Source organism: Hyla sarda, chromosome 3 (assembly GCF_029499605.1).
Source record: "Hyla sarda isolate aHylSar1 chromosome 3, aHylSar1.hap1, whole genome shotgun sequence".
Taxonomy (NCBI): Eukaryota; Metazoa; Chordata; class Amphibia; order Anura; family Hylidae; genus Hyla; species Hyla sarda.
In genome coordinates, this window is record NC_079191.1 from 314,091,521 (window position 1) to 314,203,284 (window position 111,764).

Sequence of the window (111,764 nt, forward strand, 5' to 3'; positions counted from 1 at the left end):
GCGCAAAAAATAAGCCATCATATGAAAATGGAAAAACTCTGCGTCCTTAAGGGGTTAATCTTTTATAGAGTTCTATGTTCCTGTTATGTTTCTGGTTTGTGACCGACTATTTATTAGTATGTGTTTTTATTAGGCCCCTGCACTTTAGTTCAGGGAGGGACTGGCGCCCAGTTGTCGATCCATCAGTTAGGGTGGATGGGCAATTAGTCAGGGAGATCGGTTTTAGGGCCAGTTTAGGGCTCACTCTCTCTGTCCCCCGGTCAGTCCCTGACAGTTGTCTGTCATCTTTACCGTAAAGGAAAGGTTTGAAGTATTTTAGGGAGTAAAAATGGCTCTTAACTCTCTGATATTGGAGGAGAGTTGCTTTTCTATTGTGGTCCAATGTTCAATGCACCTGTCTGCTTGTATCATTCATTCATTTATTAGGAATGCAGAACATTGGAAGCGCAGCGCCACTGTACATTTACCCCTTGTAAACCTGTAATGCTCTGAATGAACTCCCTCAGTATTTTACACATGCATACACACATAGACATATTACCATTCCATGAAGTTATCTTAATATATTAGGTCATTTGAACCTTGTTCATTGCTGATTAAGGAAAATGAAAGTATAGCTCACCCTGTCATTCCTAACTACTTTACAAGTTTTATACTGTGGTAACATTTTAGATTTCCAGACATTTCACTCCATAGCTAAGTGTTCCTGTAATAAAGACCACTTAATCATCATATTTTAAATGTTGGAATAGTTGCAAACTGAGATCCGGTAACAAAAATAAGAAAAAATAAAAACCTCACATTTTCCAAAGTAAAAGCTATTCACAGCCCAATGCTGCACTCTACTGGATTTTTATGGTATTGAAGGGTTATCTGTGAAGCCAGAAGCAAAACTGTATGAGTAGTATGACAGCTGTCTGAAGACAACCTAAGGCCATGTTCACACAGTAGAGGCATGTGATGGAGGCTGTATGATGGATCTGAGGGCACTGAGTGTGCTGCCATATGGTTCTCTATAGGGCACTGTATGTCAGATATAGTCCCTCTAAAAAGCAATGTCTTTCTGGAAGAATACTGTGATAGACTGAGTCCAGTGTTACATATCACCAGTTGCGTCGTTAAGGAGGGGCCAGAGGGGGCCATGTCCCAACCCTATATCAGGCTGTATATATGGGGGCACAGTAAGGTACAGGCACAGAAATCCTGCCTATGGTGCCCATGCCACAATATATAGAAAGGGTTCAGTGTGGTGGTAGTATTATATTCAGGGGTACAGTGTGAGGCAGTATTATTTTAGGAGGGTACAGTGGGTGGCAGTATTATATTCAGGGGTACAGAGTGTGGTAGTATTATATTCAGAGGATTCAGTGTGTTAGTATTATATTCAGGGGTACAGTGTGTGGCAGTATTATATTCAGATGGTTCAGTGTGGTAGTATTATATTCAGGGGTACAGTGTGTGGTAGTATTATATTCAGAGGTGCAGTGTGTGGCAGTATTATATTCAGGGGTACAGTGTGTGGTAATATTATATTCAGAGGGTACAGTGTGGCAGTTTTATATTCATTGGTACAGTGTGTGGCAGTTTTATATTCAGAGGGTACAGTGTGTGGCAGTATTATATACAAGGGTACAGTGTGTGGCAGTATTATATTCAGAGGGTACAGTGTGGCAGTTTTATATTCAGATGGCACAGTATCTGGCAGGGTTATAATGTTTATTGTGTTCAAACAGAGGATGAGGATCTGCTTACAAAGTGAGGAGCCTATGATGTCCGTGCATCAGACACTGATGAGAGATGTAGCTGGAAGAAGTCACCGCGGTCTCATCCAAATGAAGAAGTAAAGATAAGGAAAGACAACAAAGAAGATGTCACTCAGGTCACTGATATAATTGTGTATTATGTCTGACTGTCCCATCAGCTGTAGTCATGATGGGTGAAACAGTACCTCAATCTGTGGTTCTCCAGCTGTTACAAAACTACAACTCCCTGAGGCTCTCAAGAAATGATGGAAGTTGTAGCTTTGCAACAGCTGAAGAGCCACATTAACCTAGGTGATCAATGGTGTCCCAGCAGTCGGACCCCCAATAAAAATAGGCTGCTTATTCTGAAATCCGGTTGGGGATGGGGGACCTGGGGAGTGCCCAGGGCAATTTTTTCCATCGGGCCCTGGGGTTTCTAGCTACTAGGACTGGCGGTGCTACTGTTCGGGTGGTTATCGGTAAAACCACGCCCTGGCATCACGAACATTTAGGGGTTAACACCATCTGCCCCTGGGTGACAACATCTGCCCCATACACCTCATCACATCCCGTGGCTCACCACATATGCAAAAGTGATACCGATAAAATCGACAGATCTACAGAGCACAAAAAATTAACCCTCATACAGCCCAGTATACGAAAAAATTTGAAAGTTATAGGTGGTCAAAATAGAGTGATGTTTTCTTTTTAAGCAGTACGATAGAAAAAGCATGTAACCATGAGTATCCTTTTAATCATATTGACCCACATGATAAAGAAAACATGTCATTTTTACCATAAAGTGTGCAGCGTGAAAACGAAACCTTCCAAAATTAGCAAAATGAAGGTTCGCTTTTCAATTCTCCTTCAAAAATAATAATTTTTTTGGTTGCATCATACATTTTATGGTAAAATGAGTGATGTCAATACAAAGTGCAACTGGTCACGCAAAAAACAAGCCCTCACATGGGTCTGCGGATTGAAATATAAGGGAGTTATCATTTTTAGAAGGTGAGGAGGAAAAAACGAAAATGTAAAAATAAAGTTGGCCCCTGAAACAGATTTGTATATTAAAAAGGAAGAAAATGAAGGTAGTACAGGATAGTGAATGATCCAGATATAATTTTATTAAATAATATATATGATAATAGCTAATGTTCGCTGTCCCTGCAGGGCCCTTGCATGGGATTAAGAACACAGCAATATACAAATAGGATAAAAAAAATATATACTCAAGGGGTAAAATCAATATTGCATCTAAAGTAAATAAGTAGTCCTCAATAAAGTCCTCAATATAAAAGTTCAGGTGGTTGATGTCTCTCAGATTAACAGATCTTTAAACAGCTGGGTACAGTGTTGGTATCCCTGTATATTGTCAATCTGAATGGATGGTTGCAGTTTTAACAATCGAATGTATCAAGCACTGCAAGAATGTCAATCTTAATAAATGGTGATACAATGTGTCCAGCGTTAATGATGTAGTCCAGCGTTATTGATGTAATCTTAATAGGTAGTGCTACAATGTGCCCAGCGTTATTAATACAGTCTTTTTACACGTTGGTGGCACAGTGTTTAAGGATTATAGCTGCAGGGTGATAGTACGGGGTCCGGTGCACAGTACCACTCACCGCTCCTAGGATAGTTGTGATGACCGGCTCAGCGATGTCACGGAGGTGTCAGGCCTCCGGCAGTGGCTGGTGCTGATCTCAAGTAGCTTGTCAGTGCTGAACATTAGCTATTATCGTATATATTATTTAATAAAATTATATCTGGATCATTCACTATCCTGTACTGCCTTCATTTTCTTCCTTCTATATATCTCGAGGACTGGTCTTTTGGTTGATCCTGTCAACTATATCTATAGATTTCAATTTAGCAGACCTTTGGGTTAAGGTAACACCAGTTAACCTCAGATTTATATTCTACTGAGTGAGCTACACTAATTCTTTTACAGATTTGTATATTTACTTCTACAGTAACCCCTCGACATGCGATGGCCCCGACATATGATCAAATCGACATACGATGGCCTCTCAGAAGCCATCGCATGTCGATGTCAGCATCGACATACGATGCTTTTATATGTCGGGACCATCGCATCAACTGCTATCCGACAGTGCAAATTTAAGCATCCCGGACAGGTTCACTTATCTATCCCCACTGTTCCGGGTCCACTTCGCGATCCTCCGGCGTCTTTTGTATCTTCTCCAGGGTCCGGGCATCGCTTTCCGGCATCGTTATTACATCACTACGCACGCCGTCCCGGCGCAGCAGTGTAATAACGTCACCAGAAAGCGAGGTCCGGACCCTGGAGAAGATGCGGAAGAAGCCGGAGGATCCCGAAGAAGACACCGGAGCAGCGGGACAGCATCGAGAGCCCCTGGGACAGCATCGGGAGTGGTGAGGACGCAGTCCGGAGCGGCGGGGACAGGTGAGTATAACTTCCTATACTTTACATTGCACGAATCCCTCAACATGCGATGGGTCATTGGAACGAATTACCATCGTATGTTGAGGGACCACTGTATTTAAAAATCTGAATCCTTCCAGTACTTATCAGCTGCTGTATGCTCCACAGGAAGTTATTTTCTTTTTTAATTTCCTTTCTGTCTGACCACAGTGCTCTCTGCTGACACCTCTGCCGATTTTAGGAACTGTCCGGAGCAGGATAGGTTTGCTATGGGGATTTGCTCCTACTGGACAGTTCCTAAAATGGACTGGTCTGCAGTTTTTATTGGTACCATTTTTGTTTTGATGGGACTTTTTGATCGCTTTTTATTGATATTTTTTATGGTATATGAAATTACCAAAAATGCACAATTTTGACTTTGGTATTATTTACGTGTACGCTATTGACCGCACGGTTTAGCTACCCTTATATTTTAATAGTTCCAACATTTTTGCACACGATGGTACCACATATGGTTATTTTTATTTTTTATTACATTATTTTATTTAAAATATGGGAAATGGGAGGTAATTCAAACTTTTATTAGGGGAGGGGCTTGTTCACATTTATTAACCTTTTTCAACTCTTTTTACTATTTTGTTTAGCCCCTTTAGGGGGCTAATCCATGCAATCTTCTGATTGCATATGCTAATCAATGCTATGCCATAGCATAGCATTGATTAGTGTTATCGGTGCTCTGCTTCTCCAGCCTGCATGGCAGATTAGGAGCAATAGAACACCGGTGAGGAGCCAGATGAGTGCCCTCTTGCCGTCCTCTCACCTGATCGGGACATCGCTATTTTGTCGCGATAGTCCCGATCAGCTCCGCTGTGCTGCCGGGATTCTTTCACTTTCATTTTAAATGCCGCAATCAACTTTGACTGCAGCGTTTAAAGGGTTAATGCCGGACATCGGCCCGATCGGTGATGCACGGCATTAACCCTGGGTCCTGGCTGCTGATAGCAGTCGGGACCCACAGGGTTTAAAGCGTTCTGCGCTCATGAGAACAAATAAAACGCCGGTAAGGGGATTCAGGGAGTACAGGTCCTTAACCTCTTAAGGACCAGGCCAATTTTCACTGTAGGACCAGAGCGTTTTTTGCACATCTGACCACTTTCACTTTAAGAATTAATAACTCTGGGATGCTTTTACCTATCATTCTGATTCCGAGAAAGTTTTTTCGTGACATATTCTACTTTATGTTCTAGGTAAAATGTTGTCGATACTTGCACCATTTCTTAGTGAAAAATTCCAAAATTTAATGAAAAAATTTAAAATTTTGCATTTTTCTAACTTTGAAGCTCTCTGTTTGTAAGGAAAATAGACATTCTAAATAAAATATATTTTGAGTCACAAATACAATATGTCTACTTTATTTTTGCATCATAAAGTTGACATGTTTTTACTTTTGGACGACATGAGAGGGCTTCAGATGTCAGCAGCAATTTTCCAATTTTTCACCAAATTTTCAAAATCAGAATTTTTCATGGACCAGTTCAGGTTTGAAGTGGATTTGAAGGGCCTTCATATTAGAAATACCCCACAAATTACCCCATTATAAAAACTGCACCCCTCAAAGTATTCAAAATGACATTCAGTAAGTGTGTTAACCCTTTAGGTGTTTCACAGGAATAGCAGCAAAGTGAAGGAGAAAATTCAAAATCTTCATTTTTTACATTTGCGTGTTCTTGTAGACCCAGTTTTTGAATTTTTACAAGCGGTAAAAGGAAAAAAATCCTCTCAAAATTTGTAACCCAATTTCTCTCGAGTAAGAAAATACCTCATATGTGTATGTCAAGTGTTCGGCGGGCGCTGTAGAGGGCTCAGAAGGGAGGGAGCGACAATGGGATTTTGGAGAGTTTTTCTGAAATGGTTTTTGGGGGGCATGTCACATTTAGGAAGCCCCTATGGTGCCAGAACAGCAAAAAAAACACATGGCATACTTTTTGGAAACTACACCCCTCAAGGAATGTAACAAGGGGTACAGGGAGCCTTAACACCTCACAGGTATTTCATGACTTTTTTTAAAGTCAGATGTGTAAATGAAAAAATAAATGTTTTCACAAAAATGCTGGTTTTTCCCAAATATTAAATTTTTACAAGTGGTAATAGGAGAAAATTACCTCCAAAATTTGTAACCCCATTTCTTCTGAGTATGGAAATACCCCATGTGTGGACGTCAAGTGCTCTGCTGGCGCACTACAATGCTCAGAAGAGAAGGAGCGCCATTAAGCTTTTGAAAAGATAATTTTTTGAAATGGAAGTCAGGGGCCATGTGTGTTTACAAAGCCCCCCGTGGTGCCAGAACAGTGGACCCCCCCCCCCCACCCACACACACACACACACACACATGACCCCATTTTGGAAACTACACCCCTCACAGAATATAATAAGGGGTGCAGTGAGCATTTACACCCCACTGGCATTTGACAGATCTTTGGAACAGTGGGCTGTGCAAATGAAAAATTACAATTTTCATTTTCACGGACCACTGTTCCGAAAATCTGTCAGACCCCTGTGGGGCGTAAATGCTCACTGTACCCCTTATTACATTACATGAGGGGTGTATTTTCCAAAATGGGATCACATGTGGGTATTTATTTTTTTGCGTTTTTGTCAGAACCGCTGTAAAATCAGCCACCCCTGTGCAAATCACCAATTTAGGCTTTAAATGTACATAGTGCACTCTCACTCCTGAGCCTTGTTGTGCCCCCACCGAGCACTTTACGCCCACATATGGGGTATTTCCATACTAAGGAGAAATTGCGTTACAAATTTTGGGGGTCTTTTTTTCCTTTTACCTTTTGTGAAAATAAAAAGTAAAGGACAACACCAGCATGTTAGTGTAAAAAATGTTTTCTTTTTTAAACTAACAGGCTGGTGTAGACCCCAACTTTTCTTTTTCATAAGGGGTAAAAGGAGAAAAAGCCCCCCCAAAATTTGTAGTGCAATTTCTTCTGAGTACGGAGATACCACATATGTGGCCCTAAACTGTTTCCTTGAAATACGACAGGGCTCCGAAGTGAGAGAGCGCCATGCGCATTTGAGGGCAAAATTAGGGATTGCATAGGGGTGGACATAGGGGTATTCTACGCCAGTGATTCCTAAACAGGGTGCCTCCAGCTGTTGCTAAATTCCCAGCATGCCTGGACAGTCAGTGACTGTGCGGAAATGCTGCGAGTTGTTGTTTTGCAACAGCTGGAGGCTCCGTTTTGGAAACACTGCCGTACAAGACGTTTTTAATTTTTATTGGGGGGGACAGTGTAAGGGGGTGTATATGTAGTGTTTTACCCTTTAGTGTAGTGTAGTGTTTTTAGGGTACATTCACACTGGCAGCGGTTTACAGTGAGCTTACCGCTAGGAGTATGCGCTGCGGTGAAAATTTTGCCGCAACTCATACTTTTTTTTTTTTATAACAATACTTTTTTATTGAAAAGATTTTCATATACAAAAAGTAGAACACAATACACTTAGAACATATAAGGAGGTGAGACACCTCTCTGAAAGTGTAAATAAATAACAACATAAGATAACTAACACATTGCACAAGTTCTATCCATCAAATAGGTAAAATATCCATAAAATACTTTTGTCTTATTTTTTTCCTTTTTTTTTCCTTCTTTACCTTTCCTCTTTTTATTTTTCCGGGTCTTAGTTTACTGTATGAGTACAAACCCAAGTATACCAGGGTCTCACCGAGTACCTCAATTATCCGTTATATCTGTATTGTATTATGTGGGCCCTGTAACCAAACATCCCATCTAGTAAGAAATTCAGCCTCCCTGTCACAAGCCGAAGCCACCTTATATTCGTGCCACCCGTTAAGATTAACTTTAGAAACGATCTCTTTAATGGATGGAATATGGGATGAAGTCCAATACTTAACTATGAGAGATCTAGTGACAATTAATATATGAATAATTATAGACTTATGGAAAGAAGAATATTGGTCTATATCTACATTAAGCAGAGCTAGAGCTGGATTCAGTATGACAGGGAAGCCGCAAATGCTAGACATTAATCTACCTATACGTTTCCACATCACACTTATTTTGGGACATTGCCACCATACGTGATAGAAGGTACCTCTCTCCTTGCACCTCCAACACTTCTCCGAAGAAGAAGTAAATTTGGCTAGTCTGTCAGGGACTAAATACCATCTATATAGCAGTTTTTTGGATGTCTCCAAGTGGGCCACGCACCTAGAAAGTTTGGGTATAACTGAGTGGGCTCTACTCCATTGGTCATCCGAGAATGACACATTTAAATCTTGTTCCCATCTAGTTTTGTTCATATCTTCTATTACACCATGTTTATTGACTAAGAAATTATAACACCAAGATATGCCTCCTCTATGGTAACCCCCTTGAGAAAACCAGTTATGTAATTCTGAGTTAACAGTGGAGAGAGGTACCTGTACAGTTTCCATGGCGTGTCTGACTTGGAGAAATTTATAGAAATCTTTGTGAGAGATATCGAATGAGTGGTGTAAATCGTCAAAGGATACACATTTCTCTCCATCCCATACATCTCCTATTTTGTGTATTCCCTTATGTATCCATGCTTCTAACGTGAGGTGGGGTATAAGGGCTTCTAATACTCCTATTGGGGCTTCCAGGTGTGCGGTATGATAAAGACGACGTGGTATGACATAGGCAGACCAAACAGAATGAATGGCAGCAATCATGGGATGCTCAGAGAAGGGTTTAGAATGAAATAAATGTGTAGCAATTAATGTGTGGGCTATAGGGGTACGATTCAATACAAAATGTTCAATCTCCACCCACAACTTTGATGTGTCTAAAAGCCACAGAGACTTTAATTGGTCCATAATAACCGCTTTATAGTAAGACGCTATAGATGGACAGCTAATTCCTCCATTTTTAAGGGATGGATACAGGTAAGATGTCTTAATTCTGGACTTCCTTCCTTTCCAAATGTATTTCATAAGTAGTGCCTGCAGTGATTGAATGTATCGGTAGGGCAAAGTAATCGGTACATTTCTGAAGGTATAGAGAATTTTAGGCAAAACCATCATTTTGATGGCCGAAACCTTACCCAGCCAGGACACCTTCAAATTGGGCATCTGGGAAGTAATTCTTTTTAGATCTGTATAAAGTGGAATATAATTAAGGTCATACAATTTTTTAGTAGGAAAGGTTAATTTAATACCCAAATAAGGAATACAATTCTCCGCCCAGGAAAAAGGATATAGGCCTTTCAGTCTGGAGACAACTTTGTTGGTCAAGCCCATATTCAAAATATGGGATTTGGAGGGGTTAATTTTATAATAAGAAAGCTTACCAAAATTGTCTAATTCTTCTATAATTCTAGGGATGGAAACCTCAGGGTCTCTACAAATTATCAGAATGTCATCCGCGAACAGGCCAATACGGTGTTCTCTATCACCAATTTTTATGCCTGCTATTGTCGGGTTAAGTCTAATACTTTCCGCTAGGGGTTCCATCGCCAGGGCAAAAATAAGGGGAGAAAGGGGGCAACCCTGTCTGGTCCCGTTAGTGATATCAAAATTATTAGACATGAAACCTGAGGTAAAAACAGAAGCTGAAGGGGAACTATATAGCGCCATGATCGCGGTCCTAATTTTGTCGGAGAACCCAAATTTTGACAGTGTGCGCCCCAGGTAACCCCAATGAATTCTGTCAAAGGCCTTCTCAGCATCTAAAGTCAGTAGTAATGAAGGTATTCGACAGGATTCTACATGGTGAATTAAATTAATGAACCGTCTAGTTCCGTCTACTGTTTGTCTTTGTTGGACAAAACCCACCTGGTCATTTTTGATCAGGGAAGGGAGAATATTATTAATTCTGTTCGCAAGGATTTTTGAATATATTTTTAAATCAATGTTGAGAAGTGAAATCGGCCGAAAATTCTCTGGCCTATCAGGGGTTTTACCTGGTTTGGGAATCGTGATAATTGTCGCTCGTAGCATTTCGGGTGGGATATAACCAGACTGAAACATAGAATTGAATAAAGGGAGGAGATATTTACCAAGAGTACTTTGATATTTCTTATAGTATTCCCCTGTGAACCCGTCAGGTCCTGGGGATTTATTCAACTTTAGAGAGGATATGACCGAGTTCAGCTCAATCTCAGTGATGGGGCTATTGAGAGCCTCAGAATCATCTGAATTTATATAGGGGAGGTTTAGATTCGATAAAAAGCGATCAATCAATGAGATTTGGGGTTGAATAATGTCAGGGTCCGATTTTAGATTGTACAATCTTTCATAGTACTCTGCCATAACATTTGCAATTAATTTGGGATTTAATATTTTTTCTCCTTTACTATTAAGGATATGTGGAATTTTTGATTTGTTCGTTATAGACCTAAATTTATTGGCCAGCATCTTGCCTTCTTTATTTCCGTGTCCGTAAAATTGAGTATTTGTCTTTTTAAGAAAAAAGTCAAACTTGTAATGTAGGGCTTGATACAATTGGAATCGTAATTTTTTTAATTCTGTTAACAAATTATTTGTGGGAGTTCTTTTATGATTATTTTCCAAAATTTTAATTTGAGATATAAGGGATTGTATTTTTTGGGATCGTAACTTTTTTTGGTGGGACGCCAATTTAATACATTCCCCTCTTAGCACCGCCTTATGAGCACACCAATGGGTAAAAACATTAGTGTCTGTCACGGAATTTAATTGGAAGTAGTCTTGTATTTTTTGATCTATGGTGGCGCTGGTGTGAGCATCGGAAAGTAGGGAATTGTTAAATCTCCATTGAAAAACTGGGGGGGTATTATATTCTTCAAATAGACTAGTTGTAACTGGTGCATGGTCTGACCAGCTGATAATTCCTATTGAGGAAGTTTTTGACTGCTGGAGAAGCCATTTATCCACTACTATCATATCTATACGTGAATATACACGATGAGTATGGGAGAAGAATGTGTAGTCTCTCTCCTCAGCATTGAGAGTTCTCCAAGAGTCAAAGAGGTCAGCTTTAAATAAAATATTGGAGACGTCCGTATTTCTATCCGAAATGTTAGGGGGATTTTTATCTATTCGTGGGGATAGCACTTTATTAAAATCACCCGTCAGTATTAGCGCTCCATATTTATTTTGGGCAATTCTGTTAAGGACGTGGTTCAAGAAAGTGCCTTGTTTTTTATTCGGAGCATAAATAGAGGCTATAGTGTATTTACGGTTATTAATATCGCAATTTAATATAATATATCTGCTATAGGCATCATATACAACATCCACCATCTTAAAGGCTACTGAATTTTTCACCGCTATCAATACACCTTTTTTCTTATTAACGTTAGGGGTGAAGAATATATTGGGAAAGTTTCTATGCTTAAGTCTAAAGGTGTCAGTTGTTAGCAGGTGGGTTTCTTGGGCACAAATAATATCGCATCCCACTCTTTTACACTCCCTCCAGAATAAGCTCCTTTTAAAGGGACTATTAAGCCCCCTCACATTGAATGTAGTGATATTAAACACCATAATTAAGACCTGTTGTAAGACTCTCAGTTATACCCCTTTTGAAATGAAACATATAAGCAAACCAGATACATCCCATATACCTGTGTCTGTAAATGGAGCTCCATAATAAACCTAGACCCTTAGTAGAATAATGAATAAGAACTTGCGCGAACGTAAACTTTAAACTTTTGGTTCTGTAAGAACCAGCCAGTACCTCATGGTATAACACGGCCAAGAGGATGGCGTGGGAGAAAAAATGTATTGCATGGAAATACAATTTCAACGTTAGAATACGCATCAATTTTATCTATCAGACATTCCGCCCTGATGTCAATAACTGGTAACGTTAACCCTATAAACAACAAGATACCTCAACCAAAGAATAGTCTTTGACATAGTTCTGCAGTGGAGTTCGTCATGAGGGCTTGACGGTAAACAGTTCTACAAAGTCTCCATGAGCTTGTCTGTCACTCCTCAGGTAGGGGAGCGAGATCTTGAGTGGGAGTGTCTGTCTCGTCCGTGAGAAGACTCAGGAGACTTCCGTTGTACTCTTGACCATTCCTGATGGATAGGTGCTGGCCTGGATTTAGGTGGATCCGTCAGCATGGAGGGTTTAATTCTGTCAGGGAACCATTTGCCCACCATGTGTAGGGCCTCTCTAGGTGTGGAAAAGGAGAGTGTAGCTCCATTTCTGGGAACCAATAGTTTCACTGGAAAACCCCATCTGTAGGGAACTCCCTCCTCTCTCAAGACAGCGGTGGAAGTGGAGAAAGCTTTCCTCCTTTTCAATGTTGCAGCAGATAGGTCGGCAAACAGGGTGATGTTCAGGAATCGGTCCGGTAAAATAGGAGGCTTCTTGGCTGCTCTCAATACATCTTCTTTATAGTGAAAGAAATGGATTCTGGCAAGGACATCTCTAGGTATGTCTCGAGAGAGATGTGTTGGTTTAGGCAGACGGTGTACTCGGTCCACTATCATGTCCCTTTGGTCAGCTTGTGGAGTAAGCACGCTAAAGTAATCTGTGAGAAAATCACGCAGTTCTGAGTTTTGCACTGACTCAGGTATTCCTCTGAAGCGGATATTATTCCTCCTGGATCTGTCTTCCAGGTCCGCTAATTTTAATTGAATGGAAACAATGTCGTCTGTCGTCTCATTTTGAGAGTCCACTAGTGCATTGTGAGCATCTGTGAATTTTTCCAGTTTGTCCTCCAAGTTTGCTGTGCGTTCACCTATTTGTGCCACTTCTTTAGAAAGTACGCTTATGGATGACAGTACATCTTTCTGTAAAGAGTCTCTGAATTCTTGGAATAAGTTTCTCATTGTAGATTCCATGCTAGCAGGCATTTTATCCTCCAGTTTGGATGCCATATCAGGCGGTTTAATGGAGGGGTTGGACATATGGGTAACAGCAGCCGATATAGAGCTTAGTTGTGAGTTGGTTTTTGGAATTACAGATTCAGCTCCCAAAGGAGTAGATAGAGATGTTTGGTCACCTGTGGTATAATTACAAGGTAAGTCTGAGAAATCACTTTCTTCGTCAGCGAAGTTGCAAATGGGAACAGATTTGTTTCTCAATGAGTAGTATTCGGTGAGTTTATTGGTATCTTTTTTTTTCGAGCGCCTCCTAGACATGTTACAACAGTCCCTCAGTAAAAGAAGCTTCACAGGCCATTAAGGCAGGTAAAAGGAAGAGGAGGAAACATCAAAGTCCATCTGCAGTGACTGAGAGTAAGCGAGGAAACAGCACCCCCCAGTGGCAACTTGTTTAATGACACTGGACCCTTTAGGGGAAGCCGTGGGTAAGCTGATAATAATATACTGTAAAAGGTAGCACTTTTCTTGTATTAGATTCTTTAAGTTATCATCACTTCAGTATCACAATATGCAGCATACAATATGTAGACTAGTATGGAAAAGGGAGATGAAATGTTACTGTAAACCATAAGCCACAGATCTGAGGGTACAGCTCATCCAGCGCTGGAGCCTTGTAAGTAACTTTTGCAGAGACTGCTGTCCCGCTTAGTAGTTTGGGTACCAGGGTAAGAACAATATGGCTGACAGGTAGTACAGTTTCCTCCACAAGGCTATATCCCAACTCTGCCACAGGTGATTTGTCATCAGAGTACTCACAGTCTTTTAGGTTGTTTTCATCAAAAGCCAGGGGAACACTTTCAAAATGATGCCACTGCGTCCCCCACTTCTCCCCTTTCCTCTCCTTCCTCACGGTCTCGGTGGAGGGGTGCTGCTAATGAGGATGTGTGAGCGCAGCAGCAGGCAGGCAAGATGGCGTCAGCGTCCCCACTACCCGTCTCCCCCTCTTTACTCCAAGCAGCGCAGCCGAGTGCGGGCAGCGATTAGGGGGTCGGGATACCAGCAGCCGGACATTCAAGAGCAGCAGTTACTTCATCTGCTCCCCCAGCTCACATAAATCTCCTCCGTACCTCCGGTGAGTAGCTCACAGCCTGGGTGGCAAAATGGCGCCGGCAGCGCCGCTATGTTCGCGCCTTCCGGATCTCCGGCCATAATAACTCCGGTCTCAGCGAGCGTAGAAAGGCCGGGGTAGTCTCTTTCCGTTCCGCCCCGCAAGCCCTGTCAGATGAGATTAGTCAAAGAGGAATTTGTGAGGGTTAACTGCCGATTTGTGCCGCTATATCAGAGCTGAGGGGAGAGCCCTCTACATCCGCGTCTGCTCTCCTCCGCTTCCGGCCACGCCCCAACTCATACTTGAAGCAGGAAACTTACTGTAAACCTGCCTGTGTGAATGTACCCTGACAAACAGTGCATGCTGGGAGTTATAGTTTTGAAACCGCTGGAGGCACACTGGTTTGAAAAACCTTCAGTTAGGTTCTGTTACCTAACTCAGTATTTACCAGCCAGTGTGCCTCCAGCTGTAGCAAAACTACAACTCCCAGCATGTACTGATCGCCAAAGGGCATGCTGGGAGATGTAGTTATGCAACAGCTGGAGGTACAAAACTACAACTCTGAGCATGCCGAGACAGCTGTTTGCTGTTTGGGCATGCTGGGATTTGCAGTTTTGCAACATCTGTAGGGCTACAATTTAGAGATCTCCAAACTGTGGAGCTCCAGCGGTTGCAAAACTACAGATCCCAGCATGCCCAGACAGCAAACTGCTGTTTGGGCATGCTAGGAGTTGCAGTTTTGCAACATCTGGAGGGCCACAGTTAGAGATCACTGCCAGAAATCTCCAAACTGGGGCCCTCCAGCTTTTGCAAAACTACAAATCCCTGCATGCCCAAACAGCTGTCTGGACATGCTGGGAGTTGTAGTTTTGCAAAATCTGAAGGGTTACAGTTTAGAGACCACAGTATAGTGGTCTCAAACTGTACCGTCCAGATGTTGCTAGACAACTTACCGGCTTCCGTCGGATCCAGGGAGCCTGCCGCACGACATCTCCGGACTCCGATCTCCTCCACCGATGGTCGCCCGCAGCCTCGCCCGCGGGGTAAGTGGACGTCGGCGCCGGTCCTCCGTCTTTTCCCCGTTCTGCCCCGCCTATTGTGGGTGGGCAGAACGGGGAAACCGAAAGTAAAGCCCCCGCCCCCGATCTGCTATTGGTGGTCGCGTCTAGACCACCAATAGCAGGGATAGGAGGGGTAGCACCCCTGCCACCTCACTCCTATCAGTTCAGGGGGATCGTGGGTGTCTTGGACAACCTCGATCGCCGTTATATTCCGGGTCACCGGGTCACCATAGACCCGTATGACCCGGAATAGCCGCAAATCGCAAGTGTGAATTCATGAAGTGTGAATTCTGATGACCCCCCTGGGCATTTGCGCGGGGTGCCTGCTGATAGATATCAGCAGTCACCCCCGTCCGGTCCTCGCCCGGCGCGCGTCAGGGACCGAAATTCCCATGGGAGTACAGGTACGCCCTTGGTCCTTAAGTACCGAGGAGCAAAGGCGTACTTGTACGCCCTTGGTCCTTAAGGGGTTAAGGACATGGGAACGGAGGCATACCTGTACGCCTTGCGTCCCCAAGTGGTTAAAGGGGTTATCCAGGAAAATACTTTTTTATATATATCAACTGGCTCAAGAAAGTTAAACAGATTTGTAAATTACTTCTATTAAAAAAAAATCTTAATCCTTTCAGTACTTATGAGCTGCTGAAGTTGAGTTGTTCTTTTCTGTCTAAGTGCTCTCTGATGACACGTGTCTTGGGAACCGCCCAGTTTAGAAGCAGATCCCCATAGCAAACCTCTTCTACTCTGTGCAGTTCCTGAGACAAGCATAGATGTCAGCAGAGAGCACTGTTGCCAGACAGAAACAACTCAACTTCAGCAGCTGATAATTATTGGAAGGATTAAGATTTTTTAATAGAAGTAATTTACAAATCTGTTTAACTTTCTGGAGCAGGGTTGGGCAATTATTTTTTCCATGGGGCCACATGAGAAACTAAAAATATTGTGGAGGGCCGGGTAGTTTTCCCCCAGATTAGCATAGTTTCCCCCCAGATTAGAGCATAGTTTTCCCCCAGATTAGGAGCATAGTTCCCCCCCAGATTAGGCAGCATAGTTGTCCCCCAGATTAGGCAGCATAGTTTTCCCCCAGATTAGACTAGTTTCCCCTCCAGATTAGGAGCATAGTTTTCCCCCAGATTAGGCAGCATTGTTTCCCCCCAGATTAGGAGCATAGTTTTCCCCCCAGATTAGGAGCATAGTTTTCCCCCAGATTAGGAGCATAGTTCCCCCCAGATTAGGTAGCATAGTTTTCCCCAGAATAGGAGCATAGTTGTCCCCCAGATTAGGAGCATAGTTGTCCCCCAGATTAGGATCATAGTTCCCCCCAGATTAGGAGCATAGTTGTCCACCAGATTAGGATCATAGTTCCCCCCAGATTAGGAGCATAGTTGTCCCCCAGATTAGGAGCATAGTTGTCCACCAGATTAGGAGCATAGTTGTCCCCCAGATTAGGATCATAGTTCCCCCCAGATTAGGCAGCATAGTTGTCCCCCAGATTAGGCAGCATAGTTGTCCCCCAGATTAGGAGCATAGTTTTCCCCCAGATTAGAAGCATAGTTCCCCCAGATTAGGATCATAGTTGTCCCCCAGATTAGGATCATAGTTGTCCCCCAGATTAGGCAGCATAGTTGTCCCCCAGATTAGGCAGCATAGTTGTGCCCAGATTAGGAGAATAGTTTTCCCCCAGATTAGGAGCATAGTTCCCCCCAGATTAGGAGCATAGTTGTCCCCCAGATTAGGATCATAGTTCCCCCCAGATTAGGAGCATAGTTGTCCCCCAGATTAGGATCATAGTTCCCCCCAGATTAGGAGCATAGTTGTCCCCCAGATTAGGATCATAGTACCTCCCAGATTAGGAGCATAGTTGTCCCCCAGATTAGGCAGCATAGTTTTCCCCCAGATTAGGAGCATAGTTGTCCCCCAGATTAGGATCATAGTTCCCCCCAGATTAGGCAGCATAGTTGTCCCCCAGATTAGGAGCATAGTTTTCCCCCAGATTAGGCAGCATAGATGTCCCCCAGACAAGAAGCATAGTTTTCCCCCAGATTAGGCAGCATAGATGTCCCCCAGATTACCACAGTTTTCCCCCACATGAGGCAGCTAACCCCCCACACTGTCACACACATACAGAGACAGACACATACACAAAGACACACATATAGACACACATACACAAAGACACACATATAAATACACAAAGACACACATATAAACACACACATACACAAAGATACACATATAAACACACACAGACAACACAGACACATAAACACACACATGCTCACCCGGCTGAAGTTTAGAGCTGAGGGGAGGGGCGGAGCAGACATGATACACGGCCTCTCCTCCTCATCGCCCTCCCCTCCTCTCCTCTGCCTTCCGAGGTTCTATGACTGCACGGCAGAGAGGGGGGGGGGGAATGCTTCCTTCCTGCTACAGAAATATGTCCTTAGAGATAACATTTCACACAACTGGACGTATGTTTTCATCCTACATTCTCATTGCACCTCAATATCTGCCAGTCTCGGCAGTATTAAGTCAGTACTGACCACGGCATCTACAGGATTGACAGGGAGACAGGGCTGCCCTGTCTGTACAGTACGGAAGCCTGTGAGGTCAAGCCATAGGCTGGATGTCACAGCCGAACGATCAGGGTATTCTGACAGTTATGCTATGCTGCAGTACAGATGTACTACAGTACAGTACAGCCAGGGAACCGCCCATAATGGCAGACATCCACGATCGAGCGGATGTCCGCCATTAACACCACAGATGCTGTGATCAATACAGATAACGGCATCTGCAGCATTGAGGACGCTAAAATTGATGATCGGATCGCCCGCAGCGCTACCGCGGTGATCGGATCATCCAAAACGGCAAACAGAGGTCCCCTCACCTGCCTCCGCTGCCCACCATGGGTCTTCTGCTCTGGTCTGCGATCGAGCAGACCAGAGCAGAAGATGACCAATAATTCTGATCAGTGCTATGTCCTATGCATAGCACTGAACAGTATTAGCAATCGAATGATTGCTATAAATAGTCCCCTATGTGGACTATTAAAGTGTAAAAATTAAAAGTAAAAAAAGGGGAAAAAAGTGAAAAAAAACCTCCCCCAATAGAAACTTAATTGTCCCATTTTCCCTATTTCACCCACAAAAAGTGTAAAAACTTTTTTTTTAGATACATATTTGGTATCGCCGCATTTGTAAATATCCAAACTATTAAGAAATAATGTTAATGATACTGTACGGTGAACCATGTGAACGTAAAAAAAAAAAGTCCAAAATTTTATTCCAAAAACATTTTTATAAAGAATGTATTAAAAGTTTTATATAAGCAAATATGGTATCAATAAAAGTAAAGATCACGGCTCAAAAAATGAGCCCTCGTAACGCCAATTATACGAAATGAAAAAGTTATAGGTCTTCAAAATAGGGGGATTTTAAATGTTCCCCCCAGTTATCCCGAGTTATCTATATACTGGGGACAACTTTCCCTGTAATCCTGTCTGTGATGATAAGAAGGAGAAGTGGGAAATGATCTGTACAGAACAGGAAGTGTCAGCTTAGTTTTAGGCCTAGTGGCCAGTATTTTAACTACAAGATTTCATTATTTTTTTAAATGTAGATAGTAAAATGGAAAATTAGAAAAAACATCAACAATTGTTAAAAAATATGGTTAACATAAAAACCTAAATTAAATAGGTGTTTTTCTTATGACACATTTCCTTTAAATATATTATTGTAATAAGTACTAAGTAGGTTAAGGGTCCCATAAGAACATGCTTTTTATTTCTTCCTTAGATTTAACTTGAAAATGGACATTTGCTAATTTTTTTTCAGTATTCAATGTTAAGACCAAAAAGGCTAATGTTGCAGAACAGCAACATGAAGAAAAAGTCAGCCTAGTCCATCTTCGTTGTTTGAGGACTGCAAAGAGCTTGAGGATTAAATTGAATATGAGTGTAACATTGCTGAAATAATAGATCATGAGCCTTTATTCCACATTGAAGAAGCAAGCACTACCTCACAAAGCAAAAATTCAAAACGATGCTTATGAAGAGGATTTCAGTAAAGCTGTACTGCCACAAAGTGTACAATTATCTGCTACCAGTGACAAGTTTACAGGGACCAGACGATATAAACCGGTGCACCGCAGAAGGACCAAGACAGCCTGTATTCAAATATAAAAAAAAGGCACCGCTCAGCTCACCAACCATATGTGGACAGGTACTTAGGACATCAATGGCACATCCAGGTGGGGGAGCTCGACCACAGTGGTTTAACTCATTTGAATGACTACAGTATTCAATTTCCAAGGATGTGGCATACTTTCCCATGCCATTTTTTTTTCAACCTGAACAGTATTTTTTTTTTCAACCTGAACAGTATGTTCATGGGCATGTTAAAAAATACAATTTGCCAACATAGGGTACACAAACTGGAAGAATTCACTTGAAAGTGACAAAGAAATACTAAAACATGAGAAATCTGCATCCCATACGGATTTCAAAAAGAATGTATCCCAGGATCCATCGGTTATGAAGGATCTGACTACAGCTCATGGAAGAGAGGTTAAAGGGGTTATTCACCATAAGGTGATTTTAGTATATACCTGGCAGACAGTAATGGACATGCTTAGGAAGGATCTGCGCTTGTCTTGGGGCTAAATGGCTATGTTGTGAGATTACCATAACACTGTGGCTAGCTTTTTGTAAACTGGTATTTCCTTTTTGAGTTTTCTTCTTTGACTACAAATCCCATAATTCCATTTTCCTCCCTCCCACACATCACCCATTGAAACATAAATGAGCTGCATTCATTCAAAAGACCTGTGGTTTTCAATCAGGGTGCCTACAGCTGTTGCATTAGTTGCAGATTGATCCGTCTCCCACCAAGTGATCACTCCACCCATTGAAGCAGACAGGCTAGCTGTCATCAGCTGACTAGTGAGTTAGGTCTCGGCGCATTGAAACCTGGGAAAAATCTGAGGCATTGACAAAAATAACTATTTTGGACAAGGCTACGATGGAGCATCTGTAATGAGTAGCCGACTTAATAGTGTGCAAGCATGCATTAAAAAGGAGGTGCCTTGTGCACTTTATATTCATTGTAAAAATCACCACCTCAACCTGGCCATCGTGGACACTGTAAAGAATGTACAGGCAGCATCTGAGTTTTTTGTAAAGCTAGAAAAGCTGTGTGTGTTTTTCAGTACTTCAGTAGTTCACACAGTATTTTGTAATGTGCAACAAGAAATGTCAAGCAAGCCAGCTATCCAGCTTAAAAGGGTGCTCCCGTGGAAAACTTAAGCAACGTTAAGCAGATTTGTAAATCACTTCTATTAAAAAATCTTAATCCTTCCAGTACTTTTTAGGGACTGTATACTAAAGAGAAATCCAAATAAGAAATGCATTTCATCTGACATGACCACAGTACTCTCTGCTGGCCTCTGCTGTCCATTTTAGGAACTGTCCAGAGCAGGAGAAAATCCCCATTGCAAAAATATGCTGCTCTGGACAGTTCCTAAAATGGACAGCAGAGGTCAGCAGAGAGCACTGTGGTCATGACATCAGAGGAAATGCATTTCTTTTTTTGGATTTCTCTGTTGTATACAGCCCCTAAAAAGTACTGGAAGGATTAAGATTTTGAAATAGAAGTGATTTACAAATCTGTTTAACTTTCTGGCACCAGTTGATTTAAAAAAAAAAAAGTTTTCCATGGGAGTACCCCTTTAAGTGACACAAGGTTGACATGCCAACATGTGGCTTGCAATGCCGTACTTAAAACGCTTGACCCTCTGCTGAAAATGCTTAACATTTTAGCTGAAGGAACCCATACTGAGACAGTAGTTGAGGCAAAATTAATTCGCCAGTTCATAGACTTTGGCACTTGTGTTTTTTAAGAAAATATTGAAAAGGACACAAATTCTCTCTAACATGTTACAAGCCAAAGATCTTGACTTGGCATCAGCTGTCTTCCTGGTGTGAACAGTCATACAAGAGCTTGAAGAGATTTGCCATCCAGAGAGTGAAACTAAAGCTTCTGCTTATTCTGCAACATTAGAAAGTGTATGGGTAGAAACAATCCAGCTGAACATAAAGTGTGGAATATCAGCAACTACTAAAGATATCCTTCAAAGAAGCAAGATCGCAGGCCCCCTTTCCACTTAAAGGGTGCCTTTCATCAAAAAAACTTTTGATATATTATAGATTAATGTATGCAGAATAACTTTCCAATAGCATGTTATTAAAAAATATGCTTCTTTCTATTTAATTTTCCACTTTGAAAAATGACCACTAGGGGTCTCCCTACCAGTCCTCTTTTTATAGATTTCAGACTCATGCTGGAGTCCTAAATCTCAGACTACAGCCGGGACACAGACAAGCACAGCACTGCTCCCTGGCAGTAAGCAGTGCTGAGTTTGTCTGTGTTCCGGCTGCAGTTTGAGATTTAAGACTCCCTCATGAGTCTGAAATCTATAAAAAAAAAAAAAAAGGACTGGTACTGAGACCCCTAGTGGTCATTTTTCAAAGTGGAAAATTAAATAGAAAGAAGCATATTTTTTTAATAACATGGTATTGGAAAGTAATTCTGCATACATTAATCTATAATATATCAAAAGTTTTTTTTGATGAAAGGTACCCTTTAAGAAATAGCATCATTTTGGAAAGTGTAGGTCATAGACAACAACAAACTACAATGATGTGGTCTGAAATGGCAGGAGGTGCTCAACCCCAAGTGCAGTTGTGCACCTACGCTGAGGTGGAGGTCCTGCACTTGTGGTCCGTTGCTATGAGCGATCCCCAGCATAATGTGCATACAATGGAGGATGCCTGCAGATGGTCAGAAGTACCACAATGTCATCCTATATCAGATATATTGGGTGGATGCGTAACACTCATAATTTAAACATTAAACAACTACATTGACGTGGTCTGAAATGGCAGGAGGAGCTCAACCCCAAGTGCAGTTGTGCACCTACGCTGGGGTGGAGGTCCTGCACTTGTGGTCCGTTGCTATGTGCGATCCCCAGCATTGGGTAGCATTTAACCAGGGTGGGGTTTGTAGCCTGTTTTCCCCCTCCCATTGTATGTGTGCTCAGCCACACAGGAGGTAACTGGGGAGCAGTCTACAAGTCGGACCAAATGCTTCTCTAATTAGGTTACTGCTTTTGTTTATCTGGCACAGGTAGGTTAGTGTTAGGTCCCGTACCATTTGAGAAACCTTGGCGTTGGTGTGCGGGCTCAGGTATGTCCTATATATAAGGATATACTGGCCAATATCTAAATTTTACATAAGTTTTGAGGGTTAGCTAATGTCATTGTTTACATCTACCACAGTAGTGAACCTATATTGTGGTACTTGTGACCATCTGTATGCATCCTCTATTGTATGCACATTATGCTGGGGATCGCCCATAGCAATGGACCACAAGTGCAGGACTTCCACCCCAGCGTAGGTGCACAACTGCACTTGGGGTTGAGCACCTCCTGCCATTTTAGACCATGTCAATGTAGTTGTTTTAATGTTTATATTATGAGTGTTACACATCCACACATTTATCTGATGTAGGATGTCATTGTGGCAACGGTCCACAAGTGCAGGATCTCCACCCCAGCATAGGTGCACCTCCTGCCATTTCAGAACACATCAATGTAAGCCATAGACAACAATTGCTCAAAAAATGATTTTATTAAAATGTTCATTTATGTTGTTCTTGACAGAATAATTTCAGAGCTGAAATCTCGATTCTCCAAAGATTCTATGGAGATCATGGAAGGTGTACAGTCTAAATTTTAAGAATTTACTACCAAAGGCCAAATTCTATCCATGCAACACAGAAAACTTGGAGATTGAGCTGAAGTAAGCATTGCTAACCCTACAAAGAAAAAAAGTAATCAGATGCCATTAAAGTAGACACAATTCTAGAGTTCACTACGTTTCTGGAGCCTTACTCTATTAACCAACTGTGTAAAATAGCTTGTGTTTTGCCAGTCATCAGTGCATCATGCAAAAGAAGCTTTTCTGCAGACTTGCATCAATAGATACAAAAACCCAGGGCCTAAGCCCGGAGCACAAGATCCCGTTCAGAGATACACCCCCCCCCCCTTTTTTTGCTTATTTTATTTAAATCACAAGTTATTTTAATACTAGTACAATAAAGGTTATATTTTAGTAGGGGGGTCATCTCTAAAAGGGATCTTGTACCCCATGCTTAGGCCCAGGGTTTTTGTATCTATAGTTTAATAGACTTCTGACCCACCAAGGGGATCATTTGTGAGCAGACTTGCATCACAAATAGATACGTATCTTGTAGTTAACAGTTAACAAGCTTATAACATTGCTAGGCCTACCTTTTTTTTTTTTTTTGGATTGTTTAGTCCAGTTCAAAAAATATACTTTATAACATGCTAAAGTGTCAGGGAGTTGTAGCCTATAGTCTGTTATGCTTAACCCCTTAACGACATAGCGTTTTTCAATTTTTGCACTTTCATTTTTTTCCATTTTTTATTGTTTGCTCCACCAATTCTACTTTGTAATGACATCAGTCATTTTACCTAAAAATATACGGCGAAACAATAAAAAAAATAATTGTGCGATGAAATTTTTGAAAAAATAACATTTTGTAACTTTTTGGGGCTTCCGTTTCTACACAGTACATTTTTCTGTAAAAAAATGACAGCTTATTTTTATTTTGTAGGTCCATACGGTTAAAAGGATACCCTACTTATATAGGTTTGATTTTGTCTTCTGGAAAAAATCATTTAAAATTGTCATCTTGGTACCATTTTTGGTTTTGATCAGACTTTTTGGTTGCTTTTTATGAATTTTTTTATGGTATAAAAAGTGACCCAAAATAAGCTATTTTGGACTCTGGAATTTTTTTACGCGTACGCCATTGACCGTGCAGTTTAATTAACAATATATTTTTATAGTTTGGACATTTACGCACACAGCGAAACCACGTACGTTTATAAAAAAAAAAAATTACACAGTTTTTCTTTTTAAATGAGAAAAGGGGGGTGATTTAGACTTTTATTAGGGAAGGGGTTAAATCATCTTTACTTTTTTTTTCACTTTCTTTGTGCAATGTTATAGCCTGGATTTTAGGCTTGGAGCAATCAATTGCCGATCGAACTTACAGGAGGCAGGTAAAGCACCCTCCTGATGCGTTCTAGCTGATCGGTACATCGCGTTTTCACGATCAGCCCGACTGAGCTGCCGGGAAGCTTTCACTTTCACTAAAGAGTTAATGCCAGACATCTGCCTGAACTGGGATGTCCGGCATTATTCATGGGTCCTGGCTGCTGATAGCAGCCGGGACAGTGCAGGTATGATGCGAGTTCAGCTCCTGAGCTCGCTTCATAATCCTGCTGTGCCGAAGTGCCGTTTATAAAGTGCGTTTTGTGGCAAGGTGTTAAAGGGGTACTCCAGTGGAAAACATTTTTTTTTTTTTACATCAACTGGTGACAGAAAGTTTACAGATTAGTAAATTACTACTATTAAAAAATCTTAATCGTTCCAGTACTTATCAGCTGCTGTATATTACACTGGAAGTTCTTTTCATTTTGAATTTCTTTTCCCACAGTGGTCTCTGCTGACACGTGTCCATGTCAGGAACTGTCCAGAGCAGGATAGGTTTGCTATGGGGATTTGCTCCTGCTCTTGACAGTTCCTGACATGGACAGAGGTATCAGCAGAGTGCACTATGGTCAGACAGAAAATAAATTCAAAAAGAAAAGAACTTCCTGTGTAGTATACAGCAGCTGATAAGAACTGGAAAGATTTTTGTAGATTTTTGTAATTTGCAAATCTGTTTAATTTATGGCACCAGTTGATTTAAAAAAATGTATAAAAAAGTTTTCCACCAGAGTACCCCTTTAAGGCTGCAATGCCTCTTTCTGTTGATTTCATGCCCCCTGCCCATGGCAGCCTTGTGTGTCAATCCCCAGGCGGAGTTTGCATCCATCGATAAAAGCTCATGCTTAGGCCTAAATTAGCATGAATGACTATAGTTGAGTAACAAATTTTGTTTTAGTTTACCTTAAAAAGGATAACATTGCAATTTTGTTATGATGTTGCACTTTATTTTGTAATGTGTACCTGTTTCCTTATTTAATTGTTATTTTATAATATATGTTTATACAGTAATACTTGAAAGTTAAAGTGCATCTATATAGTGGTTAAATCGGTGTAATTTTATGGTAGGGTTTATGACATATGACATTGCTAGGCATACCTTTGTTTGTAGTTTTGGATGCTTTGGTCCAGTAAACAAAAGTGCTTTATAAGGCTAAGTTTCTATTTGTTTTTTTGTCCTGCATTTAGAAAAAAAAAAAAAAAAACGCCGGAAAAACGCCTGGAAAAACGCCAGTGCAATTTCCTGCGTCTGAAGTTTCTGGCATTTTTTCACTTGTGTGGAAATTGTACCTTGGCATTTTTTTTGGTACCCAAAATTTGTTGGGTACCAAAAAAAAAAAAGGATGCAGTAGTGATTGAAAAAATGTTATTTAGCGAAATGTATATGTTTTATAACAAATTTTTAATTAATTTTTAATAAAGTGTGTGTGTTTCACTTTTTTTCTCTATTTCTTACATTTTTTAGGTAATACTACTACTCCCATCATGGAACAGATTGTCTGCCCGATGCGATTGTCCATAATATGGCAGAGATGTGGAGCGGCTCTATACAGCGCTCACATCTCTGCACTATACCCTGGCCAGTGATGTGAATAGAACATCACTCATTCATATTTCCTGCCCAGTGTGGGGATCGGACGGATAGTTGAGCCAATCACAGCTTTCAGAGGGAAATATGAATGAGTGATGTTCTATTCACATCACTTGCCGTAGTACAGTGCAGAGATGCGAGCGCTGTATAGAGCCTCTCCATCTCTGCTATAGACAGGACGATCGCTTCGGGTGTCAGTAATGATACCCACTGTGATCTGTTCTTACCTGCAGGTACTACTACTCCCAACATGGAGCACACTAATAGACAGATTAGACACATTAATAGACAGATCGCAGCGAGTGTAACTTCTGACACCTATGGCGATCTGTCTATTAATGCAGGTACTACAGCTCCCAGCAATGAGCAGAGTGTGCTCCATGTTGGGAGTAGTAGTACTTGCAGTTAAGGAAAGATCACAATGGATGTTACTCCTGACACCCGTTGTGATCCTCCTGTATAATGTATAGATGCGGCTGCTCTTCTATGGTCCCCTGCACTGACTTATAGATACACCTATTCATATTTCCCAGAGAGAGCTGTGATTTGCTGGAACCATCTGGCCAATCACAGCTCTCTGCGGGAAATATGAATAGGTGTATATACGGCAGTGCAGGGGACCACAGAAGAGCGGCTGGCTATACATTATACAGGAGGATCACAATGAGCGATCTGTCTATTAGTACAGGTACTACTTCTCCCATCATGGAACAGTGTGTTCCATGCTGGGAGTAGTAGTACTACATAAAAAATGTAAAAAAAAATAAAAAAGTGAAAAACACACACACACTACATTTTTATTATTGTGGGCTACATTTTTAGGTCCCCGCCCGCCCACATAAATTGATCCCTGTTTTAAAAATTAATCAAAATTTATAAAAAGATACATTTCGTTAGATACAATTTTTTCCTTCACTACTGTATTTTTTATTTTTTTTTAATGAATGGTACCCTACAAAATGTTATTAAAAAGGGTATCTCCATCACTTTTTTGGATCGCTAAAGTCCAAAAAAGAGTAAAAACCGTCTGCAAAAACGCCAAAGTTAAAACCCACATGTCATTTTCCTTGGCGTTTTATCACTCCGATAGACTTCTATGGGAGAGAAACGCCACAATTTTGAATAAAAAATTGCCAGTGGCTCAACATGCTGCGATTTTGAAAAACCGTCAAGGAGCTGAAAAATGCCAAAAAATAGTGAAAAAAAGCCAAAAGGATAAAAAAAAAATGCCAAAGTGATTTAGAGCTAACATCTGGCAGCAGCGTTTTTTGGCCGAAAAAACACCATGCGGCAGAATTGATGTTTTTCTTGGCATTTTTCCCACCAAAAAACAAGTAGAAGCTTAGCCTTAGAGGTTCTGCACACCTTTCACCTTTAAAAGCCGTAATAGACCAGGAGGCTGATCTAAAATTGTATCACAGCATCTGTCCAGTCAACCTTAGGTAAGTTTTTTCCAAACAGTGGCCCTCATTTACTAAGCAAAAACCCACTAGTTTTTGTCAGGTTTTTCCAAGTTATTTTGGTGCACAGTGTCTAAGACATGTCTCAGACACCGTGCGACAGGAAAATCCAACTAACCCGACATCGCATTGTGAAAAGCCGAAAAGGGGGCATGGTCTGTCACACAGGGGCATGGCCTGTCCAAAAGGCAGCGTGGTTTCACAACCCGACCTATTTACTATTCGCCAAAAATCCTGTGAATAAATGGCTGGAAATTTCCACATAGAAAAAGCTGGTCAGAAAATTTTCCCGACTTTTAAATCTGTGATCCCCATTGTAAATATGGTGGAATCCTACAAGTCTGAAACAACTTTTCACACTAGTAAAAACAAAACACTCTTAGTAAATGAGGCCCAGTGTGTCTCTGGCTGTTGCAAAAAACTCCCATCATGCCAGGACAGCCCCCAATTTATCAAAGGATTTAGATTGGTATTTCCCGTCTAAAATTGTTACACAGAAAGTCACAGTTTAAATACGTGCAACTTTTTCGTGACTTTTTCTTCAGAGGATTTTTATTACATGATGCATTCTAGGCTATTTTAGATGGAAAAATGCATTGGTGCTGAATTTATCAATTGCAAATTTTTGGGAAAACATTTGCATCGGGGTCATCAAAAAGTGTCTTATTCTTAGACAGGTGTAAAATTAAAAAAGAAAGTCCATAAATGTGCCAGATTTTTTTATATTGGCTGTTTTAAAATCTGGCACATATTAGACTGTGTAATCTAAGTTTGCACTTTCCATAAGTTAGCTTACTTATATGCCAAAAAAAGTGATGTATTTTTAACACATTTTAACCACTCCCCCTTTTCATTGAGGTCATACCCACTTTCCGGTAACCCACACTTTCTTTCAAGCATGGTGAAAAAGTCTATAACAAACAAAAAATGTTACCAGTCATGTAAGCATATTCTTGACATGGTTTTGATTATCTCCCCCATTTTCTGCAGACTGAATGCTCAAGTATCTGTAACTCCTTTAGAGGCAAGAAATTTGGCCTTTAGAAACATACAAAATTTTCATCTTTGCTGTATTTGCATGTATGATTTTTTTTGTATGGGTATGTAAATTTTTTTATTTAATTTGGAGGGGAGGCAAACAATATCACTGACAAAATAAACATATGCATTACATTTATATAGTACATAATTTGTCCATAAGATATTAAATAACATTAAAATATGATTTAAAAAAAATTACTTTTATTTTTTGGTCCTATAAATTTTTTTTATTTGAATTCATAATATAATTACAATATAGTTGCATAAATATGTATGTCAATATGTTGTACCTGTTTATGGAAATATGTATAGGCTTCTGTTACGGTATATAGGCAGATATTATAAATTTCGATAGGACATTTATTTTGTGCTGAATAGTTCCCAAAAAGCAAACATGCAGGCTCTACATTAAAAGGCAGTGTTGATTTGTTTTGACAAAAAAAAAAATACATTCATGGAATCACAATCCCTGAATATTTTAAAACCTGATAATCTGATCTGTGACAAAAAAAAGTAAATTTTATCAAATAGCTGTGCTATTGCAATCTCTTCTGGAGGACGAACACGCAATTAATCTACATCAATGGTATCCAACTTGCTCCACTCAAGGTTTAAAGCGCAACTGTCATGGAAATTATACCCCCCAGACTAATAACATGATAGTATAGATGATGATACGTGTAATGCAGCTGTACTTTTGGCTGCTGTTTATCACTCTTTATCAGCAGGAAAATAGTTTTATTGAGCGGTCAGCAACAGTCGAATAGGCGTGGCTGGGGATCGTAATGCCCCACCTCCGCCACGCCTATCCCCTGTAAGTGAGCACTGGACCACTGTGTGATTGACACACAGGTCCCCACCCCCCGATGTCCATGATGTGCGGGCCGGCGTGACTCCACTGAGCCTATACATATAATGTGCACCTTTATGTTATATGATATACAGTGCCCGTACTCCTCTTCTTTCTTCTCATGGTGCCGGCGACGCGCTGCTTCTGCTTTCACTATAGGCAGAGAGCTCGCTCCCTGCCTCTAGCACTGCGCAGGCGCACTGAGCTGGCGGCAGACAACGGGAGCGAGCTCACTGCCTGTAGTGAAAGCAGAAGCAGCGCGTCTCCAGCACCATGAGAAGAAAGAAGAGGAGTACGGGCACTGTATTTCATATAACATATCATTATATGTATAGGCTCAGTGGAGTCACGCCGGCCCGCACATCATGGACTTCGGGGGGGGGACCTGTGTGTCAATCATACCTGGTTGATCCTGCCAGTAGCATATGCTTGTCTCAAAGATTAAGCCATGCACGTGTAAGTACACACGGCCGATACAGTGAAACTGCGAATGGCTCATTAAATCAGTTATGGTTCCTTTGATCGCTCCAACCTGTTTCCTTGGATAACTGTGGTAATTCTAGAACTAATACATGCCGATGAGCGCTGACCACCCGGGACGCGTGCATTTATCAGACCAAAACCAATCCGGGGGCCCGGGGGCGGCCCTCCTTTTTTTTTTTTTTTTTTTTTTAAAGCTGTGTGTTTTGGGTCATTATCCTGTTGGAGGACCCATGACCTGTAACTGAGATCAAGCTTCCTGACACTGGGCAGCACATTTCACTCCAGAATGCCTTAATAGTCTTGAGATTTCATTGTACCCTGTGTACAGATTGAAAACATCCTAAGCCAGATGCAGCAATGCAGCCTCAAAACTTAACCGAGCCTTCTTCATGCATCATAATTGGTGGGCCACTGCAATATACAGGCAGCCACTAGAGGCCAAGCGTCTCTTCCTCTGAGATTCCCTTCTTTATGTGCCGTAGCACAGACCGGAGGAGAAGCAGAGAGCAGAGGCCAAGCTATGGACTGCACAGGAGCCAGTTGAGTATATATATTTTTTTAAAACAATCTTGGCTACTATTACCTAAAGGGGGCTACTACTACCTAAAGGGGGGCTTCTAATACTTCATGCAGGGGGGGGAGGGGGGTCTGCAACTATATACAGGGGGCTACTTTGTACAGGAGGACCTACCTACATGGAGAAACCATTACTTATAGGAGGCTGCTATATCTACAGGTGGCACCTACCTACTCTGGGAACCTGTATAATGGGAAAAACTATGTGAAGGGACCTGTCCACCTACTAAAGTGACCTACCTACTTTTCTCCAACGCTCTTATCTACCTCTCTACTGTGTAAGATACCAAGAGGGCAATATTACTGTATGGGGCACTATAGGTGATGGAAAAGTGTGGAGCCTAAAATGTTTGTATGGCAGGTTCTGTAGAGATGAGCTGTGGCTGTATGAAATCGTCATGCCGGTCTGGGCCGGAGGTAGTTAACAACTCCAATTAGAGAAAACGTCACCTGATGTAACTCGATGTAATCACTTATATGGTCAGCAGAGCCTGTGTAGAGATGATATCTACCACTATATGGTAACTGTTGGGGGAAATATTTATTTCTTGTATACTGGTATTATTAGTAATATTGGTCTCAGCATACAGGATTTGGTCATTAATAGCATGATGGTAATATGTATGGTGATAATATTCCTCCTTGTATACTGGTATTATTGGTAATATTGGTCAGTATACAGGATTTGATCAATAACATTATCATGGAAATATGTTTTATTTTTTTCCCCCCTGTTTTTCCCCTATTGTATCCAACTATGTTTGATATTTTGCCCTTTCTCTTTGTTGCTTTGCCCCTTCACATAGCCACACCCATAACCGAAATGGGCTCACTAGTGCAAAATGGCCAGCCCTGGGTACAGTGTTGTTTTCTTTGTATGCTTCATTTTGTGTCTGCAAACATACAGCTGATGTGCCAAAAGCTACATTTTTATCTCATCTGTCCAAAGGAAATTTTCCCTAAAGCTTTGTGGCTTGTCCTTTGGACAGAACTTAAAATCTCAATATTAAGTTCAGGGTACCATCATTTTTGTCCTGGCCAGTTTCATTATTTTGTTTAAAAAAAAGTTAAAGAGTACCTGTCATCAACAAAAACTTTTAATATGTTGTTCATTATCATTAATGAAGACATATTGTAATATATCTTCATTAAAAAATATTAATATTGATACCAGTTTTTTCATTTAATACTTTTGGCCACTAGGGGTCTCTCTTCTATGCCTCGTCTGCAGGCAGCTTCCTATGCTTTTCATAGTAAGTGTACAGCTTTTAGGACTAATGCTGAAAGGGCTCTGGTCCTTCCACAGGAAGTTCAGTACTCTCAGCTCAGGACTCGCTCCCAGCCTGGAGCAGCACTGTGAGCTACAAGCCTGCATATGCCTCTCATATAACAGAGGCCAGTCACCTCCCCCTCCCCCCTGCTCTGTGTTCTTCCTGCCCCTCACCACACGTTATCTTATACATTGTATTATCTCACTGCACTCCCTGCTCTGTGCCCCCCCCCCCCCCGACATTCATCTTAATTACTGCCTCTGTAATTGCTCCCATCGCCCCTGGTTCTCAGCATTGACTTTTTAGTGCAGAGAGACACAGGAGAGAGAGAGAGACAGAGGCTGCCGTCCCTCCCCTGTACTTAGTCTGTATGCACACTGCAGAGCAGTATTTCCCAACCAGGGGGCCTCCAGCTGTTGCGAAACTACAACTCCCAGCGTGCCCGGACAGCTGTTGGCTGTCTGGGCATGCTGGGAGTTGTAGTTTTGCAACAGCTGGAGGTACCCTGGTTGGGAAACACTGCTGCAGAGGGAGAGCAGCATACAGGAAGACTGGCAGAAGCAGAGTCCCGGCCAGGCTTCATGTGACATCATGCCTGCAGGGACCCGCCTCCTTCCACCCCTCAGAAAGACAATGCTCCTGAGCTAATGAAGAGGGATAAAAAAAGGTAGAGGGATAAAAAAAAAAGGTAAAAAAAAGGTATCCCCCTTTACCAGCAGGAGTGAGGTGGCAAGGGTGTCACCTCACGATCACAGGTACACTCTGACGTCTGGTACTTAAGGACCAAGGGCGTACATGTACGCCCATGGGAATTCCAGTCCCCGCCGCTCACCCCTGGGGGGTACAAACCCCTGGAGGGCTCCAAAGATGGCAGGCAGAAAATCACTGGTCAACTCAGACCGTGGTTTAGCGGCGATTCCAGGCCAATCACCCTTTACCAGCAGGAGTGAGGTGACATGGGTTCCACCTCACGATCACGTTATCGGTGGGTCGGAACGACCAACCAATCACTGTCCTGTTGTGCGGTGATCACTGGTGAGCGGGTGGCGTGTCATGTAGGGTTTTATTTGCTGTTCTGGTACCACAGGGGCTTCCTAAATGCGACATGCCCCCCAAAAACAATTTCACCAAAATTTGCTTTCCAAAAGCCAAATGTGACTCCTTCTCTTCTGAGCATTGTAGTGCCCCCACAGTGCACTTGACATCCACAGATTGGGTATTTCCATACTCAGAAGAGATGGGGTTATAAATTTGGGGGGGGGGGGCATTTTCTCCTATTACCCCTTTTAAAAATGTAAAATTTTGGGAAAAAACTGCATTTTTGTGAAAATGATTTTTTTTTCATTTACACATCCGACTTTAATGAAAATTTGTCAAACACCTGTGGTGTGTTAAGGCTCACTGTACCCCTTGTTACGTTCCCTGAGGGGTGTAGTTTCCAAAATAGTATGCCATGTGTTTTTTTTTTTTTTTTTTTTTTTTTGCTGTTCTGGCACCATAAATGCGACATGCCCCCCCCCCCCCCCCCCCCCAAAACCATTTCAGCAAAATTTACTCTCCAAAATCCCATTGTTGCTCCTTCCCTTCTGAGCCCTCTACTGCACCCACAGAACACTTTACATCCACATACGAGATATTTCCTTACTCAAGTGAAATTGGGTCATACTTTTTTTTTTTTTGGGGGGGGGGGGGGGAGGGGGTAGACATTTACCCCTTGTAAAAACTTGGTCTACAAGAACATGTTAGTGTAAAGAATGGAGATTTTGAATTTTCACCTTTACCTTGCTGCCATTCCTGTCTGTGAAACACCTAAAGGGTTAACAAACTTTCTGAAAGTCATTTTGTATACTTTGAGGGGTACAGTTTTTATAATGGGGTCATGTATGGGGTATTTCTAATATGAAGGCCTTTCAAATCCACTTCAAAACTGAACTGGTCCATGAAAAAATCAGATTTTGAAAGTTTTGGGAAAAATTGGAAAATTGCTGCTGAACTTTGAAGCCCTCTGATGTCTTCCCAACATAAAAACATGTCAACTTTTTGAGGCCAACATAAAGTAGACATATTGCATATGTGAATCAATATATAATGTATTTGGTATCTTTATTTTCGTTACAAGCAGAGAGCTTCAAAGTTAGAAAAATGCAAAATTTTCAAATTTTTCATGAAATTTTGGAATTTTTCACCAAGAAATGATGCAAGTATCAACAAAAATTGACCACTATGTTAAAGTAGAATATGTCAAGAAAAAACAAACATGGAATTAAATTCATAAGTTAAAGCATCCCAGAGTTATTAATGCTTAACCCCTTAACGACCACGGATGTAAATGTACGTTCTAGCTTGGCGGTACTTCGCGCACCAGGACGTACATTTACGTCCTGTGTATGACTGCGAGCATCGGAGCTGTGCTTGTGTCATACGCGGCAGGTTCCGGCTGCTATCAGCAGCCGGGGACCCGCCGGTAATGGCCGACATTCGTGATCGCGCTGATGTTCTCCATTAACCCCTCACATGCCATGATCAGTACAGATCACGGCATCTACGGCAATGCGCACGTTGAAATAGATGATCCGATCATCTATAATGGCGGACAGAGGTCCCCTCACCCGTTTCTGTCCGTCTCCCGGCGTCTCCTGTTCTGGTCTGAGATCGAGCAGACCAGAGAAGGAGATAGCCGATAATACTGATCAGTGCTATATCCTATGCATAGCACTGAACATTATTAGCAATCAAATGATTGCTATAGATAGTCCCCTATGGGGACATAAAACGTATTTTAAAAAAAAGTTGAAAAATATTTTATTTTAAAGTAAAAAAAAAAAAGAGAAAAATCCCCTCCCCTAATAAAAATGAAAATTGTCAGTTTTTCCCACTTTTCCCCCCAAAAAGTGTAAAATGTTTTTTTTATAAACATATTTGGTATCGCCTCGTGCGTGCATGTCCGATCTATCAAAATATAATGTTAATGATCATGTACAGTGAACGGCGTAAATGTAAAAAATTAAAATAAAAGTCCAAAAATGCTGCTTTTTTGTCACATTTTATTTAAAAAAAATTTATAAAAAATTATCTAAAAGTTCTATATATGCAAATGTGGTATCAATAAAAAGTACAGATGACGCTGCAAAAAATGAGCCCTCATACCGCCCTATATACAGAAACATGAAAAAGTTATAGGTGGTCAAAATTTTAGATTACTGATTTTGTACAAAAAGTTTTAGATTTTTTTTTAAGCGGTACAAAAATATAAAAGTATCTAGCCATGGGTATCATTTTAATTGCATTGACCCACAGAATAAAGAACACATGTCATTTCTACCGTGAAGTGTACAGTGTGAAAGCTAAACCCTCCAAATTGGGCAAAATTGTGGTTTTCATTTAAATTTCAATATTTTTTTGGGTTCGCTGTATATTTTATGGTAAAATGAGAGGTTTCATTAGAAAGCGAGGAGGAAAAAACGAAAACGCAAAAATAAAATTGGCCTGGTCCTTAAGGTGAAAATGGGCTTGGTCCTTAAGGAGTCAAAATGACAGTGGTCAGATGTGCAAAAAACGCTCTGGTCCTTAAATGAGCACTGTCAGATACATAAACTTTTGATATGTTGTAAAGCATGCAAAACCAATAGGTTGTGCAATTTCTTTCATTAGAAAATTTAGTCAGTCAAACTCAAACAACAAACCCCCCCCGCCTGCTTGGACACATCACAGTCCTGCTGTGTCCATCACCATGTCATGGACCCACTTCCTTGATTGACAGCTGTGAGTTTTGCTAATGCTAGGGGAGATGTGAGCAGACAGCATACTGAGGGAGGGGACAGAGACCTGCACAGTGAGGCCACGCCCCCTCCCTTTGAAACGAATTCAGACTAGTGAGCTAAATTAAAAGTGTAATAAAAATAATAAAGTCGCTCGACACATAAAAAGTAGATCTACATGGTCAGGATTAGGTACTAAGTGATATATTTAAAAAAAAAAATTTTGTTGGATCTGAAGGGGTTAATTATTTATACAAAAAATGTGTGGGGTTTCCCCAAATTTTTATTCTAAGCCAGAAACAAACCAAGCAGCAACAGCCTGACGTTACCAGGTTGGGTGAGGACCATTGTAATTTGCCCTCCCCAGCCTAAATAACGCCTGCCTGTTACCACCTAAGAACACCATTTTGATGCTCTGGGCCTGTTGATACCATCTCTGTGGCGGTGGGTACCAGGGTAATAACTGGGGGGTTAGCGCTAGCTGTAATTGGGGCTAATGCTAAGCCCCAGCTTAGTAATGGATTCAATCTATAAGATAGTTTCCACTACTAAGCTTCTACTAAGCCATTTTTTCTTATGTGATAGTATAAACATGTCATGCATAAGCAAAAAAATTTCTCCGGAACTCGTTTACAAAAGCAACAATGATAAATGTCCCCCTATATATAAAATGCTTATAACTGTAGTTCAGTATACCATAAACATGTCTGAGTAAAAGGTCTATAGCAGTGGTCGGCAAGCTGCGGCTCGCGAGCCACATGCAGCTCTTCACGCACTTTAATGCAGCTCTTGCAGTGTGGTCGGGCCGCGGCAGTCGCCCATGCACACTGGTAACATACAAGGGCCTGATACTAGTATCAGGCCCTTGTATGCAGAGCAGCAGCAGCCGCATAGTGCCGACCACTGCTGTATACTAAAAACCAGGGTGCCTCCAGCTGTTGTGAAACTACAACTCCCAGCATGCCCGGACCGGCAAAGGCTGTCCGGGCATGCTGGTAGTTGTAGTTTCACGACAGCTGGAGGCCCCCTGGTTTTTAGTATACAGTATTAGTTTTTACCTGCTCTGGCCGGCCCCCGCCTGCAGCCGCACACGGGAGCCGGCCCAGGCAGATAATCATAGGTTTTCCTATGCCGGACATCCCTGTGTCCCGAAGGATGTCCGTGGGTCACTAACCAATCCCCGCCCGCCGCGCGTCCTCCTCCGGTCTTTCTGCGATCCTCCGCCTGTCTATGGTTGTACGCAGTGACGTCCCGTGCGTACAACCATAGAGGCGCAGGAGTACCAGGAGGACTGGAGGAAGACGCGCGCCGGCCAGAGCCTGGTAAGTGACCGGCTGCACGTCATATTCAGTGTTCCGGTCACCACTCCTCTGGTCCCGACACCTACTGCTATGGTCCATAGGCCATAGCAGTAGATAGTGACCTCGGGCCGGAGGAGCGGTGACCTGAACACTGTGGGGGGCAGTATACAGACATACAGCCTCCAGACATACACTGTATATGGCTGGAAGCTGTATGTCTGTGGGGGGGAGCTGCCTACCATTGTGGGGGAACTATACTGCCAACTATTGTGGGGGGAACTATACTGCCAACCATGGTGGGGGAACTATACTGCCAACTATTGTGGGGGAACTATACTGCCAACTATTGTGGGGGGGAGCTGCCTACCATTGTGGGGGAACTATACTGCCAACTATTGTGGGGGAACTATACTGCCAACTATTGTGGGGGGGGGGGGGAGCTGCCTACCATTGTGGGGGAACTATACTGCCAACTATTGTGGGGGAACTTCCTAATATTGGGGGGGGGGGAGCTGCCAACTATTGTGGGGGAGCTGCCTACTATTGTGGGGGAGCTGCCTACTATTGTGGGGGAGCTGCCTACTATTGTAGGGGAGCTGCTGACCTAATGTGGGGGAACTGCTGACCTAATGTGGGGGAGCTGTCTACTATTGTGGGGGAACTGCTGACCTAATGTGGGGGAGCTGCCTACTATTGTGGGGGAACATGCTGCCTACCTAATGTGGGGGGAACTATACTGCCTACCTAATGGGGGGGGGGACTACAAGGTACCGTACATCACGGTAGGAGGGGTAGTCTTATACTGCGAGTATATCCCAAACTCTATATTTTAACTGTGAAAGTTGGGGGTCGTCTTATACGCCCAGTCGTCTTATTCGCCGGCATATACGGTATATGTGAGGGGCACATGTCAGGGGGCATTATATGTGGGGGCACATGACAGGGGGCATTATAAGTGAGGGGCACATGTCAGGGGGGCATTATATTGTGAGGGGCACAGGACATGGGGTATTATATATAAGGGGCACATGTCAGGGGGGCATTATATATGAGGGGCACATGGGAGGGGGGCATTATATGTGGGGGCAAATGACAGGACCCCCCCCCCCCCCACGTGCCCCCACATATAATAAAAATTTATTGAAACTAAAAACAGTGTACCATCCTATGTATGTTCGGTTTTAAAAATGTGGCTCTCAAAATAAATTTCAATCGTGGTTTTGGCGAGATTTGGCTCAGTTGAAAAAAAGGTTGCCCACCACTGGTCTATAGAAACCCGAGGCAGCAAACTTTGTGAAAACCAAGTTTTGTGTCAGTCTCAAAACCTTTGGCCACAACTGTATTTAAAAAGTAAAAGTATTTCTGAAAATGTTATTTCTACTTACTTATCCCCAGCCCCTCATAATCATGTGCATTCATTGTTTTGCCCATTGTTATGACAATCTTAGGAAAACTGCTGAGATGGCCAAGCATATTGCTTGTTAGTCTCTACTGTGCCTGAATTATGGCTGCAAGTCCTGGGAGTCTAATGGCCTGAAATGACAGTGTCCCTAAGTACCCAAACTTCACTGATGTTAATCTGTGAGAAGCTCAATGGGCATCATGGTTTCCATTTGTAATAGAGTAATGACAGCTTAGATGGATTTGTTTTTAAAGGATTCCAATTAATCATGATTTATCCCACTGATTTACACTGTAGATCAAAATTAGAGAACAACTTATGAACACTTGATTTTTTAAGAAATAATGTAATCTACATTGATCATAATTTGAAGGATTTTGTAAGGGGTACACCATCCCATTAGAACAGTGTTTTACAAAATAACCAGAGTATCTCAACATTAAACCTTTATTTTTCCAAAAAACGTGATGATCATAATTAGAGAACATCAATGACTGTAGCACAGAGAAAGATTCTAACTAAATTATCTGAAGGTTACAACAGTCACCAATCAGTAGAAAGTGTACTAAAGGAATTAAGTAATGTAATAGACAGACCTATTTTTAATATTCAGGGACTCTATAGTAACAGGGACTGTTCCCAAAGACTGGCGCATGGAAAATGTGGGGCCAATATAAAAAAAAAAAATAAAAAAAAAAAAAAAAAAAAGGGGGTCAAAAGGTGACCCCAAGAATTTATAAACATCGATTGGATAGGCATCCGCAAAATAGGACTCTGCCAACTCTTTAACTGTGAAAGTTGGGGGTCGTCTTATACGCCCAGTCGTCTTATTCGCCGGCATATACGGTATATGTGAGGGGCACATGTCAGGGGGCATTATATGTGGGGGCACATGACAGGGGGCATTATAAGTGAGGGGCACATGTCAGGGGGGCATTATATTGTGAGGGGCACAGGACATGGGGTATTATATATAAGGGGCACATGTCAGGGGGGCATTATATATGAGGGGCACATGGGAGGGGGGCATTATATGTGGGGGCAAATGACAGGACCCCCCCCACGTGCCCCCACAAATAATAAAAATGTATTGAAACTAAAAACAGTGTACCATCCTATGTATGTTCGGTTTTAAAAATGTGGCTCTCAAAATAAATTTCAATCGTGGTTTTGGCGAGATTTGGCTCAGTTGAAAAAAAAGGTTGCCCACCACTGGTCTATAGAAACCCGAGGCAGCAAACTTTGTGAAAACCAAGTTTTGTGTCAGTCTCAAATCCTTTGGCCACAACTGTATTTAAAAAGTAAAAGTATTTCTGAAAATGTTATTTCTACTTACTTATCCCCAGCCCCTCATAATCATGTGCATTCATTGTTTTGCCCATTGTTATGACAATCTTAGGAAAACTGCTGAGATGGCCAAGCATATTGCTTGTTAGTCTCTACTGTGCCTGAATTATGGCTGCAAGTCCTGGGAGTCTAATGGCCTGAAATGACAGTGTCCCTAAGAACCCAAACTTCACTGATGTTAATCTGTGAGAAGCTCAATGGGCATCATGGTTTCCATTTGTAATAGAGTAATGACAGCTTAGATGGATTTGTTTTTAAAGGATTCCAATTAATCATGATTTATCCCACTGATTTACACTGTAGATCAAAATTAGAGAACAACTTATGAACACTTGATTTTTTAAGAAATAATGTAATCTACATTGATCATAATTTGAAGGATTTTGTAAGGGGTACACCATCCCATTAGAACAGTGTTTTACAAAATAACCAGAGTATCTCAACATTAAACCTTTATTTTTCCAAAAAACGTGATGATCATAATTAGAGAACATCAATGACTGTAGCACAGAGAAAGATTCTAACTAAATTATCTGAAGGTTACAACAGTCACCAATCAGTAGAAAGTGTACTAAAGGAATTAAGTAATGTAATAGACAGACCTATTTTTAATATTCAGGGACTCTATAGTAACAGGGACTGTTCCCAAAGACTGGCGCATGGAAAATGTGGGTCCAATATAAAAAAAAAAAAAAAAAAAAAAAAAAAAGGGGGTCAAAAGGTGACCCCAAGAATTTATAAACATCGATTGGATAGGCATCCGCAAAATAGGACTCTGCCAGGCGCTTCTCCTCAAGGAAGAATGACAGTCCAGACCACACAGAATGGATGCAGGAACGGTCACTTTATTGGTGCATTTATATATCTGTACAGGTGTTGTGCCCTCAGCACAACAATATCTGGTAAGGTGACTGACCCCCCCCCCCCCCCTTACCAGATATTGTTGTGCTGAGGGCACAACACCTGCACAGATATATAAATGCACCAATAAAGTGACCATTCCTGCATCCATTCTGCGTGGTCTGGACTGTCATTCTTTCTTGAGGAGAAGCACCTGGCAGAGTCCTATTTTCTGGATGCCTATCCAATCTATGTTTATTCAACACTGAAGTGACCCAGAGCCACTTGAGAAGGACGCCTCGGCCAGCTGACCTCAGTCTCCATTGTGACATTACGTGCCACTCACGGTGTTGCGTCCGCAGTGCAACATTTTCCGGTAAGCAGATTTTAACCAATATGGGGGTACTTGCTTACCTAATACCTCTACACTAGGAGCGCACCTCTGTTTTCTTTCTCTAATTTCCCAAGAATATATAGACCTGTTAGTTTAACCTCCGTTGTATGTAAATTGTTTGAGGGTTTTATAAGGGATGCTATTTTGGAATATCTTGATAAAAATAAATGTATGACTCCATGTCAGCATGGCTTTATGAGGGATCGGTCCTGTTAAACTAACCTGATCAGCTTTTATGAGGAGGTGAGCTACAGACTGGACCAGGGGCAATCGCTGGATGTCGTGTATCTGGAATTTTTCCAAAGCATTTGATACGGTGGCACATAAAAGGTTGGTGCATAAAATGAGAATGCTTGGACTGGGGGAGAATGTGTGTAAGTAGGTAAGTAACTGGCTCAGTGATAGGAAACAGAGGGCAGTTATTAATGGTACTTATTCTGATTGGGTGACTGTTACTAGTGAGGTACCACAGGGGTCAGTTGTGGGTCCTATTCTATTTAAAGATTAGCTCCCACAATCTTTTTTTCTTTTATTTTTCTGTCCCTGCCTATTTCCCATCTATGCCCAACCCCTCCCTGCCTTTAATTTTTTTTTTTTTTACTATATTAAAAATGCCTTTTTATCTGCCTGGTAGTGTGCTCACTTACCATGCAGACTTCCCCAGCAGGCGCAAAGTCACTGATGCCTGCTGGGGGGACGACTTCCGCCTTTAGTTCACCTATACAGGGTGCCTCCAGCTGCTTCACCACTACAACTCCCAGCTTGCCCTGACATCTAATGGCTGTCAGGGCATTCTGGGAGACACCGCTCCCCCCACCCGTGTTGAAAACCCCGAACGCCGCTCCCCCCATGTTGAAAACCCCGAACCCGCTCTCCCCCAACCCCCATGTTTAAAACCCCCGAACCCCGCTCTCCCCAAGACATACCCTAGTGCAGAGTCCTGAGGCAGCAGCACCGGCGTATATGCCGGGAGTTGAGGCCAGGGAGCCAATGCGCTCTCAGCGCTCGCTCCCGCGTGTCTGATTGACAGGCAGGGAGCGAGTGCAGGCTGAATGAATTAGGACCGATTGCCCAGCCGACATCGGTCCGAATTCAAGCGTGATGTCACGTCATCCTGCAGCTGGCCATTAGGAGGGAGACCCCTAGTGGACGGTTTTCATAGATGCCCATGACAAGGAAATAATTCTACCACTGTACAAATTACTAGTCAGACCACACATAGAATACTTTGTACAGTACTGGGCACCAGTGTACAAGAAAGATATATTGGTGCTGGAGAGGGTTCAAAGACGGGCAACCAGGGTAATACAGGGAATGGGAGGACTACAGTACACAGAAAGATTATCAGAATTAGGGTTATTTAGTTTAGAAAAAAGAAGACTTAGGGGAGACCTAATAACTATGTAGAAATATATCAGGGGACTGTATCTATAACAAGGAGGCATCCTCTATGTTTAGAGGAAAGAAGGTTTTATACACCAGCACAGAGGGGTATTCTTTACTATAAGAGCAGTGAGACTGTGGAATTCTCTGCCTGAGGTGGTGGTCATGGTGAACTTGGCAAAAGAATTCCAAAGGGGTCTGGATGCATTTTTGGAGAATAATAACATTACAGGTTGTGGAAACTAGATTTATAGGGACAAAAGGTTGATCCAGGGATCTATTCTGATCTATTTTGAGTCAGGAAGGAATTTTTACCTCGGGTAGGAGTTTTTTTTTTTGCCTTCGTCTGGATCAACTCATTAGGGTTATAGGTTGAACTTGATGGACTCTAGTCTTTTTTCAACCTTATGAACTACGTTACAGGCCTTTGCTTTGAATGACTTTAGCACATCTGCACCCCCACAAGACATCACCAGTCTCTCACACTGCTGGTATGATTTTGCTCCACTTTTCTTCCAGTGTCTTCCATTGTTTTGCGACTGTTGTGGGTTTCTTGGCCATAACTGTCACCAAGGATTTTCTAGAGGTTTTCTAATGGGCTTAGATCAGGACTCTGGGCTGGCCTTTTCATAGTTTCAATGTTTTCAGTTTCAAGGAACTGCTTTACCAGTTTTGCTGTGTGACAGGGGGCATTGTCCTGTATGAAAATTGGAGGCTGATTGAGTGAGTGATAAACGCAGGGAAGGAACCATGTGTTGTTGAAGAAGGTTCTGATACACTCTTGCATTCACTCTGCCACGTACCTGTATGAGAGGTCCAGAAAACATTCCCTAAACCATGACAGTTCCTCCTCCATCTTTCATGGACTTCTTTACACACTTTGGGTTCGGTCTTTCCCCAGTTTGTCGATGAACATGTTTCCCATCAGACCCAAATAAATTAAACTTGAATCACTAAAATGAACTCTGTCCGCACAACATCCTCCTCAGCAAAGGGGAGTCTAGCCTTTTGATTCTTTCTATTAATGAGAGGTTTGGTCACTGTAGCGTGGGCTTTCAGTCCAAATGCTCTTTAACATTGAGACACTGTATAATGAGACAGATCCTTACCCTGTTCAGTGCTGAACTGGCGAGCAATTCCAGCTGCAGTGTTGAATTGATTACCCATAGAGATTTTCGGCATTATCCTGTCCTCCCTTGCATTTTTCTTTTGAGGGAGACCAGCCTACTAGGGGGACTTGAATGAGTATTGTTGTAAAGTAATGAGTAATGTTGTAAAGATGCAATATTTTAGAAATCACAGCTTTGGAACGACCAACTTCTCTTGCTATTGCTGATAGGGTCAGCCCTTTGACCTTCATCTGGACAACCTACGGCAGGAGGGTTTCAGTCATTTTGGAATGGAACCATTTTTGCAAAGTCAGTGAAAACTGGAAAGTTAGGCTGCCAGTTTAATAAGGTTTGTCAGTTCATTAAGGAAATTAGCACCAGTTGCTAGATTAACACCAATAACTTTCAGGTATCTGAAATTGTTCCCTAATTTTGATCAGTGTTTTTTTAATATCTCATTTACATTTTTATTCTGTGCTTTAGAATACAATTTATGAAATAAGCTTAGAATACTGCTATTTCCTCATGTTATATGAGGATATTTTCACATAGGACTACACTATGACCTTGACATTTAGCAAATTGTGTGTTCTCTAATTTTGATCTCCAGTGTATAATGGAGTCCATCAGATTCCCAGTATTTTATACAGTAAACAATGTTTTTTGTAAGGCCTCAATACTGCTGTAACTGCTGTGCCACTTTTTGATTTGCACAGGAAAAAACACAAAGGGATAAGCGCCTCTAGCGAAATACATCAAAATTCACAATACATATGATAAGTGAAATTACAGTCACCAAATAGAGTTGCGCTCAGAGCACAACACCCCAGAGGACATCTAGTAATAGCAATAGCAGCTTAGGACCTGCAGCCGTGGCTCGTCCGGTGTTAGGACTGCTAGTTCGGTAAATAGACACTGGTAGAGAGTAAGAAAAATCTGAACTTCTAGGCGCTGGTCCAGTAGGTTTAAAATAGTTAGGACACAAGGTTTAAGTCCTAAAATAAGGTTTATTTGGACTACAGCAACGCGTTTCTGGTCCGTAAAGGACCCTCCACCCTTGCCTGATAAAGTATCCTTTATGGACCAGAAACACATTGCTGTAGTGCAAATAAACTTTATTTTAGGGCATAAACCTTGTCCTAACAATTTTAAACATATTGAACCAGCGACTAGAAGCTCCGATTTTTCTTACTCTGTACCAGTGCCACTTATTAGTTTGGCTTGCAGAGACCCAGGAATAAAGGCAGATAGTGTGAGCCTACACTTACAAATAAATTTAAGCACAGCAACAGATAAAGCAAAACTGCAGCTGTCAGAAGAGCAGAACTGAGGAGCTCAAATGCAGCCAGATAGAGCAGCAGACAGAGATGTGGTGAACAATTTGAGTCAGGCACAGGAAAAGCAGTCAGGAACCAAGAGATAAGGCTGAGGCAGAATCTGTAAACAGGCAAGGTCAAACACAGGTTCACAGTAGCAGGACACCTTCGCTTGCAGCAAAAAAGACACTGTTGCTCAGGCACCACAGGAAGAGGGTGCTCTTTTATAGGTGGGGTCTGGCAGGGATTGGAGGAGGATCCATTATATAGCGCGCGCACACACACTGGCCCCAAAAGTCTCAGCCAGTGCTCGCGCACAGGACCTAGAGGGCAGAGAAAAAAACTGCAGCAATGGCCAAAGCAGCAGGAAAGAGTCCAGGGGAGGAAAGCCAAGGTGATCCCCACAGGGAATGTTACCTGAAACAGGTAAAAAGCAGGAAACATAGTACCGTAAGCTGGTGGTTGCCAACCAGTGGCGTTACACTTTTGCTGTAAAAAATACCAAAATCCAAATAAAAAAACAAGATATCCAAACTGTGAAATATAAAGTCATGTTGCAAAACCCTCATAACAATAAACCATTAGTTAAGTGTTAAGGTAATTTAGACTCAAGGAAATTATATATTTTTATTAATTTAAAGAAGAATAAAAATAACTGTTGCAGTATTTTCACAAATACAATTTTTTTTTTTTTTATCAATGCTGGAATAAGTTCAGTGACTGACTCAACAAAATCTTGTTTCTTGAAAATGATGCCCACGCTGATACTTGTGATGGCACTGGCGGTAGACCCAACTGACTAGCAGGTCCATCAGGTTGATCTGGAAATTTAGCAATGCATGTTGTTCTTTTGCAGTAGGCAGTGGACGTTCATTTATAGTTACCTGCATACACAATATACAGGAGCTTAAAAGGATATTATCCATCGTGGTTGTTCACTTGCGAGCATTCTGTGGAGCCTCCTAATAGCCTAAGCTCATCTGCCATCCAGACAAACCTAAATCAATGATCCTTTTCCAGATGTCTGATGCTCCATTATTTAGACTTCAGAAGATCTTCCCAACTGAAAGCCTTAGGATCAGATGTTTGCTCTTTGCTTTTAGGCACAGCTGGAAATATTGACTGCATTTTTTCTCTAAATTCTTTGAGCTAAAGAAAAAAGAAATACACAAATGAAACACTGTGTAAAAGAACAAAACCTACCAAAGCGCTAATATTTTTAAGCGTTTTTAGTGTGTATAAAAGCACATGACAAAACCTATTGAAAAACACCAAACTACAAAGTAGTCTCATACATGCATATTTTAGTGTTATCAAAATGAAATAAAGAAAAAAAAACTAAAAAAACACCAGTAGCCACTGGGGGGGAAAAAAACATACAAGTGCACTGATCAGGGCAAAGGATTTCACAATAAAGGAGAACGATCAAATAGATGCAAAAAAATCATAGTGATAAATGATCATAGTGTCATTTGTACTGTATGACATAATCCATGCTGCTACAAGTATTCAAATAAACCAATATACTGTATGCCAATACTAAAGATTACTGAACTATACAAATGAATAACCCAGCTACACATACCAAGGGATTAATAATAAAGTATACTCAGTAACCTCACCTCACTCTCAATAAAGGCTACATACTACTAAATTTGAAAATGTAAGAATCAAACATGCCTAGAAAGAGCAGTATACAACCATCCATCAAGGCAACTGACCACAAACAGACAACCTTACCAGACACCAATGCATATGCCCCTATATCGTTTCACACACCTGCTTCATTAGAGGGACCACCAGCTTTTAATAAGGCTGGTGGTCCCTCTCAAGTTGCAGCATGCTTCACTCCCCAGCTCTGCACTCACTGCAGAAGACAGAGTCCATGTGCTACAAGCTGCTTTACTATATTTATAAATCGTGGCAGTCGGAGCTCTGAGTCCCTCACCGACCAAAACTTTTGGCATGTCTGCATTCATTTTTTCGAAATGATAATAATGCTTTCAGGAGTTTTTCCATGACAAATCAATGTGATAAGCTGAAAATGTTTGAGCAGTGGGACCTAAACAGTGAAACAAGAATGTAGCTGCCAATGGAGAATGTCTGTTCCCTGGCATTATTTATGACACATTAATTAAAAAGGCCACAAATAAAAAATTTTGGAAAACAAAATAAAATATTGCACCTACAGACGTACAGTTGCCTAAATCTAACATTTGACACTGAAAAGGCGTAGAACAGATTTCAAATAAAAAAATGTGATTTAAATTATTAAGAGCTGTTCAATAAATTTTACTCTGAATACACACACACACATATTATATAATATTATATATATTACATGCAACTTTTATAGAACAAGAGAAAAAGAAAAGCAGAATCCAGACACAAATTCCATTAGCTTTCTATTTTGGTCTTGTAACTGGTGGAAATGCTTTCACGCAGCTCATGTGGGAACTAGTGATTATGCCTTTGAAGTAGAACACTGAGTGGCATCAGCGTCACGCGGGCCAATTGGGACTCGTCTCTATCTTGGCCATGTCTTTCATGTAAGACTGCAGGGAATAGGATGCTGACTCGCTGGTAATGAATTACACGGATTAGCTGTGGAACGAGGCGATCAGAAACAGGCATGTTCCTGTTTTTTTTCCAACATCTCGTAAGGTTCACTGGGACAGAAATAGCTTAGGAAAAAATACCACAGTTTCCTTTAGCTTGTTTTGAAAGTGATTATCTAAATGTTACTCTTCAAGTAAACCTGATACAAGCCTGTCTCTTGGAGGCAATAAAAAAAAAACATTTCTCATGATACATTAACAAATGCAAGGCTAATGCAGGACATGGTGGGTGGTTATATAGCATTTTGAAATATTACCTCTACCCTTTATTTTTTTAAATGTTTTCTGATTAAAAAAGTAAGATATTGCAATCTATTGTAAACTATGCTTACATAGTACCATAGTATTTACAGCGCAGTACAGATACGGTCATCAATCATATTTGTTATTGTTCCAGATGGAGTTCACAATCTTTATCTCCCAATTCAAACTCACACACATACAATTTCAAAAGTGTGTTAAAAGTACATTTTGTTTTCTGTTTGTTTGCTGTTAGTGAAAGAGACTTTATTCCATTCTCAACATTTTCTTTATTATTTGCTTTATTATACAAAATTGTCTGCTCAAGGAGAAAGAAAGAGAAAGAGATATTGAGAATTGAGACTTTCTGAAAATGTAATTTCTCAGAAATAATCAATACCACAATGGTAACAATAAATTATGGCACAGTACACTATACAAATTGTTATTGCTGTGAATGGGATGACCTAAAAGTATCAAGTTAGTTTTAACAAGTTAGAGAACAGTGTAAGAAAGAACCCCTCAAATTTGCTAAATTTCAATTTTTCTTCTTCAAGTTAACCACACAATTTTTTTTTTTTGAAGAGTCATTACAAAGTACAATTGCTCCTGCAAATAACAAGCCCTCATAGGGGCCAACCCGACTGTATAATCCTGCCCATCACCTGATATTCACTCCCATTGCTAAAATTAAGTTCACTCCCATCTGACTAATTCCCTAAGGTATCCTATCATCTATAAACCTCCATATCTCGGGATGGAAGGGACATATCAAAGAACTGTAGAAAAGTGTGTGATCAGGACACCCTAAGCTATTTATTGATAATACAATCATTAAAAGTGACCTCTTTAAAGTGATTCTGAATAAGCACAAATAAAGCTTATAAAACAAACATATCAGCTGTTCTAGTAGGATTTTCCTGACATTTTCTTAGTTGCATCTCAGAGCAAAAGTCATGGTCCGCAAAGAGCTTTCAAAGCATCAGAGGAATCTCATTGTTGAAAGATAGTCAGGAGAAGGGTACAAAAGAATTTCCAAAGCATCAGTTATACCATGGAACACTGAAGACAGTTAACCAGTGGAGAAAATATTAATTTCATATTGATGAAAAGACAGGAAGAAAATAGGTCAGGAAGGGTTCCAAAAGGCCTACTGTAACAGGTCCCCCAGAAGCATGTGGAAAATTTAGTATGGTCTAATGAAACCAAGGTTAAAAACTTTTTGGTTATAATTCCAAAAGGGATGTTTGGTGCAAAAACAACACTGCACATCACCCAAAAGAACACCATACCCACAGTTAGGAATGGTGGTGGCAGCATCATGCTTTGGGGCTGTTTTTCTTTAGCTGGAACCAGGGGCTTAGTCGGGGGTGGAGGGAATTAAGAATAGTTACAAATAACAACCGTCAGGTGTCTGTTGGAAAGCTAAAGATGAAGTTCACTGTTCAACACGACAACAACCCTAAACGCATTAAAATCCCTAAAAGCACGGCTTCACCAGGAGAAGTCATTTTGGAATGTCCAGGCCAGAGCTTAAACCAACTGTATATCTGTGGAGTGATCTAAGAACAGTGCAAGATGTCAGAAGTCCTCCCAATGTTGTAGATTTGTAGAGATTTGCAAGAAAGAGTCGGCAAACATTACCACGTCAAGCTATGCCATGGTAATAGACTCCTACCTACCTTTATAAGTATTAGTTTAAGGGTGTGCACACTTATGCAGGTTTACAGTGTTTTTTTCTCTCTCTCTTTCCCTCCTCAAAGATTTCAGTTTGTTTTGCAAATAATATTCTCATGTTACAGGTCACATTAACCCCTTAACGACCAAGGACGTATATTGATGTCCTTGGCCGGGTCCTGCGATATAACGCGGGGTCATATCGGGTTGGTCTTGGCATGTAACTGACACCGGGACCCAGGGCTAATAGCGCGCGGCAGCAATCGCGGTGCCGCGTGCTATTAACCCTTTAGATGTGGCGTTCCAAGTTGAACACCTCGACTAAAACGAAAGTAAAAGCTTCCCGGCTGCACAGTGAAAATGCGGTGTCCCGATCAGCTAGGACGCGAGCGGAGGTACTCTTACCTTCCTCCGGCGTGTCCGATCGGCGATTGATTGCTCCAAGCCTGAGATGCAGGCTTGAGCAATCGATCGCCAATAACACTGATCAATGCAAAGCTATGGCTTTGCAATGACCAGTGTAAGAGATTGTAATGTGATTTAACCCTTTCCCTAATAATAGTCAAAATCACCCCCCATAAAAAAAAGCAAAAAAAACAAACATATGTGGTATCGATGCATGCGTAAATGTCCAGAACTATAAAAAATATATCATTAATTAAACCGCACGGTCAATGGCGTACGCGCAAAAAAATACAAAGTCCAAAATAACATTTTAGTCACTTTCTATATCATGAAAAAATGAATAAAAATCAAAAAGTCCAATCAATACAAAAATGGTACCGCTAAAAACTTCAGATGACGACGCAAAAAATTAGCCCTCATACCGCCCCATATGTGGTCAAATAAAAAAGTTATAGGGGTCAGAAGATGCCAATTTTAAACCTATAAATTTTCCTGCATGTAGTTATGATTTTTTCCAGAAGTACAACAAAATCAAACCTACATAAGTAGGGTATCATTTTAATCATATGGACCTACAGAATAAAAGGTGTCATTTTTACCGAAAAAAAGTACTGCGTAGAAACGGAAGCCCCCAAAATTACAAAATGGTGTTTTTTCTTCAATTTCGTCGGACAATGTTTTTTTTCCCGTTTCACCATAGCTTTTGGGGTAAAATTACTGAAGTCACTACAAAGTAGAATTGGTGGCGCAAAAAATAAGCTATTATATGGATTTTTAGGTGCAAAATTGAAAGGGTTATGATTTTTAAAAGGTGAGGAGGAAAAAATGAAAGCGCAAAAACGGAATAACCTGTTGTCCTTAAGGGGGGTATTTTTCTACTTTAATGGGTAGGAAAATATGCGGTAGGAAAATATGCAGCAGCAAACTGTGTGTGACCTTACCTCATCCTGGGGACAACTGTTCTTGGGATTGTGGGGATTCCAGCAGATGGACCCCCTGAGCAGCTTCTTATACCCCACCCTCTGGAAACAGAACACATTTTGATGTTTGGAATGCCCCAATAAAAATAACAATCAAACCACTTTTTATAGGTAATCAATGCAGAAATCTAGTGTTTTTTTTTGTTTAGTTTTTTTTTTCAAAAATGGCAAGGTGCTATTGGTTGTGAAAAAAATCCTATTTTTTTATTATGCAGTTAAACTAACATAACCAAAGATGATAATTTTTAAATATCAAATTTATGCTAAAGTATAAGGTACTGTCTGTGGTACTCTTTCCCAGGTTTTTTTTTATTTTTTAATTATTTTCAAAGAAAAACTTAAAAGGGTAACTTCAGTGCATAACATTTTATCCCCAATCAATAGGATAGGGGATAAGTGTCTGATCGCAGTGTCTGCTGGGAACCCCTGTGATCTCCACTCTGTGCAAGGAGACTGTTGACCCCTGCACGAAGCTGTGGTCAACATGCCCCTTCAATGCATCCCTATGGGTGAGCCGGAGATACACGAGCACTGGATCTCTTGTTCTCCCATAGAAATGCATGGAGGGGGCCTGTCGACCATGGCCGCTCCGAGCAAGAGAAGAGCCGGTGTTCCTGACACTGGGCAGGAGAACGCGGCGGGTCCCAGTGATCAGACACTCTTCCCCTTTCCTGTGGATGAGATGTTCCCCTTTAAAGGAGAACTCCGGATACAAAGCTTATCCCCTATCCTAAAGATAGGGGATAAGTGTCAGATTGTGGGGAGTCAGACAGTTGGGACCCTCCGCGATCTCCTGTTCGGGGGCCTGGCTCTCCTTTTGAATGGGGCGTGTCAAGCACTGCACAAAGCGGCGGCCGACATGCCCCCTCAATGCAGCTCTATGGGAGAGCTGGAGCGCTGCACTCAGCAATCTCTGGCTCTCCTATAGAGCTGCATTGAGGGGGCGTATCGGCCACCACTTCGTGCGGTGGTAGACGTTTCCCATTCAGGTTAGATGATAGTAATACATGACCTTGTGCTGCACGAATAAAGATGTGCACCACTACCCTAAATCTATCTGGCCCAGCTAATATAATGTTCTTCACACAGGGCAACCTGTGTCTCTTGTTGTTATTTTCTAAGCCAAGGGTAAATAACTCACAAATAAAGAACAATTTATTCCCCTTCTGTTCCTAGAAGTAACCATGACATCAAGATAAACATTTCTGCCTGGAATCTTTGATAAACACAGTTCTCTTGGGACATTTATTTTCATGCCTCGAGTACTCTGTAATGAGATATTTTCAGCTGCAATATCATACACCCAAGCTAAATAGGACACAGGGAGGGAACAGCCTTAATGTTATTCTAACCAGTGGAAAACACTCTCTGCTGCAGCATTATAAAAACGTTCCCTGGCCTCCAGATGCAGCTTGTATGAAAATTTTACTTGCAGGGCTTTTAACATGTTTACTAGGTCATTTCTGTTCTGAAAGGCTGACTTACCTTGTGACAATGCAAACACTATCCTTCAGTCTATGGAACTTAAAATACAAATAAAGAAATGTTATTCCTTTAAAACTAAGAAGATAAAAAAAAGTTCCCATATTTTATCTACAGTCCCTATTAGATTAATTAAAATAAATAAATATAGCTATAGATATATTTTACATTCAATTGTCTTTCCAGACCATTGTAACTTGAAACCATATATCCACATACAATGCTACTAGGGCTGCAACTAACGACTATTTTTATCAACATTCATTGTCGATTAATCGATTCGTTATTTTAACTTTACATACCTGTCACCGAGCCGTGGTCCGCTTCACCTGTTCGCTTCCTCCGTTCGGGTGCCGGGCAGAGCTTCATGATGTCACCGTTACCCCAAGCCTGCTCGCAGTGAGGCCCATCAGCGATGATGTCATGAAGCTCCACCTAAACGGAGGATGTTAACAGGTGAACCGGACAGCCGCTTGGAGACAGGTATGTAGGGCTAAAAAAAACTAATAGAATCAATAAAAATAATCGTTAGTTGCAGTCATAAATACTACAGACAGCCCAGCTCTGCAAAACATTTCAAGGGCTAGAAGAAATTACCACTCATAATGGGCATTTCACTGGTAAAACACCTATATTACTGAAGTGCATGCACTCTCTGGTAGAGCCTCCCTACAGTACAAGGAGGTACTACATGTTTTGTACTACTCTTTACCTGTGCCAGGGTTAGCTGCTCCTTTGGACACCAGATTTTACTTTTTTGGGACATTGCATGTACTGTACAGCACCCTGAAGAAACTTCTGTCCTATACATAGTGATTTAAAGCTTCCAGCAGCTTTTTCTTTTATATGTACGGACTTTCTTTATCTGTATTAGTTATCTACTTATTTCTCTTTGATCCTCACTTTTTGGGAGACTTCAGAACCAATTACCCGGCTTCCATATTCCCATTATGGTCTCAAGATACAAAGGTCGTTCTGAAACAAATTACTATTGTAACTCGAGGGACCACTGTATGTGTGTATGTATAGTATATAAATATTTATATATTTACAATTGTGGGAATTAACTGGTTTTCTGAAAAGTAAACTAAAAGAAAGGCACCTTTATTCTTATTCTATATGCTTCAAGTCAACAATTTATTCCCCACTTGGTCGTAAATATTGGCACCCCTGAAATTTTTCAAGAAAATGAAGCATTTCTCACAGAAAAGGATTGCAATAACACGTTTTGCTAAACACACATGTTTATTCCCTTTGTGTGTATTGAAACTAAACCAAAAAAAGGTGAGGAAAAAAAGCAAATTGGACATAATGTCACACCAAACTCCAAAAATGGTCTGGACAAAATTGCGCACTCTTTGGAAAAAATAAGTGAAATCAGTCACTTCCTATAACCATGAATAAGCTTCTTACACCTCTCAGCTGGAATGTTGGACCGCTCTTCTTTTGCAAACTGCTACAGGTCTCTATTATTGGAAGGCGCATTTTCCCAACAGCAATTTTAAGATCTCTCCACAGGTGTTCAATGGGATTTAGATCTCGACTCATTGCTGGCCACTTCAAAACTCTCCATCGCTTTGTTGCCATCCATTTCTGGGTGCTTTTTGACGTATGTTAGGGGTTATTGTCCTGCTGGAAGACCCAAAATCTCAGACACAAACCCAGCTTTCTGACACTGGGCTGTACAGTGCAACCCAAAATCTGTTGGTAATCCTCAGATTTCATGATGCCTTGCACACATTCAAGGCACCCAGTGCCAGAGACAGCAAATCAACCCCAAAACATAATTGAACCTCCACCACATTTCACTGTAGGTACTGTGTTCTTTTCTTTTGTAGGCCTCATTCTGTTTAACCCCTTAAGGACGCAGGACGTAAATGTACGTCCTGGTGAGGTGGTACTTAACGCACCAGGACGTACATTTACGTCCTAAGCATAACCGCGGGCATCGGAGCGATGCCCGTGTCATGCGCGGCTGATCCCGGCTGCTGATCGCAGCCAGGGACCCGCCGGCAATGGCCGACGCCCGCGATCTCGCGGGCGTCCGCCATTAACCCCTCAGGTGCCGGGATCAATACAGATCCCGGCATCTGCGGGAGTTCGCGATTAAAATGAACGATCGGATCGCCCGCAGCGCTGCTGCGGGGATCCGATCATTCATAACGCCGCACGGAGGTCCCCTCACCTTCCTCCGTGCGGCTCCCGGCGTCTCCTGCTCTGGTCTGTGATCGAGCAGACCAGAGCAGGAGATGACCGATAATACTGATCTGTTCTATGTCCTATACATAGAACAGATCAGTATTAGCAATCATGGTATTGCTATGAATAGTCCCCTATGGGGACTATTCAAGTGTAAAAAAAAATGTAAAAAAATGTAAAAGTAAAAGTAAAAAAAAAGTGAAAAATCCCCTCCCCCAATAAAAAAGTAAAACGTCCGTTTTTTCCTATTTTACCCCCAAAAAGCGTAAAAAACATTTTTTATAGACATATTTGGTATCGCCGCGTGCGTAAATGTCCGAACTATTAAAATAAAATGTTAATGATCCCGTACGGTAAACGGCGTGAACGAAAAAAAATTAAAAAAGTCCAAAATTCCTACTTTTTTAATACATTTTATTAAAAAAAAAATTATAAAAAATGTATTAAAAGTTTTTTATATACAAATGTGGTATCAAAAAAAAGTACAGATCATGGCGCAAAAAATGAGCCCCCATACCGCCGCTTATACGGAAAAATAAAAAAGTTATAGGTCATCAAAATAAAGGGATTATAAACGTACTAATTTGGTTAAAAAGTTTGTGATTTTTTTTAAGCGCAACAATAATATAAAAGTATATAATAATGGGTATCATTTTAATCGTATTGACCCTCAGAATAAAGAACACATGTCATTTTTACCAGAAATTGTACGGCGTGAAAACAAAACCTTCCAAAATTAGCAAAATTGCGTTTTTCGTTTTAATTTCCCCACAAAAATAGTGTTTTTTGGTTGCGCCATACATTTTATGATATAATGAGTGATGTCATTACAAAGGACAACTGGTCGCGCAAAAAACAAGCCCTCATACTAGTCTGTGGATGAAAATATAAAAGAGTTATGATTTTTAGAAGGCGAGGAGGAAAAAATGAAAACGTAAAAATTAAATTGTCTGAGTCCTTAAGGCCAAAATGGGCTGAGTCCTTAAGGGGTTAAGGTAAACAGTAGAATGATGTGCTTTACCAAAAAGCTCCATCTTGGTCCCATCTGTCCACAATACGTTTTCCCAGAAGGATTTTGGCTTACTCAAGTTCATTTTGGAAAAATATAGTCTTGCTTTTTTTATGTCTCTGCGTCAGCAGTGGGGTCCTCCTGTGTCTCCTGCCATAGCGTTTCATTTCATTTAACCCCTTCAGGACGGACCTAGGGCGTACAGGTATGCCCTGGCTCCCTGGGACTTAAGAAAACAGGGCGTGACCCGATGATCTGGAGTTAGAAGGTGATCGACGGTGTACTATACCCTGCCAATCACCTCCTGTTGCTGGGTGAGGTGGCGATTCAATCACATCCCCAGGAGCTCTGCTATTGGTTAATTGGTTAATGTCCCCTTCTCTCAGCTCTGCTCGCCCACCAAGCTCAGTCAGCGGGCAGAGCTGAGAGGAAGAGCCAGGGATCCCCCCTCTGCGAAGATCTGTGCCCCTCAGGGCTGAAGAAAAGCTGTGTATTGCAGGGTGAGCTTGAGTGTAGAGGGAGTGTAGGAAGTAAAAAATACATTTTCCATTTTTAAAACATTTGAAAGTCTGGACAGTGCTGTTTTTTTCAGGGTGAGAGAAAGGTCCCATTCACATCACATTTTCTGGAAACGTAGGTACATTGAATTAAAAACAAAAAGGTAGGCCAGCTATGTCTATTTGCCAAAAATCATTTTTTTGCAAGACTCAAAAGCAACTGTCATGCTTCTGAGTTTCAAAAAAAAATAGGTGCACATTTGGAAACTCGACCCAAAGTAGTCATAAGAAGACTATGTTCAGTCCACAAACCCCTTAAGGACCAAGCCCATTTTCACCTTAAGGGCCAGAGCATTTTTTGCACATCTGACCGCTGATTTTAAGCATTAATAACTCTGGGATGCTTTTACTTATTAATTTGATTCCAAGATAGTTTTTTCGTGACACATTCTACTTTACCATAGTGGTAAATTTTCGTTGATACTGAAAATTTTGCATTTTTTTAACTTTGAAGCTATCTGCTTGTAAGGAAAATAGACATTCCAAATACATTTTAGATTGATTCACATATACAATGGGGGATATTTACAAAGCTGTCTATGTCCCACATCAATATAGACCAAACTACAGAGCGTTAGGCTGGTTTATTGTGCACCTAATTTATCAAAAGTTGTAAGGCTCTTGATAAATTCTGTGCACAGACTTTGGGATCTATGCTTTAGACTGTATTTAAACCTGCTCCAGAATGGTCTGACATTTCGGCGTACTTTCAGCCAATGCGACTTGTCGCTGAAAAGTCGCTTTTGATAAATTCAGCACCAATGCATTTTTCCGTCTAAAATAGACTAGAATGCACTAAAATAGACTAGAATGTATCATGTTCTAAAAAGCAAATCAAAAGTCGCAGAAAAGTCGCATATATTTAGACCTCCACTTTCTGTGCGACAAATTTATACAGGAAAAACCTGTCTAAATCCTTTGATAAATATCCCCCAATATGTCTTCTTTATGTTGGCATCATAAAGTTTACCTGTTTTTACTTTTGGAAGACATCAGAGGGCTTCAAATTTCAGCAGCAATTTTCAAATTTTTGACAAAATTTTCGAAATCAGAATTTTTCAGGGACCAGTTCAGTTTGAAGTGGATTTGAGGGGCCTTCTTTTTAGAAATACCCCATAAATGACCTCATTATAGAAACTGCACCCCTCAAAGTATTCAAAATGACATTCAGTAAGTGTGTTAACCCTTTAGGTGTTCCACAGGAATAGCAGCAAAGTGAAGGAGAAAATTCAAAATCTTAATTTTTTACACTCGCGTGTTCTTGTAGACCCAGTTTTTGAATTTTTACAAAGGGTAATAGGAGAAAAAGCCCCCCAAAATTTGTAACCCAATTTCTCTCGAGTAAGGAAATACCTCATGTGTATGTGAAAAGTTCGGCAGGCGCAGTAGAGGGCTCAGAAGGGAAGGAGCGCCAATGGGATTTTGGAGAGTGAATTTTGCTGAAATGATTTCTGGGGGGCATGTCGCATTTAGGAAACCCCCTATTCTGCCAGAACAGAAGGAAAAAAAAAAAAAAAAAACACACACATAGCGTACTATTTTGGAAACTACACCCCTCAAGGCACGTAACAAGGGGGTACTGCGAGGCTTAACACCCCACAGGTGTTTGACGACATTTCATTAAAATGAAAATGTGTAAATGAAAAATATATATACATATATATTTTTTTTTTTTACTGAAGTGCAGTTTGTTACCCAAATTTACAATTTTTACAAAAGGGTAATGGGAGAAAATGCCCCCAACCCAAAAAAAATTGTAACCCCATCTCTTCTGAGTATGTAAATACTCCATGTTAAGACGTAAAATGCTCTGCTGGTGAACTACAATGCTCAGAAGAGAAAGAGTCACATTTGGCTTTTGGAAAGCAAATTTTGCTGAAATGGTTTTTTGGGGGAATGTCGCATTTAGGAAGCCCCTATGGTGCAAGAACAGCAAAAAAAAATTTACACCCCACAGGTGTTTGATAAATGTTCATTAAAGTGGGATGTGAAAAGGAAAAAAATTTTTTTTTTTTTACACTACAATGCTGGGGTTAACCCAAATTTTTCATTTTCACAAGTGGTAACAGGAGAAAATGTCACCGTAAATGTGTAAATACATTTCTTTGGCGTAAAGACATAACTTATATCTGGACGTAAACAGCTCTGCGGGTGAACAGCAGGTCTCGGAAGAGCAGGAGCGCAGTCAGGGGCCTTGAACATTTACATGGAGCCAGAACAGCGGGACCCCCCCTCAAGGAGCATTAAATGGGATAAATTACTAAAATGGGGTACAGTGGGACGTAAAATAATAAAACAGGTTATGTTCCCAGAATGATGACCCAGAGCATAGCCAAAACTAAAAAAATATGCCCACCCCAAACCCTATGCTCTGAATCATCATTCTGGGAATGTCCGAGATATCAAAATATAATGTTAATGATCCTGTACGGTGAACGGCATAAACATAAAAATTTAAAAAGGTCCAAAAATGCTGCTTTGTCAAATTTTATTCAAAATTCTTTTTTTTTTTTATAAAAAGTGATCTAAAAGATTTATATATGCAAATGTAGTATCAATAAAAAGTACAGAGGACGACACAAAAAATGAGCCCTCATACTGCCCCATATACGGAAAAATTAAAAAAAGTTATAGGTGGTCAAAATAGGGCAATGTTATATTACTGATTTTGTACCAAAAGTTTGAGATTTTTTGTACCGCTTAAAAAAATCTTAAAGTATCTAGCCATGGGTATCATTTTAATCGTATTGACCAAGAGAATAAAGAACACGTCATTTTTACCATATAGTGTACAGTGTGAAAACAAAACTCTCCAAAGTGTGCAAAATTGTGGTTATCATTTAAATTTCCTCTCTAAAAAAAAAAAAAAAAATTCTTTGGGTTCGCCTACATATTTTGGTAAAATGAGGTTTCACTACAAAGTACAATTCCTCACGCAAAAAACAAGCCCTTATATGGATCTGTAGATGGAAATATAAAAGAGTTATGGATTTTAGAGGGCGAGGAGGAAAAAACTAAAAAATGCAAAAATAAAATTGGCTTGGTTCTTAAAGTCAAAATGGCCTTGGTCCTTAAGGGGTTAACTCCTACCTGTCCCTTCAGACAAAACTCACCCTGCACTACAGACACTTTTTCAGCCCTGAGGGGCACAGATCTTCACAGAGGGGGGTCCCTGGCTCCTCCTCACAGCTCTGCCCGGTGACTGAACTCTGTGGACGAGCAGAGCTGAGAGAGGGGGACATTAATCCCTCCTCTGCCAGCTGCTATCGGTCGGACCAATAGCATCGCCCCTGGGAGGGGGGGGGGGTGGTGGATGGATCGCCACCCCCCCCCCCCCCCCTATCTACAGGAGGTGATTGGCAGTGTCCGAAATTCCCATGGGCATACAGGTACGCCCTGGGTCCTTAAAAACAGTTCCTAAAATGGATCAGATGTCAGCAGAGAGCACTGTGCTTGTGATGTCAGCAGAGAGCACTGTGTTCCAAAAAGAAAAGAATTTCCTCTGCAGTATTCAGCAGCTAATAAGTACTGGAAGGATTAAGATTTTTTTAATAGAAATTTAAATAGATTTGTAAATTACTTCTGGCACCAGTTGATTTAAAAAAATATAAAATAAAATTCAATCGGAGTACCCTTTTAAAAAGGCCAATCATCTACTGTAAATGGTGGGGGCGGGGCCGCCTGTTCAAAAAACATTGGCATAAAAACCAGCACTGCCATATGTTGAGGATTGTGCCTATTGCTTTACTGCAGAGTTACCTCCGCCAGTGGAGGCGACTGTTCCACACATTCTTATGGTCAGGTAAGAAACCTCGCCTACCCTGCGCTCTCCTTACACGGGATAGAGGTTCAGGTGGCTTAGGTGTCCCAGATGTTTCCAAATTGTACACTGCAGTCCACTTGCAGAGATGGGCAGAGTTGGTTGCCAAACTGAAATTCCCCTTGCAGGATAGGTCTATAGAACACTACCAACTGACACAGACTACTGGACTGGCCTCAAGAGCCCTGTGGCTCCCCTCCGCTCTTTTGATCAGACAAGTGACTAACCCATTGACGAAAGCGACCATGTTGGTTAAACGGACATACAATAGGAGACGCCCTAAAGGTTCCTTGACCCATAAGCTTTTGTCTCCGGCGATGCCCGGCTCATTAGTTCCCTTCTTGTGAATTCGGGTAGAAAAAACAGACATGGTGCACATCTACAATCTTGTATAATGATCTGATTGCTTCTCAGCATAATATCAAAAACTAACAGGTTGTTAGTATACATTTTTGATTATAAAGTACAAGCCCACTCGCCACGTCAAAGCCACCTATTTAGAGTGGGTCCCTAACGTCCCTAGCATAAAATGGGGCAGCACCGGGCGGCGACCACCACCGCCGCGACACCAGTGCCCACAGGGGGGGGGGGGGGGTAACGACCCACTGGCAGAGCGGCCCCAATGCCACTCAAACCAGTCTATGGGCCGCGCCACACCTCCCCGCAGACACGGCGCCACGGCAGCAGCGGACGCCGCACAGCACCACACCAGTGTGAACAAGGTGTAATAACTCACTTACCATGCTCTCCCAGTCAGACTGGGAGGCTGCTAGGAAAGAAATGGCCCATGTGTAGCTAACTACTACTTATATAGGGTTGGGATGAGGGGGTGGGGAAGAGTGCAGCACATGTTCAAACAAAAAAAAAAAAAAGGAGGGGATAGAAAACATTAGTTCCCTTCCTCACTCACCCTCAGGCGACCATGGTTGATGACATTTGGCTGCATTTAGATCAGGTTCCCATCTGGGAATGCCCCCCCATCCCATGGACATGTCCAGGCGTTGCTGACGACTACCAAGCTAAATTTCTTTCATGGCTATATGATCAGAAGGGCGTGTGTTGTGATGCTTAAGGTGTATGTCCTTGGAGCAGATCTTCATTGGCTGGAGAGGGTGGCTTTAGTTACCCCCCCCCCCCCCCCCCCCCCATCAAAACTTACTTTGCGCCTGATACGCTCTAACTTGACGCAGGAGGTTGACTCCCCAACCTCACTGTTCTTACTTTCCTGGGAGAAGGAAGTTGGGGTGTCCTTGACAAAGGAGGAACATAGGGAGCTTCTGAGACATTCTCATGGCTTCTCTAGGTGCGTTAGGCTACAAGAGGGTCACTACAAACTCCTTAACAGATGGTATTACACACCTGATTTGTTATATCACAGGGGTCTAGCTACCAGCGATACGTGCTGGAGATGCGGAACAGATAGGGGCACGTCCTTACATATCTGGTGGTTATGTTCGGGCATAGTGCCGTTCTGGGAAGATGTTGGCAGGCTTATCTCCACTATTGTTGGGAAACAAATTAGGCTGACATCTACTTTAGTACTCTTGGGGCTTTCTAATGCTGACTGTAACCTTCACAATAGGTCGTTGGTGGCTCATCTGCTCGCTGTAGCAAAGGCCTTGATACCTCTACATTGGCTACAGACGTCACCTCCTACGGTCCGTGATTTGTGTAGAATGGAGGAGTTGGCGAGCTGGAGCACAGGCACCCATGATAAATTTCTGGGTATTTGGACGCCGTGGTTGAGATACTCTGAGACGCAACTCCACGATCAGGCCCTTACCTTACCTCCTCCCCCTCCATCCCCTTCCACGTGCTCTCCGACTGGCTGTTGATTTCCACTCCCTCCCTTCTTCAAGTTTTCCCTTCATTTACTGGCTATTCCCCCTGGACCGGACGTCTCCCCTCCTCTCTTATCCTCTTCCCTTCTTCTCTCTACCTCTCTTTGTTTCCCTCCTATTCCTTTCTACTTCTATTCTTCCTCTCCTCCCTTCTCCATGTCTCACCACTTCTTCTCACTCTCCTTCCCTTGTTTCCCCTGTTTAGTTAGGCTTCCTCTCCCTTTTCTGTTTCTTCATCTTATACCGCCTGGTCTCTCCTTACCTCTTTTTTTTTCTGTCTTTTTGTCTGTTTCTTCTTTTCTTTCGATATTCGTTCTGGTTTACCTGTTTGTAAGATTGATGTGCTCCTATAATGTGCGACTGTATACAGGCGTCAAGATCGTCCATTGGCACTGACCAGAGGGAGCATTTGGACCCAATGCAGTCTAATTATTCGCAGCAAACTACATGCCATATGTTAGTCGTTTAATAGATTCATTTATGGCCTTCCGCATATGGGTGCCTTGGTTACAAGGTTTAGAACAGTTTTTATTTTTCTTTCTTCCATTTGCTGGTTATTCAGTATAAGGCTGTTGTAATTTATCCATCAAACATTTTTATTTTGGCCTTTCACTAGTCAGCTTCTGAATAAATGTTCGTTAGAGTCCTGCGCGGCTCTATTTATGTTCACATTGTTTGTTATGAAAATCTTGAAAATAAAGAATTGAAAAAAAAAAAAAAAACATTGCCGTGTTTGCTGCAAATTTTATTCTATGTTCAGTCATTTAGTATATGTTCACATGGAAATAAATGCAGAATAAATGCTTCCGATTTCAAGCTGTGTTCAGCTATTTATTTGTATTAATTAACATGCCATAAAATCCTACTTCAGTGGGGCCTGTGGTGGATTTTCTGCAGCAGAAATTCTGCTGCCAATAATCTGCGTGGAGAGTCCGTTCCCATTCAAATTCACAGTGGGAAACCCTAAGACTCTGTTCACACATTGCATTTTTGCTGTGATTTTCCTAAAACTGTACTTATTCAATGCAATTGCCCAAATAACTGATCCCATGGAGATAGCAGCATAATTTTCACTGGGATTTTGGAAACTCCCAGCAAAAACATAGCCAAAAATGCAATAAAAATGTAATGAAAACAAGTGAACATAGCTTTAAGACTTAAAATCTTCATTAAACACCTCAGTTATGATTATTGGTCACATCCCTTACTCATGAAACTGACCCTAACCACCTTATGAGTTTTAGCAGTGTAGGCTGCTGGAGTCTAGTCAGGGGATTAAATCACCAGGTGATCTCATAAAGGGAACTGCAGTTTTAAGACTCCACCCCATCTCTCTGCAAAGCCAGAGGATTCATGGGAAGAGTAGGCAGCATTAAAAATTATTTCAGTGGGAAAGTAAAAATCAATATGGCCTAAAACACATGCCTGCCAAAACAGCTAAAATAAGTAAGCACAAGGCGTACACAAGAACTTCTACATTATTCTCTAATAGCATGTATTCAAATCTTTTGGACAGAGCACTACTAAAGTCATGCACCATTACTGACAATCAACTTCTTTGTTAATACAGACTTTGGCAACCTTGATAGCTGTTCTATGACCCTGTGTAAAAACTCCTGGTTTTTTTTTAACTGAAGAGAACTGAACAAGCAATATAACTGAAATACTATATTTTTATAGCTTCGAAAAGTAATGCGACCTGGTAATCTGTACAAAGCTCCTATACAGCGCCTTGCAAAAAGTATTCACTCCCCACCCCCTCCCCCCACTTGACTTTTTTTGTATTTTGGTACATTATAGCCTTAGGTTTAATGTTTTGTTAATCTAAATTTTATGTGATGGATCAGAACATAATAGTCTAAGTTGGCGAAGTGAAGTGAGAAAAATATATAAATAAAACTATTGGCATGTGCGTATGTATTCACCCCCTTTGTTAGGAAGCCCATAAAAAGCTCTGGTGAAACCAATTATCTTCAGTCACATAATTAGTGAAATGATGTCCACCTGTGTGCAATCTAAGTGGTATATGATTTGTCATTACATATACACACCTTATTTGAAAGGCCCGGGAGGCTGCAACATCTAAGCAAGAGGCATCAGTAACTAAACACTGCCATGAAGACCAAGGAACTCTCCAAAAAAGTAAGGGGCAATGTTGTTGAGAAGTACAAGTCAGGGTTAGGTTATTAAAAAAAATATCCAGATCTTTGATGATCCCCAGGAGCACCATCAAATGTATCATAACCAAATGGAAAGAACATGGCATAACAGCAAACGTGCCAAGAGACGGCCACCGACCACAACTCACGGACCGGGCAAGGAGGGCATTAATCAGCGAGGCAGCACAGAGACCTAAGGTAACCCTGGAGGAGTGGCAAGAAGAAAGCCATTACTTTCAGCTAAAAACAAAAAGGCACCTTTTGAGTTTGCGAAAAGGCATGTGGGAGACTCCCAAAATGCATAGAGGAAGGTGCTCTGGTCTGATGAGACTAAAACTGAACTTTTCGGCCATCAAAGAAAACGCTATGGTCTGGCGCAAACCCAACATCACGTCACCCAAAGAACACCATCCCCAAAGTGAAACATGGTGGTGGCAACATCATGCTGTGAGGAGGTTTTTCAGCAGCCAGGACTGGGAAACTGGTCAGAGTTGAGGGAAAGATGGATGGCGCTAAATACAGGGATATTCTTGAGCAAAATCTGTACTACTCTGTGCATGATTTGAGGTTAGAACGGAGGTTCACCTTTCAGCCGGACAATGACACAAACACTCTGCTAAAGCAACACTTGAGTGGTTTAAGGGTAAACATGTAAACATGTTGGAATGGCCAAGTCAAAACCCAGATCTCAATCCAATCGAAAATCTGTGGTCAGACTTAAAGATTATTTTCACAAGTGCAAACATGAAGGAGCTGGAGGAGTTTTGTAAGGAGGCATGGGCAAAAATCCCAGTGGTAAGCTCATAGAGACTTGGGCTTCAGAGCTGCGCCCATCACATGATAATAATGGGGGGGGGGGGGGGGTAAATACCGTGGAACCGCCATGTTGTTTAATGTGCATACCGTACAAATAAGTAAGCCCTACCCTGAAAATAGGCCCTAGTGTGTTTTTTGTGGCTAAAAGTAATATAAGACTCGGTCCTATTTTCGGAGAAACACGGTAATAGGTCTGGTAGTTCTATAAGAGTTTTTGCATCAGAAAACTGTTCAGAAGTATATATATATTTTATACATATTAAGGGATATAGTAAGCAAAACCTGTCCAGACAAAAACTTGCTGAGTAGCCCATAGCAACAGTCAAAAATCAAAGAAGTGATCTGATTGGTTGCTATGGACAACTCAGCAACTTTTCCGGACAGGTTTTGATACATCTCTCACATTGTGTATAAACATGAAAATGACTGACAATTTTCAGAAAAAAAAAAAAAGAAAAACTATTTTAGGTATGCCCCCCATCCCAAGTAAAAAGAGGTTTGTGCTGATATGGGGGAAGATATCGTGTACAGCTCTACTAAATGCAGTAGATAATGACTTTGCATAACATGCATAGGCATCTTAATCTTTTTTTAAAGTATTTATTTAAAACGTTTTCAAATAACAACAATAAACAGAAACAGTACCACACCAGCACAGAGCTCCTCTGAGCATTGCGACCAGTAAAGGAATTCTGAAAAATGATAGCACAAACATATAAAATAACGATCAGTCATGAAGCCCAGCACTAGGCAGCACAGTGACAACATACAGACACCGAAACACTCCCCACTCACACACCCAGAGATGCACATCTTCTCAATCCTTATCCACTGCGACATCATTCACTACAACAAGATGATACTTGAGCTTCACATCTGTGCGAAGTCCTTGCCAAAATATCTAAACACCCAAATTTATCTTAAAATGTGTCTCCTAAACACAGCAGCATATTAATAGAAGGACACAAGTCAGTTACAAGAGGAGGGCTCAACAGTGAGGCCCCCATAACAGTCTGGAAAGTACTGTGTTAGGGCACTCCTAAAATATGCTCTAACAGGTATTGTCAAAGGGCAGTTCTAGGGCCTTATTTAGACCCCAACAGCTTACATACAAGGGTCTGTGTGGCTTTGCATTAAGATAACAAATGGAAATCCCACCTTTTGTTTTCACTCCCTAGATTCTGCAATCAGTACATATCTAACAATGGTAGCAGAGTGATGTACTCAGCTACTTTTATCAAGCCAGGAGAGCTGAATGGAGCTGCAGCGCACATGTCCAACCATTGCTCCATTTATCCTAGGGGACACAGTTCTTGTAATCTATGGGAATCTGAGTGGTGAAATCCTTTCTGATCAGACATTACCTATAATATACTGCAGATTGGAGACAAGTGTTTTTGGTGGGAACACCCCTGTAAGATCAATATTCCATATTAATTTTAGAAGGAAGTCTTCCAGCCCTTAAGAAATCATCCCCTATCCACCCTCTTGATCTCCAGAACAGGGCCCTTAACTCTCCTCGCTGCATCGAGATGTTGGTCAGCATACACTCCATGCATTGTTTATGGGAGCACCGGAGATGGCAATATCAGTGCTTCACAATATGAGTGCGTGGCGACCCACTGCTCCATACAGCAGGGTGAGTCAGGGCACCATTCTGGAGATCATGGGGGGTCCAGAGGTAGTAAGATAAATACTCACGCTGTGTACTCCTAGCACTTTCCATACAGCAAAACTGATTAATCCAACTCCACACCAGGCATATAGAGAGCCCCATCCTAAAGCCCTTAGTGCAAGCGATGAACCACTTTCTGGTAAGGCAGCTGTTGCAGTGGCTCCCTAAAAAAAAAGAAAAAACTGTCAGCCAGGTTGTGATATATAAACATTGCTAAATAGTGAAAATGATGGCAAGCTGCACATATAACAAATAGCAGATATACTGAAGAGAAAAGATCAAAATGTAGAACACCATATTCCTCTCTTAACATTCACATACTGTGTTTTATAGTATACTAGCTGAGTACCCGGCGTTGCCTGGTTTTTCCTTCCTAATCCTTGTTGGGGAGGAAAATAAACAAAAGGAGGAAGCTTTTGACTTCACATCCCGTCCTCATATATTGTTGTCATATCCCAACCCTATATCCCGTCCTCATATCCCGACCTATCCAGTCATCATATCTCGACCTCATATCCCTTCCTCCTTTCCCGACCTCCTATCCCGTCATCATATCTCGACCTCCTATCCCTTCCTCCTATCTCAACCTCCTATCCTGTCCTCCTATCTAGACCTCCTATCCCGTCCTCCTATCCAGTCCATCTATCCCGACCTCCTATCTCGACCCCCTATCCCGTCCCCCTATCCCGTCCTGTAATATATGTACAAGGTATTATTGAAATATCTCCAGCCGTACGGAAGTTATGTGGGAATATATATTTCCCACTGATTTGCATGGGACTTTAAACAAAAACCACGACCCTCACAAATGGGGGTAGTTAAGGGTTAAATTAACTATCCTATATTTTAAGCGGACATATAAGTAACATGTGACCAAGTATTATCGAAATATCTCCAGCCGTTTGGAAGTTATGCGGTAACATATTTCCCATTGAATTGTATGGGACTTTAACACCTTAAGGACCATGGACGTGTATACACGTCCAGGCTGAATGCACGTTCAGCCATTAGGACGTGTATACTCGTCCATGGCTCTCGTGGGTGCTGCATAGTGCACCCACGAGATCACGGCAGGGACTCGGCTGTAACACACAGCCGGGACTGAAGTAAGCTTCAGTCCCGGCATTTTAACCCTTACAGTCGCAGTTGGAAGTGACCGTGGGCTGTATGTGTTATGACAGAGGGAGGAAGCTCCCTCTGTCACCCCTGCATCACCCCGCAGCGCGATCGTGAGGTGCTGTATGTAATCCCCGGCGGGCGGGGACCTGCATTACTGCCGGGACAGAAGAAAACTTCTGTCCCGGCAGTTTAACCCTTACAGCCGCGGTCGGAAGCGACCGCGAGCTGTAAGGAGTTTTGACAGAGGGAGGGGGCTCCCTCTGTCTCTCTCCTGTAGCACCCTGCAACTATCGTGGGGTTCTGCTGCTTAGGCTGCTTTCACACTATGAGCATTCATCCATTATTAAATGTCAGTTTTCTCTGTAAAACGGACATTTAATAACGGATTAAATAAAGGGTGATAACGGCTGAATAAATATTCATCCGTTACCCTTATCCCTCATGTATGGCCAAACACCTCTGCCTACAGACTCCCACAGCTGGGACTACTACTGCTCCCATCATGGAACAGACTTGTTTCCATGATGGGAGTAGAAATTCCCTGGCTGCAGGAGTCTGCAGACAGCTGGGGAGGCTACATTAGTGCTTGTACTACTACCCCCATCATGGAACAGACTCTGTTCCATGATGGGGGTTGTAGTACAGGGGCTGAGGGATTGATCGCACCGGGTTTAACTTCTGAGACCCGATGCAATCAAAAGTTATTAAGCAGGGGAGCAGATGGCATACTCCGCAACCCTACGATGTATTAATTTTTTTTTTACTTTCATTTTTGAATCCCCCGTGGGATGCCCTGAATGGCCGATCAGGGCTCTCAGCGAGAGATTGAAAAATGAACTTTGAGAGTAGCAGGGGCCAAAGAGCACTGTGGGGGGCAAGATATATAGCGCTGCAGAGGGGGGGCAGACATATAGCCTATATATCCAGCCCCCCAGCAGCGCATTAGGTATGACCCCCGCCTGCGCATTAAATATTTATCCGCTGGTGCATTAAATATATACCCCCCGCCGGGGCATTAAATATATACCCCCGCAGCGCATGTATATGTGCCCTCGCAGCTCTTCTATATACATTCACCTACCGCCGTATGAATGAAAAGTATTTCTGTTAGCAGCACATAGTGCCGGCTCCTGGCACTATGCGCTGCTAATAGAAATACCTTTCATTCATATGGCAGCAGAGGTATATGTAGAAGCACTGGGGGGGGCATATAACCCTATATGTTTGCCCCCCACAGCTCTTCTATATACATATACCCCTGCTGCCACGTGAATGAAAAGTATTTCTATTAGCAGCGTATAGTGCCGGTAGCCGACTCTATGCGCTGCTAATAGAAATACTTTTCATTCATACGGCGGCAGGAGCATGTGTATATAGAAGAGCTGTGGGGGGCAAACATATAGCGTTATCTGCCCCCCCAGTGCTTCTACATACATATACCTCTGCTGCCATATGAATGAAAGGTATTTCTATTAGCAGTGCATAGTGTCGGCTCCTGGCTCTATACGCTGCTAATAGAAATACTTTTCATTCATACGGCAGCAGGAGTATATGTATATAGAAGAGCTGTAGGGGGCAGACATATAACGTTATCTGCCCCCCCAGTGCTTCTACATACATATACCTCTGCTGCCATATGACAGGTATTTCTATTAGCAGCGCATAGTGCCGGGAGCCGACATTATGCTCTGCTAATAGAAATACTTTTAATTCACATGGCGGCAGGGGTATATGTATATAGAAGAGCTGTGGGGGGCACATATACATGCGCTGCGGGGGGTATATATTTAATGCGCCGGCAGGGGGTATATATTTAATGCGCCGGCAGGGGGTATATATTTAATGCGCAGGCGGGGGTCATATCTAATGCGCTGGCTGCGGGGGGGGGGGGGGGGTCTAGATATATAGGCTATATGTCTGCCCCCCCCTCCCTCTGCAGCGCTATATATCTTGCCCCCCACAGTGCTCTTTGGCCCCTGCTACTCTCAAAGTTCATTTTTCAATCGCTCGCTGAGAGCCCTGATCGGCCATTCAGGGCTTCCCACGGGGGATTCAAAAATGAAAGTTAACATCGCAGGGTTGCAGAGCATGCCACCCACTCCCCTGCTTAATTACTTTTGATTGCATCGGGTCTCAGAAGTGAAACCCGGTGCGATCAATCCCACAGCCCCTGTACTACAACCCCCATCATGGAACAGACTCTGTTCCAAGATGGGGGTTGTAGTACAAACACTAATCTAGCCTCCCCAGATGCCTGCAGACTCCCGCAGCTGGGGAATTACTAGTCCCATCATGTAAACAAGTCTATTCCATGATGGGAGTAGTAGTCCCTCAGCACTGCAGGAGTCTGCTGATGTCACCTCTTCTGAGCATGCTCAGAAGTAATAACGGATATAATAAACTGTGTGCAAACGGATGACATAAAGGCTCATCCGTCAGCCATATACTTCAATGTTAAAAATAACGGCCGTTAATTTACCCGTTTCTTGTGACGGAAGAAAAATTAGTGCATGTGCCGTTATTTCTTCCGTCACAACTAACGGCCGTTATTCATGACAGACTATAACGGGTCATAAGGGATAATCAAAAAATCCCATAGACTTTAATGGGATTCTTTAACGGCCGTTTACCAGGGCTTTTCTAACGGACGTTTGTAACGGATGAATTTTTATAGTGTGAAAGCAGCCTTACCTGGGCAGCCGGGGGTCTTTACAAGGAGGCACGTTCTGATATGCTGCCTGCTAGTGTAAAACTGGCAGACAGCATATAACTGCAATGCTTTGGAATACTAAGTATTCCAAAGCATAAAAAAAAAAAAAAAAGGTGTAAAAAAATATTAAATAAATAAAAGTGTAAAAAAAGAAAGTGTAAAGCCAATAAATGTAAAAAAAAAAAAAAAAAAAAGTGTAAAGTAAAAAAATTAAGCTAAAAAATGTAAAAGAAAAGTGTAAAAAAAATTATAAAAATACATTAAATAAATATAATCAAAAATAAAAATGCATAAATGTGTAGGATCACACGGCGCACATCTGCAGCATATTACATGCTGCGGATGCCCGCCAACAGTCACAATAATGAGCTCCCTGCTGCGGCTAGGTAGCTTTGTGTGTCCACTCATAGCAGCGGATTTCCCGCCGGCAGTCATGAGCGGACACACTGAGTTACCCAGCCACAGCAGTGATCTCGCCCCTTGTGACTGCTGGCGGGGCATCCGCGGTGTGAAATAAGCCGCGGATGTGCTCTGTGCCCCTACGCTGCATCCCGTTAGAGATGTCTGTCAGCATCACGTCAAAAAGAGTGATGCTGACGTATACTGTAGCAGCTCCATTTATTTCTAAGTGAGACTGCTACAGTATACATTAGCATCCCTTTTTTGACATGACAAAGGACACCTATACTGCAGAAACGCAGTATGAATGGGGACTATTCATATAATGATGCCATGAAAGCCAAATGGCGCTCCTCTCCTTCTGGGTCCTACCACGCGGCCAAGGAACCAATTATGGCCTAAGCGAAGATATTTCCAAACACGGGCCGAGCAGCTTAACCTCTTAAGGACCCAGCCATTTTACACCTTAGGACCCGGCCATTTTTTTGAACATCTGACCACTGTCACTTTAAACATTAATAACTCTGGAATGCTTTTAGTTATTCTGATTCCGAGACTGTTTTTTCGTGACATATTCTACTTTAACATAGTGGTAAAAAAAATTGTAACTTGCATCCTTTCTTGGTGAAAAATTTGAAAATGTTATGAAAAATGTGAAAATTTTGCATTTTTCTAACTTTGAAGCTCTCTGCTTGTAAGGAAAATGGATATTCAAAATATAAAAAAAAAATTTCACATATACAATATGTCTACTTTATGTTTGCGTCATAAAATTGACAAGTTTTTACTTTTGGAAGATACCAGAGGGCTTCAAAGTTCAGCAGCAATTTTCCAATTTTTCACAAAATTTCCAAACTCACTATTTTTCAGGGACCAGTTCAGGTTTGAAGTGGATTTGAAGGGTCCTCATCTTAGAAATACCCCACAAATGACCCCATTATAAAAACTGCACCCCCCAAAGTATACAAAATGATATTCGGTCAGCCTTTTAACCCTTTAGGTGTTTCACAGGAATAGCAGGAAAGTGAAGGAGAAAATTCACAATCTTCATTTTTTACACTCTCATGTTCTTGTAGACCCAATTTTTGAATTTGTACGAGGGGTAAAAGGAGAAAATGTATACTTATATTTGTAGCCCAATTTCTCTCAAGTAAGCACATACCTCATATGTCTATGTAAAGTGTTCGTCGGGCGCAGTAGAGGGCTCAGAACCGAAGGAGTGACAAGGGGATTTTGGAGAGTACGTTTTTCTGAAATGGTTTTTGGGGGGCATGTTGCATTTAGGAAGCCCCTATGGTGCCAGAACAGCAAAAAAAAAAACAAAAAAAACACATGCCATACCATTTTGGAAACAAGACCCCTTGAGGAACGTAACAAGGAATTAAGTGAGCCTTAATACCCCACGTGTTTCACGACTTTTGCATATGTAAAAAAAAAAAAAAAAAATTCACTAAAATGTGTGTTTCCCCCCAAATTTCACATTTTTGCAAGAGTAAATAGCAGGAAATACCCCCCAAAATGTGTAACCCCATCTCTTCTGAGTATGAAGGTACCCCATAAGTTGGCCTGTAGTGCACTATGGGCGAACTACAATGCTCAGAAGAGAAGGAGTCATATTTAGCTTTTTGAGAGCAAATTTTGCTCGGGGGCATGTCCCATTTAGGAAGCCCTTATGGTGCCAGGAGAGCAAAAAAAAAACCACATGGCATACCATTTTGGAAACTAGACCCCTTGAGGAACCTAACAAGGAATAAAGTGAGCCTTAATACCCCACAGGGGTTTCACTACTTTTGCATACGTAAAAAAAAAATTTCACTAAAATGGGTGTTTTCCCCCAAATTTCACATTTTCGCAAGGGTTAATAGCAAAAAATACCCCACAAAATTTGAAACCCCATCTCTGAGTATGGAGGTACCTCATAAGTTAACCTGAAGTGCACTATGGGCGAACTACAATGCGCAGAAGAGAAGGAGTCATATTTGGCTTTTTGAGAGAAAATTTTGCTCGGGGGGGCATGTCGCATTTAGGAAGCCCCTATGGTGCCAGGACAGCAAAATAACCCCCACATGGCATACCATTTTGGAAACTAGACCCCTTGAAGAACATAACAAGGGGTACAGTGAGCATTTACCCCCACTGGTGTCTGTCAGATCTTTGGAACAGTGGTCTGTACAACATTTTTAATTTGCACAGCCCACTGTTCCAAAGATCTGTCAGATACCAGTGGGGGGTAAATTCTCACTGCACCCCTCATTACATTCCGTGAGGGGTGTAGTTTCCGAAATGGGGTCATATGTGGGGTTTTGTTTTTATTGCGTTTGTCCAAACCGCTGTAACAATCAGCTACCCTTGTGCAAATCACCTCAAATGTACATGGTTCACTCTCCCTTCTGGGCCTTGTTGTGCGCCCCCAGAGCACTTTGCGCCCACATATGGGGTATCTCCGTAGTCGGGAGAAATTTCATTACAAATTTTGTGGGGCTTTTTTCAACTTTTACCTCTTGTCAAAATGAAAAGTATAGGGCAACACCAGCATGTTAGTGTAAGCAATTTATTTTTTTACACTAACATGCTGGTGTAGACCCCAACTTCACATTTTCATAAGGGGTGAAAGGAGAAAAAGCCCCCCAAAATTTGTTAGGCAATTTCTCCCGAGTACAGCGATACCCCATATGTGACCCTAAACTGTTGCCTTGAAATACGACAGGGCTCCAAAGTGAGAGCGCCATGCGCATTTGAGGCCTAAATTAGGGATTTGCATAGGGGTATTCTACGCCAGTGATTCCCAAACAGGGTGCCTCCAGCTGTTGCAAAACTCCCAGCATGCTTGGACAGTCAACATCTGTCCAGCAATACTGGGAGTTGTTGTCTTGCAACAGCTGGAGGCTCCAGCATTGTACATTCACAAGGGGGGGGGGAGACCTCCAGCTGTTGCAAAACTACAACTCCCAGCATGCACAGTCTATCAGTGCATGCTGGTAGTTATAGTTTTGCAACAGCTGGAGGCACACGGGTTGGGAAACACTGAGTTAGGAAACTGATAATGTTTCCCAACCAGTGTGCCTCCAGCTGTTGCACAACCACAACTCCCAAACATTCTCAGGCATGCTGGGAGTAGTAGTTCAGCAACATCTTTAGAGCCAGATGTTGCCGAACTACAACTCCCAGCATGCTTTGAGTTGTAGTTTTGCAACATCTGGAGGACTACAGTTTGCAGACCACTAATACAGTGGTTCCCAATCTGTGCCCTTCCAGATGTTGCAAAACTACAACTCCCAGTATGCCAAAACTGTCCAGGCATGCTGGGAGTTGTAGTTCTGCAACATCTGAAGGGCCAGATGTTACAGAACTACAACTCCCAGCATGCCTGGACAGTAAGGGCATGCTGAGGATGTGTAGTTTTGCAACATCTGGAAGGGCACAGTGGTCTCCAAACTGTGGACCTCCAGATATTGCAAAACTGCAACTCCCAGCATGCCCAGACGCCAAGGGCTGTCTGGGTATGCTGGGAGTTGTAGTTTACAGGGCCCCATTACAGCAATGCATGTCGCTTTACGGCGACGTGCATTGCTGTAAAGGGCCCGACCACGGCTGAAGATCTACTCACCTGTCGCCGCCGCAGCCGTCTTCATCGCAGGGATCCGGGTCTTCAGGGACGAGGTAAGTACCGGGGCTGGTCCCCAGCACTCCCCCGTCCCCCGCCGCGTCCTCCGGTCTTCCTCCCGTCCTCTCCGGACTTCAAGGGGCCGGGCAGGGCGGGAGGAAGTAACCGCCCCCCCCTCCTGCGATTGGTCGGTTAACTAACCGAAGAATCGCAGGGTATAGGAGGAGGTGGCTGGTTTGACACCTCGCTCGAATACTTTAGCATGGTCCTGGCTGTCTGTGACAGCCGGGATCATGCAAAATTACCGGGCGGTCGGGTCCCAGAGACCCAATCAGCCCGGTATAGCCGCAGATCGCAAGGGCGATTTCCCTTGCGATTTGCGGCGATCGCCGACATGGGGGGCCTACATGGCCCCCCTCGGCGTTTGCCCTGGATGCCTGCTGAAGGATTTCAGCAGGCATCCAGTTCTGATCTCTGCCCGGCGCGCGGTAGAGACCGGAAAACGCCAGGGCGTATGGATACGCCCTGGGTCCTTAAGGCCCAGGGTGTGAGGGTGTATCCATACGCCCTGGGTCCTTAAGAGGTTAAAGTGTACCTCTCATCCAAAAATTTTTTGATATTTAATAATTTATTACATATAAAACGATTTACTAATTGGGTTCAATTAAAAAAAAAATGATTATTCTGTTTTTTTATGTGTTTAAACTTTTGACCACTAGGGGTCTTCCTACGAGTACTATTTTTGGTGATTTCGGACTCACCGCCGGCCTGGCAGCTGAGTCCAAAATCTGATACTGAGCGCTGCTCCCGCCTGTCAAGCAGTCAGGCAAGAGCGAGCGCTGTGCTCGCATCCCTTCCAGGCGCGCTCCTGACTCAGCTGGTCAGCGGCGTCTCAGGCTCCTCCCGCTGACAAGGAGAGCCGGCGCTTGCTGGCCCCGAGTCAGTTGAGTGCAGCTCTTCTTCTCCCTGCTCTGCACACCTCCTATATGCGCGCTCCCGAGAGGAAGCGCAGCATACAGGAAGAAGGGCGGAAGCGGCACAGCAAGGCTTCAGGTGACGTCGCCCTAGCCGGGCCCCGCCCACTTCCTCCCTTCTCAGACGCTCCTCTCTGAGCTACCAAAGATGAACATAAAAAGGTAATTTTAAGTGTTTTTTTTTATTTAAAAAAAACGCTAGGATTGATAGAGTTAGTGACAGGGACATATGGGGAAGGGGATTAGGGAAAGTTGAGTTGATAATAGGTGCTCTTTAATAAAATACAGGGTGCATTTCTTGCAATATCAGAAGTGATGTACAAAAAATATGTCCCACAAATGATGCATTTGTGAAAAAATGCAAATTTCGCATTTTTAACACTGACTTTTTAATAATTCCTGCCAAAAAACTATGGTGTTAAAATACTCACTGTACCCCCTGGTGAATACCTTGAAGGGTCTAGGTTTTAAAATGGGGTCATTTAGGGGGTGTTCCTATGTTCTGCCACCTTCAAATTTTTGCAAACCTTGCATAGCACATAAGAAAAAGATGTACTTTTCAAATTTTCAAAATTTCAAGTTAAATTGTTAGGCTTCTAATTAATTTAAAATGTGAATTAAAAACAAAAAAATGCTGTCAAAATAAAGTAGACATCTGAAAGTAGAAGTTTCATAAACTATTTGGTCAGTATGTATAAATATATCCAACCTATTAGTGTTAAAATAGCAAAAAATCTTAATTTTTGTTAAAATATCATGATTTTTTGCATTGTAAAAAAAAAAAAACTACAAATGTTATCGGCTTACTTTTACTATGTACATGAAGGACAACTTGTGACAAAAAACAATGTCAGAATTATCGTGATTGGCAAAACTTTACCAGAGTTATTCTCTAATAAAGACAGACATCCCCCGATGTGAAAAAACAGGCCTGGTCTTTCAGGGGCGTACAGGTTTACTTGTGCTTATCCTTAAGGGGTTAAACATAAACCCCGCCCCTGGCAAATGGGGGTGAGTAAGGGTTAAACCACCTATCCTATGTTTGTTGTTGACATATAAGTAACGTGTGCCAAGTTTCATGTTAATATCTTTAGCCGTTTGGACGTGATGCTGGAACATACACACACACACACACATACAGAGTTTTTATATATATATATAGATAGATAGATTCTGGTGATGATTAATTTTGTCAATAAACTATGCTTTTATCCTAGCAGATGTGAACATGGTCTAATATACCTGCCTTCATTAAATCTGGACAATCTTTATTAGTTCTTGGCATTCTGCTTGCTGACTGTACACAAGAACATGACAACACTGTTTCATAAATGTAGGAGGTACGGAATGTAATTTAGTAATTTGGGGGGATTTTGACATTTTATGGCTTAGTTTTATTTACACTCCTGTGCAGCAAACAATGGTTTGGTTTGACTTAAATGGTCACTGTCACTTTCTAGGTGTTTTTGAAATACGTTAGTAAATCACTTAGTTTAACAAAAATAACTCCTTACCCCAGAAAAAAAAGCCAAAAGGTGTCTCACGTTCCTGCAAACTGCTTTCCACTCTCCTGTTAGGGAAATTCAGTCTCTAGCTGCAGACAAGTCCGGCTTATATAGCCTATCCACAGGAGAAAGCCTGGATTGTGAGTATGCAAGCCTAAAAGGTAAATCTCATACTGTACCACCTATGACATTTTGGGCAATTGTCGCTTTTGTAAATACTTCTGTTTTTTACTATGTACACAAGAGTTGGCACTTCTCTCCTGCAGCGGTACAATTTTGGTGCCACTACAGATTTTGTAAGGATGTTCAGGAATGTGAATAAGGGAAGCTTGATTTTAAGTACTTAAAAGTACAAACATGTCACACACTGCAAAAAAACAAACAAAAAATAAAAAATAAAAAAAATACTATGGACTCTAGAAAACTATTAAAAGGAAAACAGTAAGCTTGCTCCCCCAGCACTAACCAGATGTACTGGCTGATGCCTCTTCATTACAGAGCGGGGAGAAGAGGGAGAGGCGGAGGGAGGGGAGGAATATTGATAAGCTGGGCGGCGCTGCGGACGAGTGCCGCTGACGTTAGAGTTCCAGTTAGCACCTAATTAGCACATACAGAAAAACGAAGATTTCAGCTGAACGGCGCGGTGGATCAAAATGATCAGCGTCCCCAACACTACCAGCCAGTAACACTGGTTAGTGCGGGGGGGAGCAAGCTGACAGTTTTCCTTTAAGGGTAGGAAGACAAGTTGCTGATACACTGCACATTTTCTGCAGTAAAAAATGTGCCAAAGGCAGAAGTGAAAAAAAAGTTACGAGCCAGGATACTGGATGTCATATGCTCCGTCATTAGTGCCCCTCCATCTCTCTTGTGTCACAGCAATTACTGTCCCCTCATCTCCCCCCTATGTTCTTCAGTTATTACCGTCTCCCAAACAAGCTGCAAATCAGCAGCCTTGGTGGTTACTAGAGATGAGCGAACTTACAGTAAATTCGATTCGTCACGAACTTCTCGGCAGTTGATGGCTTATGCTGCATAAATTAGTTCAGCTTTCAGGTGCTCCTGTGGTCTGGAAAAGGTGGATACAGTCCTAGGAGACTCTTTCCTAGGACTGTATCCACCTTTTCCAGCCCACCGGAGCACCTGAAAGCTGAACTAATTTATGCAGGATAAGTTATCAACTGCCGAGCCGTGAAGTTTGTGACGAATCGAATTTACTGTAAGTTCGCTCATCTCTAGCGGTTACATCACAATCCATACTCCTGAGTACAGAGTGTGACCGAGGAGGCTGCGGCCATGACCTGACGTCCACTGCTCACAGGAAGAATGGGGGGAGGGTCAGTGCAGGAATGGAGGCAGAAATAAAACAGGTATTTTCTAAAGATGTACAATCCTTATTGGAATGGAGCAACAAAAAACAGGGATTTGTCAAGCCTTGTCTTAATACTTGGAATAGTCATTTAAAAATCAACGGAAGTAATAAATAAAGTTGCAGCATAAAAGAGTTATAGTGTTCTGTTCAAGTAATGCAGACTGCTTTATCATATGATCAGTATAAGCACTGCTAAACAATGGCAAAGGGGGCTTGGAAAATGCTCAACTCACATTTCCAAAGAAAGCTCTCATTGATAAAATGCTGAAAACTATAGGCAGCTGATGCAGAGCAAGACAGTCAAAAGTTGGTCCAACATTTTAACAATGAAGTTTTTTAACAAAGCTGCACATGAAACTACTGGAAACTATGACATCAGGTACTTAGCCAAACTGAAAAAAATAAAAACTTTTAGGGAAATACAAATAGACATGATCTATGTGGTCTACAATTTTTTAGGAAATAATATCAAGATTTTTATTAAATAAGATCAGTAGCACTCTAAATTTAAAATGGCCATACCATAGTAAATTATAATATAGAATAGGCTGACTGATCACAACCAAATGTGATACTGTGGCAATGCAATAGAAAGTATTGCAGGTTATATCTAGGTAAGCTGTGTAAAGGTCTATTCCCATGGCAGACCTTCCGCCAGTGGACATGAAATGAAAGCCCAATACACTTCTATGGGATTCCGCACTCCTGTTAACACCTCAGAAATCAGAAGTGTCAACGGGACTGCAGAATCCCATAGAAGTCTATTGGGCTTTCATTTCAGGCGGAATTCTGCCAGTGGGATATTCTGCCATGTTAATAGACCCTTTGGCTGGTAGTCACACATAGAGGGCTACATCAAGGCTTGCATGACATATTTGTGCAAGCCTCCTATTATTGGGGGGGGGGGGGGAAACAATGTGGTCAAGATTTATCAATCAACCTGAAACCAAAAACTGTCTGGAGAAAATATATCAAAATCTGTGTAGAGGAAGAGAGGTGCAGTTGCCCATAGCAACCAGATTGCCATGGGCAGCTGCATCACTCTTCCATTACAGGTTTTTGTCCATAGCATCCAATCACAGCTCAGCTTTCGTTTTACCAGAGCTCGTTAAGATATGAAAGCTGAGCTGTGATTGGTTGTTATGGGCACCACCAGACACTAATAAATCTGGGCTAATGCTTTTCTTTTTCTGATGCTTTTATTAAAGTACTCCAGGATATGAAACTTATCCCCTATCCTAAGGATAGGGGATAAGTTTCAGATGTCAGGGGGTTCAACCGCTGGGGCCCTCCAGCAATCTCCCATATGGGGCCCTTGGCTCTTTGCCGAAATAGCACTTTTCAACCACATGACGCGGCAGCCGACACACCCCCCTAAATACATTTCTATGGCAGAGGCGAAGACTGCCAAATGCAGTGCTCCGGCTCTCCCATAGAGATGTATTGAGGGGGCATGTCGGCTGCCGTTTCATGCGGTGGTCAAGACACGCCCCCTGGCCGCTGACTGCCGGGGCCCCGTACAGGAGATCACCCCAGCGGTCAGACCCGCGCAATCTGAAACTTATCCCCTATCCTTATGATAGGGGATACGTTTTCTTATACTGGAGTACTCCTTTAAAGGGGTACTTCAGTGGGAAAATATATATATTTTTTTAAATCAACTGGTGCCAGAAAGTTAAACAGATTTGTAAATTACTTCTATTTGAAAATCTTAATCCTTCCTGTACTTCTCAGCTGCTGTATGCTCCACAGGAAGTTCTTTTCTGTCTGACCACAGTGCTCTCTGCTGACACCTCTGTCCATGTCAGGACCTGCCAGAGCAGGAGCACATCCCCACAGCAAACCTCTCCTGCTCTGGACAGTTCCTGACATGGACAGAGGTGTCAGCAGAGAGCACTGGTCAGACTTGAAAAGAAATTCAAAAAGAAAATAATTTCTGTGGATCATACAGCAGGTGATAAGTACTGGAAGGATTAAGATTTTTAAACAGAAGTAATTTACAAATCTGTTTAACTTTTTGGCACCAGTTCATTTAAAAAAAGATTTTTAAAAAACTGTTTTCCACCGGAGTACCCTTTTAACTCGTGGAATATTTTTTGAGGTCAGTGACAGTTTTCTTATTTTTTCTCCTATAGACCTCTATTGGGCTTTTTCCCGATTACAAATATGTAAACGCCTTATTGTTCCACCCCCCCTTTTTCTTTCCTGGTGTACGTTTTGTGGCATTTTGCATTCATCACAAATTGCTAATAAAAAATAAATATATTATAACACCACCCTTTTTTTCCGTTATAACAACATTTATGGAATTGAATTTGACTGTAGCCCCATAAGGCTAAGTTCCCACTTCATAAAAATTTCCCAACATAATTATGTGTGCATTTCTGTCCCCAAAAAAAATATAAAAATAAAAAAAAAGTGTAAAAAAAATACTTTGGGAAATTTTAAAAAAGTGTGAATTTAGCCTATGAACGCAACCAATTTTGGCCCTAAAGTGTACCACCAACACTTTTTAGACAGATCTCCCCACTCCCAGCGTATATTTCTAAATCTTCCCGCAGCTTTCTTCTCTGTCTCCACAACGACCCAGACCCATTGCCATACATTTACATTACACTGAGTCTCATGCTAGAGATGGGTGCTGTGGAGAAGAAAGCTTTTTCCCATAATGAATAAAAATATACATTAAGAATAAAATCTGACCATAGTAGTACAGGTATGCTTTAAAGGGGTATTCCGGGCAAAAACATCTTATCCCCTATCGAAAGGATAGGGGATTAAGATGTCTGATCGTGGGGGGCCCGCCGCTGGGACCCCCACGATCTCCCTGCAGCAGCCCGCATTCTATGCGTAAACCGACGGGCTTCCAAGACGGGCCGTTACGCCCTCTCCAATAGAAATGAATGAAGGGGGCGTGGCGTGACATCACGCCCCCGTCTCAGAAGCCCGGCGGTTTCCGAAACTTCAGACGCAGCTACACATAGAATGCGGGCTGCGGGAGATCCCATATCAGACATCTTATCCCCTATCCTTTCGATAGGGGATAAGATGTTTTCGCCCAGAATACCCCTTTAACCCCTTCCCGCAGAATGTCATATATAAACGCCGGGTTGTGCAGTGCGTTCGCGCATCCCGGCGTTTATAAATGACATGCAGTTAACCCGGCGCTGCACAGCAGCGCAAGGGTTAACAGGCAGAAATCCCGTGCCCAGCGGCGGGAGACAAGTTCTGCTTGACATCCCAGGACCATCTGTAATTGGTCCTGGGATTAGAGCCCTGTGATTGGTCCCTGTGGACCAATCACAGTGTATCAGTGTCTTTGTTACAATAACACCGGCTCCGAAGCTTTCAGTTCGTTCTGAACAGCGATCGGAGCCGGTGTTAGTGTTAGGACAGAAGACAGAAGACAGAAGAGTGTTAAAAAGCTTTTCTAAAAGCTAAAAATTTAAGTGGAAGTAAAAGAACCCCCCCTGTAGTGCCCCTTACCCTGCTGCTGCTGCCGCCGTCTGAAGTCTGCAGCCTGTCCGATCTGACAGGCTGCAGTGAAGATCCTAGTGACTGTCACTGTATATAACAGTGACAGTCTTGTATAAATCTGTGCCCCAGTAGTGCCCAGCAGTGCCCCCCAGTGCCCATCTGTGCCCATCTGCTGCCTCCTAAGTCTGCAGCCTGTGCGATCTGACAGGCTGCAGTGAAGATCCTAGTGACTGTCACTGAATATAACAGTGACAGTCTAGTGCCCATCAGTGTCCAGTAGTGCCCATCAGTGCCCAGCAGTGCCCATCAGTCTCCAGTAGTGCCCAGCAGTGCCCCTTCCAATTGCTGTCCTCCCTGTCTGAAGTCTGCAGCCTGTGTGATCTGACAGGCTGCAGTGAAGATTGTAACTTGTAACTGTAACTGAATATAGTTACATTCTACAGTACAGTACAGTAATAAAGTTTCAGTGCCCATCAGTGCCCCTTATCCTGCTGCTGATTCATTCATTCGTTCATTCATTCATTCGTTCATTCATTCATTCATCAGCTGTGAAGAAATTGAAGCCTGTCACTGACCATAAAAGTGACAGTGAAGAATAATATAAAATACTGTCAGTGCCCCTGAAGTGACTGTCACCCTTTCATCCCATCACCACCTTGCACACCTCCATACTACCCTGTTACGTTTTTTCCTGGTGCGTCACTGATTAGTGACAGCAGTGACAGTTCGCCGCTGTTTTTTTTTAGTTCTAGTGGCGCTTTTTGTTTCAGTTTTTCCGTTGTTATAAAAAAAGTAAAAAAGTAAAAAAAATATATAAAAATATAAAAATACAAAAAAAATATTGTTCTAGTGTTGTACATCAGAGACACTTCGCCACTTATAGTGTCATCCAATATGTCAAGGCGTCGCATGTACAGCACTGAGGAGGCATATGCCTTCTTGGCATCTTCCTCTGGTTCAGATAGTGGTGAAGAGTTGTTATATTTGCCTTCTTCTTCTTCCTCTTCCACTGATTCTGACGAGGAACCTCCCCGCCACCGCCCTAGGCCAGGTCCTAGTACCAGTCCTAGTACCAATATTGAGCCAGGTCCTAGTGCCATCTCTGAGTGGGCTCCAGCTTCAAACTTTATACCCAATTTGCCTGAGTTTGTGGCCACTGCAGGCATTCGTGTTGACACCGTGGGGTTGAAAGAAGCTGATTTTCTTCAGCTCTTCTTTTCAGAAGAGCTGATTAATTTGATAGTGGAGGAAACCAACCGGTATGCTGAGCAATTCATTGCGGCCAATCCACAGGCATATCATGCTAGGCCTTATCAATGGACGCCAACCAATGCACTAGAGCTCAAAAAATTTTTTGCCCTTTTGTTTAACATGGGCATAGTTAAAAAGCCCACAATTCGCTCCTATTGGAGTAATGATATGCTTTACCATACTCCACTGTACCGGTCGGTCATGCCAAGGAATCGGTTTGAAGCCCTCCTCAAATTTCTACATTATGCTAATAATGAAAATTGTCCACCTCCCAGTGATCCAAATTTTGATCGCATATATAAAATTCGGCCCCTTGTTAATTATTTAAATCAAAAATTTTCTGAAGTTTACACCCCAGAAAAAGAGATTGCAGTGGACGAATCTCTTGTGCACTTCAAAGGAAGGTTGCACTTTAGGCAATACCTGCCTAACAAACGGGCCAGGTATGGGGTAAAACTTTATAAGTTGTGCGAGAGCACAACCGGCTATACGCACAAATTCAGAGTCTATGAGGGGAAAGACTCTAAAATAGAGCCCCCAGAGTGTCCCCCCGTACTAAAAACAACGGGAAAAATAGTATGGGATCTAGTTCACCCCCTGCTAGATCAAGGGTATAACATCTACCTTGATAATTTTTACACTAGCGTCCCATTACTACAATGCCTGTTTGCCAAGGGGACTGTGGCCTGTGGTACCATCAGGCGAAATCAAAGGGATCTGCCTAAAATTTTTGTACGGCAAAAGTTGAAGAAGGGGGAAAGCAAGGCTGTGTGCAAGGACAACATGATGCTTGTGAAGTACCAGGACAAGCGTGATGTTCTTGTACTAACCACCTTACACCCAGACAGATCCACCATTGTCAAAGTCCGTGGTACCACAGAGAGTGCCCCTAAACCGGTGTGTATCCAGGACTATAATAAGTTCATGGGAGGGGTGGATCTGTCAGATCAGGCCTTGCAGCCGTACACTGCCCTACGCAAAACTAAGACCTGGTATAAAAAATTGGCACTGCACCTCTTCCAAATTACCATGTACAATTCATTTGTGGTGTACAAACGTGCAGGAAATACATGCACATACCTGCAATTCCAGAAAAATGTTATTAAGGACTTTCTGTTTGGGGATCCGGAAGGGGAGGAAAGCAGAGCCACAGGATCGGAGAACAGAATAGTTCCAGGGCAACATTTTCCTGCGGTAGTTCCCCGTAGAGAATCGGGGAGTAGGCAACAGAAGCGGTGTCGGGTGTGCTCCAAGCGTGGCATTAGAAAATGCACTATATACCACTGTGAGACATGTCCCCACAAACCCGGTCTGTGCATTGAAGACTGTTTTAAAATCTATCACACAACATATGATATCTAATTTTGTCCCCTTTAATTATTTTTAGAATGACTTTGGATAACTCTACCCAATGCACCCTTGGAATGACATGTGAGCAATTCATTTATTTCCCCCTTTTTCTCCACTAAACTATTAAAAAAAATCTAATTGGCAAACCCCTAATAAAACTAAAAATTCCCATTATACCCCTAGATGAATACCTTGGCAGGTATAGTTTTATATTTTCAACATTTTGCTAAACCCTTAACAAAAAAAAAAATTCCATTATACCCCTAGATGAATACCTTGGCAGGTATAGTTTTATTTTCACTATCTTGCTAAACCCCTAAACAAAACTTAAAAAAATTTCCATTATACCCCTAGATGAATACCTCAGCAGGTTCCCGGGGTTCTGGCTCCATAGGGGCTTCCTAAATCCGACATGCCCCCAAAAAATTCTCTCTCCAAATTTTGCTCCTTCCCTTCTGAGACCTGTAGTTCACCAGCAAAGCATTTTACGTGCTTTTATGGGTTATTTCCTTGCTCAAGGGAAATGGGGCTACAAATTTTGGGATAATTTTTCAGCTATAACCCCTTGTAAAAATGAAAAATTTGGGGAAAAACAAGCATTTTAGTGATTTTTTTATTTTATTTTTTACATATGCAAAAGTCGTGAAACACCTGTGGGGTATTAAGGTTCACTTGACCCCTTGTTACATTCCCCAAGGGGTCTAGTTTCCAAAATGGTATGCCATGTGTTTTTTTTTTTGCTGTCCTGGCACCATAGGGTCTTCCTAAATGCGGCATGCCCCCAGAGCACTTCCAAAAAGCCAAAATGTGACTCCTTCTCTTCTGAGACCTGTAGTGTGCCAGCAGAGCACTTTTCACCCCCATATGGGGTGTTTTCTGAATCGGGAGAAATTGGGCTTCAAATTTTGGGGGGCATTTTCTGCTTTAACCCTTTGTAAAAATGTCAAATTTTTGAGAAACCAAGCATTTTAGGTAAAAAATATATATATTTTTTTACATATGCAAAAGTCGTGAAACACCTGTGGGGTATTAAGGTTCACTTTTCCCCTTGTTACGTTCCCCAAGGGGTCTAGTTTCCAAAATGGTATGTCATGTGTTTTTTTTTTGCTGTCCTGGCACCATAGGGGCTTCCTAAATGCGACATGCCCCCAGAGCAAAATTTGCTTCCAAAAAGCCAAATGTGACTCCTTCTCTTTTGAGACCTGTACTGCGCCAGCAGAGCACTTTTCACCCCCATATGGGGTGTTTTCTGAATCGGGAGAAATTGGGCTTCAAATATTGGGGGGTATTTTCTGCTTTAACCCTTTGTAAAAATGTAAAATTTTTGAGAAACCAAGCATTTTAGGTAAAAAATATATATATTTTTTTACATATGCAAAAGTCTTGAAACCCCTGTGGGGTATTAAGGTTCACTTTACCCCTTGTTACGTTCCCCAAGGGGTCTAGTTTCCAAAATGGTATGTCATGTGGTTTTTTTTTTGCTGTCCTGGCACCATAGGGGCTTCCTAAATGCGGCATGCCCCCAGAGCAAAATTTGCTTCCAAAAAGCCAAATGTGACTCCTTCTCTTTTGAGACCTGTAGTGCGCCAGCAGAGCACTTTTCACCCCCATATGGGGTGTTTTCTGAATCGGGAGAAATTGGGCTTAAAATTTTGGGGGGCATTTTCTGCTTTAACCCTTTGCAAAAATGTAAAATTTTTGAGAAACCAAGCATTTTAGGTAAAAAATATATATATTTTTTTACATATGCAAAAGTCGTGAAACCCCTGTGGGGTATTAAGGTTCACTTTACCCCTTGTTACGTTCCCCAAGGGGTCTAGTTTCCAAAATGGTATGCCATGTGGTTTTTTTTTCTGTCCTGGCACCATAGGGGCTTCCTAAATGAGGCATGCCCCCAGAGCAAAATTTGCTTCCAAAAAGCCAAATGTGACTCCTTCTCTTCTGGGACCTGTAGTGCGCCAGCAGAGCACTTTTCACCCCCATATGGGGTGTTTTCTGAATTGGGAGAAATTGGGCTTCAAATTTTGGGGGGTATTTTCTGATTTAACCCTTTGTAAAAATGTCAAATTTTTGGGAAACCAAGCATTTTAGATATTTTTTTTTTTTTTTTTTTACATTTGCAAAAAGTTGTGAAACCCCTGTGGGGTATTAAGGCTCACTTAATTCCTTGTTACGTTCCTCAAGGGGTCTAGTTTCCAAAATGGTATGGCATGTGGGCGGTTTTAGCTGTTCTGGCACCATAGGGGCTTCCTAAATGCAACATGCCCCCCAAAAACCATTTCAGAAAAACATACTCTCCAAAATCCCCTTGTCGCTCCTTCGCTTCTGAGCCCTCTACTGCGCCCGCCGAACAATTAACATAGACATATGAGGTATGTGCTTACTCGAGAGAAATTGGGCTACAAACACAAGTAAAAATTTTCTCCTTTTACCCCTTGCAAACATTAAAAAATTGGGTCTACAAGAACATGCGAGTGTAAAAAATGAAGATTTTGAATTTTCTCCTTCACTTTGCTGCTATTCCTGTGAAACACCTAAAGGGTTAAAACACTTACTGAATGTCATTTTGAATACTTTGGGGGGTGCAGTTTTTATAATGGGGTCATTTGTGGGGTATTTCTAATATGAAGACCATTCAAATCCACTTCAAACCTGAACTGGTCCCTGAAAAATATTGAGTTTGAAAATTTTGTGAAAATTTGGAAAATTGCTGCTGAACTTTGAAGCCCTCTGGTGTCTTCCAAAAGTAAAAACTCGTCAATTTTATGATGCAATCGTAAAGTAGACATATTGTATATGTGAATAAAAAAAAAATGTATTTTTAATATCCATTTTCCTTACAAGCAGAGAGCTTCAAAGTTAGAAAAATGCAAAATTTTCAATTTTTTCGTCAAATTTGGGGATTTTTCACCAAGAAAGGATGCAAGTTACCATAAAATTTTACCACTATGTTAAAGTAGAATATGTCACGAAAAAACAATCTCGGAATCAGAATGATCAGTAAAAGCATTCCAGAGTTATTAATGTTTAAAGTGACAGTGGTCAGATTTGCAAAAAACGCTCTGGTCCTTAAGGCCAAAATGAGCTTGGTCCTGAAGGGGTTAAAGGACCAAGGACCATTTTCCAAACCTGAAATTATCGCACTTTAGGTGGTAATAGCCCATAGATGCTCTCACTTATCCAGGTGATTTTTTTCATAGCATATTTAACTTTTTGCTCGTGGTAAATATTGGTCTACTCTAAAAAGGTGCATTTTTCTGGGAGTTGCATAAACAACGTGGCATCATAAGTTATGCTGTTTCAGTTATTCCCGGAATTATTAAAACAGAGTAGCTTGTGATGCCCCAGTTACAGTGGCAATGCAGGTCCCTAACCTTTATTGTAGTGAACTGAAGCTACCTGCCACCAGACAAAGCAGAAACCATTATGACTGCCTGCTGAATTGCATACACAACACTCAAAACAACCTCAAAAACTACCTCTTATTGAGACTTTGGTGTTTTTTCGGGAACATCTTGGCGTTTTTTTCCCATGAGAGTGAAAAAACGCCATGTGGGTTTTAACTTTGGTGTTTTTGCAGGCGGTTTTCATTCTCTTTTGGACTCTAGCGATCCAAAAAAAGGGATGGAAATACCTTTTTTTTTTATAAATTTCGTAGGTTACCATAAAAATAAAAAGATAGAGTAGGAATGGTATTGTAGCTAACGAAATTTATATTTTTTACAACAAAATTTTTATAAAATTTTCAAACAGGGACCAATTTATGTGAGCGGGCAGGGACATAAAAATGTAGCCGACAATATTAAAAATGGATAAAAGGGCCATTTAATTGTAAACATAATAAAAAAAAAAAATTATTAATTTTGTGAAACTTTATTAACCCCTTAACGACGCCGTCTCCTGCGATATATCAGGTCGGTCCTGGCGGCTATCAACGGCCGGGACCCACGGCAAATACCGGACATCACCAATCGCAGTGATGCCTGGTATTAACCCTTCAGATGCGGCAATCAAAGTTGATCGCCGAGTCTAAAGTAAAAAAAAGCTGTCGGGCCACCGCGGTGATACCATGGTGTCCTGATCAGCTGTACAGACACAATGAGGGAGCCTACCTGCCCTCATCGTTGTCCGATGGATGCTATAACATTACACAAAAAAAATAAAAAAATAAATAAAAAAAATATAATAAGTTAAAGATGATTTAAACCCTTCCCTAATAAAAGTTTGAATCACCCCCCATTTCCCATAAAAAAAAAAAAAAATGAACTGTGTAAATAAAAATAAATATAAACATATGTGGTATCGCCGGGTGCATAAATGTCCAAAGTATAAAAATATATCATTAATTAAACCACACGGTCAATGGTTTACATGTAAAAAAAATTCCAAAGTCCAAAATAGCATATTTTTGTTCACTTAAAAAAAATAATAAATACCATACAAATAAATATAATTATAATAAAAAGCGATCAAAACAAAAATGGTACCCATAAAAATGTCAGATCACGGCACAAAAAATGAGCCCTCAAACACCCCTGTATGCAGAAGAATAAGAAAAAGTTATAGGGGGTCAGAACATGACATTTTTAAACGTATACATTTTCCTGCATGTAGTTAGGATTTTTTCCAGAAGTACAACAAAATCAAACCTATATAAGTAGGGTATCTTTTTAATCGTATGGACCTACAAAATAAAGATAATGTGTCATTTTTTTCCGAAAAATGCACTGCCTAGAAACAGAAGCCCCCAAAAGTTACAAATGTTTATTTTTTTCTATTCTGTGACACGATTTTATTATTTTTTTTTGGTTTTGCCGTAGATTTTTGAGTAAAATTACTGATGTCATTACAAAGTAGAATTGTTGGTGCAAGAAAATAGCCATTATGATTTTTAAAAGGTGAGGAGGTAAAAACCAAAGTGCAGAAACTGAAAAACCCTGAGTCCTTAAGGGGTTAATAATATATTTTAATTAAGTATTTTATAAAGTGTGTGTTTCCTTTTTTTTTTTTTTTTTTTTTACTTTATTCTCTTTATTTTATTCATTATTTAGGTACTACTACTCCCAGCATTGAACAGACTGTTCCATGCTGGGAGCTGTACCACCTGTACTTATAGACAGATCGCCCCGGGTGTAACTCCTGACACAAGTTGCGATCCTCCTGTATAAGCTATAGAAGTGGGCGGCACGGCCGCACTTCTCTGCTCCTCTACCCGACACTGTATTCTTCTGTGATGTGAAGTTCTCTTCACATCACAGATTCATATTTGCTGCTCAGAGCTGTGATTGGCCAGATGGTTACGGCCAATTACAACACTCAGCGGCATTTATGAATCTGTGATGTGAAGGGAACTTCAAATCAGAGTACAGTGCCGGGCAGAGGACCAGAGAAGTGCAACCGTGCCGCCGGTTTCTGTAGATTATACAGGAGGATCGCAACCAGTGTCAGGAGTTACACCCGGGGCGATCTGTCTATTAGTACAGGTACTACAGCTCCCAGCATGGAACAGTCTGTTCCATGCTGGTAGTAGTAATACCTAAATAATGAATAAAAATAAATAAATAAAGTTTAAAAAAAACACACTTTATAAAATAAATCATTAAAATACATTATTAATTAAAACAAAACATTTTTACAATTAAATGGCCCCTTTATCCATTTTTAATATTGGCGGCTACATTTTTATGTCCTTGCCCACTCACATAAATTGGTCCCAGTTTGAAAATGAATAAAAATGTCATTCTAAAAAATATAAGTTTCGTTAACTACAATTTTTTTGGGTACCCAACAACATTTTTTAAAAGATGCCTGCAGGGAAACTACTGCCAAAGAGGCCAAAAATGCAGTTTCCACACAAAGGCAAAAACACCAGAAAAATGCCCAGGATTGGTGTTTTTTTCTGGCTTTTTTTGGGCAAGAAGTGGAAACTTTTTTTTTGGGCAAGTGGAAACTTCAGCGAAAAGTTCATGCAGAATTCTGCCAGAATATTCCGCTGCAGCAGAGTCACATTGATTTCAATGGGTTTCTGCTGCACTGTGCACAGGGTGGCATTTTCCTGGCAGATCCGCAGAAATACTGATTCTGGCATCTGGAGAAAGAGGAGACTATTTTTTCTGCAGATATTGTTCGGAAATTTGTTGCCGCCTATGAGGCGCCGCATTTCCGGGTGGTCCTAGCACCCGCCATAATTAAATAAGTAGAACGTCCGTCCGTGTTTTCCAGACGGACATTCCACACATTTTACTACTGTGTGAGCATACCCTTACAGCTCACCCCCTTCCCATGCAAGGGTATTCAGGAGTTATATGCAGAACAATACATAATCATGGTGCCTGCAGTTTAGAGCAGCATGTTGTTGATGGATTAATAATATTTACCATATAATGGATGAAATTAAGCCGAAATCTGATTTGTTGAAATGGTCAACATCTGCTATTTTCATTTGCCCCATCTTTGATAAGGGACTCGAATGGACTTTAATTATTTTTTCCTTTTACGGTATTGAAAAGCATAGCCCGTCACATTATTCAATACAGTAAAAAAACAGATACACTACATCAGTATTTTTTCACGTTTACTGGAAAGTAGCCCCCACTCGTCAGTAAGGTTTAGTGAAGGAGGCATTTTTGACAAAATGATTATATTCCATAATAAGAAGTCTGAAGACACAAAGTATAGCTACAGCATCAAAAATCTGTACCAGGCAAGTATGATGAGTTTAAAGGACAAGTCTCATGATCAAAAACTTATCCCCCACAATCTCCTGTTTCTAGCTCCGGTGCGCTAGCACAGGAGCGCGTCACGACCCCCACCCGAAGTGGAGGCCACCAAGCCCCCTCCATATAGTAGTTCTAAAGAGCCGATGGGCAGACCGCTAGCGCACCAGGGCTCCAAACAGGAGATCACCAGAACTCGGACCCCCCGCGATCTAAAACGTATCCTCTATGCGAAGGTTTTTGATCATGAGACTTGTCCTTTAAGAACCACACTACTTTAATTCAAAATTTCAAAAAAATACATTACACATGGCCCAGATTTATCAATCTATCAGAGAAAAAAGTGATTTGCCTATAACAACCAGTTAAAACTCATTTTTATTTCTTAACAAGCTCTGGTAAAATTAAGCTGAGCTGTGATTGGTTGTTATGGGCAATTCACAACAATTTTGTCTCTATTAGATTGATAATTTTGGGCACTACTCTTTTTTTGCACTGTATTTTGAATAAAGTATCACACACCTTATTAAACCAGCTTGGACTCCTTTTCTTCGCAAGTGACAATGTTGTACCAAAACCAGCAAGGATTCCTGCAGTTGCAACTGTACCAAGAAAAATTCCACCTGATGGATACACATATAACATTTATATTAGAATATACATTTTTAAACAAGATCTTTCTAAAAAGTGGTGCTTTAAGGGGAAGATTTATCAAAACTACTGAAATGGAAAAGTAGAACAATGTATCTAGTTCTAGCTCGCAGAGGATCTATAATAATATACATAATTGAGCTCGAAGGCCAATTTTTTCCAGTCTATATTACAAAGTTGTAACCGAAAAAGACTTTCCTCAAGGGCTCAAAATAGAATAATATTATATAGATAGGGTAGGGGGTTTATTATTCACTAAAAGAGCAACTAAAACAACAACCTACAGGTGTGGAAGACCACACAACAAAATGGTGAATATACCCCAGTTAGAAGTAACTTATGACAAGTATGATGATGTATAAAAATGATTTTATTGAAATATATAGTTTAAAAAATACATATATGTATATCTGAAATCACAGAATCAATTCATAAAGGGTAGTATAAAAATAAAGAATATATATATATATATATATATATATATATATATATATATATATATTATATAAGGTGGATACTGGGGTGAGAAAGCCTGTATGCCAATAAAATAGGTGAAGAGATAAAAAAGTTCCTTGGGAAGTCACGGTGCTAATAGTGAGCTGCAATTAATGGTTATAAATAAGTAAATTGATGATTATAAATAAATTAATATCTACAGGGGTTGCATGCACAAGGTGAGGGAAAAAAGGGGGGGTGGGGAAGGGCATCGTGCAGGATATGCGCAAACAAAATGTGCAATACTTGTGGAATTAAATACCACGCAACGGCCGGTGAGGACAAACAAATATATGTGATAAAATTATTAATTAATAACCAAGGCAGAAAAAAATTAATAAGTAAAGCACAACACTCAAGTGAGTTACAATAAGTGCAAAAAATTACCGTGCAAATGAAGTGGGCAAGGACCTGAACATGCAACCCAAAAAAAGAAGAATATTACCTGGGTCACCCAGTATGGTGCTAACAATAAGCAATAACAACCAACAGGCAAATAGCAGCAATAATATGGATAGCAGCAGATAGATAGCAGCAAGTTTGAGTAGTGACTAGCAGCAAAGAATGATATACAAAGAAAGACCGTTTGGTATAGGCTGGCACAGGACTCACCCCAGTCCACCTCCACAGCTCCGACGCGTTTCGCCAGAAGCGGCTTTGTCAAGGAGTGAGGTGGACTGGGATAGCCTCGCTATAAGTAGTATGTGTGTGCCAATGGGGAGTGAGGAACGCACCTGTTACGAGACGCTAGGTGATGTAGAACGGAAGTTGCGTCAGGTCACATGAGCGGGTCAGCTCATGTAAATGAGACCGGGATCTCGCGAGAGGAGGGCCGTGTAAGCCGTCCTCGCCTGGGGTACACTACTGCGCATGTGTGCCGGCTCAACTCCCATACAGGGAGCTGGAAACACTCCCTGTATTATTCTCCATCACATCACTTCCTTTCCTTATTTCACTGTCGGCATTCAGCCATCTTAGTGAGGCCACAGGCATTTTTGCCTCTAGGGACCGGGTCCGGCGCACATGCGCAATATCACAGCATATGGCCATGTTTGTGTGGCCTGCGCCAATAGCTCCATCCTTGCGCATTGCACATTTTGTTTGCGCATATTCTGCACGACGCTCTTCCCCCCCTTTTTTTCACTCACCTTGTGCATGCAACCCCTGTAGATATTAATTTATTTATAATCATCAATTTACTTATTTATAACCATTAATTGCAGCTCACTATTAGCACCGTGACTTCCCAAGGAACTTTTTTATCTCTTCACCTATTTTATTGGCATACAGGCTTTCTCACCCCAGTATCCACCTTATATTTTATTCATATAATATATATATATATATATATATATATATATATATATATATATATATATATATATTCTTTATTTTTATACTACCCTTTATGAATTGATTCTGTGATTTCAGATATACATATATGTATTTTTTAAACTATATATTTCAATAAAATCATTTTTATACATGATCATACTTGTCATAAGTTACTTCTAACTGGGGTATATTCACCATTTTGTTGTGTGGTCTTCCACACCTGTAGGTTGTTATATTACAAAGTTCTCACAGCGCTTCCTCGAGCCAGTATGCCAGCATACCCGCTCGAGGAAGCACTGTGAGAGCCTGCCCCCGCCTCCACCACTGCACCTGCCTGTCATCACCTGAATAAAGCCGCGTTGAAGGGTGAGTACTTTCCTGTCCTCTGTTTGCGTATCATATATTGAATGCCACAAAATAAATCCCCTAGGGGTTTCTGGGCCAATTTAAGTTCCACAAAACCTACTTGGGGAATAAATCCCCTCAGGATTAACCCTGACTAGAAATCCCCCATAAAAATTAACTTTTAATTGTACTTATTAAAATAGTGTCCAAACTAGAAAGTTACACATCTATTGCTTCTAATTAGCAGTGGTGTTTAAAATTGTCAGTACTGTATCCAGTTAATTCCTATAATTTCATACAAATGCCTGCCGTGCAGACTATTGGTTTGTCGTTACTGTCTAGTGTACCACGGTGCCGTGCTGCAGCTTGGGCACTCGGTGTACTATCTAGAAAAGGTTTCTGGTACAGTCTGTGATTAAAACATTAATCCTCTCTTCTAAACGTTTTCGCCATTCTGAATGGCTTTCTCAAAGAAATGAGGCATTTCTTTGAGAAAGCCATTCAGAATGGCGAAAACGTTTAGAAGAGAGGATTAATGTTTTAATCACAGACTGTACCAGAAACCTTTTCTAGATAGTACACCGAGTGCCCAAGCTGCAGCACGGCACCGTGGTACACTAGACAGTAACGACAAACCAATAGTCTGCACGGCAGGCATTTGTATGAAATTATAGGAATTAACTGGATACAGTACTGACAATTTTAAACACCACTGCTTATCATATATTGAGTCTCAAGCGGACATCGCACCACCGGTATCAACCTCTTCCCAGGTACTACTGTCACGTCCCTCCATTGCCTGAATAGACATTGCCTTAGTCCTATGCGTGCCGGGCCATACTGTCCTCTCCCAGTTAGTCCCTATATTACAAAATAATTGTATCACTTACTGAATCTTTCGTGATTTAAACGGGTTGTCCATGTACACACATTAATTACATATCATAAAACTATGCTATCAAAGTACAATTTGTGAAGAAATGACCCAGCGACTGCTACAGAATGAAACGGCAGAGGCCTTAGCAAAGCACTGTATCACTATGCCTCCTATCAGCTCTATTCAGATTTTTCTACATGTATCATAGAAAACACATCCCTGAAAATATTTGAAGCACCTGGAGTTTTATTTACATGCATATGAATATGTAAAAGAGCCATAAGAAGTTTGACCGGCGACAAAGTGGCACAGCTTTTAGTCAGTCCTTGTACCAGAATCACCAGAATCTCTAGTTTCTATGATCCCACATTGAAAGCACTGAGCTTGTGTTCTGTCAATACTTGCTGTCAAATATAAATTCACATTGACATCTAAATTGCGTCCATATAACTGTTGTTGTGTAATGTCATTGCCTTCTCAGCCATATAATATCCCCAAGCCCTGAATTTACAAATAAATTCAGATGAAAAGTGACAGTGCATTCTATTCAGACTCTATGGGGCATGCAGCTGATAACCATTAACCCCCTTATTCAATATTGAACAGCACTATGTTAATATGTAGTGCATGGGGGTGTTCCCTGTGTTTGGCTGAATTCACATTATGACAGTGCTCTCTATCAAAATATGATGCAGCATGGACAGGCAAAGGCCCCATCGACTTCAGTGGCCCAAAAGCAGTAATATTAAAGTAATTTCCTGAACATATATGTGTTTGAGTAGGACTCAAAAGCGTGCTCTGCTGTGCTGCACTTTTGAGTCTGAGTACAACATGTAAGGCCAGGTCACACTTGAGAAGCTCCGGACGGATATATTTTAAGCGTGGCCAACAAAGGATAATGAATATTCATAAAGCTCCATCTGCTTGCTATCTGTGGATACTATGCACTTCTGGATTATACCTGGAAGTGGTGTGCCGCATGTACAACTGTGGGTAGGAATGAGAAGAGAAGTGGAGGGAGGACAAAGCAGTGGTGACATTGGTGTGCGTGAGGAGCCTACGATGTATCATTTTAGTAGCTTCTGACTACAAACCTGTACCAACGGTTAGTGCGGGTGATACTGATGACCGATTCCCTTTAAAGGAGTACTGCAGCGGTATATAAAACTTATCCCCTACCCACATGAAGTGTTTGATTGCGGGGGGATCTGACTGCTGTGACCTCCGTGATCTCCCATACCAGGACCCGACACTGCCACGGCTCTGCAAAGCTAGTGCTCGTGTCTTCGACCTCACTGTGGTCAACACACACGCCCCCTTGGGGATGCATGAACGCTGCATCTCCGCCTCTCCTATAGAGATAAATGGAGGGGGCTTGTTGGCTGGGGCCCCTATGGTGGCTACACAAGTGTGAAAAAAGAAAAAAAAAAAAAAAGTTAATACATGTGATTTAACCCCCTTCCCTAATAAAAGTTTGAATCATCCCCCTTTTCCCATTAAAAAAAACTAAGTAAATAAAAATATAAAAAATATGTGGTATCGCCGATGCGTAAATGTCCGAACTATAAAACTATATAATTAACCTCTTAAGGACCAAGGACATACCGGTACGTCCTGAGTCCTTTCCCTTTCTATAACGCGGGGCCTTATAGCGGGTCAGCCCCGGCCTGTAACAACGGCCGGGACCCGTGGCTAATAGCGCGTGGCAATGATCGCGGCGCTATAAACCCTTTAGACGCGGCGTTCACAGTTGAACGTCGCATCTACGGTGAAAGTAAATTACTGCCGGTTAGCCCAGGGGGCTGTTCCGGATGTCCGCGGCGAAATCGCGGCATCCTGAACAGCTCTGGGACAAGAGTAGGTTCCTACCTTGCCTCCTGGTGTCCGATCGCCGAATGACTGCTCAGTGCCTGAGATTTTAAACCTATAAATTTTTAAATTTTCCTGCATGTAGTTATGATTTTTTTCATAAGTACGACAAAATCAAACCTATATAAGTAGGGTATCATTTTAATCGTATGAACCTACAGAATAAAGAGAAGGTGTCATTTTTACTGAAAAATGTACTGTGTAGAAACGGAAGCCCCCAAAAGTTACAAAATGGCGCTTTTATTTTCAATTTTATCTCACAATGATTTTTTTTTCCATTTCGCCATAGATTTTTGGGTGAAATGACTGATGTCATTGCAAAGTAGAATTGGTGGCACAAAAAATAAGCCATAATATGGATTTTTAGGTGAAAATTTGAAAGAGTTATGATTTTTTAAAAGAGGAAAAAATGAAAGTGCAAAAACGGAAAAACCCCTGGTCCTTAAGGGGTTAAACTGCACGGCCAATGGAGCACACGTAAAAAAAAATCCAAAATAGTGCATTTATGGTCAACTTTTACACCATAAAAAATGTTTATAAAACTCGATCAAAAAGTCCCATCAAAACAAAAATGGTACCGATAACTTCAGATAAAGGCGCAAAAAAATGAACCCTCATACAGCCCCGTATGCAGAAAAATAGAAGTTATAGGGGTCAGAAGATGACATTTTTAAATGTATTAATTTTCGTGCATGTAGTTATGATTTTTACCAGAAGTAAGACAAAGTCAAACCTATATAAGTAGAGTATAATTTTAATCGTATGGACCTACAGAAGATAAGGTGTCATTTTTACCAAAAAATGCACTGCGTAGAAACGGAAGCCACCAAAAGTTACAAAATGGCATTTTTTCCCCCCCAATTTTGGCCCACAAATAAATATATATATTTTTTTTTTCATGTAGATTTTTTGGTAAAATGACTGATGTCATTACAAACTACAATTGGTGGTGCAAAAAACAAGCTATCATATGCAGGCCCGTCGCTACAGGACAGGCAAACCAAGCAATTGCTTGGGGGCCCCTGAGCACAGCTATTGCTTGCCCGTCCTGTAGCGATTAACAATCCTGTTCTTGGAGTTAGTGCTCCGGGCCCCAGGCACCCAGTCAATCAAGAGGGCCCCCGAATGTCTGACATTTTTTTTTTTAAATAAACTAATTTGCAGCTTTGGAGTTCTTCTCACCTCACCACAATCATGCTCCCCCCACCCCCGCTGCACTTGGTATCTTCCCTCAGCCTTCAGCCGTCTGAGCAGGAGGAGGGGGAGGGGTGAGGAGAGGGCACAGAGCTGTGAGGTGACAAAAGTCTGTACAGCATGGGGACTGACTACAGTAGGTGTCCCTGCATATATATGAGTGTATAAGCATGTGTGTGTGGATAGATATATATATATATATATATATATATATATATATATATATATATATATATATATATATATATATATATGTGTGTGTGTGTGTGCATATGTGTATGTCTATGTACTGTGCCTGTGTGTGTGTTACTACTGTGGATGACTATATGTAAAGTGCATGTGTGTATCTATATCAGTGTTTCCCAACCAGGGTGACTCCAGTTGTTGCAAAACTACAACTCCCAGCATGCCCGGACAGCCAAAGGCTGTCTGGGCGTTGTAGTTTTGCAACCTCTGTAGGCACCCTGGTTGGGAAACACTGATCTATTCTGTGTGTGTATGATGCATGTACAGTATGTAATGTGTACAGTGTGTTGTGTGTGATGCATGTACAGCATGCAATGTGTACAGTGTGTGATGCATGTACAGCATGCAATGTGTACAGTGTGTGTGATGCATGTACAGCATGCAGTGTGTACAGTGTGTGAGATGCATGTACAGCATGCAATGTGTACAGTGTGTGTGTGTGTGTGTGTATGATGCATGTACAGCATGCAATGTGCACAGAGTGTGTGTGTGTGTGTGTGTGTGTATGATGCATTTACAGCATGCAATGTGTACAGTGTGTGTGTGTGTGTGTGTGTGTGTATGATGCATGTACAGCATGCAATGTGTACAGTGTGTGTGTATGATGCATGTACAGCATGCAATGTGTACAGTGTGTGTGTGTGTGTGTGTATGATGCATGTACAGCATGCAATGTGTACTGTGTGTGTGTATGATGCATGTACAGCATGCAATGTGTACAGTGTGTGTGTGTGTGTGTGTGTGTGTATGTGTGTGTGTATGATGCATGTACAGCATGCAATGTGTACAGTGTGTGTATGATGCATGTACAGCATGCAATGTGTACAGTGTGTGTATGATGCATGTACAGCATGCAATGTGTACAGTGTGTGTGTGTGCGTGTGTGTGTGTATGATGCATGTACAGCATGCAATGTGTACAGTGTGTGTGTATGATGCATGTACAGCATGCAATGTGTACAGTGTGTATGATGCATGTACAGCATGCAATGTGTACAGTGTGTGTATGATGCATGTAGAGCATGCAATGTGTACAGTTTGTGTATGATGCATGTACAGCATGCAATGTGTACAGTGTGTGTGTGTGTGTATGATGCATGTACAGCATGCAATGTGTACTGTGTGTGTGTATGATGCATGTACAGCATGCAATGTGTACAGTGTGTGTGTGTGTGTGTGTGTGTGTGTATGATGCATGTACAGCATGCAATGTGTACAGTGTGTGTATGATGCATGTACAGCATGCAATGTGTACAGTGTGTGTATGATGCATGTACAGCATGCAATGTGTACAGTGTGTGTGCGCGTGTGTGTGTGTATGATGCATGTACAGCATGCAATGTGTACAGTGTGTGTGTATGATGCATGTACAGCATGCAATGTGTACAGTGTGTGTGTGTGTGTGTGTGTGTGTACAGTGTGTGTATGATGCATGTACAGCATGCAATGTGTACAGTGTGTGTATGATGCATGTACAGCATGCAATGTGTACAGTGTGTGTATGATGCATGTACAGCATGCAATGTGTACAGTGTGTGTATGATGCATGTACAGCATGCAATGTGTACAGTGTGTGTATGATGCATGTACAGCAAGCAATGTGTACAGTGTGTGTGTGTGATGCATGTACAGCATGCAATGTGTACAGTGTGTGTGTGTGTGTGTATGATGCATGTACAGCATGCAATGTGTACAGTGTGTGTGTGTGTGTGTATGTATGATGCATGTACAGCATGCAATGTGTACAGTGTGTGTGTGTGTGTGTGTGTGTGTGTGTGTATGATGCATGTACAGCATGCAATGTGTACAGTGTGTGTGTGTGTGTGTGTGTGTATGATGCATGTACAGCATGCAATGTGTACAGTGTGTGTGTATGATGCATGTACAGCATGCAATGTGTACAGTGTGTGTGTGTGTGTGTATGATGCATGTACAGCATGCAATGTGTAGTGTGTGTGTGTATGATGCATGTACAGCATGCAATGTGTACAGTGTGTGTGTGTGTGTGGGTGTATGATGCATGTACAGCATGCAATGTGTAGTGTGTGTGTATGATGCATGTACAGCATGCAATGTGTACAGTGTGTGTGTGTGTGTGTATGATGCATGTACAGCATGCAATGTGTACAGTGTGTGTGTGTATGTATGATGCATGTACAGCATGCAATGTGTACAGTGTGTGTGTGTGTATGATGCATGTACAGCATGCAATGTGTACAGTGTGTGTATGATGCATGTACAGCATGCAATGTGTACAGTGTGTGTGTGTATGATGCATGTACAGCATGCAATGTGTACAGTGTGTGTGTGTGTGTGTGTGTATGATGCATGTACAGCATGCAATGTGTACAGTGTGTGTATGATGCATGTACAGCATGCAATGTGTACAGTGTGTGTATGATGCATGTACAGCATGCAATGTGTACAGTGTGTGTGTGTGTATGATGCATGTACAGCATGCAATGTGTACAGTGTGTGTATGATGCATGTACAGCATGCAATGTGTACAGTGTGTGTGTGTGTGTGTGTGTGTGTGTGTATGATGCATGTACAGCATGCAATGTGTACTGTGTGTGTGTATGATGCATGTACAGCATGCAATGTGTACAGTGTGTGTATGATGCATGTACAGCATGCAATGTGTACAGTGTGTGTATGATGCATGTACAGCATGCAATGTGTACAGTGTGTGTGTGTATGATGCATGTACAGCATGCAATGTGTACAGTGTGTGTATGATGCATGTACAGCATGCAATGTGTACAGTGTGTGTGTGTGTGTGTGTGTGTATGATGCATGTACAGCATGCAATGTGTACAGTGTGTGTGTATGATGCATGTACAGCATGCAATGTGTACAGTGTGTGTATGATGCATGTACAGCATGCAATGTGTAGTGTGTGTATGATGCATGTACAGCATGCAATGTGTACAGTGTGTGTGTATGATGCATGTACAGCATGCAATGTGTACAGTGTGTGTGTATGATGCATGTACAGCAAGCAATGTGTACAGTGTGTGTGATGCATGTACAGCATGCAATGTGTACAGTGTGTGTGTATGATGCATGTACAGCATGCAATGTGTACAGTGTGTGTGTATGATGCATGTACAGCATGCAATGTGTAGTGTGTGTGTGTATGATGCATGTACAGCATGCAATGTGTACAGTGTGTGTGTGTATGATGCATGTGCAGCATGCAATGTGTACAGTGTGTGTGTGTGTATGATGCATGTACAGCATGCAATGTGTACAGTGTGTGTGTGTGTGTGTGTATGATGCATGTACAACATGCAATGTGTACAGTGTGTGTGTATGATGCATGTACAGCATGCAATGTGTACAGTGTGTGTGTATGATGCATGTACAGCATGCAATGTGTACAGAGTGTGTGTGTGTGTGTGTGTGTATGATGCATGTACAGCATGCAATGTGTACAGTGTGTGTGTGTATGATGCATGTACAGCATGCAATGTGTACAGTGTGTGTATGATGCATGTACAGCATGCAATGTGTACAGTGTGTGTGTGTATGATGCATGTACAGCATGCAATGTGTACAGTGTGTGTGTATGATGCATGTACAGCATGCAATGTGTACAGTGTGTGTGTATAATGCATGTACAGCATGCAATGTGTACAGTGTGTGTGTGTATGATGCATGTACAGCATGCAATGTGTACAGTGTGTGTGTGTATGATGCATGTACAGCATGCAATGTGTACTGTGTGTGTATGATGCATGTACAGCATGCAATGTGTACAGTGTGTGTGTGTGTATGATGCATGTACAGCATGCAGTGTACAGTGTGTGTGTATGATGCATGTACAGCATGCAATGTGTACAGTGTGTGTGTGTGTGTATGATGCATGTACAGCATGCAATGTGTACAGTGTGTGTATGATGCATGTACAGCATGCAATGTGTACAGTGTGTGTATGATGCATGTACAGCATGCAATGTGTAGTGTGTGTGTATGATGCATGTACAGCATGCAATGTGTACAGTGTGTGTGTGTATGATGCATGTACAGTGTGTGTATATGATGCATGTACAGCATGCAATGTGTACAGTGTGTGTGTGTGTGTATGTATGATGCATGTACAGCATGCAATGTGTACAGTGTGTGTGTGTGTGTATGTATGATGCATGTACAGCATGCAATGTGTACAGTGTGTGTGTGTGTGTGTATGATGCATGTACAGGAGGGAACTGTGCCGCACCTAATGTGGGGGGAACTATACCGCACCTAACGTGGGGGGAACTGTGCCACACCTAACGTGGGGGGGGGGGGGGAACTGTGTGCCGCACCTAACGTGAGGGGGGGGGGAACTGTGCCACAACCTAACGTGGGGGGGGGAACTGTGCCGCACCTAACGTGGGGGGGGGGGGAACTGTGCCGCACCTAACGTGGGGGGGGGGGGGGGGAACTGTGTCACACCTAACGTGGGGGGGGGGGGGGGGGGGAACTGTGCCGCACCTAACGTGTGGGGGGGGGGGGGGGAACTGTGCCGCCACCTAACGTGGGGGGGGAACTGTGCCGCACCCAACGTGGGGGGGAACTGTGCCGCACCTAACGGGGGGGGGGGTGGGTGAACTGTGCCGCACCTAACGTGGGGGGGGGGGGGAACTGTGCCGCACCTAACATGGGGGGGGGGGAACTGTGCCGCACCTAACGTGTGGGGGGGGGGGGAACTGTGCCGCACCTAACGTGGGGGAGGGGAACTGTGCCGCACCTAACGTGGGGGGGGGGGGAACTGTGCCGCACCTAACGTGGGGGGGGAACTGTGCCGCACCTAACGTGGGGGGGGGGGAACTGTGCTGCACCCAATGTTGGGGCCCTCGTATCGACGTTCGCTCACGCACATCGCGCATCGCCAGCATTCAAGGGCCGGCATTACTACGTCCTGACGCCGGGGCCTAGAGCGTGACGTGCGTGAACATCAAGGGGGGGGGGGCCCTCCATGTCCATTTTGCTTGGGGCCCCCCCAAGTTCCTTCAAACGGCCCTGATCATATGGGTCTGTAGGTGAAAAATTGAAAGGGTTATGATTTTTAAAAGGTAAGGAGGAAAAAAACTAAAGTGCAAAATTGGAAAAACGCTAAGTCCTTAAAGGGGTACTCCGGCGCTTAGACATCTTATCCATTATCCAAAGGATAGGGGATAAGATGCCTGATCGCTGGGGACCCCCGTGATCTTGCACGCAGCACCCCAGTTAAAATCAGTCCCCGGAGCATGTTCGCTCCGGGTCTGATTACCGGCGACCACGCCTCCGCCCCTCAATGCAAGCCTATATCACGCCCCCTCCCATAGGCTAGCATTGAGGGGCGGAGCTTGACATCACACAGGGACGAAGGCGTGACGTCACATGCCGCCGGCCCTGTGGTCGCCGGTAATCAGACCTGGAGCGAACATGCACCGGGACTGATTTTAACTGGGGTGCTGCGTGCAAGATCATGGGGTCCCCAGCGATCAGGCATCTTATCCCCTATCCTTTGGATAGGGGATAAGATGTCTAAGCGCCGGAGTACCCCTTTATGTCTGCTGCACTGCAATTTTGAGTTTCAGCACAAATAAATATGTTCAGAAAATTTACCCTAGCTGATATGTTGGTGCCATTGAAGTCAATGGGGCCTGTGCCTGTCCCTGCTCATATACCTCAGCATACCATTTTGGCAGGTTGCCATGAAGTGGACAATAGTAATGTAAATGAAGCGGAGCTCTGATTGGTTGCTTGAGGTTTTGCGGTTTCTTAAGTCGCATGTTGCTCCATACTACAACGTTTAATAGACGCTCGGGTACAGCCGGCAGACACGTGACCTTCAGCACCTCGCTTAGTCCTGCCCCGGGCCACCACCGCGCCGTGCACCTTTGATTAGCAGCAGTTTGTCTTTCCGCGTCCGGTCCTCAGCTGGCTGTGCAGACCCCGCGTCCCAGCGACCCCCCTCCTTCTTCAGCATTTCTCCCTCAGCATCCATTACAACCTGAGCACCATGTTATGTGCTACACACGTCCGTCTATCTCCTCCTCTTCCTGTACAGCCTCCGCCTGACAGGATACAGCATGTGTGAGACACATTAGCGGAGTCTGTCCTGTCAGTAGTCATCCGGGCCCGATACATTCCTATACATTAGACTGGATGGAGATGGAAAAGAACAGGTGTATACAGCGCAATATGGAGTTTCCTCAGGGAGCGAATACGAGTTACAGAAGGTGTCCGCATATCACTGGCACTACCCCCCCCCCCCCCCCCCCCCCCAATATCACTGAAGCCCTTCATCTCAACCCCCCAGATTACTGACACTCTGCTTATCACTGACGCCCTTATATCAACCCCTCTCCCCCATATGATTGACACCCCTGATATCACCCCCCCCATATTACTGACACTTCACGTCACTGACGCCCCTCATTTCTCCCCCCCTCCCCACCCCATATTGCTGTTCCTTCTTAAATTACTGCGCCCTTCATATCACCCTCTTTATCACTGATTCCCCTCATATCACCCCTCTCATATAGCTGACACTTCTCATATTACTGATGCCCCTCATATCACCTCCCCATAACATTGATGCCCCTAATCACCCCCCATATTGCTGACATCCCTCATATCATACACTAATCTCATATCATACACATACACCCCTCTCATATCATACACATACACCCCTCTCATATCATACACCCCTCTCATATCATACACATACACCCCTCTCATATCATACACCCCTCTCATATCATACACCCCTCTCATATCACTGACATGCCTCATATCATATACCACTCTCATATCATACACCCCTCTCATATCATACACCCCTCTCATATCATACACCCCTCTCATCATAATCATACACCCCTCTCATATCATACACCCCTCTCATATCACTGACATCCCTCATATCATATACCCCTCTCATATCACTGACATCCCTCATATCATACACCCCTTCTCATATCACTGACATCCCTCATATCATACACCCCTCTCATATCATACAGCCCTCTCATCATAATCATACACCCCTCTCATATCATACACCCCTCTCATATCATACACATACACCCCTCTCATATCATACACCCCTCTCATCATAATCATACACCCCTCTCATCATAATCATACACCCCTCTCATCATAATCATACACCCCTCTCATCATAATCATACACCCCTCTCATATCATACACCCCTCTCATATCATACACCCCTCTCATATCACTGACATCCCTCATATCATACACCCCTCTCATATCACTGACATCCCTCATATCATACACCCCTCTCATATCATACACCCCCTCTCATATCACTGACATCCCTCATATCATACACCCCTCTCATATCATACACCCCTCTCATATCATACACATATACCCCTCTCATATCATATACCCCTCTCATATCACTGACATCCCTCATATCATACATCCCTCTCATATCACTGACATCCCTCATATCATACACCCCTCTCATATCATACACCCCTCTCATATCACTGACATCCCTCATATCATACACCCCTCTCATATCATACACCCCTCTCATATCATACACCACTCTCATATCATACACTCCTCTCATATCATACACATATACCCCTCTCATATCATATACCCCTCTCATATCACTGACATCCCTCATATCATACATCCCTCTCATATCACTGACATCCCTCATATCATACATCCCTCTCATATCACTGACATCCCTCATATCATACACCCCTCTCATATCATACACCCCTCTCATATCACTGACATCCCTCATATCATACACCCCTCTCATATCATACACCCCTCTCATATCACTGACATCCCTCATATCATACACCCCTCTCATATCATACACCCCTCTCATATCATACACCCCTCTCATATCATACACCCCTCTCATATCATACACTCCTCTCATATCATACACATACACCCCTCTCATATCATACACTCCTCTCATATCATACACCCCTCTCATATCATACAGTGGCGTTGCTAGGGTTGGTGTCACCCAGTGCGGTAGAAAATGTGTCACCCCCATACCTACCCCCTCCCCTCAGTAAGTTTTTAGCCTGTTGTGACAGACACCACTGTTGTAGCGCATTGTGATAAATTCCAGTATAATAACCAGATATACCAGTTGCCACAGAATAGGAAAGTGTTAAAGAAGTTTTCACCATTTAAATATACAGCTCCCAGAATTACTTAAAGGGGTACTCCACTGGAAAACATTTACTTTTATATCAATTGGTGCCAGAAAGTTAAACAGATTTTTAAATTACTTCTATTTAAAATCTTAATTCTTACAGTACTTATAAGTTGGTGTATGCTCCACAGGAAGTTGTGTAGTTCTTTCCAGTCTGACCACAGTGCTATTTGCTGACACCTCTGTCCATGTCAGGAACTGTCCAGAGCAGGATAGGTTTGCTATGGGGATTTGCTCCTACTATGGACAGTTCTTGACATGGACAGAAGTGTCAGCACAGAGCACTGTGGTCAGACAGAAAAGAAATTAAGAAAGAAAATAACTTCCTGTGAATCGCTTATACAGCAGCTAATAAGTACTGGAAGGATTAAGATTTTTAAATAGAAGTAATTTACAAATCTGTTTAACTTTGTAGCACCAGTTGATTAAAAAAAATGTTTTCCAGTAGAGTACCCCTTTGAGCAGTGGTGAGGTTATGCTGGGAGTTGTAGTTTCACTCACCATAACTGTAGAACTGACAAGTCACTACAGCTCTGATAGGACATAGTGAGGAGAATACACAATGATATCAGTGACTACAGGTGACGTCTTCCCTGATCTAATTCAGATGGTACATACCGCCAGGACTTGTTCCAGCTAAAACTTCTCTCTGCAGAATGTGACGCCCAGATGACTCCTCACTATATCAGCGCATTCTCATCCTCTATATAAAAACAAGTATTATTATAAACCTGCCAGACACTGTATCCTCTAAATATAATACTACTATACACTACACTCTTTGATTATAAACCTTCCATACACCGTACCCACTGAATATAATACTACCACACACTGTACATTCTGAATATAATGCCAACACATGCTGTACCCTCTGAATATAAATGTGACACATACTGTACCCCTGAATATAATACCGCCACACACTGTACCCTCTAAATATAATACTACTATACACTATACTCTTTGATTATAAACCTTCCATACACCGTACCCACTGAATATAATACTACCACACATCTTTACATTCGGAATATAATACCGCCACATACTGTACCCTCTGAATATAAATCTGCCACATACTGTACCCTCTGAATATAATACCACCACACACTGTACATTCTGAATATAATACCAACACATTACTGTACCCTCTGAATATAAATCTGCCACATACTGTACCCTCTGAATATAATACCGCCACACACTGTACCCTCTGAATATAATACTACCACACACTGTACATTCTGAATATAATACCAACTCATAATGTACCCCTGAATATAATACCGCCACGCACTGTACCCACTGAATAAAATACAACCACATACTGTACCCTCTGAATATAATACTACCACCCACTGCGCCCTCTGAATATAATACTACCACACACTGTGCCCTCTGAATATAATACTTCCACCCACTGCGCCCTCTGAATAAAATACTACCACACACTGTGCCCTCTAAACATAAATCTGCCACATACTGTACCCCTGAATATAAATCTGCCACATACTGTATCCCTAAATATAATACCGCCACACACTGTACCCACTGAATATAATACTACCACACACTGTGCCCTCTGAATATAAATCTGCCACATACTGTACCCCTGAATATAAATCTGCCACATACTGTACCCCTGAATATAATACCGCCACACACTGTACCCACTGAATATAATACTACCACATACTGTACCCTCTGAATATAATACTATCACCCATTGCGCCCTCTGAATATAATACTACCACAAACTGCGCCCTCTGAATATAAATCTGCCACATACTGTACCCCTGAATATAAATCTGACACATACTGTACCCCTGAATATAATACCACCACATACTGTACCCTCTGAATATAATACTACCACCCACTGCGCCCTCTGAATATAATACTTAGAGATGAGCGAACTACAGTAAATTCAACTCGTCACAAACTTCTCGGCTCGGCAGTTGATGACTTTTCCTGCATAAATTAGTTCAGCTTTCAGGTGCTCCGTTGGCTGGAAAAGGTGGATACAGTCCTAGGAGACTCTTTCCTAGGACTGTATCCACCTTTTCCAGCTCACTGGAGCGCCTGAAAGCTGAACTAATTTACGCAGGATAAGTCATCAACTGCCGAGCTGAGAAGTTCGTGACGAATCGAATTTACTGTAAGTTCGCTCATCTCTAATAATACTACCACAATCTGCGCCCTCTGAATATAATACTACCACAAACTGCGCCCTCTGAATATAATACTACCACCCACTGCGCCCTCTGAATATAATACTACCACAAACTGCGCCCTCTGAATATAATACTACCACAAACTGCGCCCTCTGAATGTAACGTTGTCATACAGTGCACCCTCTGAATATAATACCACAACCGCAGTAACACCCCTCAACATCCGTTAGCTGATGCTATTACCACGGGAGGGGGGTATTGGTGGTGTTGCTAGTGGATGATGGGGGTGCTACTACTGGGGGGGTGTTGCTGGAGGATGATTAGGGTGCTACTGGCCATCCCCCTGGCAGTATCATCCCCATCATCCATCGGCAGGATCATCCTCCTGGCAGGAGCACCACCATCATCCACCATCAGGATCTGCTGATGGAGGTGCTGCTGGGGGGGGGTGTTGCTGGTGGATGATGAGGGTGCTACTGCCAGGGGGGGAGCATTAGGTAGGCAGCAGTTCCCCCACATTAGGTAAGTAGCAGTTTCCCCACATTATGTAGCATCTTTTCCCCACATTAGGCAGCATAGATTCCCCACATTTGATACCAGTTCCCCCACATTAGGTAGGTACCAGTTACCCCACATTAGGTAGCACAGATTCCCCACATTAGGTAGCAATTTCCCCACATTAGGTAGCACAGATTCCCCACATTAGGTAGCAGTTTCCCCACATTAGGTAGCACAGATTCCCCACATTAGGTAGAAGTTTCCCCACATTAGGTAGCATAGATTCCCCACATTCGGTAGCACAGATTCCCCACATAAGGTAGCATAGACTCCCCACATAAGGTAGCATAGACTCCCCACATAAGGTAGTATAGATTCCGCACATTTGGTAGTAGTTTCCCCACATTAGGCCGCAGGTTCCCTTGCAAGTTCCCCACAATGGGTCAAAGTCTCCCCACATAAGATCGCTGGTTCAACCCCCCCCCCCCCCCCACACACACACACACACACACACACACACACAAAAAACACATACAACACAGAGAGACACACACACACAAAACACACACACAGTCAGAGAGACACACACTCACAGACAGACACACACACAGTCACACACACACAGTCACACAAACACACAGAGTCACACAAACACACACAGAGTCACACATACACTCAGAGTCACACAAACACACACAGTCACACACAAAGCGGAGGCCGGGCACAGTGCTGGTGAAGGTGAGGGGGGTGTGGTGACGGACGGGCGCACAGTGCAGATGAAAGGGGGGGTACTGACGGACGGGCGCACCGCGCTGCCTGCGCACCGGACACACCGCGCAGGTGAAGGGGGGGGGGGTGCTGACAGACGGGAGGCCGGTCGGGCACAGATGGGGGGGTGGGTGCTGCGGAGCGTCTTGGTGTCACCCCATTAGGTTGGTGTCACCCGGGGCGGGCCACACCCCCCGCACCCGGGTCGCAACGCCACTGATATCATATACCCCTCTCATATCACTGACATCCCTCATCTCATATCATACACATACACCCCTCTCATATCATATACCCCTCTCATATCATACCCCCCTCTCATATAATACACCCCTCTCATATCATATACCCCTCTCATATCACTGACATCCCTCATATCATACACTTCTCTCATATCATATACCCCTATCATATCACTGACATCCCTCATATCATACACCCCTCTCATATCATGCATCCCTCATATCATACACTCCTCTCATATCATACACCCCTCTCATATCACTGACATCCCTCATATCATACACCCCTCTCATATCATACACCCCTCTCATATCACTGACATCCCTCATATCATACACCCCTCTCATATCATACACCCCTCTCATATCACTGACATCCCTCATATCATACACCCCTCTCATATCATACACCTCTCTCATATCACTGACATCCCTCATATCATATACCCCTCTCATGTCACTGACATCCCTCATATCATACACTCCTCTCATATCATACACATACACCCCTCTCATATCATATACCCCTCTCATATCACTGACATCCCTCATATCATACACTCCTCTCATATCATACACATACACCCCTCTCATATCATATACCCCTCTCATATCACTGACATCCCTCATATCATACACCCCTCTCATATCACTGACATCCCTCATATCATACACCCCTCTCATATCATACACATACACCCCTCTCATATCACTGACATCCCTGATATCATACACTCCTCTCATATCATACACATACACCCCTCTCATATCATATACCCCTCTCATATCACTGACATCCCTCATATCATACACTCCTCTCATATCATACACATACACCCCTCTCATATCATATACCCCTCTCATATCACTGACATCCCTCATAACATACACCCCTCTCATATCATACACATACACCCCTCTCATATCATATACCCCTCTCATATCACTGACATCCCTCATATCATACACCCCTCTCATATCACTGACATCCCTCATATCATACACCCCTCTCATATCATACACATACACCCCTCTCATATCACTGACATCCCTGATATCATACACCCCTCTCATATCATACACATACACCCCTCTCATATCATATACCCCTCTCATATCACTGACATCCCTCATATCATACACTCCTCTCATATCATACACATACACCCCTCTCATATCATACACCCCTCTCATATCATATACACCTCTCATATCACTGACATCCCTCATATCATACACCCCTCTCATATCACTGACATCCCTCATATCATACACCCCTCTCATATCACTGACATCCCTCATATCATACACTCCTCTCATATCATACACCCCTCTCATATCATACATCCCTCTCATATCATACACCCCTCTCATATCATACATCCCTCTCATATCACTGACATCCCTCATATCATACACCCCTCTCATATCATACACCCCTCTCATATCACTGACATCCCTCATATCATGCGCCCCTCTCATATCACTGACATCCCTCATATCATACACCCATCTCATATCATACACCCCTCTCATATCACTGACATCCCTCATATCATGCACCCCTCTCATATCATGCACCCCTCTCATATCATACATCCCTCATATCATATACCCCTCTCATATCACTGACATCCCTCATATCATACACCCCTCTCATATCATACACCCCTCTCATATCATACATCCCTCTCATATCACTGACATCCCTCATATCATACACCCCTCTCATATCACTGACATCCCTCATATCATACACCCCTCTCATATCATACACCCCTCTCATATCATACATCCCTCTCATATCACTGACATTCCTCATATCATACACCCCTCTCATATCACTGACATCCCTCATATCATACACTCCTCTCATATTATACACATATACCCCTCTCATATCATATACCCCTCTCATATCACTGACATCCCTCATATCATATACCCCTCTCATATCACTGACATCCCTCATATCATACACCCCTCTCATATCATACCCCTCTCATATCATACATCCCTCTCATATCACTGACATCCCTCATATCATACACCCCTCTCATATCACTGACATCCCTCATATCATACACCCCTCTCATATCACTGACATCCCTCATATCATACACTCCTCTCATATTATACACATATACCCCTCTCATATCATATACCCCTCTCATATCACTGACATCCCTCATATCATATACCCCTCTCATATCACTGACATCCCTCATATCATACACCCCTCTCATATCATACACCCCTCTCATATCATACATCCCTCTCATATCACTGACATCCCTCATATCATACACCCCTCTCATATCATACACCCCTCTCATATCACTGACATCCCTGATATCATGCGCCCCTCTCATATCACTGACATCCCTCATATCATACATCCCTCTCATATCATACACCCCTCTCATATCATACACCCCTCTCATATCACTGACATCCCTCATATCATGCACCCCTCTCATATTATACACCCCTCTCATATCATACACCCCTCTCATATTACTGACA

At 42.2% G+C, this 111,764-nt stretch overlaps 1 protein-coding gene across 4 annotated transcripts; it reads right to left on the minus strand.

The window, feature by feature from the left end:
• Positions 1–45,002: 45,002 nt before the first annotated feature.
• On the minus strand, positions 45,003–103,449 carry TMEM242 (transmembrane protein 242). 4 transcript variants are annotated; one of them, XM_056567078.1, is made up of 5 exons: positions 103,221–103,449; positions 90,864–90,964; positions 65,894–66,031; positions 51,795–51,832; positions 45,003–45,538 (listed from the first exon to the last, which is right to left on the minus strand). In XM_056567078.1, the coding sequence occupies exons 1-5, from the start codon at positions 103,327–103,329 to the stop codon at positions 45,436–45,438; spliced, it is 489 nt and encodes a 162-aa protein (XP_056423053.1). In that variant the 5' UTR covers positions 103,330–103,449; the 3' UTR covers positions 45,003–45,435. The 4 variants fall into 4 exon arrangements, with proteins under 4 accessions (XP_056423053.1, XP_056423056.1, XP_056423055.1 ...); XM_056567081.1 differs by lacking the exon at positions 103,221–103,449 and adding an exon at positions 103,020–103,164; XM_056567079.1 differs by lacking the exon at positions 45,003–45,538 and adding an exon at positions 50,252–50,351.
• Positions 103,450–111,764: the final 8,315 nt, after the last annotated feature.

Bases quoted from the DNA above. Each gene is read 5' to 3' on its own strand.
- TMEM242 (XM_056567078.1), bottom strand. From the start codon at position 103,329: ATGGATGCTGAGGGAGAAATGCTGAAGAAGGAGGGGGGTCGCTGGGAC. The intron at 51,833-65,893 runs GTGAGTATTTAT...TTGTATTTTAAG, and splicing joins AAGTGCTAGGAGTACACAGC to TTCCATAGACTGAAGGATAG. The intron at 45,539-51,794 runs GTAAGTCAGCCT...TTTTTTCTTTAG, and splicing joins AGTGTTTGCATTGTCACAAG to CTCAAAGAATTTAGAGAAAA.